This window comes from Molossus molossus, unplaced genomic scaffold (assembly GCF_014108415.1).
Source record: "Molossus molossus isolate mMolMol1 unplaced genomic scaffold, mMolMol1.p scaffold_m16_p_19, whole genome shotgun sequence".
NCBI lineage: Eukaryota > Metazoa > Chordata > Mammalia > Chiroptera > Molossidae > Molossus > Molossus molossus.
Window position 1 is genome coordinate 38,474,607 of NW_023425354.1, and position 141,915 is coordinate 38,616,521.

Sequence of the window (141,915 nt, forward strand, 5' to 3'; positions counted from 1 at the left end):
TCCAGCCTCCATAACCGTGTGGCCCTGGGCATCTAGCAACCTGGTTTCCTCAATTTTAGTAAAGTCAGGTATCCTTTTTCTTAAAGATGCATCCCAAAATTGCTGTTTGGGTCCCACAAAACCTATGTGGGGTGTTTGTTTTTTTGTTGTTGTTGTTGTTGTTTTTTATCCTCACCTGAGGATATTTTTGTATTAATCTTGAGACAGAGAGAGAGAGAAACATCGACATGAGAGAGACACATAGTGTGGTTGCCACCCACAGGACCCCAACTGGGGCCGGGGACAAACTGCAACAGACGTATGTGCCCTTAGTGGGAACCGAACCCAGGACTCTCTGGTCCACCGGCCGATGCTCTAACTGCTGAGCCAAACTGGCCAGGGCAATGTGGGGTGTTTGTTAAATGCAGGTACTCAGCCTCACCCCCCACACCACGCCATCCCAGGTTCTGGGAGGGATTCTTGGCTCACCAAGGTTGGTGTCACTGTACTAACTGTCTCTCCCCTACCCTGCTGGGCATACTTGCTTTGGGGCTCAAAAGAGAGTTATGGCAATGGTGGTGTCTGCACCCTCTTTTTCACCTTTCCATTTTCCAGGAACTATCCGAAGCTCTGAATAGTTTCAGTTCCCTCTGGTCAGGCTGAGACCTGAGCAGCCAGGCTCTGCTAAGGGGAGTTCAGCTGGAGGGAGGGGTGAGGGGGGGGGGCTAGGGAGAAGCCTGCAGCCCTGCCCTCCAGGTCTCTTCTCTGCCTCACACAGGGTCCTTATCTCCTTCTCCTTCCAGTCAAGCCTCCTCCCTCCTCCTGGATGGATCTTGTATCTTCCCCAGGAGTGTTCAGTTTCGATTCCTGGGGCAGCAAGGAGTGGCTGGGCGGCAGGCCCCGTGGATAAGGTCAGGCCTGGGCGGAGGTCTTCGCTGGGTCCTTGGAATCGCTTCCAGGAAGTCAGGGTGCCTGTGGTTTGCTCTAAACACAAGCCTGGGGCTGGAGCGCTGTGAGCCTTTGCCAAGAAGAGATTAAGAGAAAGAGGGTGAGAGCGGGAGGAGGGACCCCACTGAGGCAGTGGGCACTTTGGCTGGTGTGCGGTGAGCCTCACAAAGCATGTCGATGCTCCCCTTTCAAATTGCCAGGGCAGTGAGCGAGCCAGCCTGGGCCTGGAGGTGGCCCGACCAGCCTGGCAGGCGATTCGTGGGACCTCACGTAGCGTGGTTTCTTCTTAGCGATAACATCTTCCTAGTGATCACTGTCTCCACCGTCCCTTCTGCTGACATACAGCAGGGCCTGGATTTTGCCTTTTTGTGTGTTTTTGATTTTGAAATACAGAATTGAGTCCCTTGGGCCAATCTCAAGCCTTTTTTTTTTTTTTAAAGAAATTGGCGTGTACATTAGCGACAAGCAGAGAACTGAAGAGTGTGGTTTGGTGAGTGTTGACAAGCACCTACACCCAAGTGGCCCGTGCTCTGACCAAGAAAGACACCATTCCTATCACCCCAGAGAGCTCCCTCCTGCCCCCCAAGGCAACTCCTTCTCCCAGGGGCAACCCCTGTTTGATTTCTTCCATCATAAATTACTTGTGCCTGTTCTGGAACTTCATGGAAGCAATCAGTGTGTACAGTTTTGTGCCTGTCTTCTTTTCCTTAGCGCAATATTTTTGAGACTTCTCTGTATTGTGTTCACCAGTAGCTTTTATTACCACAGAGTATTCTATTATTGTATGGCTATATTGTGTGTCCACACACGAGCTTTGTGTGGACATATGACTTTATTCACTTGGAGTAAATACCTAGAAGTGACATTTCTAGGTCGTGAAGAAGGTATGTTTAACTTGATGAGAAACGACCAGAACAACTTCCAATGTGATTTACCCTGTACATGCTCAAGGACAATTATGAATGTTCCAGGTACTCCCTGTTCCCGCCAACACTTAGTGTTCTCAGTCTTCATGACTGTAGCTATTGTGGCAAGTTAATGAATAGAAGTTTTTAATTTTGTGAAGTCCATTTATCTTTTTTTTTTTTTCCTTTTATGGTACCTTTGGGTTCTGTTCAAGAAGGTTTTGCCTGTACTCAGGGTACAGACATGCTCCTGTATTTTTTTTTCTAAAAGCCTTATAGTTTCAGGTTTTACATTTACATCTATGATCCATTTCTAATTTATGTTTTGTGTATGGTGTGGGGTATAGATCAAGGATTATTATTTCCAGATACACAGCTAATTTGTGTAACATCATTTGCTCAGAAAGATTTTCTTTCCACATTGAATTTCTTTGGTGCCTTTGTTGAAAATCGTTGACCAAATAAATATGGGTCTATTTCGGGACTTTCTATTCTGTCTGATCTATTAGTCTAGCTTTACAGCAATACCTACTGTCCTGATTATGCTAAAATTGGGAAGGGGAAAATTCCCCCCTTCACCTTTTGGTTCTTATTGTTGCCGGAGGAAATAGGATTCTTCCATGATATCACAGGAAATGCATTTCAGAATACATGCATGAGAGGATTTGAGGCATAGTGGCAAGATTTATTGGAGCAAAAACAAAGGAAGGGCTTAGGTGATGTCTCATCCACGACCAGGTGGCTCAGCTCCAGCTTGCTGTGGAAGAAGTCAGCCTCTGGGGCTGCAGGCCCGCACTTGTCCCCACCCAGCCCAGAGGAGAGCCAGGACCCAGAGCTGCCTTGCCATCAGCCCAGCATCCGAGGCTCCAGCAGCCCAGCTCAGTCTCTGTTCCGGTCCAGCCCGCAATTGGCACTGCACTTCACCTCGTGGCTGCTGGAAAGAGAGACAGACGGACAGACAGACAGACAGAGAATACATCAGGCCGAATGCATCAGGCCTTTGTTAAGCTTCAATTATACTTCCCTGGGTTTGGGAAGGGGTAAGACTTCTTTTATGCTATGCAATCTCTTTTTTTTATCCTCATCCGAGGACATTTTTCCATTTTGTTGTTCAGATAGAGTGAGAAGGGGAGAGAGAGAGAGAAACATCGATGTGAAAGGTACACATCGAATGGCTGCCACCCGCACAACCCAACCAGGGCCGGGGACAAACTGCAACCGAGGCACATGCCCTTAGCGGGAACTGAACCCCGGTCTCTCTGGACCGCAGGCCAACGCTCTAACCGCTAAGCTAAACCGGCCAGGGCTAAGCTATGCAATCTTTCTTGGATTTTCCTGGGGCTATGCTGGTGTCTCCCCCTATCCAGTCCCTTTCCTGGATCTTCTGGGGTTTCATGTCCTTATCCTATTCGGTCTTTTCTCCAGATTTTCCGAGGCTAGACAACTCTCCTTTGTGTTTCATAGTTTTGTTTTGTCATCTGGCTTCTACTGTGCATGCCTCAGCAAAGGAATCTCCCCTCGCTGTTTATCCCTCCCCTCATTAATCTGGGGAAGTGTCCTTGTTCCCTGGAGATTTTGGAAAGAGGGTCTTTCCTGCCTACTCAGGGATTGGCATCCCTTTGGCTGCTCCCTGGAGTGTATGGGAAGCTGCCTGTACCTATTTAATCCAGCTTAATTCGATGTCTGGCTCCCTTCTTTTTCTTTCATTTTTATTTACTTCTTTATTGATTTTAGAGAGAGAGGAAGGGAGAGGGAGAGAAAGAGAGAAACACTGATGAGAGAGAACATCAGTTGGCCACCTCCTGCGTGCCCCCCACTGGGGATCGGCCCACAACCTGGGCATGTGCCCTGACCAGGAATCGAACCAGTGACCTCCTGGTGCATGGGTCGACACTCAACCACTGAGCCACCACACCAGCCGGACATGGCTCCCTTCTCTTTCTTCCTTCCTTCCTTCCTTCCTTCCTTCCTTCCTTCCTTCCTTCCTTCCTTCCTTCCTTCCTTCCTTCTTTCCTTCCTTCCTTCCTTCCTTCCTTTTTTAAAGACCTTTTCCAAACTCTATTTGTGCACATTCAATTGAAAAAGATAACTTTTAGAGGTTCCTTGGTGCCCATATTCAGCATACAAAAATGTAGAAGACTATTCACAAATAAAACACCTTAGCTCAAACTGGGAAAAAATAACAACAAAACTATTTAAGGGCGTGCACACTGTGACAGCTCTGCTTACGGGGACACGAGAATCACTGCGACAAGAAGTAGAGTGTCCTGTGAAAGCAGCCATGTCCCGTCTTGTGAACTTCCTTTTCATATGACAGCAAAGTCTGAAAGAAACTCCAAAGGGACCGGGGCTTACACTGTCGCCGTGAACGAACGAAAGAGTCTGTTTCCACAATGATGGTTGGTCCCTTGTTCCTTTGGTTTTAAAGGTGCTCAGTTAGGGACTCTAACCAATTAAGTGATGGATTATAAAATTTCTTTCCTGCTGTCAAACACAAATGGGTAAATCTGTTCCACGGCAGTAGCGACAGCCTTTACATTGGGCCCTTGTTACTGTGATACTTGCTGTTGAAAAAAAAAAAATCTGTGATGTAGCAAGTAGAGATTGTATCCGACAGCACCCAGCAAGACGAAGTCCAGGTTCCTAACTGGCACAAGGTCTACTGTTCTTCGTGAATTCTTCAAACAGATTTCAAAGGGCATGTTACATGCTGCTAAAACGTTAACAACCTTAAAATCTGTAAATATTACCCGAACACCTAGTTTCTGCAGACTGGTGGCACAATTTAGCTGCTTCTTCCCTTGTTGCTCCAGTGCAGATAATTTTTCCTGAGGACAAAATTGTAGCTGTAATTCTAGGTTTTCTAAGCTTCATCAATACTTTTCCAACATCATGCTTATAAATTACATTTGCTCCCTCCAAAGCAATCTTCCTTAAGTTCAAATGACATCTTGTTCTAAAAACACACACTACATTTGTAATTAGAATGTCCAACGCAACATCGCTGTCTGCATCCATTGGAGTCATTTAAAAACGTAGTTTTCCACCCGGCCGGTGTGGCTCAGTGTTGGAGTGTCGACCCATGCACCAAGAGGTCACTGGTTCAATTCCCGGCCAGGACACATGCCCAGGTTGTGTGGGGTGCATGCAGGAGGCGGCCAATCGATGTTCTCTCTCATTGATGTTTCTCTCTCTCTCTCTCTCTAAAATCAATAAAGAAAAATTTTTTTAAAACTTAGCCTTCCACCAAGAAGATCACAGCCAGGGGAAGAGGGAGCGGGGCCGTGCTGATGCGGGTTGCATGGGGCCGGAAGGATAAGCCGGAGGACAAGGATGATGATGAGGCGGGCGCCCTCCCCAGCCTCCATGGGACTCCCGCCCCTGCCCCTTGCTAGGAGCCCCAGAGGCTCAGACTCCACCTTTAGCGCTTTGCTGTTCTGGGTACCGCCCTTCTCTTTCATTAATATCTAACTGCCTATTGTAACAATATGGTTGGTCAAATAATTAAAATGACATAAGGCAGATTACAGGAGAAAATTGAGAATCTGTTCTCCTGATAACAGGACACAATTGTTGTACAAGTACAGGATCCGTGTGCCCGATGCTTCAAGAAAGGCCAATATTCGATAGACCAGAGTTTGGGAGTAAGGAAAGGTTTATTGATTGAGAAGGCCTAGCTCGAGGAGATGGGAGAACGAATTCTCAAATCCATCTTAAGAGAGCTCAAAATCCAGGTGTCTTATATGTCAAAGTGTTATCGGAGAGATGCCTTTCCACGCTGCTAGCGAGAGCGGGTTCTTGGGGTGCCACTAGAATGAGCATTTCTGGAGGTCTCCACAGGAGATGTGGCACGTGTGGAATTACATCCGTGGATTTGCCAAGTCCCGTTTCCCTTAAACCAGTCCTGGAAGAGGTGTAGTTGGGGGTTCAGCAGAGTTAGAAACAAAGCCAGTGTCCAGAGTTTCTGTTCCCTGGTGGAGCTGGGTCTGGTGTAGCATCAGGCTAGTCACAGTCCACCAGTCCACTGTGTGGTGTCCCCATGACTGTGGGCCACGTGGGCGAGGGCAGAGCATGAGAGCCCCCTGAACTAGGAGGCAGGTGCCAGCAGCAAGAGCAAGAGTGAGAACTCCTTTGTTCAGAAACTTAAATATCAAATCTTCCTGTGCTTGCCGCGGCCACGCCTATTCTGGCCAGTGACCTGTTTCCAGGTGTGACTGACAGGTAAGTATCCTCCCTAAGTCACCCAGACTTTACTGGGCATGCGTCCGTCTGGCCTTCCCTTTGCTCCTTTCCAGTTAATTAATAACTGGGCTATTTGCCTCAGTATCAAAGGGAAGGAAGGATAGGTGAGGCATGATGTGGGTCGGGGCCATAGACAGCTAGTCACCTAAAGGGGAAAGAGCAAAATTTCTAAATTCTTCAGTTCTTGATTGACTCCAGCTGGAATCTCCTGCAGATCTTTGATCAACAAGTCAATGTTTGGTGCGTATTTCCCATCTTTTCTAGAAAAGCACCCTCTGGTGAGGGGCTGCTCTTGCAAAAACTCAAGCCTCAAGCGGAATTCCTCTAGTTCATTATCATACCTGTAGCCAAGCCTGAAAGCCAACGCAGAGAGGAAGCTTTTCACTCTGTGACAATTGGACATTGGTTATATTACCAAAGCTGTGACTGGAATGTCAAACTTGAGAATGTGCATTGACTCACCTATGACCAGACAGCTTTTGGGAATTAAGGTTGACTTTCTGGAGCCAATAAACCCCTTGGAAAAATCAACCTTGCTTACCAAGCTCCCCACAGCCACACCGGGTGAGTAAGGACGGCCTAGGAACCTCAATGTGTTTGGGGAACCTTGAGAAGAAACAAATACACCCAAAGCTATAGGTATTGCAGCCAAAGTCTGATGGCAAATCCTTGGTTGGGAATCCTGGCCCCAAGAAGCTTCTAAAGAGCCCAATCTGAGATTCCTTATGAAGAATTCCAGCAACCTTGGGGATATCAGATTCTAGCGCTGTTCATTGGCCTTGAGATGTTGTCTTCTACCGGTACACAGGTCTAGATCCTGAATTCTTCTCGTTTCCTCCAGTAGTTGACTACAACTCTCCAAACCAGTGTTTCCCACTTTTACTCCCACTCCTCTGACTTGGAATCCCTAAGAACTAAAACTGCCCTTTCTTCAAAGCTGTGGAAGCTAAAGTTGGGCAACCTGATATAAACTTCAGGGAAGTCAACGCGACAAACAGCTCATGTATGGACAATCTCCGTGTCTAGAGACATTCAAACTGCAAACTAAGAATAATGCCAAGATTGCCCCGTCTACCCTCACTCCATCTAAACATGCTTCGAGCCAGACACCTAGAAATGTTCTTGATTGGCTGCCCTCCAGACTCAGACTGGTTCCAGTCTTCTGCGATCATTAACCTTTGCTTCTCTTGTGTCCACACAAATGCCTTTATATTAAACACCTAACCACTTGCACCATCGGCCTAACTTTGGGAGCCCACCTGCATAACTGTCCCCTGAGTTTAACTAAAATGACCTGTTGTCAGGATCCAGAGACTGGTTCACCGAGATGGAGCTGTCTACCTACTTGACTTCCGAACTGTGAAACTCCTGGGGACGTTTCAAATGCAGGACAACACATTTTTTTTACCCCCAAATGTGTCTCTTTGGCATAAGTACTATTTAAACTGGTTATTTTTTTTTAAGACACAGAAGATTCAGGAAGTTTTTCTTTTTAACAGCCCACCCCCCACCGCCCAGAAGACTTTGGATAGGGAACCTGTACCAGGAAGAGAGCTATTACCAAAGATAGCTTCTATTTATATGAGCAAGAGTTCTTTGTTTGGCATGGCAAACCTTTGTTAATCAAATAGTTGTTCTTCCCACCTCCCTGTGCGTTGTCTGCCATCCCTTTGAAGTCCCAGGCCCCCAGCCCTTCTCTCTAACATAGGACCAGGACCATAGGACCACATGTAAGCCTCCATTGTCTGACTGCCTGTGGGCCTCAGATTGCTAGGGAGCCCTCGGACATACAAAATTATATTTGTTTTTTCTCCTGTTAACGCCTCACATCAATTTAATAAGTAGACCAGCCAGAAGAACTGAGAAAGGGAGAGGAAAAGTGTTCTCTCTATGACACACCACCACAAAACTTGCAGAACTGAAACTCTGTGCCCATGAAACAGCACCCCACTTCCCACTCCCTCCAGCCCCTGGAAACCACCATTCTACTTTCTTGTCTATGGAAGACACTGCTCTAGGAACCGCAGATAAGTGGAACCATACGGTATTTGCCTTTTGTGTCTGGCATTTCATTTAGCACAATGCCCTCAAGATTCACCCATGTTGTAGCATGCATCGGAATTTCTTTCCTTTTTGGAAAACCCAGGGGGGTGAAGCGAGCAAAGCCAGTCAAGTACACGGCCACAAGGTTGCACTAGAAGGGCCTCCTACTGGGCACAGATGATCTGCAGACAAAGCAGTTTAAAAATGTGACATTTGATCACCCTGGCCAGTTTGGCTCAGCAGTTAGAGCGTCGGCTATGGACCAAAGGGTTCAATTCCTTGTCAAGGGCACATACCTGGGTTGCAGATTCGATCCCCAGCTCTAGTTGGAGTCATGCGGGAGGCAACCAATCTATGCGTGGCTCTCACATCAATCTCTCTCTCTCTCTCTCTCTCTCTCTCTCTCGCCCTTCCACTCTATCTAAAAATCAATGAAAAAATATCCTCTGGTGAAGACTGAAAAAAAAAAGTCACCTTTGACATCCTAGCTACTGAAGATGTAGGTGTCTTCAACATCAAATCCAAATCCCTGTGTGTTGAGATGGAGAAGGGGCAGCTCAATGTTCAGGATTCATTCAACACGCAAGCTGAAGGAGCAGCTGTAATACAAATGTTCACGAAGCAAAAATGAAATGCCTACAGACATTTCATGGATTCTGTTCCACTTGGATTAAGCAATACATCTGTTTAGTATTTTTGTTTTTAAATACGATAAAAATCACTGCCTATAAACATGATTTTAAAAATAAAAAGACCAACACTGTTCCAAAGAATGTGCTCACTGTGCCCTTTGGGTCACTTGCTGGGACAGGAGAATGATACATAGCATGAAGTCCTGCCAACCCTTCCACATACGTGGTGGGATAGCTACTCGGAGGCAAAACTCTGAACATCTGTAATTTGTCTCAAAGTAGGGAGAAAACGGATTTAGCTGACTTGGGACAAATGTGTAAACCTATCTTCCTATGAGAAAAATTTAAGTGTCCCATTTGAATTATGTAATTCTTCATAGATTTTTTAAAAAAATCTCTGGAGAAATGGGAACCTAATTATTTGTAATGAATTATTTCGACAGATACTTAGTTCTACGCCCTGTCTTCTGGGAAGTACCAACTGAAAAGAGAACTTTTGTGCAATTTAAAGTGAGATGTTTACAAGCCTTTGAAAGTGTCAGTACAATAACACTTTCTATATAAAAGTGTACATCTTATGTGATTTATTCCTACTAATTGAAGTGCGCTACTGCCTGTGGTAAAGACTCTTATACCCAGAGCCTTTAAGTAACTGAGGAACAACCTGAAAAGTGGGTTTAGACCGCATCTCCACCCCTCACCATTTATTTCAATACTTCAATTGTGTCTCTCAATTTTTGTAATGCAATAAAATCAGTATCTAGATGGTTTTTAACTGTATTCTTTGAACAATGTTTCATGTGAAATAAACGTTATGGAATTTAAAAAAATTTTTTTTTGTTAGGGTCTGGCCGGTGACCTGGGCTTGTGAAAGAATTCGCAGTTAAGAGCAGGAGGAGAGAGAGGAAACGTATTTTACTTTGCGAAGGAAGGAAAGGGCCGGTGCACTGACTGGCAATAGGAGGGTGGAAGACGGGGTGACTTGCACTTTTGAGGAGCAAGCAGCTGCTTGTCTTGAAAAGTTACAGTTTGTTTGCTTTTCAGGAGACACCCAAGCGGATGCACTGAGGAAAAGTCTTACCAGCATTTTCCCCATGTCTGTAAAACAAACTTAGAACCAAAAGTTACAGAGTCCAAAAGGGAGAGGCCTGTCTGAGGGGGAGAGGGCGAGGAGGAGGGGTTCTTGTGAACCAGCCTGAAGCTGTTAGAACAGCAAGGGGGGCGGGTGCAGCCTTAAGCACAGCCCTCACCTGTCCGGCTGTTTGGATAGAGGCTGCTCCACGTTTAATTACCAGGTGCTTCCCATAAACTGTGGGAAAACCGAAACAAAGAAAAGGAGAGGCCTGTTTTCTGTCCTTACAATTTTCTTTCCTTTTTAAGCATCAGTTCCATTCCATGTCCCTACACTGTGTTCGCCCATTGGTCCGCGGGCGGGCACGCGGGCTGCTTCCATCTCTGGCCGTCGTGAACAGTGCTGTGTGGACGTGGGCGCACAGGCCTCTCCCAGGCCCTGCCTTCGGTTCTCTAGGGCGTGTTCCAGAGCGGAGCTGCCGATCGTGGGGTACTTCCACGCTTAGTTCTGAGGAACTGCCACGCTGTTTTATTGCATAGATCTCAGCCTGTGGGCCAGAACCGGCCCTGGGCACTCACCTGGCCCAGTCCTACCTGTGTGAGCTCCCAGCGCTGTGACTGAACCAGCCTTTGGGGTTTTATTGTCATTGTGATTGCACCTCAGCAGCACTTATCAGGGAACTTTGAAAACACAGGTTTAGCTCTGGCCGGTTTGGCTCAGCGGTTAGAGCGCCGGCCTGCGGTCCAGAGAGACCCGGGTTCGGTTCCCGCTAAGGGCACGTACTTCGGTTGCAGTTTGTCCCCGACCCTGGTTGGTCGTGCGGTGGCAGCCACTCAATGTGTCCCTTTCACATCGATGTTTCTCTCTCTCTGTCTCTTCCTCTCTCTCCCTCCCACTCTATCTGTACAAAAAATGGAAAAATGTCCTCGGGTGAGAATAAAAAAAAAAAGAAAGAAAACACAGGTTTATTACGGACAAGTGGAGGCTACCCAGCATGCCCAGGGCCACACGGCAAGGGTGCAGGAAGAGGGAGAGGGAGAGATCAGGGACCTGGAGTCTGCCTTTATTGGGGTCCGAGGGAGGGGTTGTTAGGTGGGAATTAGGGCGCAGGAAGGTAAAAGTGGGGTCACTCATGTGGTCAGTTATCCGGGTTACCCAGGCTTTCTACAAGGGGAACTTAAGAGGTGGGGGCTGCCTGGGTGCCCATCTAACTGTTTAGCTAGAAGCTCTTACAGGGCTGCCAATATGTCTATTTGAGATGGATTTCTTTGAAATGGATGTCTTAATATCAGGCACTTACATTACAATAAAAAAAGCTAACATCTGCCCTGGCCAGTTCGGCTCAGCGGTTAGAACGTCGGCCCCGGACCAGAGAGTCCCGGGTTTGGTTCCCGCCAAGGGCACGTACCTGGGTTGCAGTTTGTCTCCGGCCTCAATGTGCGTGGCAACCAGTTGATGTGTCTCTTTCACATCGATGTCTCTCTCTCCCCCTCTCTTTCTCTCCTGCTCTATCTGAAGATAAATGCAAAAAAAAAAAATGTTCTCGGGTGAGGATTAAAAAAAAAGCTAACATCAGGCGCTTACAACTTCATTTTTCATAGCAGCTCCCTTCCCCGATTTTCCATGCCAACTAACAGTGCACAGGGCTGTCCTCCAAACCTCACCAACACTTGTCCTTTTCTGGTTTGGGATGGCGGCCACCCCGTTGGTGTGAAGTGGCAGACTCACATTCTGAGCAGCTCTTTCGGTCTCCAGGGCAGAGAACAGAGAGCGCGCCTCACCAGGGCCTGGGAATTTGAATAGCAGAGCTCTGAGGAGGAACCTGGCCGGGGGCTGCCCCTTGCCTCCGTAAGACCGGAGCTGGGTGCTGGGAATGGTCGTCGTGGCTGCACGGTGGTGATGCCAAGCTGCTGAGGTCAACCGTGCCCTGGCACTGCATCTGGAGGATGCCTCCCTGCTGTCTTAAGTAGGCTGAGAAGGCCAGGCCCTGCACAGCAGGAGCAGAGGGCCCCGGGGCTCTCCTGTTTGGGTTGGACTCACTGCGACTCACCTCCAAAGCATCAGGTGATGCCTACATGTTTTTTGTTTTTTTTTATCCTTACCCGAGGATATTTTTCCATTTTTTGTACAGATAGAGTGGGAGGGAGAGAGAGGAAGGGAGAGAGAGAGAGAAACATCGACGTGAAGGGACACATCGAGTGGCTGCCACCCGCACGACAACCAGGGCCGGGGACAAACTGCAACCGAAGTATGTGCCCTTAGCGGAAACCGAACCCGGGTCTCTCCGGACCGCAGGCCGATGCTCTAACTGCTGAGCCAAACTGGCCAGGGCGATGCCTACATGTTTGTTTGCTGGAAACTCCTGAGCTGTCCCTGAGTCTCCTGGGACACTCTGGGCTCCAGGAGCGTTGGTTTCCCCCCTCGCAATACTTTATTGGCATAGTGTATACCTGGAGTAAAATGCACAGATCCTAGTTTGCACACAGGTGAAACAGCTATGTGAGCACCATCTAGATCAAGTTCCGGAACACTCCCAGCTCCCAGAAGACTCCTCCATGCCCCCCAGCCATTCTGCGCCCTCCGAGGTTCCTTGCGCACGCGGAGGTTCACAGGTGCGTGCTGTCTCACGGTGCCTTTGTACCGCTGGGGCCGCTCCCTCGAGTGCACACCGTCTCTGCTCCTTTCTCCTGTCGGTGCACATATACGCTGTTTCCTGTTTGGAGCTGCGGTGCGTAAAGCTGTCATGAACATATGCACACGTGTTTTCATCTCTCTTGAGTTGTTTTCCAAAGTCGTATTATTTTACACTCCGATAGGCAGGAATGGGTGCCACTGGTTCCATATCCCCATCAATGTTGAAATTGCCCCTGGTGTCCCTGCTGCCGAAGAGGATGGCAAAGCATTCCCCGTACACCGGTTTGGTTCCAGTTGATCCAGGGATATGATGGGGATGGAGGGTGGGCTGAGGGGACATTGACCTCAGTCTCTGGAGCATCTCCAAGAAGTCAGTCTTGGCAAATTCATCTAGACAAGGTTCAAGAAGGAAGAGAGGTACAGACACGTGTGTGATCCGGGGCACCGTCTACCCACTTGGCACTTCTCTAACCCTTAACTGCTCATTCAGGCTTGACTGGTAGCACGTTGCAAGGACCCGCCTGACTTCAGGTACATTTAGTGTCCTCACCATTCCGCTCCCCGTTCCCCCAACCCAGCCTAGCCTGCCAGTCTCTCTGTTCAATCAATTCCCCTAAGTGGGTGCTATAGCCAGTTAAAGGCAGTTCATGTAATATATTACCCTGACCTCCATGCCACTTGGAATGTTTCATTATGTCTGACTTCTCCTCTTCCTACTTACAACCCAGAAAGCAAAGGGAGAAAGGATGAGAGAGGAAGGAGAGAAGAAAGAGAAATTCACAGAGAGGGGGCTCAGAAGCGTCCAGGATACCACTGTAACACATCATCACCTCCATTAGGAGGTTCTCTCTTTGTAACATACTTCTTTCTGCATGATGATGTTTTTACATGAGGAATAGAATTTTAAAGGAGGGAGATACCTTTCTGAGAACCTAAGCACCCTTATAGAAGTCAGGCAGCCACTGTGTGACCTTGAACATGTCTCTGTGTGACCTTGAACATGTCTCTTAGCTTCCCTGAGCCTCAGTTTCTCTGTGTGTAAATGAGTATAACTGGGCCTCCAGCACCACCACCTCTGCTTCCTGTATGGCCCTGTCAAGCTCCTGTTGTTTTCTGGACGTTGTGATTGAACATGCTCAGGAGACACAGCCACACACCTATGGCAGCATCATGGACACTCGCCGTCATGTCAGTGTGGCCCGGCTCTTTGAACCTGTACATAAACAGAAAACACGTGGCCCAGCTCTTTGAACCTTACATGAACCGAGCACGATTCCGTCTGGGGTGGAACACAGAGGAGAGAGGAAGGAAGGTCACTGGCGTGGGAGTATTTCCTTTTGCGTCCCTGGGTCCTACCCTCGCCCCTCCCCCCAGCACGCCCCCCTGCTCTCTCTCTAGACCCGCTTCCTCCTGCCCCTGGCTCCTCCCCATTGAATAGCTGCCAAATTGTTTTGGTTTCTATTTCTCTGTAAAGTCCTGCCCCTTGCAGAGAACTGCCTGGCTGGTGTGAGCAGCAGCGGTGACCACAGAGGTGGTGGAGAGATGGCCTTTCGCAGTGCCCAGTCCCCCTTCGTGAACCCAGTGAGTTCCCGGCTGCGGGCACGGGCGGTGCCAGCCCAGCTGCCTTCCTCTCCAGGGAAGCAGCTCTGGGTCAGAGGAAACCACACTGGGTGGCAGGGGTGGAGGCGGGCATCCCAAAGGGAACAGGGAAGGGCAGAAATGCCCGAGGGGGCAATCCTCACACAACTTCTGCCCCAGGCGGGTCCCACCCGTGCCTCTCAGGACCGGAGGGGACGATGGTCACCGGGTCGTGCACTGGACAGATGTTGACCGAGGGCGCGCGTCATAGCTAGAAGCGCGGTGGTCTGTTCGAACGAGAGGGGCAGTCAGCAGGGCTTCCGGGCAGGGAGCGGCCCAGCCTGGGGCACTGACCTAGGAGATGGCCTCCCTGGCTTCACCATTTACTAGCCAGGCCACCGCAGGAGAGCTGCGTTTACCTCTCTGGGCCTCAGTTTCCACATCTGTGGAGCTTGGCCTGTGCTCCAGCAGCCCCGCTCACTACCCTGGTCCCTTCCCCTCTCAGGGTCATGCACACGCTACTGCCTCCTCTCGGAAGCTTCACTTCCTCCTAAGGGAGGTGGTTTCCTCCTCATTCTCAGAAAGTCTGTGTAACTCCCTGGATTCGGGTCCGCTTTCTCATGGGCTCGGAAGAGTCATGAGACTGAGACTCCATATGTCCAGTTCACAGCCGCACCCGGCCCCTGGCACGGTGCCTGGCCCCTGGGCCGGCCGCTAGCAAGGGCCGGAGGGAGCGGACAGAAGGGGGCAGGCCCACTGACTGGCTGCCTTCTTCTCCCTGCAGATCGTCCCCTTCTCTGGGACCATCCAAGGGGGCCTCCAGGACGGACTTCAGATCACTGTCAGTGGGACTGTTCTTCAGTCCCACGGAAGCAGGTACCTGGAACTGTTGCTCCCCAGCCCTGCCCTGAGCAGACCATGGCACCTGCAGCTCAGGCTGGCTCACCCGACACTCTCCAAGCTGCCCGTGCCTGGCTCAGGGGACGCTGGGGGAGCAGGGCTCGGCCCCTGCCCACACTGCCTGGCACCCCTGCCATCTGCCAATAGCATCTGGACACCATTAACGTAGACTCCCCATAGCCGCAGAGAGTGCAGGAGCTCACAGTCTAAGGCCAGCCCGGGGGCAGACCATTCTCGTCTAGGATTGAACTTGGCACACGAAGACCCAGAGATGCAAAAATGATACCTCCTTTATTTCTCAAAATTGCCTTCATTTAACTTACCCCAGGACACCTCTGAGAGTCCCCAGGAGACTCCAAGGAAAGTGAGGCACCCAGATCCCCCTAAACCCTGACATCAAGAGAATCTGAGACCTCATCTCCAAACCCCGCCTTCTCTCTCCTTCTCCCTCTGCCTCCCCTCCTCCCACCACCAGGGGGGCTTTCTACCCCCATCCTGCTGTGCCCTCTCCCTCGGGTGCTCCTGCAGTCTCCGCCCTGGGGCAGGGATTTTCAGGGGACACAGAAATGGGGCTGCAGGACCACAAAGGAAACAGTACATCCAGGGACACAGAAACAATAGTCTCTGTGTGAACAGGACGTGGATTGGCTTTTCTGGTTCCGAGTCACGGAGGCCCCTCTCCTGTCAGTGTCCCAGCGGGAAGGCTGGCTGGCTCTGGGCCACAGCAGCTCCCTGCCGCGAGGGTCCAGAGAGAGCCGGGGTTGAGGTCGGCACCCAGAGCTCGCCCCGGTCCACGGAGGAGTCAGACGGGCTCTGCAGGGACTGGGCAGAATGTCTGTCTGGGGCAACTGTGCTCGGTGCAGTGCCTGGCCCTGCGGGGACCCTTCCCTGAGTGCTGTGCGTTAGCTGGGGACACCAGAGGGACCCCAAGAAGCAGGCTGTGAAACACGCCGACTTCAGGGAAGGCTGGAGTAGACAGCGGGGCCTCGGCGGAGACCTCGGATTGGAGCTGGTTTTAGGGCCCGAGTCTGGGAAAAGGCAGAACAAGCATGTCTGGCGTCCTTTTGGGAGGCTGGCTCCCTGGAAGGTTCTCTTGTGTTCATTCCTCACCTTGGAGCCATGGCTCCACCCGAGGAGGTGATGGTGAGGCTTCCCTCCCAGGGAGAGACAGGAACGGAGATTTGCTATCGCGGGGGCTTCCTGAACATCACCTCTAATCATCCCCAAAGGAAGGGAGTCCCCGCCTGGGTAGTGAGGTTCAGGGTCACCTCACAGGACAAACAGTCCAGAGCTGGGGTCTGGGGCCAGGCCTGTGGACTGTGGGGCATCCCTCCCCCCCATGTGTGGGACACACGCCGACCTCCGGGAGGGGCAGACCCACGCCCCGGGAGAGCTGGGCTGTGCCCCACGCCTGCCCGAGACCCGTCTCCGTGGCACAGTCCATCGCCCACGCGCCTCTGTCTCTTCCTCCCGACTGCGCAGGCGCGGGCTGTCCTCTGAGCAGCGCGGGGCACGAGGCCCCCGCTTCTGGCCTGGTCCTCCACCTGCATCTGCGACACAAAGCTGTCACCCGTTTCCAAGACCTGTGCTTCCTGTTGCTGGTGTGGACGGTTTTCTCTACCCATTTCCCAAGTATTTTTAGAAAGTCACACTGGAGAGGGCAAAATGCAGTAAGTGCACAGAAACACACGAAGAGCAGATTGGGTGACAGAAAGGAAGGCAGCAACGTGAGGTGGGTGACGAGGTCCCAGACGCCGGCAGAGGCAGGGGCCTCCTCTCCGACCCTGGCAGTGAGCCAGACTCTGATCTCCCTCGGGCCAGGTTTGCTGTGAACTTCCAGATCGGCCACAGTGACTCGGACATTGCCTTCCACTTCAACCCTCGGTTTGAAGACGGAGGGTACGTGGTCTGCAACACGAAGCAGAGAGGAGGCTGGGGGTCGGAGGAGAGAAAGATGGAAAATCCCTTCCAGATGGGGATTCCCTTTGAGATCCGCTTCCTGGTGCAGAGCTCCCAATTCCAGGTGAGCAGGACACCCCCCCCCCCCCCGCCCCTGCGCCTGCCCCCTTCCCTATCAGGCCTGGTGGAAAGCCTTTAAATAATTACCCAAGCAATGTCATTATGCAGACAACAGGACCTCATACACCTTCACCTGCATCTACAGGGGCACCTGCTGCGACAATGACCAGGAAATAAGAGCTAGATAAATCACCAGAGCCCTTTGGCCTCGGGCTCCAAGTTAATCCCATTCCTCTGCTGTAGCCACTTGTCCTCTCCAGGTCCTTGAAAACATTTGCTTTTGGGTGACATTGTCACAGCCCTTATCCAGGATCTGGGAATGGCTTAGTTGTGCTTGGTGCTGTAATTGCTTTTGCAAACAGAGTGGTGCCGACGGACGGCTGTGTCTGTGCTTCTCTGTGTGAGCGTGGGTGTCCCCTGCCCTCAGTGTGCAGAGGGGACCCGGGGTCCCCTCTCCTCTGTGCCCCACAAGCATTTACGCACACTTAAATGTGCATATTTAAACAACACCCCAGGTGAGCTAAGATTGGGAGGACAAACCTCCTGCAATAAACAAACAACCGTAAGAACTAAGAAGCAACCACTAGACCCAGTGGTGGTTGGGTTTGGATGCACTTTAGATCACATGCGTGTTCTGTAACGGGAGCAGCTCTGAAGGCTGGTGCCCCAACCTACAGGGGATGGAGGTGAAAACCAGACACGTCTTAATTTCTAGAAGCAGGGGTCCTGGGGGCTCAGGTGCGCTCCCCGCCCTGGTCTTGGATCCCTCTCCTGAAATACGCACTCCTGTTGACAGGTGATGGTGAATGGAAATTTCTTTACTCAGTACGCACACCGCGTGCCCTTCCACCGCGTGGACACCATCTCTGTCACCGGCTCTGTGAGACTGTACCACATCAGCTTCCAGGTCAGACTGTACACCTGGCGCCTGTCCCAGGGGCTGGGTGCAGGGCCCTGTCTAGCTATGCTGAGGCCCTGCTGGGTGGGTCCAAAGGTACCAGCCAATCTCTCACACAGGTGACCCTGGGGACATACCTCCGGCTCCCCCATCCCGTCCTTCTTGTGTCCCGTCTCTGTCCGGACACCTGCCCAGCCTCCCTGTCTCCTACCACTCTTGTCTGCCTCTCTACTTCCCCCTGGTGAGGAGGCCATGTGGGTCCCGACAGAACCCGGCTTGGGCATCAAGCGACTCGAGCTCAGAATCCAGCTCTGCCATCGTCATCTGCTGTGGGATCTTAGACAAGTGGCTTTGCCTCTCGCAGCCTCAGTTTCCTCATCTGTGGAAGGGGCACAGTCACCGCCTCCCCACGGGTTTTACAGTTTTCGAATGTGTAAAAGGTCACATCTGAAAGGCCAGGAGGTTTTGCATTCCGGTGCTGTGGTGGCGATGACCGCACACCCATGTGTGTACACCTAATGCCACCCGACGGTACACTCAGAGGCGCTGAAGATGGGAGATTGTATGTGTATTTCACCAAAGTTTTTCAAGGTCTGGTGATATCACAAGGAAATCTGAATTTCTGGCTTTTTGTGAAAACTGGGAGGACAGGCCCACATTCCCGCAGGCCCAGGCGGCTGGCTCGGAGCTGTTGGTACCATTTCGGTACTTGCGTGCGCGCCCTGAGATGGGACAAGCACACAGTAGGCCCTCAACAAAAATGAGCTCCTTTCTCTTTGGTCCTCATCTCTCCCAACTCTGTCCCCTGCTCTGTCCTGCCTGCCTGGCTTCCTCCCTCCAGCAGGGCCGCCTTTCCACTCTTCCTTGGTGCCTTGTAGCTTCTCGTCACCCCAGGGCACCTTTGTTTTAACACAATGCTGGCCTTTCCACTCTTCCTTGGCGCCTCACAGCTTCTCGTCACCTCAGGGCACCTTTGTTTTAATTAACAGAACTCTCGTGCAGTCTATTCCCAGCCTGCCTTCTCCAAGACGCAATTCTCCCAGACTGCCTGTGGCCCACCCAAACCCAAGGGGCGCAAACCGAAAGTGAGTTCATCGTGGAGAACCTGGGAGGCTGGGGCTCTGAGAGAGGTAGTTCCAGCCAGCAGGCCGGCCAGGACCAAGGCTCCATCATGCCCACCCGAGGCTCCTAATCTCCGTCCACCAGGCACCCAGCGCCGGGACCTGGGAGATGCCCTTGGTTCTCCCCTCCCTCCCTGACGTCTCTCCAGTGCACCAATACTCTCCTTCCCGAAGCCACTGCCTGGGTCCAGGGCCTGACTCCCTCCTCACACTCACCCACTGACCCCTCCCCACCTCGCCCCCCAAGACCCTCACGCAGCCTCCACTGCTCACGCCAGGCCCTTTCCCGCCACCACACTTTTGCATCTGCTGTCCCGGTGCTGAAAGTCCCCTTTGCCACCTCACCCCCGCCAAGCCCTAACTGCCCTTCTATGCTCTGCATAAATGTCGCTCCTCAGGGGCACCCTCCCTGCCTGGCAGACCGCTGGCCGCCCCACCTGCCCCGTCCCCAGGGAACTCTGCGCCACACCTGTCACCGTGTCCTGTTGTAACTGTATTTACATGTCTGTCCTCATCACTCCACCCCTCCGGACCCACACCCGGAGCTTGGAACTGTGACTTGTCTCTGTGTCCCCAGCACTTCACACAGTGCCTGGATGCAGTGGGGACTCGACAAATGGATGAGGACTGTGCTTTGCAGCCAGTAGAAGGGGGACCAGGCAGGGCAAGAACAGTCTGCTGCGGGCAGGGTGGGGGTGGGCGTCTCGGACAGGAAAAGGAGCTGGGCCTGGCCCTTCCTCTGGCCATTTGGGCTCTGGGGCCAAGGGCAAGGGGTCTCTGCCCAGCCTTCCTGTGGCCCAGTGCGGGCAGGGCACGTGCCACCTGCCACGCTGACCTTAGGACTGGTGTAGCTCCAGGGGGCCTTTGCAGGGCAGCCGGACCTTGGCCCTGGTCTGGGGAGGGCAGGGTGTGCAGGATACAACCAGACACAACTGGATACCGTTCTGTGTTTTATCGCTTGCTACCTGGACAGACGGGCAAGTCGCTTAACCTTTCTGAGCCTGGTTGTCTCACTTAGCAAAACAGAAGCTAAGGATGCCTCTCTCGTAAAGGACTGGAGCCAGAGCTTGGCACCCCGGAGGCCTCGTCAATGCTAGTTTTCACCCTCTGGGTAAAGTAGGGCACTGGAAGCAATGGTTCTGCCTCTGGGAGCCGAGGTCAGCTGTCTGTTCCGTCCAGACCCAGCCTTCTGTCTCAGGGGAGCCGTGGGGATGTTCCCTCTCCTCCACCCCACCCCCACTCTGTTGTATAACCACAGTGGACCTGGGATGGTGGCGAGGGTCTGGGCACCGCGGGCTCTGGAAGGCTTGCTTGGGAGCAGGAAGGAAGCGAGCAAGTCTGGGGAGGATCTCTCAGCACTTTCTGCTGTCATCTCCCCCTCGGGTGGCACCAATGTTAACCACCATTTTGATTTTCTCGTCCCCTCCAGCCTCCGGGTTTCTGGCCGGCCAACCCAGCTCCCGTTGTAAGTGTCTCGCTCTCTCTGCGGAACCTCTTCATTGTGGTTCTACCTGTGGGTGAGAAGGAGGAGGCAGGGCCAGGTGCTAGGCCTCTGCCACAGGGCGACTGGGGCAGCTGGGGCCAGACCGGCGACCATCTGCCTGACCACCGTGGTGGTGGTGGTGGGAGGGTTTGGGGCCGGAGTGTTTGGATGGCCTGGTGAATTGGGAAATGAACTGAATTGCCCAAGCCCCTGCCATTCTGTGGACAGCCACAGGAGACCCATTCACTTCCTCCTGCTATGCAAAGCCGTGCTAGAGAAACTCGGCTGAGAAGAAAGATGGGACAACAGGTCACAACGGAAGCCATATTTCCAATCCAGAAGAAACTTTTGCCCCTACCTCATCCTCTTAAGAGGAGAAACAGCCCTGGCCGGTTTGGCTCAGCGGTTAGAGTATCGGCCTGCGGTCCGGAGAAACCCGGGTTCGGTTCCTGCTAAGGGCACGTACCTCGGTTGCAGTTTGTCCCCGGCCCTGATTGGGTCGTGTGGGTGGCGACCACTCGATGTGTCCCTTTTACGTCAATGTTTCTCTCTCTCTCTCTCTCTCTCCCCCCCCCCCCCCCATTCTATCTGAACAAAATATCAAAACATGTCTTCGGGTGAGGATTAAAAAAAAAAAAAAAAATCAAGAAGAGAAACATCCTCCAATTTTCAGAGCCTGGTCTGGGCTATTGAACTGGTTACCCCCCAGAGCGCTCGAAGGATGTGTGTTGGGTGGCGCCCTCTAGTGGCAGGTGGTGATCTTCACGCTGGTAAGAGCTGGTGAAAACCCGTTTCTATCTTCCAGACGCAAACGGTCATCCACACGGTGCAGAGCGCCCCTGGACAAATGTTCCCTGTAAGTCTGCGAGCTCCAGTCAGCTCCCAGTCCTCATCCCCCGTCACCAAAGACTGAATGCGCCAGTCCCAGGGAAGGAACCAAAGAAGTTTAGCGAGGAGGATGGGAACATTTGGGCCTGGGCCCTTGCTCAGGAGACATGCCAGTCAAACCCCCTTGGGTCAGCAAAGATTCTAGATCAGGCTGGCTCTACCCAGAGGCCCAAGAGGCAGGACCCTTGGGACCAGCAGGAAAACGGGTCCTTCTGTTACTGAGAAGGGAGTGCAGTGACCCCCGCGTCTGGATCTGAGGCCCTGCATCCTCATGTCCCCAAGATGTCACTGTTGGTCACAGACTTAAGCTACTGCTTCTCTCCCTCCTGCTGGTACAAGTCAGATGGGAGCCCTGGAGTCAGTGCAGCTGCCTGCGGAGGGGTTGAGGGCAGGTGACCCCGATGGGGTCTGGGACTGTGGCAGGAAGTCCCACCAAGGCTGACATGTGTGAGAGGGAAGGTGAGTGGGAGGATCCAGGGGCTGAGGCTTCCCCCGGGAGCATCCCCTCTAGAGAGTGTGGGGGCCCGGCTGTGGGCACAATCCCACACTGAATCCCCTGGTGTCTTGTCGACAGAACCCTGTGATCCCATCTGTGATGTACTCCAGCCCCACCTACGTGAGTGATTTCTCAGGGAGGGCGGAGGTGTGGTTGTGCCGGGCAGCGTGGGGGGCGGAGGGCAGCTCACAGCACTAAAAGCAGTCCTTTGGTAAGCTCGAGTTCTTCAAGCGTCCAAGTCAATTAGAAGGCTGTTGAGAGGAGCTCTCCCCTCCAGAATGGTCCCTTCATCACGAGCATAGCATGTGGCCTGCCCATCTCAGCCCGAGTGTCTCTTTGTGTCCAGCCGACGTTTAAGCCCATTAATTTGAGGAACACTAGAGAATTTTCCTTTAGCATTTACTAACCAAGCAAAGATATCACGATTCTTTCTTGAACAGACATGACTCACAGGCACAGTTGCCAGACTCAGTTGACAGTCCAAATTCATGGAAATGGGCAGAAAGTTCCCCTACGGCGGCCTCTGCTCTGGCTGCCGCTGACTGCCCAGCCCCTTTCCTCCCGACAGCCGATGCCCTTCTTCACCTCCATCCCGGGTGGGCTGTACCCTTCCAAGAGCATCATCGTGTCGGGCACCATCCTGCCCAGCGCTCAGAGGTAAGCCTGGGCTCTTGGGAAGGAGAGATACCCCAAGGCCATCTGGCCTTCCCCCTGGCTCTGGGCAGGCTGGGGCGGGGGCAGAGCTCAGTGGGCAGAGCCGATCTGTGTGAGCTGCCCGACCCCAGGTTCCACATCAACCTGTGCTCCGGGAAGGACATCGCCTTCCACCTGAACCCGCGTTTCGATGAGTACGCCGTGGTCCGCAACACGAAGATCAACGACTTGTGGGGGGCCGAGGAGCGCGGCCTGAACCGAAAAATGCCCTTTGTCCAAGGCCAGAGCTTCCTGGTAAGGCTCCGCAGGTTGGAGCTCCACGGGGCTCCGAGGGGCACAGGAGCAGGGGCGGAGGGTGTCTGGGGGCACCTTGAACAGGACGGGAGCTGAGGCCGCTGGGGTGAGGGCTGGGCCCAGAAGAAGAGAATGTGTTCAACAAACTATTGTTACTATGGTTTTATTATTACTGCCCCACATAAAATAGGGGGTGGTACCTGCTGTCTCCAGAGGGAAAAACCTCTCAAGTGCAGGTTCCTTGCCTGAGGTCGCACCGCCAGTAAGTGTCAGATCGAACCCACAAATGAGGTGTCATTCACTCACTCACTCGTTCATCCAAGTCATTCAGCAGATCTATTATCAAGGCCCACTTTGGGCAGGAAGGAGTTCAGGTACTGGGGGACAGCAGTGAAGCAGGCAAACCAGGGCCTGCCCCCAAAGTGTACAGTCTCGGTGCGGGAGGATCACTGCAGGTCACAGCAGGTGCTAGCGAGAGAAGAATGGCCTGGGCAGGGACCAACTGCCTTAGACGGGGACAGCTCCCTGAGGCCACAGTGCCGTGGAGGCCTCAGTGATAGAAGGAGCCCACCCCACAAAGATCCGAGGGGTGCATTCCCAGCAGGCATCGGAGGGAGCAGCTATTATTGCAAAAGCGAGAGTCATGGGTGTGGCCTGTCCAGAAATGGGGAGGGTGGTGAGGCTGGGGCCCGGATCACAGAGCAGGTGTTCTCAACCCTGATTACAGATTCAAACCACCTGGAGAGATTAAAAAGGAAAACTCAATACCTGGCCCTACCCCAGGCCAGGGAGGGGTTGAGCCTGGGCATCCTATTTTTTTTTTATCCTCACCCAAGGACATATTTGCATTCATCATCAGATAGAGTGGGAGGGAGAGAGGGAGGAAGAAAGAGAGAGAAACATTGACATGAGAGAGACATATCGAGTGGTTGCCACCCACACGACCCCAACTGGGGTGGGGACAAACTGCAACCGAGGTACATGCCCTTAGTGGGAACCGAATCCGGGATACTCTGGTCTGCAGGCCAACGCTCTAATTGTTGAGCCAAACCAGCCAGGTCAGGCATCCATATTTTTAAATAGGCCCTAATACTTCTCACCCAAGATTGAAAAGCACCGATGTCGGGCTTTGAGGGCCATGGAACAGAGTTTGGGTTTCAATACAGTGTGTTTGGAGCCAGACAGCAGTATACTTTGATTTATAGATAGCTGTGTGACTTTGAGCAAGTGACTTGATGGCTCTGGGCCTCAGTTTTCTCATCGAAAAAATGGGGCTTCTCACAATATCAGTCTAACAGAGATGTCGGAATGAAAGGACAGCGTGTTAAGTGTGCTTCGAGTGCTAGGTATTGTGATGAGGATGATGACGTTTTACAGATGAGCTTGGACTCTTTCGGAGAATGTTAGGGGTGAGATCAGACAAGTTAGGAGGTGGTCGCTGCGGGAGTGCAGGCGCGGCGCACTCCTGTGTGCCGGGTACTAGGAACATGGGTGGCACAAACCAGAGTTCCTGCCCCTAGAGGCTCAGGGTCTGGGTGGAGTGAGGATAGGGGAGGGGGACATGACTGAGGGGCACCTGACTTGACTAGGGGATGGTCAGGAGGTGGGGAAGGCAGGGAAGGCTTGCAGGAGGCAGGTGGATCCGGAACAAGGGTTCACTGTCATCTGTGGGGGCAAGGTGTGCAGAGTGGGGAGCCTGGGGAAGGGCAGTCTGTGGCCAGGGAACAGAATATGTAGAAGGCCAGGAAGGAGAGCACGCGGTGTGTTCATGCAGAGCGAATCCTTCCGTGTGACCAGAATGCAGGGGCGGAGCTTGCTTACTTAATGTTTGAGGAAGACAGGAAGGAGGGGGCGGGGGGACAGCAGCCTGTATTTGGGTTTGAGGACTTCCCAAGTGAAGTGCCAGTGACACGGCCTGTCTGTCCAGGTGTGGATCATGTGTGAAGGTCAATACCTCACGGTGGCCGTGGACGGTCAGCACCTGTGTAACTACTACCACCGCCTGAAGAACCTGCCCGCCATCAACAGCCTGGAAGTGGCAGGTGACGTCCAGCTGACCCACGTGCAGACATAGGCGGGATTCCTGGCCCTGGGGACACCGGCTGGAGCATGTTGCTGTCTGGATCCGCTCTTCACCTCCACCTTCCCTGCCCCCGCGCAGCCCCAGCCCCAGCCCCTCCCAGCCCGCCGAGGATCTGGGCTTTTCTGCAGAGACCAGGTCCTCTGGCCCTGCTTCTGGCTGCAGCCATCCTGGAGTGGAGAAGGCGGCTGGCTGGGGCTGCCTGCCTCTGTCTGGCAGCACCTGGGGCTCCAGCTGCCCCAGTCCTGTCATCCGAGGAGAGGGGTGTTCTGTGCAGGCTGAAACCCCATGTCCAGTCCCCTCCGCAGAAAGGGAGCGTCCTGAGCCTTCCTGAGCTCCCAGCCCAGGCCGACCCCTGTCAACCTCTTGACCCCATTCCCACCCTCCATTCAAGTCCACCTCAGGCTCAGGCCACCAGCTGGTCACTCACAGGCGAGGCAGTCCCCCCTGCTCCTCCTTTTCCAACCTTTAACCTTTCCTTGCACCCCGTACCAACCCTTCCCCCACTCCAGGAAAGTGCCCCAGATTGACACCTGCTGGTCTCCACCAATTGCCAGGACCTTTTTCCGCTGGGGGCTTCCCCCTTCCCCAGTGTCCTTCAAATGAAGAGAAAGAACAATCCGAGTGGACACAGATGCACAGGGTGGTCGTGGTTTATTCAGTGTGTTTGGAGACATATGGTTTCTGAAATTGGTGTGTGTGGGGGGGTCCTGATCCATTTCTGATCTCAGTGGGTACCCCTAAATCCCACAAGAGTGTGGGAGAAAGCAGCTGGCCTCAGGCGTTTTGGACAAGAATCTCTGACAGGAAGCTGGGTAACAGGTGAACCCAGGAAACAGCCCCATGCTTGTGAGATGGGCCAAGGGCTGGGCCAGAGTCTGGAGGACCACGGCAGGGCCAGGCAGCCAGATGGCAGGGCCGGCTCAACAGAACCCGTGTCCCAGTGGGAGGAGGTGCAGCTGAGGACAGAGAAGCTGACTCAGAAGATCGGCTTGTTTGTGTTGTGTGGGTCCCCCCGCATCAGGGGTTAGGGTGTAGTAGAGAAAGTGGCTCAGAGTGTGGGGTTCTGCCAGCTGCTAGGCCAGTGCAGGGGGACCCAGGTTCAGGTCTACATGATGCCAACACACCCTGCTAACTCCATCGAGAATCCAGTGCCTCAGGAACCAGGGTGCAGGCTCAAAGCCTAGTCCTAGAACCAGCAGTACCTACAGCACCAGGTGCTTGTTAGAAATGCAGAATCTTGGGCCCCGCCGCAGACCTGAATCAGAGTCTGCCCTGGAACCAGGACCCAGGAGTTCTGTGTGCACGGCAGCGTGTGAGAGACACTGGTCCAGGTGACCGTGTTCCTGACCACCGTTGTCCTGATGCACTGCTGGGACACTGCAGGTCAGCATGGCCCCTGCACCCCCACCACCCTATCTGAGTAGGGGCCAGGGGGCCAGTGAAACAGGCCAAACCCAAGCTGGGAGCCAGATTTTGCCAGACCCCCACTTGGCCCCTAGCTGAGCTCCTTCCTGTTCCCACTGGGAGAAGGAAACACGGCCCAGTCCCTTCAGAAACCTTCCCCGCGGAAGATGTGCGTCCTTCCCTCGGCCAAGTCCTGGACACGGAGCCCGGCCTCACGGGCCTTGTCATCCAGGTGCCAAATCACGCTGGCCAAGCTCTCGTGAGGCAGGAGGCCCAGAGCAACGTGCAGTGACTGTGGACAGGGCCTCCCCTGAGGCGGGGCCTCCTGTGCGGCATCGCACCCGCCACCGCCCTGCCTCCTGGGGCGGCTCAGCGGAGGCCTGTGCCCCCTCCGCCCCATCGCGGGTTCTCAGACGTGCACTTCGTGTGCTGCCCTCGTGCCCACTGCAGAGGAGACGCACGGCCAAGCTGGCACAGCCCTCTGTGGGGGATTTTTGTCCAGGCTGTGGCACCCACCAGTCCCCAACTCCATAGCTTATGGAACACACGCACACATACAATGTGATTAAAATAAAATGTATTTCATATAAATATCTCCATCAAGGAGTCATACAGGAAAGGCCTACATGGCCCTCAGGGGCTGACTAGGGTTTTTTTTGCGTGTGTGTGTTTTAAATATAAAGGCATAAATAACTGTACACGGGAGAAGGGCGGGGCTAAATACAGAGCAGGGCAACATTGCCCCTGGTGGTCCCTCGCGGTGGTGCAGTCAGACAGGGTCCATCCTTCTCACCCACTGGCCAGGCCTCGCATTGCAGACTTACTCTCCAAAAGACTAGGGACACCCCAGTTCTCTATTATCCAGGGGAGGACGGGTGGACTCAAAGGAGACAAGAGGTTCCACCCAGTCCAGGCTGCTACTTGGTAGCAAGTCAAGTAAAGGGGGAAGGAGATAGAGAAATAAGATGTGAGGCTTGGGGAGATAATTTCCCACCAGCTCCCCGGACCCTGTGACCTCCAGTAACGGTGACTTGGCCCCATCCTGAAATTCTGCAGCCGCAGCTTTAACACCTCCTGTGGGCTGCTGGAGCTCTGGGATCACCAGGCGGCCCCGCCGCCCCGTCCTTTCTCACCTTGTAGGGCACTACAGCACTGAAGATATCTTCGTGATAGCGCTTCTGGCTCTTTAAGGGAAGACAGATCAAGGTGTCAGCTCTGCTGGTCCAGCCACCTCTCATTCACCAGGTCCAGGCTGGAAGAAGCTCCTGGGTCCCCGGCTTCCCTCTCACTCGTACACTCGTGAGCCGTCTGTCTTCCCAGCTGTCACGCTTGGATGACCCTGGATCTCACTTAGCCTCTGACTCCCACTGCGGCCTGCTCTGGTGCGGAGCGCCAACACCTTTCCAGGCTTTGTGGCGGACAGTACAGCCTGCCTAGCGCTCGTCCCACAGGGTGCTCCTGGCAGTGCGGGCTGAGGTAAACACGTTTGGTGCGTGCTACATGCTGTCTCCCAGGTTCAAAGCGTCTTTACGCAGCGGCGCATGTTAGAGGCTCTGAAAGTCTCACCGTAAAGCAATGTGTCAGCCTTTCTTCAGCTGAGCAACCAGACCAGGGCATACAGAGGGCCTCTACCAGCCCAGCCACCTCTAGGGTTGCCTTGACGTCCAGAACTGTTCTGAGTCTGACTCCCCGAGTCCTGACTCCCCTAGTCCTGGCTCCCTGGCCCGTGCCCTTGACCTGCATCCGTAGCCCACACACCAGCTGCCATACCTTAAGCTGGAAGAAATAGTCCTCGACCTGCTCCTCACTCAGGCTCAGCTTGGCAGCCACCAGCTGCTTCAGGGTATGGGCCACATCCCGGGCCATGTGCACGTCCCCACAGACATAGAGGTGGCCTTGCTCTCTGTGGAGCATGTGGAGCACCTCGCCGGCCAGCTGCTGCTGAAGGATGTCTTGAACGTAGACCTGAAGCCAGAGGAGACGGTGAGTCCCGGTCCCTGCTACTGGCCTGGGGCTGGAGAGATGAATGCTGGCCAGAGCCCTGCCCTTGAGGAGCTGACAGTCCAGTGGGGCTCCCAGATGCACCCTGAATTCACCATGCTTCAAAGAGGCATCAATCAAGCCACTTGCCCTACCCAGGGCTCTGAGGCCCATCTGCCTCCCCCTAGAAAAAGAGTTCTCTCAGCGCAGACCGTCTGCCGAATCCCCACCAGAGGACGGTTGCTGCATTACCTTGGGCTGGCCAGGCAGTCGAGAATAGGCTGTGTGCACCCCATGCAGCACCCCCTTCCGGGCCATCTCTAACATCTCCTCCTGATAGAGGTGGTCCTCGTCTGGGCGCCGGCACCCGAACACCAGGGTCATGCGGCCGCCTTGGAGCCCTGCAAGACCAAGCAGGCTGCAGTTACCTGAGTGGCCACCAGAGGGCGGGCGCCAAGGCCTGACAAGTTGGGCACCCAACCTGAATTCTCATTTCCTCTCCACAAGTATCCTATCTAGTACTTTCCCCATTTCACAGATGAAAAAGCTCATGCCCAGGGCATTCATATCACTTGTCCACACAGGCTGAGGCAAACGGGACAGGGACCAAGAAATGGTGCTCCCCATTCCACACCTAGGAGTCTCCCCAGCAGTACCTTTGTGCTCAATGTCATGGAGCCGCTGCTGCCAGAAACTGCGGAAGGGGGCAATGCCCGTGCCAGGCCCAATGAGGATGCAAGGACGGGAGGGGTCCTCAGGGAGCTGGAAGCCGCTGGCACTGAAGGGGACAGAAAGAGATAGACCTAGTCCTCAGACACCGTGGGCTGGATGTACATACAGGACAGGGGCTGGGGAGCTGGGGGTGTGGCCAGGGGGTGCTGTTGGGGGATGTGGAGAAGACAGTGAGCTCAAATTTGATTCCCAAGTCCTGCAAGCTGCTTCATTTCCCCTGACCAGACACACCACCACCTTGCCCTGGGGTCCTTTTGAAAGAGGCTGAGCCTCATTGTACTCTGTGCCCATCACCACTGTCATCTCCATCCCTGCTAGAGACTTGGTCACGTTCTACAGCCGGGAGATAGAATGGAGAGGCCCTGTGTGACCTCAATGCCTTCTTTATGGCCCAGGCATCCAGATTGGCACCGAAACCCAGATCTCTCCCTTCCACCCCAAGCTTCCAAAGCCAGCGGCCCCACAACAGAGCGTGGAGGGGGTGCTTACCTTCGTACAAAACAGGGCACTGGGTCTTGGGGCTTCAGGCTGCTGAGCCATGTACTGCAGACACCGTGGTGCAGGGGACCCTGGCCATCTGCAAGGGTAGCACAGAGCTGACCAACACGGCCCCGCACCGCGAGCGTGAACCACCCCAGTGGCTCCTCCCACACTGATGCGCCTCCGTGAACTCTGTGGGCTTTCACGTGGGAGCTGTTTTCTCTTCGTTCTGAGATCTACCCTCTGTATATCCAGAGCTGGTGAAGCTCAAAGGGACTTAGAGAGGGTGCAGGCCTCTCCTTTGCCGCTGCAGAAATTGGTCTCAGAGGGACAGTGACTTGCACGAGGTCACTCAGGTAGGAGTAGAATCAGGCCACGGCCCCGCTTCCCTGACTCCTCCAGCGCTCCTTCTAAGAGTTTCTCCAGGGACCCTCCCAGACCCTACTCGGCTCCAGTGACAGTTGCTCAAAGTGGCCGCTGAGGGTGCCACAGTCACTGTCCCAGAGGTGTCTTCACAAATACAGGCCGCACTGGAAGGAAGCGGGTGATGGACAACCTCCTGAGCACTCCAGTCTGTTCTGACATCTGTGTGCGGCCCCTCCTGGGCTTGGGGAAACCCCAGCCTTTTCTGGGGCGCATTCCCTTCCCAAGGACCCAGAATTTAAAGGGACCTCCAGCCAGCCTGAGAAGTCCCGTGGTTTTCTCTGGAAGGAATCTCTCTCACAGGACGTGCCTGCCCTCCTGTCCTGGTCTGAGGACCGAGACCGATATTCTCTAGCACAGCCGGTCGTCTCTGCGCAGCCTCTAGAATGTGTGACGGCGCTTCTCAGAGCACAGAGGGCAATGCTCAGTGGCTGAGCGCAAGCAGGGGCACGGTCCAGCCAGTGGAGCAGTCACACCCAACTGGACAAGGTCTCGGACTTTCCAGTCTGTGTCAGCCATCCCCCACCCTCTGCCCTCATAGCACCCTGCACATTCCTTCTCAGCACCTACAAAACGACAAGTGTCTATTTCTGTGGGCCTCTCTCCATCGCACCCTCCAGAGGGGAAGCTCCATGAGGACAGAGGCTACAGGTGCTGTGTCCGCACTGACCGTGGTGCTGAGTGCAGAGAAGCGTGAGACAAATCCACGCTGCATGCGTGAGCGAAGGAACGAACGCTCAAGGCAGAATCACGCCTGAGCTCAGGCTGGACTGTCAGGAAGACTAAGAGTCGTTGGGCTCCCACGAAGCATAGGGTGCTTTCCACATTTGATCTCGTTAAGTTGTCCCAACACTAGTGGGACTGTAAAGTGGAGTCGGGTGGGTGAGAATGTGAACTCAGCAGACCACCTGGGTTTGAATCTCAGTTCTCTACTTGCTAATGGTGTGACCTGGAACAAGTGTCTGTGCCTCCGTTCCCTCACCTGTAAAATGCACCCGGCACCCATCTCACACGATGACCGATAATATGCATACAAAGGGGCGAGCACAGTGCCTGGTTCAGAGTAATCTCTCCCACACGCTTCCTATTGCTATGAAAACTCTGGAAGGTGGGTGTTTGACCGGCGAGGAGACCAGAGCTCAGCCATGTTGAACAGCGGCCCCGGAAACAGCAGGGGTGGCTGCTCCGAGCCTCTGCCTCAGCCTCACCTCGGGTGCGGTAGGTGAGCACGGCCACGGTAAGGTGGACCTCTGTGGGTGTGCGGTCCCTGGAGGAGCTGATGGAGTAGTACCGGGGTTTCAGGACAGGGAGCTGGGAGAGCAGGAAGCTGGCGGATACCCGCAGGGACGGGAACTCCTCCAGCACCTCCAGGAAGGTGGGACTGTTGGTGAACTTCCACTTGTTGTACTCTGAGGGCTGGAAGGTAAGGACAGTGTGAGCGGCTCGGGGCACCTGCCCTACACGGAGGGAAGAGGCTGTCACAGTCCAGCGTTCACTCATTATTCATTCTCTCTCTCACTCACTCTGTCCTCCCCCAGCAAACACTTTGCAGTGCCCGGCGCTGTCCAGGGTGCTGAGACTACCAACTGGAGGGGAAACATTTCCTGTCCTGGAAGAACTCCGGCCAGTGAATAAACAGCATTCATCTAACTTGTGTGCTTGGAACTTCACTGCCAGCAACTTGTGAGCAGAAGCCAAATCTTTATTGTGATCTCATTTGGGGCAGGGCTTTGGAATCCCACAGGCCTGGGTTCAAATCTCGGCTGGAGGCCGTGACTGGATGCTTGCTTTAGAGCTGCGGGATCTTGTCCCAACTCCTTAATCTTTGTGAGGTGAGGATAGCATCACCTACTTTGTGGGGATGTTGTGAGAATTTAGGGAGAAAATGTGTGCCAAGGTCGTGTAGCACAGCCTCGGGATAATTAATGGCAGTGAAGGTGGCTGGAATCATAATAATTAGCAATAATGATGCTGCAGTAATGACACCCAGTGTTTTTTTGCAAAGACTTGGGCCTGGAAAGTTGCAGGTGAGTCCATGCATTCTCTTGTCAATTTAGTAATTCAACTACCCATCTGTCACTCTATCCATTTATCCATTCATCCTTACCATCCACCCTCCAACATTTTCTAAGTCCTAGGCTTATTCCAGGTTTGGGGAATACAAAGACAGACAAGACATAGACACTCTCTTTTTCTAGCTAATTTCTAAGGATATGAACTTCGGTTGCATCCTTCAGACGCTCAGAAAAATCCAGTTTACTCAATGCTATTGTGTCCTAGAGCTGGGATGGGAGAGGGTGTCGCGCCCACCAGACTTTGATGAGTTTCACATGGGACCCCCTTGGAGGTGAAAGGCCAGCTCTGAGCTCTGGCTTCCAGCAACCATAGGACCTGCCCCCACCTCACCCACCAGCCCCAAACTTCACCTGGCACAGGGTCTGTAGCCTCTGCCTCTCGGCCTCTTCTGTGGCCAGCTGGGCCAGCTTTCGGAGCAGCAGCTGGGTTGGAGGGGTGGTGATGTCCAGGAAGTAGGCAAGGGCCTGGCTGAGCGAGCAGGGGGGCAGCCGCTTGTCCTGGACCCAGTAGCTGCCTAAAAAGAAGTCAGGATGGAAAAAAATCCCCATTTGTGTTTTCCAAAGGGTAATGAGGCCACTGGGGCAGACACCCTCCACCCTCCAGCTGCAGGGGAGAGAAGACACTGAAGTTCTGGCTCCAGGAACAGCAACAGGGCTCACGTGCCCAACTCACGTGCAGGAAGATGGTGCTCAGAGAGAGGCTGCAGGGAAGGCTGATCAACAGCCCTCCCAAGGACACCCACAGTGACACACCCTATAAACTAACTGTGCACCAGAGTCCAGTCCCTCTCTCACCCACACCTGACACCCACCGGTGAATTACAGACTCACAGGGACTAAATCCACCGAAGACTGATGTACACACCAGAGGCCAGTTGTTCATTTAGAGAAAAGCCCATGCCCACAGTCCCCTGGGGTCCTGTACCAGGAGGTGCTAGGAGAGCAGCCAAGTGAGGTGGCGGGTCTCAAGGAGTCCCAAGGGCAGTACACAGGGCAGTCACAGCATGGATCCTGGGGCCAATAGATATGGGTTCAAACTCTGGCTGCACACATACTTGCTGTGTGACTGAACTCCCTGAGCCTTAGGTTCCCCCTCTGTGAAATGGATGTCATGAGAAAAGTCTCACTGGGGTTGTATGAGAATTGAATGAAATAGTGCAGTATGATAGTTGGTACAATGTCTGGGATATGGGTGCTCAATAAATCTTAGGTAAAAATGTTAGTATTACAGCCCTGGCTGGTTTGGCTCAGTGGTTAGAGTGTTGGCCCACAGACCAAAGAGGAGCAGGTTCGATTCCAGCCAGGGGCACGTACCTCGGTTGCAATTCGTCCCCAGCACTGGTTGAGGTCATGCGGGAGGCAACCAGCTGATGTGTCTCTTTCACATCAACGTTCCTCTCTCTCCCTCCTACTCTATCTGAAGATAAATGGGAAAAGATCCTCAGGTGAGGATTTGAAAAAGTATATACATATTAGTATTACACTGTTTCATCTGGACCCCAGGTCTGATGAACCACACCTGTCTCCCTACAGTCACAAGCACATCTCTGTCCTCTCGTCCCCTCGTTTCAGGCTCTCTCGCGTCTTCTGGACAGTGGGGTACAATGCCAGACTTGCTTTTCCAAACTGTGCTTTCCTGTTTTGGCCACTCTCTCTAGGGGGACACATTCTTGAAGGTGTCGTTGTCACTGCGGAAGGTAAGGCCAGAGAGCTAGTCCTACGGCTGGGAGGCCTGCGATTGTAGATGTCATTAGCTCACCTCTCCTAGTGCCTGTCACCCTGTGCTGTGCTCACCGCATAGACTGAGAGCCTCCCCTTGGCACAGGAAGGGGTGCCCTGGACCCTCCCTAGGACGACGTCTTCTCCCCAGTGAGGATGGCCCGGAGGAAGCACAGTCTCCTGGTCACCCATGGCCCTGCCCCCCGCTCATCGCCCAGGGAAGTGGCCCACCCTGATGGGAATACCTCAGACCCCTGGTGGGGAGGCAGCATGAAATTAGAAGGTCATGAAAATGTGAGGAGGTTATATATTTGGGATGTAAAGGGACTCAGAGTGTATCCTCTGGCCTTCTGGGCAAATGTTCAATAGCCTGTGGGACGTGAACATTCCTCCATTCTTGCACTTATTTGGCGCCAGGAACGGTGGTGAAGGTTGCACTTGCATTCACTCATTTGTTCTTCACAACAAGCCTATGAGGACGGCTCTATCATCTTTATTTTAGAGAAAAGAAAGAAAGCCTGGAGGGATGAACTCATAGGCCCAAAGTCATATAGCTGGTAAGTGATGGACCAGGGACTTGAACCTTCACACCTCAACATCTGTCCACTGTTTAAACATTTCTCTACCACGCCACAGAGCAAGCTGCGCACACGTGCCTGATGGGGGACTAAAGAGACGATGCATGTGAGATGCTGGCATAGAGTGATTGCCCACCCAAGGCCAGCTGCCACTGCTGGTACCCTAAGCACTACTGTTATGAATATTCTTGCCCATCTGCCCTCTATACGAGTGGGCTCTCGGAGGGCAAACACTGAGCCGCCTTCCTTTGGTAGCCCATGGCCTGTCTATTATATAGATGTGACCGGTTAAAATTTCGATGGAAAAATAAATGAATCAGTTAATCCACAAAAAAGTAGCCAGGTAAGAAAAGGCACGGAGGGAAGAAGACTCCCCGGCTCTGGTGGTGGGCAGGTCGTCCCAGAGAAGCACCCTCTGCGCTGGCCAGCGGGTTGAGACCGGCTCGGAAGGCTGTTCCAGCTCGGACTGGGGCGGCCCACCCACCCCGCAGGAAGGACGGGGTGAGCTGCGGGCAGCGCAGGCCCAGCCCCCGCCGGCTGGGTTGGGGTGGAGGGTCAGTGTAGAGGGCTCACCAGTTTCACTGAGGGTCTCCAGGCACACGGGTTGGTGGGGTGCAGGGCCGTCCACCACTCGCTCCAAAATGCCTTGGACCAGGGCCGGCTGGTTGCTTGGGAAAACCCCCAGGTGCTCTCCGGGCCGGTAGCTGAGACCTTGGCGGCCCTCCCAGGAGAGTTCCACCAGGAGCGTGGTGCGGCTGGAGAGGAGAGAAGCCTGTGACGCCGCCAGGATTTCCGCCAGAGCTCCCTGGCAGCTGGGCCGCTCCGTGAGCACAGGTCACCAGCATCCCCTGCGGCTGGGGCACCCAGGACGACCTGGGGTGACCAGGCCCAAGGCTTCTCTGTGGGGAGAGGGTGGGCGGGACCCCTCCCTGTGCAGTCCTCCCGGGCCCACGAGGCCTTGATCACAGACTCTGCCTAAAGAAAGCGACCCTCCAGGAGATGCGTAGATTGGGACAAACCTCTCCTTGCCCCAGCGTGAATCCGGTTCCTATTAGAACTATGCCCAGCTCTCCTCCTGAACGGGGAGGACAGCCCAGAGAAACAAAACCCACAGAGAATCCACAACGCGGGCTCACCCCGGAGGGGAAGCGCCGTTCCCTGCTCAACTTTTCCTGGAGGTTCTCAAAGGAGAGCCAAAGGGTCTGAGTTTCTCTTGCCCTCCCCTTTTTGGTGAAAGAGTTACGTGGCAAAGGGCAGGAAGTGAAGCTGGTGCCTAGTCCCCATGCTGGAAAACTGGCCCCTGATTCATGGAGACCAGACGGAAAGGCACTGGTGGCCACAGGTTACCAGTCCAGCTGGTCCCCACCGCTGCCTTGCTCTGGTCTTTCCTTCATTAAAATACAATCTGTGGCCATCACCCAAGAGCCCTGTGCTCCACCCTACCTGGATTTCGGACTCTGGAGATTCTGCCGCGATTTGAGCTTCATGGTGAACACATTCTTGGCGTGCATGCTGCTGAGGGCTGGGGACAGAGAGACAGTGAGATGGCCAAGTGGCTCTTACGTGCTGGTGGGCAGACTCCACATGTCTGAGTCAATGACATCCGGACACTGCCCTCGGGATGTCCCACTGTGGTCACGGGGGGGTTTTCTTTCCTTTTTCCCACTGTGTCTCTGAATCACAAAGAAAGACCTAGGGTCTGACACAGGGTGGTCGTGCTGCTGCGAGGCGCTGGGAAATGCAACTCAAGGCCCCACTGTGGGGAGTTCGAGGACATCTCGTGGCTCGGGATCCGCAGGAGAGCACTGCTCAAGTTGGGGACGTCCTGAACACGCAGCAACCTGCAGGACCGCTGGACTCATGGGACAAGACGAGGACGCACAGAGACACAGGGTGCCGCTGAGAGTTCACAGACTGCAGAATGTTCTGGAACTGCCTGTGCAGAATGTCCTTTGCAATACTTGGCTGCCATTGAAGCAGGGAGGGCAGGGCTCAAACCTCAACTTGGCCACATGCTAGCCACTCGCTTCACCTCCCTGAAGCTCATTTTCTCTGTCTGTGCCGTTCCTGGGGGGAGGAGTGCCCGGGCTCGCTGAGAGCGGCGGGCAAAGAGCCCAGCACGGTGCCTGGCGCGCAGGAGGCCCTCCGTTGGTGCGGCTCCCTTCTCTCTCCACCTCCCTCCCAGGCTTCCTCCCAGAAATGGCCTCCTTGAGACAAAGCAAGGCCTCGGTTCTGGCACCCCAGCCAGCTCTTGGAGGCAACAAGAGAGAGAGGCCTGGCAGCCCTGGGCCAGCTGCCTGTGTTCAGAGGGTCCTAGTGCTCTCTCCGACCACAGGCTCAGGGCTCGAAGACCCCCAGCCCGGCGGGAAGAGCAAACAAGCCCGGGTGGCGCCGGGAAGCGGGTACCTTTGTTGAGGTCCAAGGGCTGTGAGCCCTGCACGAGCCTGCAGTGGAGGGGGCTCCAGGTCACACTGGCGGTGTAGAGCTTGGGGAGCTGAATCCGGTGTTTGCCTCGGACGTCGAACGCCTCACAGGCGGCCTGGAAGAAGACGGAGCGAACCCGTGTCCTCGAGCGGCAGCATCAGCAGGGGCCCTGCCCCGGGGCTCCCTGTTCTAGGTCCTCACGACGAGCTAAGTGCTTTGTTAGGTTGCTAAGCACACGCACCTGGCCGGGCTCCTGTGAAGACTCAAAGAGGAGCCAGGGCAGGGCACAGGGTAGCTACTGCTACTGTGATGAATACTGACATATCTCACTTTATCCTCACGGCCCTGCCATGAGGGGGGCGATTACTCCCATTTTCCTGGTGTGGAACCACTGGAGGAGGCCTGGGCGTGGGAATCGCACCGGCCCCGACACAAGCCGGTGCTCCTGGGCACCGCTGGGTGAAATGCTTCCCTTAAATGAGGAGTTTACTAAATCAGAGGGGTCAGACCGTGGGCAACAAAGACCTCAACTGTGTGCTCCCTGTCCCCAACCTCTCTATGGTGGGGAGACTTGAAACAAGACAAGGTCGTCACAAGGTGACCTGGATATTCAGAGGAGGAAGATCTTAAACCAAAGCTCCCAGGAGGCGGGGAGGTGTCCCAGCCACCTTCTCCTACCCTGGGACACATGCTTAGAGTTCTTCGTGTGTGTGTGTGGGGGGGGGGGGGAGCAGCAGCACCCTGAGCCCTCAGCCTGCAGCCCCAGCCCACGTCTGGGTCCATATCTAGAGGACCAGGCAGGGGCCGCGCCCTCCAGGATGCCCAGCACAGGTGTCCTGGGCACAAACGCCCCACAGCACCCTCTCCATGCAGTGGGGCAGCTCCAGCTATGAACTGACCTTGAAGGTCTGCACAGCCCAGCTGCGGAAGGCCTCTTCCTGCCCACTGAGATCGTCCCCTTCCCCTGTCGGCGTGAGCTGAGACGCTCCCAGGTGGGACAACTTCTGGTCGACATCATGAGCGAAGGCGCAGAACTGAGGGTACATGCTGGAACCGAGGCCAAACACAGCATACCTGCCGAGGAGGACACAGACAGACAGACAGACTGGAGTGAGCCAACCCACACAAGCAGCACCCAGCAGCACCAGCAGCCACAGAGACTCCCACTCGCCGGGCACGGCCCAAGCGTGTATGCCCCCTTCTGGTCTTCCCTGGCTTCCTGATCACCAGCTCCCATGACCAACTCAAAGCTTGGCCTGCAGACCTGTCAGAGGGACCTGGATTCCCTGGCTTGACCCTTGACACATGCTGAGGACAGGCTCTCTCTGTGCCTGAACACCCCAAAGGAGACCACCTTCTCTACGCCCGGTTCCAGACTCTGGGCCCATAAGGCAGGGCTCGGACAAGAGGGGTGGGGAGCAGCCTCACCTGAACTTGTTGGTGAGCTCTTTCAGCATGAAGAGAGATTTCTTCAGTTTCTAGAAAGAGAGAGAACCACAGAGTTCTCAGGACAGGGTTCATAAAAGCAACTGCTTTTTCCTTTCTTCTGGAGGCCCATTTCGGAACTGGCCACATCTGACAGAAGGTTCAAGGTCCACAAATGCCGGGTGTTTATGGGCACCTGCCTGGGGCTCAGGGACGGATCAGCTGAAGCCGCTCACGTGGCCTTGACCCTCAGTGGGGGCCCAAACAGCTCAGCCTCCAGCCCATCCAGCCCGGGAGAGGAGACCTGCCTCACAGCGGGGCATCTCCTGAGGGTCACCTAATGGGGTGTGAGTGAACCTCTCCTCTTGTTTGGACTCTGGTGAGAACAGCAAAAAATATGTTCCCATATTTTCTAAAATATCTCTGATTTTCCAGGAACTCAAGAGAGCTTTAGGTGGGTACACAACCTAACAGATGTAGTGTCAAATCTCACAGTAAGAAAGCATTCTCTCCTCTGTAACTTATCTTAGTTACTCCCATTTCAATTATTTTTTTTCTGTCCTAATGAACCCTAGGGAGAAGGTCTCAGCTTGGTATTGATGGAGACTTAACACCTCTCTAATATATGCCTAGTACTCTTCCCTCCCTCCCCCCACTTTATTGATTTTAGGGAGAGAGGAAGTAAGAGGAAGAGAGAGAAACATTGATGTTGAGAGAACATTGACTGGCTGCCTCCTGCACGCCCCCCACCGGGGATCGGGCCCACAACCTGGGTATGTGTCCTGATCAGGAATCGAACCGGCAACCTCTTGGTGCATGGGTCTACGCTCAACCACTGAGCCACACCAGCCGGACTCTTTTTTTAAAAAAACTAAGCAAGCCGTAGTTAGGCAATAGTATCTAGCTAAAATTCATAACTCCTTTTGGCTTTCATTCAGTTTACTTTTTGCTGGCTTTCCATTTGTGAGAACGATATAAAGTTTCCTTTAACATGAATTGTTGAATTTCAAAGGTAGGTCAATCCCCTGAAATACGAAGTCTATCACGGGAAAGGCGGTGTGTGCGAGCGGCGATAATGGCAAAGGACACAGGCAAATGGCTGACGTTAGGGCAACCCAGAGTGATCTGAGAACTCACTCCCAAATGTCCTCCTTTGGACATGCTGAATTCCCCAGATCCCTTCCTTGGTCCTCTTGGGCCCTGCCACCCCCATCCCACCTCCCCACCCCCCTCCCAACCCCCCACCCCATGACCACCGGCACCTGGAGCACCTACCTCTCCATTGCCAGGGGAGTCTCCGTTTCCAAATGTGCTGGTCACCACCAGCAGCAGTTGCTCCTCCTCCAGGCTGCTCAGCCTGTACTCGTCCATGCAGAGAACCTGCATGTGATGGAGGGTGGCCATCAGCCCCTGGCTCCCAGGCTGGGGCCCTCTGTGTCCTCCCCAGGCCATTAGCCTCCTTCATCATCCTGTCCCCACCTGCTAACCCCCCCCCCCCAGCACAGGTGTGGCACAGAGAAGGCGGGTGCTGAACAAATCCGTCCAATGCACCTCCTTGGACACGGGTCCTCCAGCTGCACCGCTGGCTCGTCATCAAGCCCTGGAGGGCCCGCCTCCGAAATACCGCACGTCCCAAATCAAAACTCTGTCGCCACGGCCATGGCCACTTTGGATTCTGAGTGTGTGGACATATTTTCCACAACAATCGGATGAGCAGGTTACAAAAATGACGGCTCCTTTGGCACCTCAGGGACCCAAACCCTTCGCTGGGCGCTCATCTCGGGGGGAGGGTGTCACCGCCTCGCTGCGCCCCAGGCCTGCCTGACCTGGGAGGTCTTCGGGGGCGAAGAAGAAAACCCAGCATGGACGGAATGAGTTCCTCACCCTTTGGGGTTTTGTTTTATTTGCCTGCATTTTATGCATCCTTTGCTCCCTTCCCATTTAGTACGGAAGGCGTTCGGTGAACAGGGATACAGTTCACCTGGAGCAGCTCACATAGACGGATTCGTTAGGAAAGTCTTCCCTGGAACGCGCGGGGAATCGCATTCCTACGTGTCTGGGAAGCCCGGCTCAGCCTGCCCTGTCTGGCCGAGTGGCCACGCACAGTGGCACACCCAAGGCTCAAGCCCTGCGGGAGCAGAGCAGGGCAGCACGCAACCCTTCCCCGGCTCCCGAGCACAGGCAGGGCCCGCGCATGCGTCCGGCGGGTCGGATACCTTGGGGTTGAAGGCACAGCTGAACAGGGCCCCGAGGTCCTGGGCCAGCGTCGCTGATTTTCCTGTTTCCGTCGCAAAGAGGATGGTGGCTCTGACTCGGGCCGCCATGGTCTTTCGCATCAGCATAGAGGCAAAGAGCACAGCCCTGTGAGGACAGACAGACACTGCGCTGATTCATCCTTCCAGAGGAAGACGGGGACCAGGAGGACGGGACGGGGCAGTGTTTGAAGTGGGGCAGGTGGAGTTAAAAGAACCCCCGCTTCTCACCAGCGATGAACCTATCAACCCCGACTCAACGCCCTTCTGCTCCCCTCACCCGCTCGACTGACTGTTTAGCCCCTTGGGGCACGTGGAGGAGAGAGGAGGTTGGGGCGATGGTGACAGGTGACTCTTAGAATTGGTGTGGGGACCTCTGGGAACCAAACGCCATCAAGATCATCTTTCCTCTCTCTTCCCTGCCCTTTGAGGCCTCGAGGGGCAGGCTGACTACAAGCAAGATGTCAACACTGGCCGCTCCCACTTACTTCACCAAGACTGGGAATCGGATCTCTCTTCTCCGGGGTCTCCGCGTCTCGTCCTGCCAGACATGGGTTTTCCAGGCCTCCACCTTCAGAAAAGAGGGCGAACGTGAGAGCAAGGCAGCCCGAGCTCGGCTTGAGCCGGGCGATGCTGGTGAGAGAGAAGACGCTCCGTGTCCTTCATGAGTTGGGGGGCAAGTGGGCCCTGTCCCAACCCCTGGCTCACTGAAAGCCCCCAGGGACAGCTGTGTCTGTCTGTGTCCCTCAGAGCAGCTGCTCCAGTGGCCAGCACAGAGCCTGCACATAGCAGGTGGTCAGTTGATCGATGGTCATTAGTGTCCCCTTGGAAGGAAGAGGCCCGAGTTTGCTCTCGTTTTTAGTGTCTTATCACTAGGAAGACGGTATAATGTAGAGTCCAAACTGGGGCACCTTTGAGAGGAAAAGGAGATGCTATGACAACAGGTATAAACTGTCCGGGGCAATAAGTCACCCTGCTTATCACCTTTAGAGCAAGGAAGTTCTTCCCAAATTGAACCAAAGTCCTTTTGACAGAAAACGAATGTGTGTCAGTACAGGATGGTTACTGAGAGCATTCTGGGCCAGCGCTGGGCTGAGCTGTTTCAGACACCAGCTCGTGTGATCTTTACAACCTCCTGTTGTGAAATTAAGGCCGCTTCCTTTAGAGGTGAAAAAAATCAGGGCTGAGGTGGGTGAAATGACCACTACCACCACCACCACCACGCCCAGAGCACATAGCTAGGAAGTGGCAGAATCACCCCCAGGTGTGCCTGGCCTGGGACCGAGCTCCTCACCGTGATGCTGTGTGACTGTTCACACACACACACACACCCACCACCATCATGGAGCTAGGTGCTATGGTGGTCGCCCTCTAGAGCTTAAACCTTGTCAGAGAACAGCCCACTAAAGGTACAGTAAAAGGCATTTCCTCAGTCCCAAGCTCTGTGAAAATGAACAAAAGCTGCCCAGCATCCTTGCGTAAAGTCTAAAAAGCATTAAACATGATTCTTCCCCATGTCTTGCACGAGTGAGCATGCACGTGCACACACAGATGCACACGAATGCACATGCACACACACATGCATGCACATGTACACCCATGCGCACACACACACGCACACTCTCCACCCCCGAGCTCTCAAGACAAGAGAAGAGGAAAGTCCCTCTGGTACCTGGTAGTAGTAGAAAGGGGACAGGATGTAGTTTAACATCTCCTGGTGAAACACGGGGGTGATGCTTCCAGAAATCGGAGGCACCAGCCAAATCCAGTCGGCAGGGCAGCCCCCTCGGGACCGGTACTCATTCTGCATGTACTTCATGAAGGACTCCGCAGCTGAGTGGTGGTCCATGATGGTCACATTTTGCTTCTAAATCAGAAGGAGGCAAGAAGGGGAGGAGAGACGAAGGACGGGGGAGTCAGGACAGTGGTCTGCTGACTGTAGAGCTCCCAGGTGCACCATGGGAAGGCCTGGCAATCTGTAAAATGGGAGAGCAATTCCTCTGGCCCCCTCCTCACTGCTGAAAATAAATACCCATGGAAGGCACTTTCAGAGCATCTGAAGTAGAAAAAAACAACCACCACCATGGTCAGCCTACAGATCAGATGGTGGCCTCTGTTGGTCCCCTGGGGCAGTGTCCAGCTTCTCAGGCCGTGCCCACAGGTCTCCCCAAATTTACAACAAATGGCTCTCTCTGGATGCTAATAAGTCAAACCACAGTGCATTTTTGTTGGCAGGCAGTTCTGGGAGTCACTTTGCCAAGGATATGGCTCTCCTGGTCAAGAAGGAACCACCGTGCATGGAAGACAAGTGACCACATTCCCAAAATTAAAAGCCAAGGGGTCTGAGCCTTCCCTGAATGACCCAACAAGGGTCCCCACAGCCCTCAATGTCAGGGGCAACTCAGTTAGGAAACATTTGTTTCGTGTAGTGGTTCAAACCTTGGCCTTCTATTCCCTATGTGACCTTAATTAATTCGTTCCTGGACCTCACTAAGCCTCAGTTTCCTCATCTGTCAAGTGGGGATGATAACAGTTCCTGCATCACGAGGTTGTTGAAAGGATGCAAAAGGTATTACAAGTAAAGGCCGGGACGTGCTCAGTGACCATTAGCTGCCATTATTATTTCCACGTGCCAGGCACTGCGGGAGGCACTGGCATCGCCGAAATGAAAGACATGGCCCCCTCTCGGCATCCGATTACATTCTGACCAGGGGACGAAGAAAGGCAGCTGCTTCACGTGGTCTGAGAGGAGCTGCAATGGGGGTGCAGGAGCAGGCGGAGGGCAGAGGAGGGCTTAGCTCAGACAGAAGCCGGGCAGAGAGACGGGGCCTTTCAGGCACAGCTTCTAAGAGGAGGTGAGTCTTGAGACATGGGTACAAGCTGGGCCAGAGACAAGCATTCCTGGAGAAGGACACAGCAGGAGCCAAGGCCAGAAGGAGAGGAGCTAGCTGATGGAGGCCCCAGCGGGCCCAGCCACACCTTCTAAGCTGTACACATACACAGAGAGCAAGTCCTGGCTGCCAGACCAGTTTTAAGGTCAGGAGTTGATGATGGGATAATGATGGTAAAACAATAAACAGTAATAACACCAAAACAAGTGCTTACTAAGTGTTCGCAATGGGCCAGGCAGTTCGACTGGACACTCTGCATGTATTTCATTTAATTCTTACAGTAACCTAGTGAGGGAGGCACTATTATTATCTCTGTTGTACAGATTAGGAAACAAGGCCAAGTCTTTTGAAGTTTACTGTGAAGGAGGGTGACGAGGAAGTCCTGGAGACTCAAAGACAGTGACCGAGTGTGGTCAGCAGTGGCCAAGAGACAGCAAAGGACCAGAGGACTTTCTGGGACATATTCGCATCCTGCCAGTGTCAGGGCTGATGCTGGGAGCTCCCAGGACTCAGGATGTGTCGTCCACGGCCAGTGGGCCCTTCCTGAGCCGGGCCAGCCCCAGGGGGCTCTTCCTGTCCTGTCTCCGAGTCACCTCCAATCAAGCACAAGCTTGACCTACCTATGGGGTGACCGGTCATGGGGAACAGTGTGTGATCGTAAATATTTACTGGATGATTGTTTAATGTCAGCTCCCCGCTACACTGCACAAGGACGCATTTTTGTCTATTTTGTTCACCACTCACATCCTTGGCCCAGCCTGGTGTCTGGCACATTGCAAATGCTCAATGCAACGTTGCCGAATAAATGAGTGACTCTCTGCCCACTGGTCTGGCCACCAGGGCATCTGCCAACTTTGTGGAGATGGTCTCAAATTCTAAAGTAACAACTTCACACACCCCAGGCCTCCTCCCCGAAAGAAAGGGGTGTGTTTGCATGAGTAAGAGCAGCAGATGGGCCGCCGGCTCAGTCCCAAACAGGAGCCAACCTGCTATGTGACGGTCCAAGGGCAGACACTGTCTGTCACTCAGCAGGACAGGAGCTCACATGGCCATGGGCTCTCATCCATCACTTGACACACTTCTTTAGAAGCTACCATGTGCCAGACCCACTTCTGGTCTCTGTAGTTAGAGCAGTGGACAAGAGACAAGACCCTGCCCCACAGCGCTTACATTCGGGGAGGGGGCACGAAACAACAAAGAAAGAAGTAGATGTACTATATATTGTCAGGAGTTAGTAAGTAGTATGAGGAAAAATAAAGAGAGTTAAAGGAATAAGGGGGAGAGACAGGAGGGGGTGGGAGGCCATTGTATACGGCACGGTCAGGAAGGGCTACCCTGAGGAGGTGACCATTGGGACCTGGGTGAAGGGAAGGGGCCAGTCATGGGATGGTTTGTGGGAAGAGTGTTCTGGGCAGAGGGAAAAGCAGTGCCAAGGCCCTGAGGTGGGAACTGTATTGGTGAGTTTGGAAAACAGTGAGAATTGCAGGGTGGCAGGAAGATGGGTGGAGGAGGAAGGCCTGGCGGGAGGTGTCATGAGGTCTTTCCTTGGCTTTGCTGTAAAGGGAAGCAGAAAACAAGGTAGGAGCTGAGGGAGGCACTTATTCCTTTGAGATGGGAACCATTACAGCCTATTGATATTGATGGGAATGGTCCAGGGGTGAGGGAGACACTGATGAGACAGGAGAGGGAACGGGGGATAGTTTCAGGATTAAAGTCCTTGAGAAACTACGAGAAAACAGGATTCAGTGCTTAAGTGCAGGGATTGACCAGTCTTGGGAGGAGCGGAGTTGCCTGTTGCTAGAAGAGACACGTCATACTAGAAGACCTGGGTTTGGTGAGAGGGCTTATTTGTCTCTGTCCCCAGCACCTGGCATAGCGTGTGGCACAAGCTGGGTGCTCAGTGTTTGTTTGGTGCATAAATAAATGAGCAGTGCTGGAAGGGGAAATCAGGCGCGCATGAGAGGCTGGGCCAGATGACCTTCTAACCAGGAAGGCTTCGGACCCACAGAACCCCAGTCATACCTGGAAACTGTGCAGCACAGCGACGTTGATCTCAACGACAGCCTGGTCTTTCCAGAGTGAGGCCAACTTGTGCGTTTCCAGGCCCATTCTTCTGCCTACTTCCTGCACAGGCAGAGGAACGGGGCTGTGTCAGTCCTGGGGGCCAACCACAGGCCCGTACCTCCCACTGGCCCCCCGGGTGGTCCTCGTTACCTCCAGGATGTTGTAGCGCTGGACGTCACAGAAGTCCCGGACGCCGATCTCTGTGCCCATGTACCAGCCATTGAAGGGGCACCCTGGGAACTCGAGGCCACCCACCTCGAGCAGCATGTTGGACACTGCAGGCAGGGCGTACCACCTCAGCCCCAGCTCCTCGAACCACTCGTACCTGGGGGGGAGATAGCCAGGGGTGGGGCCTTCACTTCTGCCCATCCTCACCCCCCTAAAAAGCTTCAGGAAGTCGATCAAGAAAACTCCTTTCCAAGTGTTGATCTCTAAGTTAACCCCACCTGGAGGGGTGAACGGGTGCCCTAGGTGTCCTTCATTAATTATGCATTCATTCACTCATTCGTTCATGCAAACACACAGCAAGCATCCAGTATGTAACAGGCCCTGTGCCAAATGCTGGGAACCCAACATAATACAGTGGTTAAGGACTCTAGCTAGTGTCAGAAGGCCTAGTTTCAAGTTCTGCCTTACCGCTTACCTGCTGTGTGACCTTGGGATGTTATTTAGCCTCTCTGAGCCTCAGTATCCCCACCAACAAAATAGAGATAATAGCATCAAACTCGTGAGATTATTGTGAAAATTAGTATCATTCATTTGTATATTTGTTTATTCCAGAAGTATCTATAATTGAGCACCTACTATGTTCCAGGCACCCTGCTAGGTGTTGGGGACATAGTAGGTGCTCGATTATAAATATTACAAGAAAGGCAAGATCCCTATTCTCAAGAAGCTTACAGTCTAGAATCCAGACTCTGGACTATAAATAGGTAAACAAACAAATAAATAAATAAATAGGAAGATCAAAACAAGGTGATGTGTTAAACGAAGGGTGAGGTTGCCTACTCTAGGGTGGGTATTCAGGAGAGGCTTCTCAGAGTGGGTATCATTCAAGAATACCTCACTGACAAGAAGAAATGAACATTGAGGAAAGGGCGGGGGGACAGCAAGTGCAAAGGCCCTGAGGTAGGACCGAGTTCATTATATTCAAGAAACAAAAAGAGAGAGAGAGAGAGAAAGAGCCCAGCCCAATGATTGTTACATAGTGAGTCTCAATATATGAAGGTATTTTTGTAATTACACAAGCTGTCTGGAGCAAGGGCTGAACTAGATGAGCTCTTAAAGTCACTATAGCCCTATATTTTCATCACAGTCTGGAGACAGACAGCTAAGAGAATGGGCAGGAAGGCGAAAGAACCCTAGGCTGCTCAGTGTGACAATCTCGGAGACTCACAAGGCTTACTCTCCCAAGGTCATGCTTCCCAAGCTCCTAGGGCCCCATTTGTCCAAGCCCCTGCTTCCCCTCACCATCAACATATCTCCTAAGTCTGAACCCCCAGACACAAGTGCAGAGTTGTCGTATAAGAGTGACAAGGGGGGGCCCTGAAAGCCAGCCCCTTTGGGCACCTGCTGCTGACTGGGAGATGCGAGGAGGGCCCGAGGACTGAGGTCTCACTTAGGAAAGGAGGGGTCATGCGTGTTCATTGCCACCCCTGCACCCTCAGCCTGCTTACTTGGGATGTTCCATAGGCACCTCGAGCACAAGGTCAGGCGGGATTTCGAAGAGCTCAGGGTCGCGGCCACCGGCCTGCAGGACCAGAGGCACCACATCGAAGCGGCCGTACTTGGGTTTCCAGCCCAGGTCAATGCACAGCTGGGGACAAGACAGGCACAGTGAGTCTGCAGACCCAGGCACCTTGACCCCTCTAGGCTCCTCTCCTCACCCACCAAGGCCGGACCTAGTACCTGGGTGAACTCCACGCAGGCAGGGTCCCCCCTGATGGTGCCATCAGGCATCTGGTAGCCGGCATAGCGGATGAGCTGAGAGTTCCAGACACGGAAGTCATGCTTCCCGTCGCTGCGCTGGGGGAACACAGTGATGGCCGACCTTCCCCAAGACAAGGACAGTGGTTTACCACCTGGCTTCAGTGGGGGCTCCCAGCCTTCCCCCAGCCCTTCCCTGTCTCCCCACTCCCAGCCCTCTGCACCTGAACTAACTGAACCCAACTCCTGCAGCTCCCCAACGTGCCAAGCTCCTCCTGGCCTCTACGTGCCCTGCCCCACTTCCCGAATCACCGTCTCCTTCCCTCTTCTCCCGCCAGCGCCAACCCTCCCTCCAAGACCAGCACAGCGACTGGGCACTCCAGGAACCTCCCCCTTCTCAGGAGGTTAGCTGCCCCGTGTTTCCCCCTCACAATGACTTAGATGCTGGGTCCCCATTAGGTGGGCTCTGAGCATTTGCTGAACGGAAGGATGGATGAATGACTGAATGAAAGGGCTCTTCAACCCCGTCAGCCTCAACCTCTTTGGCTGGGGTTGGGAAGGTGAGGCAGAGGGGGACACTGATCAGCAGGGACACTCCCACCTCTAAGAAAAACGCCACCCTGGAGTCGTTTGCTGCGAAACTAACCTCTCCTCCATCTAAAAAGTGGGGAGCCCTAATCTTGCTTTTTAAAGACACTCATCCCCTCAAAATGGTTCCAAGTCGGAAGAAAACCAAGGGAACAGGCCACGGAGGGCACTGAGCTCCCAGAGGCTCTCCTCGTTTCTAGAGCTCCCTGAAGAAGCCGGAGTCTCAGCTCTCTTTCTCCCGGTTCCTCCAGGAGCCAGAAACGCCACCCCTAAACCCATCTGTGTCTTTTGGCAAAGTGTCTGGAGGAGGGTGGACCTGGCCACAGCCTCGGGAAAGGCGCCCCCACCTGATGTTGCCGTTGTTGGTGGCATAGCGCAGGTGCCTGCAGATGTGCGCGAACATTTCCTGGGCAGTGGAGCAGCTCCGGGCGTCGAAGACCTGCACACAGCACCCCAGACACCCACAAGGACCGTGAGCACACAGGCCTCGGGGATGACCAGAAGCGAAGTCACAAGGGACCGAGGGTGTGTCCCAGACCCCCACTGCCAAACAGAGACGTGCGTTCTCATCTCTGCAGTGACACCTCCCACTCAGGGCTGCCCCTCCATCCTTTCTCCTGCTCTCTTCGGGGAGTCCAAGCAACCCCACATGGAAGATCATATTAAAAAGGTGATTTCAAGCACCATGGAATCAGGATTCCCACAGCCCAGCCTCCTTTTTTTACAGTGTGAGCACATTGTACTCCAGCCGGGGCTGCATTAACTGCCCTTGCCCATCGATTGCTCTGTCCACGTGCGTTCGAAATCATCCAGTCATACAAGATCCCCCAACGTAAAGATGCCCCGGGAGGCTACGATAAAGAACACGTTCTCTAGGGGCCAAGAATTCAGTCTGGGTAAACAACCTCTCCTGCAGCACCAGGGCTTTAATTATTCAACAACAATAATAACAAGGTCGTTGGGTTTGATGTTGGCGGGAAGTCCCCCATAATTTAACATAGGAGAGAAAGATCCGCTAGAGATCCCAGGGCTGACATTGGATTCTAGACTTCTCAAAGGGGCCCATCGCAGGTTCATGAACGTGAAGAGAGAACCTGAGGCCCTGGTTTCAGTCCAGGAGCCCTGGGCACAGCTCTGCTTGGCTGTGTGGGGGCATGTGGCCGGGGCCTGCCTGCCCCCAGCTTCCTCTCCCGCTGGGGTCTAAGAAAGTCCACCTGCAGGTTGGACCACTGGATCCTCCCGATGCAGCGCGGGGCGTTGCGCCAGGCCTGCTTGGTGGCGTAGATGAGCTCATCTCCTGTCAGCTGGTAGGTTCCTGTTGTTTCTATCTCCTTTGTTACGGCTTCCACCCTGGCCAGATGTTCCTCTATTTTTGCCCTGGGGGACAGGAAGACATAAGGAAGATCAACAATGAAATGGCCTTACATGGGCATTAAATCAATGCACAGAAGCAGGAACTGAACTAGGGCACCAGGAGGGCAAGATGTCTCTGGTGGAGACCATCCCCTCCAGGCTCAGCTTCATGGCTGTGTGACCTGGGCCCGAGCTTGGTTTCAGGCTCTGCAATCGCAGTCTCGAGATTCGTAGTCTCTTTTGAACCAGGAGCCCTTGTTTCCGTTTTTGCACTGGGTCCTGCAAGCTACGCGTGCGGGTCCTGATCCCATCGGCACCCTTGTCGTTCTAGGCGCTTTGGCTCCGATCGTGTAACCTCAGCTTGGCGAGCGTGAGCAAGGAGTGCGTGCTCTCCTCAGACACATGCGAGACCAGAGGGACGTCCATCACGCCACAGCCACGTCCCGCCTCTCGCCAGGGGGCCGTCATACCCCTTCCCGTGACGGGAGCCAACCCCTCCCACCATCTCCTGTGTACTGAGCACCTGCTAAAAGCCAGGTACTGGCTGAAGTCACTCACAGTCAGGGTCTCACTGGGTTTGGGAGGGAGGCACTTTTGTGTCCATTTTATAGTCCAGTGGATCAAGGCTCTAGGACGCCAAGTGCCCGCACAGAACGTAAGTGTGATACAGAGTCAAGTCAGGACTCAGATTCGGGTTTCCCTGATGCCAAGCCCAGGCTCTTAACCTTCCACCTTCCACCCCAGGGGGGGATTTTAATTCCCACGCTTTCCTGGTCAGGCCCCAACAGGGACCAGCTCTCAGGACCCAGCCTGCAGGGCCCCGGGGCCTGCTCAGGGAGGAATCCTCTATACATGGTCCAACATCACAGGCTCTCCACAGCATGTGGTTTCCCAACCTCGGCCCCTCTCAGCCAGCAACCTCACGTGAGATTTCTACACTGGCTTCTCCCCTCCCCTCCCAGGCTTCAAAAAGATCCTACAGAGAGGAATTCAGTCAGAAAGGCTTTGAAACACACACACACACACACACACACACACACACACGCTAACCTTGAGACTTCCAATCAACACCAAAGATGTTTGAAATGGCAACAAGCAAAACTATTTAAGGAATGAAGTCCTGATTAAGGAGAGTGGACAACTCAGAACAAAATGGCCTTTCTCTGGAGGAAGCCTGTCTCGGCAACTCTTCCTTGATTAAAGAAGAAAGCTCAAAGACAAAACACTTGACGCTATTTATCTTCAAGGATACTCCTTTGCCGGGCGAAGGTTGAGGCTGCCCCACCACAGCCCCTTCTCCCTAAACTAAGCTTCCTCGCAACACTCCCTGCGCCGCCCCCACGCGTGGAAGAGGTAGGGATGGACGGAAACACCTACGCCTCGAGCATCCTTGGTAGTGTTCCCATGTGACTCTATAAAAAAACTTTCTGGTTTACATCTTTACCCCGTTCCTTTAGAATTGTACAGGTGACCACTATTTGCACATAGCCACATCTCTGAGGCACTGAGAATGTCACGATGCCGATTAGTTCTGAAACGAAGGAAGTGGCGTTCGGCATCGGCGAACGGATTTGAACAGAACACTCAGCGAGCTGTACTTTCTTTCTATCCTCACTTGAGGACACATTTTTCCATTTTTTGTTCAGGTAGAGTGGGAGGGAGAGAGAGGAAGAGAGAGAGAGAGAGAGAGAGAGACAAACATCAATGTAAAAGAGACACATCGAGTGGCTGCCACCTGCACGACCCAACCAGGGCCGGGGACAAACTGCAACCGAGGTATGCAACCTTAGCGGGAACCGAACCCAGGTTTCTCTGGACCCCAGGCTGACGCTCTAACCCCTGAGCCAAACCGGCAGGGCTGCGAGCTGTACTTTCTCTGTATACAGTCCCTCCTTCACGAAGGACTGAGCCAGCCCGGCTGCCGTGCCTTTGTGGAGCTGGACTGCCATGTGTCCTTCACCCCCACCCCTACCAGGACCTCGTGGGGTCCCAGGTGTGCACTTGTGACTGTGAGAAGCCATCTTCCCTCGTGAGAAGAGCAGCCCTGGGCCTCCCCAGGCAGCACCTGCCCAGCTGCTTCCAGACACCAGCGGGACCTCAAAGGTGCGGCACGGACTTGGGACCTTCAAGGTCAAAGAGCTGGACGCTAAAACACTGAGGTTAAAAGCAGGGGCTCTAGTGCCAAACTGCCGGGGTTCAAATCCCAGCCCTGGGACTTCAGAATGTGTGACTGAGTTCCCTCTCCTCCACGGCTTCAGTTCCCGTGTCTGAAAATGCGAGGACTACACGGGGTCCGGTCTCCCGGAGCTGTGGTGAGTGTTACTAACAAGGCATGTGCCCAGAACATACTTAGCGCTCGGGGAATGTAAGAGTGGATGCAGTGGCCCGAGGAAGCCCATGAAGAAAATTCCTCAGAAGAGGGGGTGGTGGGGGGAGGGAAAAGATAAACCACAGAACTTACATGCATGTACACATGGACATGGACAACAAAGCCGGGGACGGGGGGGGGGGGGGGGGTGGGGAGGAGGGTGTCAATGGGGTAAAAAAGGAGAAACATCTGTCACTAAAATAAAATAAAATAAAATAAAATAAAATAAAATAAAATAAAATAAAATAAAATAAATACATACATACATACAGTGACAAAAAGAAAAAAGAAAATTCCCACACCCTGCCAGGCTCGTTAGTCAACAGCCTGGCTGACAGGCCAAGGGCCTTGAGCCTCCCAGCCACAGAGCACTTCCGCCGAGGTTCTCTGGCACCAGCAGGCCCTGCCCTGTGGGGAACAGGGCTCTCGGCCTGGCTGTACGTTAGAATGGCCTGCGGAGCTTGTAAAGAATGTGCATGTCTACTCCCTCCCCGCTTCCTGGGGTTCTGACACTCTTGGCCCAGGGGATCCTGACAGCAGTATTTTGCAAGGTCCTTGGGCAACTCTGCGGTGCAGCCAGGGTGGAGGATCACTGGCCCTGGGAGATAAGGGCCCTCCTGGCTCAGACACTGTAGAGTCGTAAGAGGGGATGTGGCACCACCAGGACCACTCTTTCCGCCAAGGGCATCCCAGGGGCACTTCTGGGGCTCACTTCACGCAGTGACTTGCCACCTGGGGCTGCATCAGAAAAGCCGCCCTCCCCTCCCAGCCCATAAAACTGCAAACCCACACCCTTGGCCATTCTGTCTTACAATCCTTTGTGCATTCTTATTTTAAAGTTTTAAAAGGGCCTAAGTTAAAAGTCATATACTTTATGAAACCCAGGAATGTAGAACCCCACAAAGTTCAGTGCCAAGATCATGGCCTGCCTTCTCCAAGTGGGGGTGGGGAGAGGGGTGGGCTAAATTCTAGCTGGGACTGGCTGATCTCAGGTGTGTCACTGGGCTTCCTTGTTCACACCTGTAGAAGGGCTTGGCAAGGTGGTCTCGGAGGTCCTGTCTCTCGCAAAGATTTAATAATAAAAAGGTGCCTATCAAGTCACGATCAGGGTGACTCTGTGCAAAGACACTGTTCTACATTTACTTAATCCTCACAGCAACCTCATGAGCAAGATTCTATCATCACTCCCCCACCACCTTTTACAGATAAGGAAGCTGAGGCACAGAGAGGGTGAACAGATTTCCTAGGGATACAGGACTGGTTACCGGAGGAGCCAGGATTCAAACTCCAACAGTTACACTCCCGACCCACACTCTTAACCCCTGTTGCTCTGCCTCTTTGTCTTATGATTATGAAAACCTACTCCGGGGTCTTTTTCCCTCGGGAAAGTATGCTTTAGCCCTGGATCCACGGAGAATCTGGGCAGGAAAGGGGCTCGGGGTCAGAGGGAAACGGCTGCAGACAGGAAGACTTACTCTTTGAAGGAACTGTAATACTGGTTGACAAATTCGATAGCTTGAGGTAGAAGCTCCTCTGGGGAGGTAGGCTTGTCCCGGGGTCCTCTGGTCAAACTTTTGGAGTTCATGATGGATCCCAAGCAACACTTGGACTTGCAAGTGAAATCCTGGAAAGAGAGAGGTGGGTCGCTTTGATGGCCATCCCCTCCTGGGCTAGCTCTCCTTCCACTGTGGCTGCTCCAGCTCCCTACCAGTCCTTGCCACTCCTGTGGCACCTCCTCCTTGGGGTCCACCAGGCTTTCTTCCCACCTGGATCTCTTTTCCTCTCCTGTCTGGACCCCACTGGGTATGAGCTGAGGTTGCTCCCCCTCACCCGGGCTCAGCCTCTTGGCCCAATTCCCAGCTGGCTCCAGGCCCAGAGCAAAGTCAGCAGCTCTATCCCTGGGAACATATCGACTACCTTCTCATTTAAAGAGGCTGATGTGCCCTGGCCGGTTTGGCTCAGCGGTTAGAGCATCAGCCTGTGGTCCAGAGAAATCCTGGTTCAGTTCCCACTAAGGGCACGTACCTCAGTTGCAGTTTGTCCCCGTCCCTGGTGTGCGGGCGACAACCACTCAATGTGTCCCTTTCACATCGATGTTTCTCTCTCTCTCTCTTCCTCTCTCTCCCTCCCACTCTATCTGAACAAAAAATGAAAAATGTCCTCGGGTGAGGAAAAGAAAGAAGAGGAAGGGAAGGGAAGGGAAGGGAAGGGAAGGGAAGGGAAGGGAAGGGAAGGGAAGGGAAGGGAAGGGAAGGGAAGGGAAGGGAAGGGAAGGGAAGGAAAGGAAAGGAAGAGGCTGGTGTGGCTCCAGGGAACACATGAGTGGTGTTCAGCCAGAATGAACTGAAATGAGAGGGTGCAAATCCCGAAGTCAGAGGATGGCGCAGAAGGAAGTACACCCGAATGTTAACTTCTGGAAGGTGTGGGAAATCATTCTGTTTTCGTGGTCTTGACATTTTCAATTCTTTCCCACTTAGATGTATTAAAGTGCATTCTAAAGTTAGAATGAGAAACGTAGACTATAGGAAGGAACCTTGAAGAACACTTAGTACAACTACTCACTGGATGCTTGAACCCCTCTCTACTATCCCTGGCAAACAGCACTTCAGTCCTTCTGGTGGCAGGGGCTTCACTGCCCCTTGATGCAGTTCAGTTTAATGTGGGAAGGTCTGTTGGAAAATTCTCCCTGATACTCTGCTGAGATGTGTGTCTCTCTAGAAAAGAATTGATTTGTTCCTGTAACCGTTTATCTCATCCCTGGATTATTCATCACCCATGAGGGGGTTCACGAGAAACTGGCCCCACCTGCTTCTTATTGTCATTGATGAAGAACACGAGTCTCCTTCCCAGCACCCTTCTCCCAAGTGGAGGACTGTCTGCTTTGCCCAAGGGACATCTGTTTGACCCTCTAAGGGCCCTGATGGCTTCACTGACTTGGGGCCAAGGTGGTTCTCCCTGAAGCCCCAGGCGTCTCACCTCTTTGGCCCTGTGGTGAAGCGTGTCTTGGAAAGTCATCCCACTGCCCCAGTTTTTGATCCTCATGTGCCGTGGGCAGGCCGACGGGGGTGCATCCAGCCTGACCAAGGATTCTGGAGACTGCTAAGAGGAAGAGAACAGATTTCCAGATGCCTCCAATGTTTCCAGGGCCCCATGGGTCTCTTCCTGGCCCCTGGGCCCTGCTTTGGCTTTGGGTGGGGTGGGGAGCTGGGGTGGGTACACAGGTCAGGGTGTCAGTCCATGTCCCTCCCCCCTCCCCGGCGGCCTGGCCACTTGGACCAGTGCCTGCGAAGAGCTCCAGGTGCCTGGGCCACTGGCCAGGCTTCTCTCCTCACCCAGAACCCTGCCAAACGCTCCCTCGGAGGAATTGCAACAGTGGGGACTAAGGTTAGGTACGAAGGAGACTACTGCCCAGCCATCGCCGGGAACCGAAATCAGAACGAGGAAGAGAGTACCGCTGCCAGCCACCACCCCCATCTCTCTGCCACACTGAGGTCCAAAGCACTTAGGGAAGATGAAGCCGGTGGGACAGAGGCTGGGGGCTGGGCCCAAAGGCTCAGCTGCGAGTCTGGGACAATTCTGGAGGGTCCTACTCCTGACTCCATGAATGGGCTCCTCTCACCCAGGCCTGCTAGCTCACACGCAAGTCATCCAGGTACCAGTGCACCTTGGGGCCACCACTCCTGACTACCATGGATCATCCTGGTCTCCCAAAGCCCTTTCTCATCCCCGCCTGTACCCCCTGGGGTCTCCACTCACTGCCCAGACCCCAGCTCCCAACAGGCTGCTCAGCCTGCATGTGTCTGGGTGAGAAAGGAAGGGGCTTCCCACACCCGTGTGACTCACTGACCTCGGCCGTCCCTGTGAAGGGCTGGGGGGACTCATTCCGGTGCTTGCTGAGGCTGTGACGCTTAGGGTCATCCTGTGTCACTGGACTGCGAAAGAAAACAACTCTCATGAGATGGAGTGTCTGAGGGCAGAGAGGGGTCTTGGAGTCCCTTCTGCCAGCCTGTCACTTGACGGATGAGGGAACTGAGGTCTGGAGAGTGGGAATGAACTGCTCATGGTTTCCCGCCAAGGAGGCTGTGTGTGTGTGGCGGGGAAGCAGTCAGCCAGACCCCATCTCCTCCTCATCACTCCCTCCCTCCTCCTCTTCTCCTGCCCTCCTACAAAGCCAAAAAGACAAGAAGGGGGCTGAACCAAAGCTTATCGAACCAACAATTATCAACCCATGGCCCAAAGGATGACACACAGACACTCTGGGGAGAGGTGCCCTCAAAAACCAAAGACGTACAGATGTGGTGGGCAAAGAAGGGCTTCTCCCAAGCCAGCAACACTGCCCACCACCCACTCGTTCTGGGGGACTTAAGCTTTTTTTATTTAAAGGATTTGATTTGCATTGGTTTACTTATTTATTCTAAATTCTTATGGAAAATGTTGAACGTACACAGTAGAGGTAATAGAGTAATAAATCCCCATGGGCCCTTCACCCAGATTCAACCCAGTCAACAGGTATCAACCCACGGCCAGTCCTGCTTCAGCTCCACTCTTCCCGCTCCCCATCCATCTAGAGCAAGTCGGAGACGACCTGTCATCCGTAAACACCTCATAACTATTTCTGGAAGATAAGGACTCTTTTTTTAAAAAACATATTGGTTGTATTTATTTTAAAACAACAGATTTAAAGAACTTAGCCTGTCCTTTGGAAAAAGCCCCGATTGTCTAAAATCACTCGGAAACATTGGTTCTGGTCTGGGATTTCAGGTTCGCTCTCCTGGCAAATGCTACAGAGAACAGAAGGCATGTGACCCCTCTGGCTGCACACGTGTGAACACCCCCTCCAAGAGTCACACTCCCCACATGCCTCCTCCTGGGGTGGGTCACAATTACAGGGGCACTTTAGTAGGAAAGCTTGTGTTCCATGTTCTTTGCGACAGTTTCTGGGGTGTGCATGTGTGTGCATGCACAGCAGAGGGGAAGAGGGTCAGATTGCAGAGGTCTTTCATTTTCCACTCTATACATCTCTGTGATGTTGGAATAGGACAAATGAGCATGTATTGCTTTTATTATTGGGAAAAGTACTATTTAGGTTGTGCCCAGTTTTTTCACTATTATAAACAAAGCCCAGTCCCCTTTCTCCCTCAGGTAGCAGATTTCTTTAGGCTAGGTGTTGGGAGATGGGGTGACCAGAAGCCAGATGAGCATATTAAGATTCTAGATACTTATTGACAAATGATTGCATGATCCACCCAGACGCTCAGTTCAGTGCTGCTAAAACCACCCTGAAAAACCCGCCATCAAAAGAGGCGCTGCAGTGTGGTGCTTGCTGAGACCCAGGATGGGGCGCTGAGTTGGAGCTGCAGGCTCCTTTGGGGCGGACCTGGACCACTGCCTCTCCTGCAGGTCCCACTCCTCCCCGCCCCCACCACTCCGCACACCTAGGGTGAGGGAAAGAGAGGGGCTTAGGAAAATGAATCATATTTGTAAAACGAGAACTTTTTTGCTCTCTTCTATCTGTCCCAAAGGGTGTAGCAGCCCCAGGGCTGAAAGATCTAGAAAGCTCCCAAGCGCTGAAACGGACAATTCCTACTCCAGCCTCATAGCCGCGGCTCATGGGTGCCTGTGGGCTTCTCTGGGTCTTTGTGGCTACGGCCTGGGAACCTCTTATGTGTTCTAACCAAGGAAAACACTTTAGTGAATATTCATCGGAATCCTACAGCGAATATTCCAACCTTCCTATTCTCACAGAAAACCGAGGCTCCGGAGGGTCAGTGGCACGTCGGGTGCGCGCGGTGCGCCCGGTGCGCGCGGAGCCGCCCGCCCCCCTCCCAGGGCGGACCCCGCGCGGCCGGCGGCGGTACCTGGCTCGGCGGGAGCCGCAGGCGGACTGCGGCCGCAGGATCCTGCGAAGGAGCCCGCAGAGCCGGGGCCGGGCTGCCTCGCACGCCGCACCCAGGCCCTCGCGCATGGTACCCGCCAGGGCGCAGCTCCGAGGGCTCCCCGCTCCACTCCGCACCCGCCAATTATAGCCGCCGACTCCGCAGCCCCGCCCCGAGGCGGAGCAAGCAGGAAAGGCGGCCTGGACTCGGCACTGGGCTCACCCGCGCGTGGCCCCGGGCCAGGGTCTCCCCGGGCCACACATACCCAGGGGCCCACAGTGGGCGTCCACGGGGAAGTCTGCCTTTTGGATGCCATTGGGCTTTCTCTGGGCTAAGCCGCCAGGGCAAGTGCGCCGGCCTTGTACTGTAGTGCTTTACAGTTTACACAGCAAACTTGATCCTGTTATTTCATCTACTCCTTAATGAATCCAGTCAAGAAGGCAAATCTATATTGTTATTTCCACTTTATTGGGGAGGAGCGGGACAGAGAGTTTATCGATCTTGCCCAAGGCCACACAGCAGCCCCAGGGCCACAGCCCAAGCTCTCTCCCCTCACAGGGCTGCCCTGGAAAGTGTTATTTCTTTTCTGCAGGTTCAGTGTGATTCCAGGAAGGAAGCCAAAGAAAGAGCAAGGCTGGGGATGATTTTTAGTGGGAGACCCTGGGGAGGGGCGGGGCAGTTGGACCAGGAGCCCCTTCAGGTCCTTTTCAGACTCCTGGTTCTTATAATCTGAAGGTCACAGGGCCTCCTGACTTTGCTCCACCTGTAGGTTGCTTCCACCCTGGAAGCAGGATAACTCCTAGGTTCCAGAGAGAGACAGGGCAGCAGCCCCCAACCTTAGAGTACACGGATCCCTCCTAGACACATTCCAGTGCATTTAATCCCAACCCAGATTAAATCGGAATGAAAGAAGGTACACATCTATTCTGAGCCAACTGCAACCCAGTTCAACTTTGTTCCAAATTACATATGTTTTCACCTAGGTGTTCTCAACATGTGCCTTTGTTCCCTAAAACACACACATTCACTTCCTGATCATTTGTTTATATAAAATACAGAATCATTAGTCACACATAATAGGTTCTAGGTCTTATACCTGAATGGATTTGAAAATGACTTTTTAAAATCAAAATACATGAATGGGTTCCCATTGCTTTCAGTACAAAATCCCCTTTGCACAGCTGCTCCCACCTCCAGTAATATTCCTGCCCCACCCCCCCAGCTGTGCGTTGCAGTCCACCTGGGCCCACCTCAGAAGAGCTCATAGCGCCCTCTCATTCTCCTGTGACCTCCTACCTCTGCCCCACCCCACCCACCCCATTCTGCATGAGCTCCTCCCAGACCTGTGGGGAAGGCACCTTTTCACCCATCCCTCCTGGACAGCAGGAACTGGGTCTCTTCTCTGTCCCTTTCCCAGCCCAGCACATAGTAGGCCCTCAAGGAGAGCCCATATACTGTAGAGGTTATGAGTTTGAACTGAACTCAAACCTCAGTTCCCCCACTTTCCAGGGACTGACCTTGAGTAAGTCATTCAACCTTGCTTTGCAAGTCCAAATCCCCTACTCGCCAAGCCCTCCGAGCCCTGGCCTCACCTCTCCTGCCCCAGCCTCCGCCCGAGGCCCAAGCACAGTCGTGCTTACTTCTGCCTCTGAGTCTTTGCTCACCCTGTCCCCTTCCTGGAATGTTTCTGCTATTTCTCTTGATCTCTCCACCTTCTACCCATTCTTCCAAGTCCACCCGAGCCTGCTATGAAGTCCTTAGAGGGGACTCTGTTTAATGTTGCTCAATGTCGTCCTAGCTGCCAACAGCAATAACAGTGATGACAATGGCAACATGTGCCATTTATTGAGCACTTACTCTCTGCCAGGCGTGGGGCTAAATGGCCTACATGTGAAAATTCATTCCATTCTTACCACCACACCAGAAAACAGGCATTTCTACTCTCTTTTCACAGATGAAGAAACTGAGGCTCAGAAGGTAGGAGACTTACCAAAGGTCTACGGAGTGGCAAAGTCACCTGCTTATCCCCAAGCCCACACACTTAACCCTGCTGCTTTTCTGTCACCTGTCAGGTACACTTAGCGTTGCCATGTTGTCTGCCTCCAGAGGGTGCCCTGCCCATTGCAGTCCATGGGACAGGCTTGTCTAGGGCTGAGGCTGCCCCGTGTGGACTGAGGCTCTGGTTTGATTCGTGCTTCATGATATTGCAGATTGACTTGTCTTTCACTTGAGCAATCTCAACCTCTAGTTCAAGGAATGCTAGTGAGCTCTTCTATCATGCTCTGGAAGCCTGCCCACGGACTGACTGGTTGGCTGACATTCTCTCAGTTCTGCCTCAAGCTTGCTTCTCCTACAGGCAAGTGGTGTGTGTGAGTGCGTGTGTGCGTTTGTGCATGCGTGCGTTGAAATTCCAGCTCTGTAAATACCAGTTATGTGACCCGGGGAAAGTCACTCCCTTCTTAGAGCTTCTATCTCCTCATCTGTAAAACAAGACAATGACTCGTACCTCACGTAGCCGCCCCGTGGAGATCAGCCGAGATGCAATTCACGTGAGGCGCCCTGTAGAGCCCTGGCACAGAGCGGGTGCTCAGTAAACTATAATAAAATGCTCATGTTTATTGAGTGCCTGTTATGTATGGGCACACTGCAAAGTGATCTACCTGAACACTCTCATTTCATTTTCAGCGGATATGAGGTGGGTCCCACTGGCGGTCCCCATTCTGCAGGTGAGCTCATCTGAGTCTCAGAGAGGTCACAAAGCTGGGACAGACAGCAAAGGACTTGGATAGTTTGTCTAGCATCCTGGTTCTCTTCACCAGGTTGGTATTCAAAATATCTAACAACTAGTGAGGAATACCCACTGGTGAATCCGAACAGATGTTGGCCAGGACGTTGCCCCAGTTCTAACCACTGGATTGTACCGCCTCTCATTCTCAAGTCAGGGATTCCACATTCCCTTCCCATAGACTTCCCCCAGAGACTCCAAGCTCCTTGAGGGCTAGGACTGTGCCATATCCCTTCCTTCCTCACACAGTATCGGGCACAATGAGGTAGACAATAAACAGCGGCTGCATCACATTCCAACAGGGACATCCGAGAAGCAACTAGGGAGATCAGAGGTCCAGGGGAAAACGGGGATCAGAGAGAGGAATTGTGAGTTGGTGGCGGCGGGTGGGGGAATGGAAACAGAGAGATTGCAGAAGGCAGCAGTAGCAGGAGAAAGCTTACCTGGAGGGAGCCGGGGTGGTTTTTCCTGAATTGTTGTTGATGTCTGGTTCCTTCCGCAAGTGTGACTTAGCTTTGAACAGAAACTTCCAGAGATAAGCCATTTTTGTGGTTTTGCAAAGCAGGTCACTTCTCTGGATTTCAACTCAGAGATTCTTCGTGGTGGGGCTGAGGAAAGGGGAGGAGATGGTGACAGAAAGTTGACAAATAGTTTGCGGAACTGGGCCTTCTCAATAGGGTTGGTTTAATGAAGAATCATGCAAAAGCTAGCATAGGTCTTGAACAGCAATGCTTCACAACCTCTGTTTCTATCTGGGGACTGGCTTTGGGGATCCTATGGACATAGACTGTTATTCTACAAAGCTACATAACAATCTAAAGGAAAAATGCTGGACCGTAGCTCAAGAGGACAGAGCAGACTCTGAGAGCTTCCTTTATAGGGCCTGCTGGCCCATCTGAGCGGAGCAAGCTGGTTGGCCCGAGGAAAGGTAGGGAGGAGCCCGCTGGTCACTAAAACATGGGTGCCTCAGCCTGTGTCTGCAAGATCTCCAGCAGCTCTAATGAGCAACTGTCATGTTACACCTGTTATTGGGGAAAACACTCAAGTTGCAGCTGCCTTGCTTTTAAGGTTTTGCATTTGTTGTTGATGCTACCCCCCCCCCCTTTTTTTAATCATTTGGGAGGACAATAATTATTTGTGGGGAAAAAAATACACTCAATTTTCAATATTTGAAATCAATCATCTCCTTTTAAAAAGACCAAAAAAGGAGCCCAGCCAGTGTGGCTCAGTGAACTGAGCGTCCTCCCATGGACCCAGAGGTCCCAGCTTGATTCTCAGTCAGGGCACATGCCCGGGTCGTGGGTTCAGTTCCCAATAGGGGGCGTGCAGGAGGCAGCCAATCCATGTTTCTCACATCTATGTTTCTATCTCTCTCTCTGAAAAAAATATATGTATACATATACACACATATACATATATGTGTGTGTGTGTGTGTGTGTGTGTGTGTATATATATGTATATATATATATATATATTATTTTTTTTTATTTTTATTTTTTTAAGGAGACTTAAGTGGAGGCACAGGGCTCCTCACCAGAAAAACCCCTCATAGTGCGAGGCGATGTAGATATTCGCATCTTAGAGTTCCTGCTAGTTACATGACCTAGGCCAAGTTATTTAACTCAGACTTATTTCTTCATCCATAAAATGGGTTTAATAATATCCATCTGAAAGGAATTTGTTAGGCAGGGGAGATGTGCATGTCATAAGGACTGGATAGGATAATTTATGTAAAAATATATATTATATTAGCAGATTACTTTCTGCTCTCCAGTCTGGATTTTCCAAAAAGTGTTGGTTTTTTTTGTTTTGTTTTGTTTTGTCTTTTTGCTTGAAATGTAGCAACCACAGCAAAATTTTGCAGGAAAAAAAAAACAAAAAACCTGAATAAGATGCCATGTTCTAAAGGCCAGACCTCATGTTGGCATTTGTTAGACTTTCCACCAGTTTATCTTTGTAGGCAGAAAATTCCCAAAGTTTTCTGAGCCTTCCCAAACAGGAAGAAGCAAAACCCTCTCTAAACAGCAGCTTCCCCAGAAATGAAGACAACTCACCTCGGTTGGCTGCGCTGCCTCGGCAGGGTACAGACGAGCGCCCTGGGAGGAGACCTGAGCCCGGAGACCTTCGGGACCGCTCTGCCTGCCCAGTGTCCTCGCCAAGGCCGGCTCAGAGCCTCCAAACCAGCGATGCTCCTTTCTGGGGCCAGAGAGCCTTAGTCTTCAACTGGCAGCTTAGAAGTATTTATAACCCCCTGTGCCGGTCAGGGAGCCGTGTTTGCATAAAGGTCCCATTTTTTGTTGTTTCCAAAGGGAGTTTCCCCGGGCTGGGTGTCCAGTTAGCTAATTTATGACGAGGACTCCTGGCCTGTGGTGACTTGATCCTGCTGTGACATCACCCTGTGTGGTGGATCCTCAGTAAGTCCACCTCTTCCTGGTCCCAGGTCCAAGGCAGGAGCTCCTCAGCAGGGTGGCGAGTACAGTCAAGGAGTCACCCTGCAGCCAGGTTTTATTTAGCTAAGCCCACATTGCTTCACTTTCAGCATCTGGGGGAATTTTTTTTTTTTTTTTTTTAATGTCAGCAGGGAGCTCTCTGGTTAATTCCTGTCCAGCCTTTCATTTTACAGTTTGAGGCTGAAATCCAGGAAGCTGGGGAATATTAACAGTATGGAATATACTGGAAAATGCCCAGTTACAGAAGGCCCGTGATGCTGGTGATGCCAGTTCCAAACAGGTCCTTGAAATATTCAGCTTGAGGTTTGGGGAAGGGAAGGGGAGCCGCTGGCACAGAGAGACCTCCCAGATGTTGGTATCACTAATGTGTCACCCTGCAGCTCTCCAGAAGCAGGTAGAAGTATTTTTTACAGAGAAAAAAATTCCTTTGTTATGATAGAAATGATAACTTCTTATATGGAAACTTTCTTTTAGTTTCTTTTTTAATATGGAAAATTGTAATTTAAAGCTTCATTTATTATAGGGCTTCAAATACAGTATTCCTATGTGATATGAATTGTTCCATTAGAAAAGTAAAATAACAACTATGTTAGGGAAGAGTCAAAAAAATGGGCCCTGGCCGGTGTGGCTCAGTGGTACGAGTGTCTGCCCTCGCATCGAAGGTCACAGGTTTGATTCCCAGTCAAGGGCACATGTGGGTTGCAGGTTCGGTCCCCAGCCCCCAGTCAGGGTGCATGTGGGAGGCAACCAATCAACGTGTCCCTCTCACATCGATGTTTTTTGTTTGTTTTTTCCTCTCTCTCTCTCTCCCCTTCCCTTCCTCCCTACCACTCTCTCTAAAAATCCATGAAAAAAATATCTTCAGGAGAGGATTAAAAAAATTTTTTAAGGAAAGAAAATGGAAACAGCCTCGATCTCACCATCCTAACACATCACTGTCACCATTAATTCATTTCCTTCCTATCTTTCCCAAATTAAATGCAACGTTGTAATGAATTGAATTTGTCTAAGACAGACAAATTTAAGTTACAAAAAAGACATGAATAAGAGCTCAAAGATCTTTAATTGAATGAATGAATGAATAGTAGTAGATTGCAATGAGTTTCAACATACCAAAGCCATCCTTCGTTCAGCTTGTTTAAGGAAACAACACTGCTTGAGGAAAGATGCAGAGTCCTTGGGCCTAAAGGAGTGCGAAGCCTAAAGAAAGGAATAAATAATTATAGTGCAGAGTGGTACCTGCCGTGAGGGAGGGATGGCATGGCACCAGAATAGCTGAATCTGCATTGCTCAGGAAAGGTTCACAGGGTAGAGGACACGAGGGCAGGGTTTTGAGGGATGATTAAGAGTTTGCCTCACTCTAACTCCTATAACTGTTTTCACATATGTTGGCTATACCTGCAGCAAATACATGTATTAACTCCTATAACTCCTTCAACAATCCTATGAGGCAGATGTAGTGAGTTGCCTTTCATGGTATCCTCTAGAATCCCATCTCCTTGGCATCAGAACACCTGGTTGGTTTTGCTTCAGAAAATGTAGTTATTCAGTTATTTGATCTGTTAAACATGTAATAGTGGGGCTTTGGATGCAAGGGTAGTGAAATCCCAGGACGCGGGCTCATCGCCCTTCACCTGAGGCTGGTGCCCTGGCTCACTCTCTTATATGCTCCCACCCTCGATGGAGAGGACCCCTCCCAAATGCAGTTCCTGGGAAGTATCTTCGTGTCCTCATTGTCTGGTCAGCTTACCTTCAAGGGGCCTCCCTTGCATGACCCCCTCAAAATGTGTGGTGCTTCTAAGCACCCAACTGCCTGTGTGTTCATTCCCCTTTTTGATTCCTCATACCCTGGACAGATGTGCAAATGGCAGCACCTGGATCTCTGGTGAATCTGTGGCACGGTAGGAACCCAGATCTGACTATGTCCCCTCTAAGTCTTGCCTTCTATTAGGGGTAGGGACTGTGCTGTCTTTACCACCAGATATTCCTGACACCTATTGATCGGCACAGAGTAGGCACTCACTAATCATTGGCTGAATATATGATAACGGAATAATGAGTGAATGAAGTATGGTGCCAATCAAAGGGCGCCTGGAATGTCTCTGTTCGCGGCGAGAACAGCACCGATGTTAGATGGGTGGGATCAGACCAGGCCTGAGTTCAGCAACCTTGGCAGTTGAGTTCTGGCTAGAAGAGAATTCAGAGCCAAGACTCTAACTAGAAGAGAAATTTGATTTAGAAAGTCACAGAGGTAGAAGAATTGAGTGGTACAAGAAATGGGCTCAGGAAATAAGTGACAAAGGCAAAAAAAGGGGGGGGGTCTTTGGAGCTTAGGAGAAAGGAGGGTAAAGGTAATGCATCTGGGGGAAGGAGAGGAGGGGGAGAGAAAGTTGTGGGCCTGCTTCTGGGAGGGAGAGTACACTGGGTCTTCCATCTCAGGCCTTTTAAGGGTGGAGATCTCTGGAAGGGTTGCAAGGGAGGCTTTCAGTGGAATATTCATCAGCTCTCCAGGTGTGTCTTCTCAGGGTCCTGGTCTCCACTGATTGGCTGGCACCAGGGCAGGGGGTCCTTGGTCAGTGCAGCTGGTCCCTAGGTCAGCTGTGGCATCACTTGTCTGGTTTTGTTGTTTTTCTAGGCCTAGAGCTGAAACACAACTTAGGCCTAGAGGTTATTCCTACGGGGGAAAGTTCAGGAGGTCTGAACCACACCATTAGAGCTATGGAAGGTCTGGGGGTCTAAACCACGTGATGAATGATATACTAGGGGAGGAAAGGTTGTCCTGGAGGTGAGGTCCTTGTTTTTCCAGTTTTGCCAGTTGCTAGGCACCTGAGGCTTTTCACCCTAGTGACCTTCTGTACCTGTCCCATCATCCTTGCTCTGCTCATATCTGTCTGACTGCTTACCAGTCTTACTGACTGCTTCAAGGATCGTAGCTCTGAATTCTTTCAGAGAAAAGGGACTTGGAGTCTCTTCTGTAGCTGCTTCTGCTGAGGAAGAGTGATATTTTCCTTCAGAGCCAAGCGACCCTTGCTCTCTGTCAGAAGGATGATGAGGCCTGGGCACAGAAGGAGGTGGTATTGGTGTCTAGAAGTGGTATTCCCTGAGTACAAGTAGGGTTTGCAACCTGGTGGAAACAAACTGTGTTACAAATCTCAGTATTACTGGGGCAGAAGCTAGGATGACAAGAATTATAATGAATAATCCAATAAAAGAAAAAAGGTTTGCCAGGCCAGTGTGGCTCAGTGGTTGATCATCGACACATGCACCAAGAGGTCACTGGTTCGATTCCCAGTCAGGACACATGCCCAGGTTGTGGGCCTAATCCCCAGTGGGGGGCATGCAGGAGGCGGCCAATCGATGTTCTCTCTCATCGATGTTTCTATCTCTCTCTCTCTCTCCCCCTCTCCTTTCTTCTATCTCTAAAAATCAATAGAGAAAAACACATTCTTTTTTTTAAAAAAAAAAGGAAAAAGTTTTAGTTCCAAGTCAAGTGATGGGAGAAAAATTAAACAAATATTTAAGAAAACTAGAAAAACTCAGGATCCAGTTCAGTTTATAGGTGAGAAATAAAACTCTGACGACAATGAACTAAATTAGAGTCTAATATTCACAACTGTGCACTGTAGAGTCTATTGAAACACAATTTCCCCCTTAAAAATCACACTCATTTTTATTAAAGAGTCAAATCAAGACCAACACAGTTACTACATTAAATCAAGTTTCAATTTATCAAGTTTCATTAAATCGGCTTGATTACTTACATGAACACAACAAGAATAGCACGTGATCATATAGGCTCTCTTAAATGTACTTTGCTGGAATTTCACAATGAATCTCCAGATGGAGCTTTAATTACTAGCCCCTTGGGGCGAAGAAGCTGAGCCACATAATTGCCATCAGGCTTTGCCTGCAATAACTACGGGTTTGGTAAATGCTTCACGTTTTTGAGGTCCCCAAAGTGTCTTGAGGGTCTTCCCTTGCCATCTCCCAGGAAAGCACCTCAGTTCCTTATCTGAAAAGACTGCCATCAACCATATGAATAAGCAAGGTACCAGGCCTTTCTCCACGGGGCTCCCCTCAGCTTCAACTCCACTCTTCATTCCTTAAAGCTCTTCTGGTGACACACAGAGTCTAGGCATGTCTCCTTCGGACATGGCGTTCTAGTCGAAGTCTTGGTTAATAAAGTCACAATTGGAAACTGGTTTCATGTGGCCTGTTATAAAGAAATCAGATTCTTTTTTTTTTTTTTTTTTTTTTTTTTTTATCCTCACCCGAGGACATTTTTCCATTTTTTGTTCAGGTAGAGTGGGAGGGAGAGAGAGAGAGAAACATCGACGTGAAAGGGACACATCGAGTGGCTGCCACCCGTACAACCGACCAGGGCCGGGGACAAACTGCAACCGAGGTACATGCCCTTAGCGGGAACCGAACCCGGGTCTCTCAGGACCGCAGGCCGACGCTCCAACCGCTGAGCCAAACCGGCCAGGGCAGAAATCAGATTCTTATTGTACTTATGCAAACAAACATATGGCCATGAAAATACAGTGATACCTCGGTTCTCGAACATAATTCGTTCCAGGAGGACGGTCGAGAACCGAATTGTTCGAGAACCGAAGCAATGAAACCCAACAGGAAAGCGTGACTCCACAAAGCGTGACTCTCTCCGCACTCACACTGAGGACGCCAGCAAGGCGCGCTGGGCCGAATGAACGCCATTCGGCTCAACTCGGCTCATCTCGGAAGTTCGAGTTCCAAATATTTGTTCGGATTCCGAGACAAAAGTTTCTCGAATCTCCTGGTCGAATACCGATTTGGTCGAAAACCGAGGCGTTCGAGAACCGAGGTATCACTGTAATACTACTTACTCATTAAGAGTTTCCAAATTCTGGAGGGATCGGGTAGGGAGAAAAATGTATAATTTACCAAATTGCTTAAATAACTCCCTTCTTTTTTCTTCAAAAAGAATCTCGCCCTGGCCAGTTTGGCTCAGCGGTTAGAGTGTCAGCCTGCGGTCCGGAGAGACCCGGGTTCGGTTCCCGCTAAGGGCACGTACTTCGGTTGCAGTTTGTCCCCGGCCCTGGTTGGTCGTGCGGGTGGCAGCCACTCGATGTGTCCCTTCACATCGATGTTTCTCTCTCTCTCTCCCTTCCTCTCTCTCCCTCCCATTCTATCTGTACAAAAAATGGAAAAATACCCTCGGGTGAGGATTAAAAAAAAAAAAAAGAATCTCCAGCCCTGGCCAGTTTGCTCAGTGGTTAGAGCATTGGCCTGCAGTCCAGAGAGACTTGGGTTCGGTTCCCGCTAAGGGCGCGTACCTCGGTTGCAGTTTGTCCCCAGCCTTGGTTGGTTGTGCAGGTGGAAGCCACTCGATGTGTCCCTTTCACATCGATGTTTCTCTCTCTCTCTCTCTCTCTCTCTCTCTCCTCCCCCCCCCCCATTCTATCTGAACAAAAAATGGAAAAATGTTCTCAGGTGAGGATAAAAAATTTTTTTTTAAAAAGTATCTCCATACCTTATACCTTCTAATACCAACAATTTCTCTCCAATTAATTAGAATTCTTAAGTCTTAGAAACCTTAATGTTTTTAGTGATAATTAAAATATAAGAATTAGCATCCTTTAGGTTGGCAAATACATTTCATAATTTCAAGAAACATAAGCTCCTTCATTGGCAAACACACTCACATTTTAAAGAGACATACTTCTAATGAGGTATAGGACATTCATTAAAAGCTTCAAATTTATTTTTTAGCTTCTCTGTAATAAAAAGCCAAAAGTAGATGAACTTAAGATTTGTCTAGCAATCAGTGTTTAACAGCTGAAATAACGTAACTTGGTCTTCTCAGATGGCTAAGGTTTGTTTCTCCTTTCAATAAGGATTACCTCCCAGAAACTTGCATTTTAAAAGATGGCTCAGATAAGATTTGGGGAGCTTTGAATTGTCTCTGGAGACACATCTCTGGCCCTTTAAAATTTTTAATTGTAATACCTCAAGAATTGGGTTGCCACCAAATCGTTGGCAAAGGACTGACAAGTTTATTCACCCATTTTTGGAATGTGTTCGTGTGTTTTTTTCCATCTGGGTATATTTTTTCTTTCACGCTCTGTAGAAATTACAGGGAGATCTAGTTGACAGGTAATACATAGTTTGGGGTCATTCCTGAAAAATGAAAGCCATAGCGGCTTGGACGTATGGAAAAGACACATTGATCTCAGGAGGCTTCATCCTCCATCCACTTCCCTTGGGAACAGCAAAACAGGTCTACCTGCAAGATAGTATTGAAATTAATGGTGACACTGACTGACCAAACCTCTCCATTCTCGACTTTATATTGGGATCAAGCCATGTTGCAAAAGAAGCTTGAGGGACTCAGGGTCAAATTTCCCCCTGTTGGCAAGTATGTACCCCAAAGGGGTATCTCAAGGCACTGTGGACTGGTTCCTCATTTACAGAAAGTCAGAGAGTTAGAGGCATCCCTGCTAGTCTCTGGGTTGTACTGGGCTCCATGTTGTCTGAGAACCCAAGTAGGGTAGGTTCCCTATCACCCAGGAATTACCCAGGGTGTGGAGTGCATACCCCATGCCCGGAGGGCAGACTTACCAATAATTTCCATGATGGCCAGTCATGGGGAGGATAGATTTACTCTACTCAGACAGGTGGACTCCACTCTACACAAAGCCCATACAAGCAAGGCACCCCTCCTTGTTGACCTCAAACTCAGGTAGCCTCACTAGTGGTCACCCATATTGTGTCTGTCCATACAAGGAGTGCCTAATATCTCTGTTGCCTCAAATGGAAAATTTATCCTTCGACTCTGGTCTTTAGTAGTCAGGCTAGTGACTTGTTGCCCTGTCTTTCATGTTCCCAAAAGCCTTCATAGCTTTCTCTTTTATGATCATCTCAATTACTTCTACACTATCAGTGAGGATAAAGGGAAACACCCTCGGAGCAACCCTATGCTTGCTTCTGTTTCTTTTTCTCTTTCTAAATCCCATTTCCATCTTCTACAACCCTTCTTAAGGAGACCTGGCTTTCTACAATAAAAGCAGACTTCTCTACAAAGAATTTCTCAGCAGACCCTATTTAGTCATTCTGTTGTCCTGCTTCCAGAAACCAGTTCTGGAGAAAGAGATAACTTTAGATAGATTCCTTAATTCTGTTCTAATCCAAGGAATGTATACAATTGCTGGTTCCCCTCCGCCTGAGACCAGCCTTTCTCATTTTCAATTCTGACTGCAGTTCACCTGTGCTCCTCCTAGAAGCCTCTGATTTCCAGTCAAGATAAGCTTCCCATTTGTTCAGTTTCATTTTAGAGCTAGCTTTTTTTTTTCTTTCTAAATTTGCATGCAAAAGTTGATTTAGGCATTAAAAGAGCTACATTTTGGGCATCTTAAGTTGATATCACTTCTATAAATTTCCCCATTTCTTTAAGTACTTGCAAGTAAAGACTTCCTATTACTTATATATCTGCAGAAGTATTAATGGTGCCTGGGATCTGGGAGTTTCTAGCCTTGGAGGCAGGATTTTCCATGTTAATTTTAGTTTTATTTTGAGATCTGTAGAGTCTAAACAAATTTCTAGGGATCTTGTATAGGTTGAAGAGTGCTGCTTGTGGGTTGAGTTCCAAAGGGCTGTCAACTCCAAAGTCATCTCAAATACTCTTGCATGTCTCAATTTCTCTCCTCAGCTGTCTAATACAGCCACGAGTACTTGGAGTGCTAGGTAACCAACCTTTATGTGTGCATTCCCAGACAAGTCAAGTATTTAATTACAGTTCAGTTGGAATTCGCTATGGGGCTCCCACACATCATGAGTTATACCCTTTGACACCTCCACAGAGATTCTTAGTCACCTAAGAATACCAGAAATGTAATATTCGGGGAGAAAATGCCCCTTATCTTCGGTGCCAAATGAGTTCAGTCTCTCATTCATGTGGTAAAAGGTTTTGTGCAGATCCTCAGAAAGCAATTACAATGGAAAAACCAAGTTATAAACAAGCCATCCATCTTTTTCTCCTGCCCTTAGTTATCTTGACCCTTACCTATAGCCTAGGTTCTCTCAACCCTTAACCTTTAGCTTCACCTCAAGGATTTCAAAAAACAACTCAAAGAAAGTCAACCTGAATTCAACTTTAGACGTAAAGGAAGGAAGAAAAGAACATTTCTCTAGCCAAAAGGCAAGGATCTCTCTCTCTCTCTCTCTCTCTCTCTCCCCATTGGAACTAGTAAGTTGACAGGGGAGAGTTGTGGGGAAGGGCCTTGTGTGATTTTACAGTGTTCCTAGATGCATACACATTGTCTTGCAGTCGGCAGGGTGCCTAGTGCAAAATTCCCTGGTCATGACTGACTCATCCTGTCACGGGGGTCTCCAGGCAGTGAGCACCCTAACGACTCTTCAGTGCTCGTCCGGTGCCCACAGTGAAGCATTCCACACACAGAGAGAAAACCCCATGGCCAGATAAAAAGATGCAAGGAGGAAGAGAACTCAGGTCCTTCAAGCCACGGTGGCAGGACAAGCAGCTTACCAGTCATGCAAATACCCACATCAGGGCAACATAATGTTGATGGGGTGAGAACAGCACCAGATGTTAGATGAGTGGGGTCAGACGGGACCTTGGATCAGCAACCTCAGTACGTGAGTTCTGGCTAGGATAGACTTCAGAGTCAAGACTCTAACTAGAAGAGAAGTTTTATTTAGAAAGCCACAGAGGTAGAAGAATTGAGTGGTACAAGAAATGGGCGCAGGAAATAAGAGACAGAGGCAAAAAAGGGACTTTGGAGCTTAGGAGAAAGGAGGGTAAAGGTAATGCCCCTGGGGGAAAGAAGAGGGGGAGGGGAGGGGGAGGGGAGGGGGAGGAGGAGGAGAAAGGTGTGGGCCTGCTTCTGGGAGGGAGAGTATCCTGTGGCCATCTGAGCTGGGTCTTCCATCCCAAGGGCTCGTAAGGGTGGAGATTACAGGGAAGGTTGCAGGGGAGGCTCTCAGTAGAATATTCATCAGCTTTCCAGGTGTATCTTTTCAGGGTCCTGGCTTCCACTGATTGGTTGGCACCAGGGCAGGGGGTCTTTAGTCAATGCAACTGGTCCTGAGGTCACCTGTGGTGTCACTTATCTGGTTTTGCTGCTTTTCTAGGCCTAGAGCTGAAACACAGCTTAGGCCTAGATGTTATTCCCATGGGGGAAAGTTCAGGAGGTCTGAACCACATTACCTGAGATATGAAAGGTCTGGGGCCCTCATTTCTCCAAATTTGCTTATTGCTAGGCACCCAAGTCTTCTGGTGACCTTCTGTACCCGGCCCATCGCCCTTGCTCTGCTCTTGTCTGTCCTACTGCCTTCCACACCCGGTACAGGGTAAGAGCTCAGTAATTTATTTGTGTCCTTTCCCTGTTCCTTTGCATTCTAGGAAAGTTATCAGCCTGAGTTTTAAGGCTACCACATCGCCTCAGGCCCTGCTCTAACCCATCATCTGCCAACCATGGCATTCTTTGCCCATGACAGGGTTTGGATCAGCAGCTACTGTCCAGTTTGAGCTCCAGGCTTTGAGTACCTGGCTGGAATTAGCTGGAAAGGTCCTGGATTCTCATAACAGATCACTGAGTTACTCTGTGACCTCAGCGAAGCCGCCTCTCATCTCTGGGTTCAACTTTTTCCATGATAAATGGCAGCTCAGATAAAGTGAGTAATGAGATATATGAAAATGCTTTGAGCTATGGAGCAACAAGGCAGCCAGGCAAGAATGTTTGGTCCTTGCTATGGGTCAGAGAATAATAATTTACCATTTGACAAAGAGCAAGCAGGTGACATGAGCTGCCTTCCAAACTGTCCTTCCACAGAGGGGTCAGGGCTCCACCACCACATTTGCTTTTGAATGCCCAACTCTCTTTCTCTTTTCGTAACATTGCATTCATTTATTTCATTCTAATTAGAATAAAACTCACACAACATAAAATTCATCAATTTAACTATTTAAAGTGTACACTTCAATGGTTTTTCATACGCTCACAATATTGTGTGTAACGATCACCACTATCCCAGTCAATGCTCTCTTAATTGATGAACAGCAAGGAGAGGAGTAAAAATAACAGTAAGGATTGTGACACACAGAGAGGTTAAGAGGTTCACCATGGACACACAGCAGGCAGTCTTAGAGCCAGGAAAAACAGTGAGTCCTGATGCCCAGCCCAGAGCTCTAGTCTGCGGGTCCAGGGCCGGCCCCCTCCTGGAGGTTGGCATGGATTTCCCTCTCTGCATATCCTGTGGCCATCTGAGCTGCATAGCTGCTTCATCCTTGGCCCAGCTAACCGAACAGGTCACATTTAAGCTTCTGATAATGATGGATGCAGCAGGTGAATGCCCCCAGCCCCTGAATCCCTCATCATTTGTTGACTGACCACTGGAGGGCGTGACTCATGCAAATTCTGGCAGCTCAGTAGCCAAGGTGTCCCCAGGAAGTACTAACTTGAATGACTTGGAGATGACAGAAGCAGAGGGATTTTTGCTGGGAATGCCCCGGTGGTCACCTGGGGTGGACAGACCTAAGATGGACCAAGTGATAGCTTTGCTCGCTGAGTCCCTAGAGGATGACTCATGCTGGCTGGCGTAAGCCTGGCTCTTCACTGGCAGGCCTGGAACAGTGGGCGAGGCCCTGACCAGCTGGTGCTCCCGAGGATGTTCCCAGCCAGGACTTTTCTTGTTGACACACCCCAGAACATCCTTTCTTCGTTCCCTTCCATGCTGCTTCCTGGGGTAAGGATTAATAAATGTATAGAGTGGCATCCAGGCAAGTCTTGAGGTGTGGTACTTCAAGGGTCAAGGATTCAGGTGCAAGTAGTGCATTTGGGATGTGCAGGGGACCTCAGTAGGGGAACGGGAAAGGCAGGCCGTCATCAGAGGTGCTTTTTAAAAAAATTATTCCTCACCCAAAGATACTTCTTCATTTATCCTCAAATAGAGTGGGAGGGAGGGAGAGAAAGACAGAGAGGAACATCATTGTGAGAGAGCCACATCAACTGGTTGCCTCCATGTGACCTGACCAGGGCCAGGGTCAAACCGCAACCAAGGTACGTGCCCTTGACCGGAATCAAACCCGCGACTCATTGGTCTGCGGGTCAAAGCTCTAACTGCTGAGCCAACCAGGCCAAGGCTAAAGTTGCTTTCTTAAACCAGCTACCATTGCCCTGGCCGTTTTGGCTCAGCGGTAGAGCGTCAGCCTGAGGTCCAGGGAGGCCCGGGTTCGGTTCCCGCTAAGGGCATGTACCTCAGTTGCAGTTTGTCCCCGGCCCTGGTTGGGTCATGCAGGTGGCAACAACCACTCGATGTGTCCCTTTCACATCGATGTTTCTCTCTCTCTCTCTCCCTCCCCACTCTATCTGAACAAAAAATGAAAAAGTGTCCTTGAGTGAGGATAAAAAAAAAACCAGTTACCACAATGGGCAACAGGAGTTCAACCCCAAGGGGACACTTTAGAAACAGTAGAACCCAGGTGTAAGAACGAGGTGGAAAGAGGCGGTGCAGGGTCTCCAAAAGTGCAGGTTTATTGGAAATTAGCCTGCACGACTACCTCTAAGGAAAGAGTAGCAACCGGCTTGTACAGACTAGGGATTTTTAAATTTAGGGCTGGGGGAGTGGGGTCTTTTAGCCAAGGAGACGTGGTCATCTTTGGACCGCAGGCTGATGCTCTAACCGCTGAGCCAAACAGGCCAGGGCGACGTGGTCATCTTTGATTGGTCGGGTCTGGGGTCTCCCAAGTTCTTGATTGGTCGGGGGCTGGGGTCTCCTGAAACTTGTTTTTCTTGTCCAGCGACCGTTTGCAGTTTGGGTGGGTTAGGGTGGTTCCATCATTCCGTTCCACCTGACTGGAGTGATGGGTTTTGGTTTTCTGGAATGAGAGGCTTAGGGCAAGGTTAAACGATAAGAGTGATGGGTTTTGGTTTCTTGGAATGAGAGGCTTAGGTCAGTAATATGAAAGTTAAGAGCTAACACCAGGCCTCAGTGGCCTGACCTGAGAGGCAAGGCTGCTGGCTGTTTGCCCAGTAATTTCAGAGCATTGGTGGTTGAGGTCGCCCCCAGGACAGATAAACTCCCCAGGCCTGCTGTGGGTAGAGTGGAAGAAACCTCAGGCCAGAGATGCAGATGTTGGCAGCTGGAATTCACACATGCATTGGAATGAGGGGTGTGGGTGGAGGGCAGGCTGCACGGCTACAGGTGGGTTAGGGTTAGGCCAGGTGGAGGAGAAAAAGAAGTGTTATCTCCAACTTCAGCCTCTGAAGACGTTGGGGGTTGATCCAAGAATAAGTTCTAAATGCCTTCGCACCAGCCAAGCATACCCTTGGGATCCTTCTCTAATTGTCTGGGCACCTTTGCTTGGGCCATGTGAGAGCCCTCTGTGCCTCTGATTTCTCAATTAAGGTTCCCTGGAGCCCCTCCAGCTCTGACATCTGGGCTTTCTGAGCCTCCTCATCCCATGCATGTCTTGTCTCTGGTGTTCTTGGGACAGTTCCCTTCCCGATCAGGGTGCCACCAATAAACAAAATGCAGCACCTCCAACTCCAGACTCTGGCTACATGTGCATAAAAATGTCCAGGGCATCACTGTGTGGAAGAGCCAGAACCATTCGAGAAAGTCACGCTGGTCCAGCTTTAGAATCCCTCTTCATGGTAGACCATTATATTGTCAAAGAAATGAAGTGTATTAAGAATATCTTATGATAAGGAATCACGTTGGTGCTGTCACTAGGAAAACATCAGATTGTAGTGCAAAATGATCCCCACTACATAAAATAAAGGCCTGGGGGGGGGGGGGACAGAAGAAAACCTAAAATATTACGAGCAGTGGAAATACGGGCAATGGTTATTTTCTTCTCTTCCCTTCTCTGTGTTTTCCGCGTGGAAATGGGGGTGGGGCAGGAGGAGCGGGCAGTTTGTGGTGTGTGAATCAGGACCTGGAGGAGCACTCTTGGAGGAGTTGACAGTCCCCGAAGGGAATGAATGCTTTGTTTCCTTCCCTGGTAGCTGAGCTAACTAGGGAGACACCTTGTTACTGTCGGACATAACCTTGCACCTGTGCCCCTCCTGCCTCATCCTGCCCACCTCCCTCGGGACTCTCCCCGCTTCTCTAGGAGCTTCCCAGCAAGCCACACCTTTGCTCTCTCTTCCTGGAATATCTTTCCCAAACAGCTCCCCACCCCCACCCTTCCCCTGGCTAACTCTAATCTCCTTCAGAATTTGTCATCTCTAGATCCCTATCCTCCATCCCCAAGCGTCCTTACTTACCTTCCAGCTCAACACCGTTCCCACAGTTTTAATTGCAGGCTCACTTATCTGTCTCCTTTATTAGACACAACCTCCCCAAGGCCAAGGCTATGTCTCACAAGTCCCTGTAGCACCAGCACCATGCCTGGCACATAATAACTACTCAATAAAATTTAATTAAGATATAATTCACATGCCATAAAATTTGTATTTTAAGTTGTACAATTCAGTGGGTTTTAGTATATTCCAAGGTTGTGCAACCATCATCACTACCTAATTCCAGAACATTTCCGTCATCCCCAAAAGAAACCCCCTACCCATCAGCAGTCACTCCCCATTTTATTCTCCACCCCCAGCCCCAGGCAACAACTAACTTAACTTTTGCTTCTATGGATTTGCCTATTCTGGACATTTTATATAAATGGACTCATGCAATATATGGCCTTTTGTGTCTGACTTATTTTACTTAGCATGATGTTTTCAAGGTTTATTCATGTTGTAGCATATATTAATACTTCACTCCATTTCATGACCAAATAATATTCCATTGTATGGACATACCACATTTTGTTTATCCATTACTCAGTTGATGGGCTTTTGGGTTGCTTCCACTGTTTGGATATTATGAATAATGCTGCTTTGAACATTTGAATACAGGTTTCTGTGTGAACAAATATCTTCAATTATCTTGGCTATATGCTTAGAATTGCTGGATCATAGAGTAAATTTATGGTTAACCTTTTTTATTTATTTATTTATTTATTTATTTATTTATTTATTTTATCCTCACCTGAGGACATTTTTCCATTTTTTGTACAGGTAGAGTGGGAGGGGGAGAGAGGAAGAGAGAGAGAAACATGGATGTGAAAGGGACACATCGAGTGGCTGCCACCCGCATGACAAACCAGGGCCGGGGACAAACTGCAACCGAGGTACATGCCCTTAGCGGGAACCGAACCCGGGTCTCTCGGGACCGCAGGCCGACGCTCTAACCGCTGAGCCAAACCGGCCAGGGCTATGGTTAACCTTTTTTAATCCTTAACTTTTGGAGGAACTGTCAGACTATCTTCCAAAGTGACTGCTTCATTTTAAGTTCCCGCCAGCAGTGTATGGGGGGTTCAGTTTCCCCACATCATTTCCATCACTCTTTATTGCCTGTCTTCTTAATGTCAGTGGACTTCTGAGGAATGAATAACTAGTCGATGGATGGGGGGGTGGACTTGTAAAAGTAGATGCCAACCCCTGGGTGCTGATCTCTCATTTTCCCCGAGGGCCTGCACGAGTAGAGACACAGCAATCTGCAGCCTGCCCCCAACTGTGGGTCCAGACTCCTAATCTGCCTCGGTCCTGGTGGCTCAGGCATGCAGGTGGCCAAGACTCCCCTGGACTCATGGGGAGGCTCTGGACGAGGCTCCTTTCTAGATTGAGCTAGCTCTGTAACCCCTCTGGGCCTTAGGTCCTCTTCTGTGGAATGGAAATAAACCCAGCCTGTGGGATGAAAAGGACGAGGAATGAACGTAGAACCCCAGCCTGTGAGATGACTACAGGACGAAGGAATGAACATAGAACCCCAGCCCGTGAGATAGAACCCCAGCCCGTGGGACAGAACCCCAGCCCGTGGGACAGAACCCCAGCCCCGTGGGATGATACAGGATGAGGGAATGAATGGAGATTGCATGCACGAGGCACAGCACACAATGGGATTTCCTTCTCTGGTCTGTTTATTCAGAGATCCATTTAATTTCACTAATTAACTCCTGGAAAAGAGCCTGAGAAGAGGGGGCAGTGGGAAGGGAGAGAGGTTTGCGTGGCGGGAAAGAGCAGCCGGGGCAGCGGTGCATTGGGCAGGTGGGATTGCAGACAATCCCAGGAGGATTAAGGCCTCACAGGGGATTTCCTCCCCGACATTTGTCCCCGCAAGCTCCACTCTTGCTTTCCAGACCCCTCAGCCTCCTATAGGTCCTTGGAGGGCAGAGCCGAGCGGCAAGGATTTCCAGGTTCTGTGTACGTTAAGGGGTGGAGCTTTGTAAGAGCACTGGCCGAATTCTAGACCAATAAAGGCGAGCTCTCCATTAGATACCTTCTCTGTCACCTGAGTAATTTGTTGGTTGGGGCAGTTTAAAGGTCAGGAGAGAAAGAAGAGAGAATTAAAATAAATTGCTGAAATGACTGGGGTGGTGGCGGCCGGGGCTTCTTGCTTGTGGCTGGGCCTGGCCTCCAGGACACACTCAGAACTGAGGGTCTGCCCTGGCCGGTGTGGCTCAGCAGTTGGAACGGCGGCCTGTGAACCAGAGAGTCTCGGGTTCGGTTCCCGCGGGTCTGGTCCATGAAGGACCCTGGCAGAGGTTGTCAGTACCACTGAGAGAGGCCAGGGTGCCCAGGCCTGCTTCAGGAAGATTCTTGGCTCGTCTGAGTGACTCCAGGCGAGCTGGTTCCCTGGTTCCCCAGAAGAGGAAACCAAAGCACGCAGTGGGCTGGGAGAGGTGGGAAAATGCAGAAACATGGGCAGATTTGTGGCGCAGCTTTGTTCCAGGCCCTTGTTTTGTCTGTAATCGTGTATGAATAGTTTTGTCACTGATCCTTAACTCCTATCTGGAGAGACTAGGAGCTTCGATAACAACTGTCCTGGCCCAACCCCTTCTGAGGGGTTTCCTGGGCCTCGGGCTCCCTGCTGTGTATCATGCGACTCCCCCCAATTGACTGGACAAGGGTGGACACCTCACCCTAGGGCAGCCAGTGGCCTCAGAGGTAGCCTGGTGGATCCTCCTCCTCCAAGGATTTGAACTGGAGACAGACGGAGGAGCAGCAGTTGATAGCAGAGTAGATCTCAAGAAGACCCCACAGAGGAGGTGGAGGGTGGAAACCAGGGAGCAGAAGCCACGAGTGAGCAGCGCCCTGAGGCGCAGAGTGCAGGGCAGATCGCTGCAGGAGGAGCCGGCTGCCCCAGCCGGGCCTGTGGAGAAAACCAGGACCAGACAGAAGTGCCCTGGGCGCTGGAACTCCCCAGCTACAGTGACTCCGGCCCTGCTTCCTTGTTGCCCCGAGCGCTCCCCAGTGCGCTCACTTCCCAGAAGAGCCTGTGTTCGGGCTTTGGGCTCCCTAGCAGAGCCTAACACACGCTCTTACTGAGGAAGTCTCCTGCGGGGGGGGGGGGGGGGTGTTAAGGTTAACAAGGAATTGAGGAAGGAGAAGAGCTTGACAGTGATGGGTGACGCTTAAAAAGTCCCCTTATGCTGACTTTACTGGGCTCTAAAAGAAGTGGAAAGCTGGCTGAAATTCCTGTTGAAAAGACAGGACTTGAGCGAACAGCTGCTTTGATGATGGCTTGCTGCGCCCACCCCGTCCAGGTGGCACATGGAAACTCGGGTTTTCTCACCGTGACGCTGAAGAGGTCAAACCCTTGCTTGAAGCCACATGGCATTTACCACCTGGCCCTGAAACCTCCAGCGAGCTTGTCACCCTCGCTCCCAGGCCCACACACTAGGTCTGCAGGCTGCGTGAATGTGCTTTTCTTAGCGTAACCCAGAGGGCTGAAGCTGAGTCAGAGGACAGGGCGAGGAATGCCTGAACTGAGTTTTGTTTCATTTTTTACATTTGATACATTTCTTTTTTTTATTAATTTTTTTTTGTTACAAATGTTGCTCCTTTTCCCCCCATTGGCCCCCTCCTCCTGATCCCGCCCCTGCACCGGTCCCCAGCATTGTTGTCTATGTCCATGGTTACGCGTACCTGAATATATGTTCTGTGGTTTATCTCTTCCCTCCCCTCCCCCCGCAACCCCCCTTCTGAAGATTGTGAGTCTGTACCCTACAACTATGTCTCTGAGTCTATTTTGTTCATCAGTTTGTTTTGTTCATTATATACCACAAATAAGTGAGATCATGTGATATTTATCTTTTTCTGCTTGGCTTGTTTCACTTAGGATAGTACTCTCCAGGTCCCTCCATGTCGTCTCAAAGGATAAGAGATCCTTCTTTCTTACAGCTGCATAGTACTCCATTGTGTATATGTACCACAGCTTTTTTATCTATTCGTCTACTGATAGACACTTGGGCTGTTTCCAGATCTTAGCAATTGCAAATAGTGCTGCTATGAACATAGGGGTACATATATTTTTTCTGATTGGTGTTTCAGGCTTCTTAGGATATATTCCTAGAAGTGGGATCAAGAGTTTTGTTTTGTTTTTAAATTAGCACTGACTCTTTTTCTCTCTTGTTATAAAGGTCCGTGAATTTTAACACATGCAGTTAGATCCCTATAACTATCACCATATTCAGGATACAGATCAGTTCCATTATCCCCCAGAATTTCTCTCATGCTGCCCCTTGGTGGTTACAACCTACCCCCAACGCAGATCCCCAAGTAACTACTGATTTGTTCCAGTCCCTATAGTTCTGCCTTCTCTAGAACTGTCATATATATGGCAACATGCCGTGTGTAACATTTTGAGACTGATTGCTTTCACCCAGCATGATGTCTTTGAGAGTCACACATGATGTTGGATTGCTGGTTCATTCTATTCTGTTGCTGAAGAGTAATCCACCACGTGAATGAACCAGTTTAACTATTCACCTACGGAAAGACTGGGTGGTTTCCAGTTTTTAACAATTATGCTTAGAACTGCTATAAACATTTGTGTACAAGCTTTTGTGTGAACTTACATTTTACTTCTCTAGGTTAAATACCTAGGAGTGGTATTGCTGGGTCAGGAGGTAAGTGTGCAGGAAACCTCTCAACATTACACAGTATTACATTTCCACCAAAAATTTATGTGTTCCAGTTGCTCCAGGAACTAGCCAACACTTGGTGTTGTCAGGTTTTTGTTTAACCATTCTAGTAGCTGTGTAGTGCTGTCTTGTTGTGGGTTTTTTTTGTTGTCTGTTTTTTGTTTTTGGTACGTGCTCCTAGCGGGAACCGAACCCGGGACTCTCTGGTCCACAGGCCAACGCTCCAACCACTGAGCCAAACCAGCCAGGGTTCTTGTTGTGGTTTTGACTAATAATGTTGAGTATATTTTTATGAATTTATTTGCCATCTGTATATCTTTTTTGGTGACGTGTCTGTTCAAGCCTTTTGCTCATTTTTTAAATCTGTTTTCTTACTGAGTTTTGAGAATTCTTTCTATGCACTGGGTATGAATCCTTTGTCCAATATGTGATTTGCAAATATTTTTTTCTCAGTCTTTCAATTTCTTAAAAGTGACTCTTGCAAAGCAAAAGTGTTAAATTTTGATGAAGTAATACTTATGAATTTTGCCTTCTTGTGGATCACTGGGCCAGGTTTTGAAGAACATATTCACTGAGCTGACTATTGTTTTCCAGGGGGAGAAAGGGAATTCTAAGCTAAGGGAATAGCACCTGCAAAGGCTTGGGAGCCTGACAAAGCAGGTTGAGCTGGGAATTCTAAGTAGTTCAGTCTTGCTAAAGAGGAGCATCGGACAGGAGGGAGTGACTGGGTCATAGAAAAAACCAGATCACAAAGCCTTTGGATGCTATGCCATGGAGTGTAGACTCATCATATAAATAAGGGAACTGTCAAGTGATATGGCAATTGCCTAATTTTATTTTATTTTGATTAACTTTTTTATTATAAGATATATATATATATATATATATATATATATATATATATATATATATATAAAATTTAATTGTAGAAAAACACAGAGCAACAAAAAGATGATTAAAACCCTATGTAGCCCTGGCCGGTTTGGCTCAGTGGTTAGAGCGTCAGCCCATGGACCAGAGATTCCCGGGTCCGGTTCCCACTAGGGGCACATACCTCGATTGCAGTTTGTCCCTGGCCCTGGTTGGGGTCGTGTGGGTGGCAACCACTCAATGTGCCTCTCTCATGTCAATGTTTCTCTCTCTTCCTACCTCTCTCTCTCCTGCTCTATCTGAAGATAAATTAAAAAATGTCCTTGGGTGAGAATAAAGAAAAAACAACAACAACAACAACAACAAAACCCTATGTAATCTTATCACTTAGAGGTTAGTTACACTATTAACCTTTGGGCTGGTTCTATTCACACACACACACACACACACACACACACACATCATTTATTTATTTATTTATTTATTTTACAAAACCAAGATCATGCCGTATATACTGTTCAGAAACATTCTTTTTGTTTTTTGTTTTTTGCTTAATCATAATATATGTAAATGAATATTTTTCCATATCATTACTACTTTATAATATCATATTTGTGGTTGGTCAACATTTTTTTATTATATTCTATGTAGTCGAATTAAAACATGTAACATTAAAAGCATAATAATATTATGAACAAACATCTGGCTAAAGGATGGGGACATGGACCAATACCATTATCTTTGTTGGCTAGCTTATATTTAGTTCTTGCTATGTACCAGACTGTTCTTTGTGTGTATTAACTCCTATCACTTCAAGAGAGTCCTCTCAGGTAGTGATATTATTTCCATGTTTCCATGGGAAAAGGTACAGAGAGGTTAACCAGCTTATCCAGGGTCACACAGGTAGTGGGTGGCAGAGGTAGGACATTTGGAGACGGAAACAACAGGACTTGCTGATGGATGGACGTGGAGAATGAGGGAAATGTCAGGGGTGACTCCCAGGTTTCTCATTACTGTGACTGAGGGACAGAATGCCACTCACTGAGCCAGGGAAGACAGGAGGAGGAGCTAATTTAGGGGTGGGATTAGATTAGGAAGCTGAATTTGGATGTGTTAAGGTCCATGGGACGTGAAAGTGAAAATGAATGAATGACCGCAGAATGAAAACATGCATGAATGGATGGATGAATGACTATCAGCCCGGCAAGGACATTTACAGCACAGCGACAGACAGCTCTGGCCAGTCACATTGGGGAAGCCACAAAGCTGAAGTGTAACGTTGGAAAGGTCCACACCAGAGCAGAGAGAGACACAGACATACAAGAATTGAGGGCAGGTTCTTTCCAACAATGTTTATCAAGAACCTGCGATCCAGCAACTACTCCATCCATGAGTAGCTGCCGCTATCTCTACTGGAAAGACTCCTGAACCTAGGGGTGGGGTAGGAGTTGAGACTACCCCTAGAACTGGGTCCTGCCATCCCCACACCCTGCCGGGAACAAGGCACATTCCTCAGCAGTCGGGGCGGGGGGTGGGGGGGTGGGAGGGAGGTGGAGGGATGATGAGGGATGGGAAGGTTTCAATCCTCCTTCTCAGAAGACAAAGGGCTCTTCATGATTTAATTAAAATGTCCATCAAAGGCCTCAGAAGATAGAGGTTCGGTGGGATGAAATAAAAATAGTTGGAGTGAACATATTACAGGGGTATCTATGAGGTTCTAATATTAGAGACACAATACATCACCAAATGTCCATTTGTTCTGCCATACTGAGGGCATTTCTGAAGATGTCCAGGTCCTGTTTCAAGAGGCCTGGAGAGCCCTCAGCAACTGAGCCCACCTGTTCATTGTTTCTCAGTGAGAGGAGAACCATAAAAGTGTCTGGTATATAGCAGACATTTTTTTTCCATTGATCTTTTTTAGAGAGACTGGAGAGTGGAAGGGAAGGAGGGAGAAAGGGAGAGGGAGAGAGTCACATCGATTGGTTGCCTCCCACATGACCCCAACTGGCACCTGGGTTGAACCTGCAACCCAGGTACGTGCCCTTGACCAGAATTGAACCCTCAACTCTTCAATCCTTGGGCCAATGTGCTAGCCATTGAGCCAAACCAGCCAGTGCTATAGCGGACATTTCATTAATATGTGTGAAAGGGAAGAGGAAGGAAGGAAGGAAGGAAGGAAGGAAGGAAGGAAGGAAGGAAGGAAGGAAGGAAGGAAGGGAAAGGGAGGTTTGAAATTAGAATTTGCCTGATCTAGGGGTGAGCCAAAGCCTTGCACGAACAACTTCCCTCCAGATAACTTCATGACTCACTCTCTCTCCTCTTTGGAGTCTTTGTCATATGCCACCTCCTCACTGACAATTACAGGCTTTGCCCTCCCCTGACCCTTCTGATCCCTCGTATCCTGCCCTATGCATCTCCCCCAGAACTTACCTTCACATCCTATATCATTTGCTTATTTGTTTATTGTCTGTTTTTCCCCACTAGAATTAAGGTCCCATGAGAGCAGGAATTTCTGCCTGTTTTGTTCATATATGTATACCCAGTGCCTGCCTCAATATTTGCTAGGTGAGTGATTGACATTCTCTGACATAATATGGCAGAGAGTAAATTGTTTATTCATTGCAATCCTTGGTTAGTGGAGCCCACCCATTCCACCCTGGCATCTTATCCCCAGGTGTGGCTGCCCCTGCAGACTCCAGCATTAACTCAAGTGCCAAAGCCCTCACCCCTATGTCTGCTCCCTGGCTCCATGCCCACCAGCTAAGTCAAACCCCACACGCTCCAGAAATGGTGAGAAATAACAACCATCCTTCTGCTCCGTCTTCAGAGTATCAGAGTAATGGATACAAAAGCAGCTTTCTTGTCCCTTGCACATGGCAGAGCGGCTGCCAGAGCTCATGTAGCCAGAGAGAAGGCCCTGGGGTGTGGTCCAGGAAAGCTCTGGACAGTAGTCATCTGCCTGGAAAATATTAGTCCTCAGTCTGATGTCTGCAGAACCTGAGCCTGGGACACGTTTTCTCTTTCAGTTACAGAAATAAACAGTTTTGAGTCTCAAAATAACCAGGACTTTCCCTGGTTACTGCTATTGCCAGTAGCAACTTACTTAGTCTTTCATGGTTTAAAGCCTATTTTCTTCCAAAAGCAACAATATGACTAGGGAAATATGAAAACATTTCCAATGCACAGATAGGTTCTCTTTTTCCAAGGGTAGTTTCTTGGAAATCTCGTTTTTCCAGCAACAGCTGAAAAATCTTGGCCTGGTGATGCATCCTTCTAAGCATGATGAAGACAGAGACTGCCACAGATGGAAAGAAGCGACCTCCTTGCTCTATGCCTCGCCCACCTGAGAGCTGTTGACTCCATACTATTCCAGCCCAGAGCATCTAACCCCGTGTCTCTTCATTCCTTCCCTCTGGGGCAAAGTCGAGAGGCCATCCTCAACTTCAAACATACTACGGTGTCCAGATCCCTTTTAAAGACGAGAGTTCAACATTAAATGAAGTCCTCATCAGAGCCGAAAGGTGTGAAGTACCTTCACTAATTGGTACTGGAACAATTGGGTTTCCATATGGAAACTTTGACCCCTACCTCATCTCAAACACAAAAATTAATTCATAATAAATTCTGGACCAAGATGTGAAACAGAAAACAATAAAGCTTGTAGAAGAAAACATAGGAGAATATCTCCATGAACTCGGGGCAGGCAGAGATTTCTTAACGCCAAAAATACTAGCCGTAAGTGGATAAATTGGACCTCATTAAAATAAAAAATTCTGTTCATTAAATGGTATTATTTAAAAAGCCAAAAGTCAAGCCCTAGACTGAAAGAAGATATTGGCTATACTTATATCTGACAAAGGATTTGTATCCAAAATATATAACAAACTTTGATAAATCAACAAGAAAAAGACAATCCCATGTTTAGAAATAGTAAACAGTTTTTACTTCAAAAAAAAAAAAAATTCAAGTGGCCAACAAGCATTAGAAAAGGTACTCAACATCATCACACATCAGGGAAATGCAAATTAAAATCCACAAAGAAATATCACAACACACCTACCCAAATGGCTATTACAAAAAAAATAAATAAAAATGGCAATACCAAGGGTCATTGAGGACATAAAAAAGTTTCGCTGGTGAGTATGAATTGGCACAACCACTTGGAATACTGTTTGGCAATATCTACCAAAGCCACACACCATCCTGTGCACCGAAGGGTCACAGGTTCACAGGTTCAATTCCTGGTCAGGGCACATGCCCAGGTTTCGGGTTTGATCTCTGTTCAGGGTGCAAGCATGAGGCAGCCAGCCAATCAATGTTTCTCTCTCACATCAATGTTTCTCTCTCTCTCTCTCTCCCCCCCCCCTTTCCTTTCCTCTCTAAAATCAATGAAAAACATCCTCAGTTGAGGATTTTAAAAGAGACTGAGTCTCTACTCCATGCCAATACATGGATGAATCTCACAGATAAATGTGAAGCCAAAGAAGCCAGACTTGAAAGAGTGCATCCTGTTGTTTCCATTTAGGTCAAGTTCAAAACCAGGGAAGATTAATGTGCGATGATGGAGGTCAAAATAGTGGCTACCTCCGGGCAGGTGGGTGTGAGGAGGAGGGTGCATGCTCTCTCTCTTGAGGCAGGTGGTGGTTCTACAGGTGTGTAGCTATGCAAAATCTCACCTAGCTGCCCAGTTAGATTTTGTGCACTGTAGCAAATAACTTCTGCCTCAATTTTTAAAGGGAAGAAATGCTACCTCCAAACAGGGTCTGCCATGTGCAAAGCACAGTGGGGAGATTTCCCCCTTCAACCCAGAGACTGGACTCAGTATCATACCGTGGCTCCTTTCTGCACGGAGCTCGCCAACATGGTGGCGTTTTTACCCACAGGCCACTTGACCACATCGACCTGGCTCCAAATATCTGGATCCAACTGATGGTGCCAAAAGCAACCTTACACACCCAGCCCTCACACTTTATGTAGCACACCTACAGATCACCCGGGAGCTTGCTAGTGATGCCGATCCCTGCCCCTGCTCCCCAGTTTCTAGCTCTTTCGGGCCCCGGGTGGCACTCCCAGCGAGTCCTGCCGGCGAATCTGATGCAGAACATCCAGGGACCACACTTTGAGAAACGCTGCTGTGCGGGCCGACGGAGGGAGAGGGGTCACAAAGGGGAGCAGGCAAGAGCGCTCAACTGTCCAGGCCAGACAGGGAAGAAGGGGGTGCTGGGAGGGAGCTGCAGTGGAAGAGGAGATGAATGAGGTTGAGGAGCAGGGAGATGAGGCGATGAGCATCGGGAAGGGGGTTTGGAGATCCTTATACAGCTTGGCCGTGTGGTGTGTAATGGAAAGCCTCTTCCCCATCTCTCCACCAAAGTGTCGTCAAGTACCCGTTCCTTATTAGTGTGCTGTGACGTCGTGGCTACCTCCAAGGTGTGTTAAAGTGCCGAGCCCAGCTTTCCAGGATGAGAAGAGGCTCTCCACGGAGATTCAGTCACATCCATATTGAGGACCATCAGGAAAATGTATACGGTCCTCCTTCCATCACTTGCAGTCACTCACAGCCATCAGGCCCTTGGGTGCCTCCATAAGGTCCAGCTAGGTGACTGTGTAAGTGTGTACGCAGACACCCGTGTGGACCTCTGTCTCACTGTCACGGGTGAGGCCCAATGGCCAGAGGTGTTTACATTAAACAGATTACATTAAATGAACTGAAGTCCTCTGCAGCTCTTACACAGAACAAAACCCGTCTTCACGCACAAATATGCAATGACCTCCAAGGCAGATTTGTAAGTGTAAAAACCAAGATATAAAGTACATATGGCTTGCGAAACCCCGATGAGGGAGTGATATGTCTACATATGCTTTCATGCATGAACTCTCTCAGAAATACAGGACGCTGGCACGGGGGTTGCCCCCGGGAAGAGGAACTGCGTGTGGGAGAGAATCAAGGTTCGGAGTGAGACTTAATTTATATTCTCTCCTCTTTGGTACTCTTTGATTTCTTTTACTCTGTGGATATTTTATCTATTAACAAATTAAAAATGAAAAAAGAAATGTGAATATAAGGAAGAGAGGGAGGGAGGAAAGGAGGGAAGAGGGACTATTAGGTGGGCATTAGTTCTTTAAAAGCTAATCCAACCCTGGCCGGTTTGGCTCAGAGGTTAGAGTGTCGGCCCGCGGACCAGAGAGTCCTGGGTTCAGTTCCCGCTAAGGACACGTACCTTGGTTGCAGTTTGTCCCCAGCCCCGGTTGGGGTTGTGTGGGTGGCAACCAGTCTATGTATCTCTCTCACATCGATGTTTCTCTCTCTCTCTCTCTCGCTCCCTCTCTTCCTCTTGCTCTATCTGAAGATAAATGCAAAAATGTCCTCGGGTGAGGATAAAATAGGTACAGAAATAAAAATAAAAGCCAGTCCAGAGTTCAGAGCTGTCCCAGAGCAAGAAACAAGCACAGACCCCACGAGTCCCCACGGGCCACACCATGAAGCCTACAGACAGCAAGCAACGTCTGTTCACCATGCCTGGGCTCTCTCCTGTCACTTCATCCACAGGTTGTGGTAGGAATGTGTGGTCTTGAAGCTGTGCCCACAGCCCGGGTGGAAACGCTGGGTGGCATGTCAAAATGGAATTTCCAGCAGCCCTGCCAATGTAGGAGTTCGAAGACTATTTGGGGGCAAAAGTGGCCAAGGTAGAAGCAGGAAGGCTGAAGGGTAAAGGGGGCAAAAGCTTGGAAAATACACTAAAGGCTGTCAAAGGGCCTCCTAGTCACCGTCGATGTGTAAGAGCTGAGAGGCAGGACAGAGCAGTGGTTAAGGCTCTAGGCCCACACTCTCTGGGATCAAATCCTGGCTTTTCTGTCTAGAGACAGAGATGCCCAGGAGTATCATTTCCCTAGGTATCGCGACAGAATGTACCACACAGTGTGGTAAGGGTGAAATGAGTTAATGTATACAGTGTCTAAGCAATGCCTGGCACGAACAAACACGCAACAGATGTGAGCTATTATGGCTCATATTTTATTTGAATTCTAACAGTACCCTGTAAGGCAGGCAGAGATTGTTGGCCTAGTTTACTTTGCCACACCAAAGTTTAGATAAATAAACTTCAGAAGGGCTAGAAAAGCGTCTCTGATACCAAGGGTTTGGTCCATTACATCAGCATTCCCCAACTCTGCTCTGTTCCAATGAACACTTAATGTCTCATCGCCAAAATTTTAATAAATGTCCCTGCAAAACAGGGTTTTGTGACCAATCAGTTTGAGAAACACTGGATTAGGTGAAATTAAACCGCTTATATACAAGGTGAGGCAAAAGTAGGTTTACAGTTGTTTCTATGGAAAAGAATACAAGAATTAATAAATAAAAATACAAGAATTGCCCTGGCCAGTTTGGCTCAGCAGCTAGAGCGTCGGCCCGCAGATCAGAGAGACCCGGGTTCGATTCCTGCTAAGGGCACGTACCTTGGTTGCAGTTTGTCCCCGACCCAGTCGGGGTCGTGTGGGTGGCAGCCACTCGATGTGTCTCTCTCATGTCAGTGTTTCTGTCTTTCTCTTCCTCCCTCTTTCCCTCTCACTCTGTCTGAAGATAAATGTAAAAATGTCCTCAAATGAGGATTTAAAAAAAATACAAGAATAAACACTGTTTCACCTACTCACAACTGTAAACCTACTTTTGCCCCACCCTGTACACGGCAGGAATTACCAGAGCCTTCAAAGCACTAATGCACCTGTGACTCTAAGGTGAAATGGCATTTCCCTAGTCATTTGACCATTAAACATTTGGTTTTTCCATGGCATATCTGCTAACACCTAGGGAAACATCAGGGTTCCATGGGAAATCGCTCTGGAGATGCTATGTGACACTACAGGGCAGGTGTGGTCAGAGGGCAGCAGAACTCTTCAGCATCTGCTTTGATGTCAGTCTCCATCAGAGAGAATGTCTTCAAATCAGTAAGTGTAGAAGACGCTTGGGTGTGGTGGTTAAGAGGCAGATGATGAGTTGTGGAAAGAACAAGAGCAGTGAGGTAAGACTGGGATCTGAATTCAGATCCTGACTCCGCTGCTACAGCAGGTCATTTGCTCTCAGAACCTCGGTGTTTCTGCATCGGTAAGTTGGGAGAGTAACATCTACTTCGTGTGGCTGTGTTAAGATTTAAATTTCCGTGGTCCACCCTGGCCAGTTGGGCTCAGTGGTTGAGCGTCGGCCTGCGGACCAGAGAGTCCCGGGTTCAGTTCCCACTAGGGGCACGTACCACCAAAAAAAAAAAAAAAATTCGGTGGCTCTGAAGCTCTTGACACAGGATAATTTTTCAGGGCTAGTTTCCTTTCTTCGTCAGTTAGAATATTTTCAGTCGCAAATAGCAGATAGCCAAACTTAACTTGGCTCAAGCAAAAAAGGGAATGTACCAAAGTAAGTAAAAATCCTGGGTTTTTACCAGTTTGTGATATCATTAAAGCATTTCACCACCAGACAGCGTGATGCCCAATTGTGGAAAAATTCCAGACAGATTATTAAAGCAATGATCTATGAGTGTCTTAATCTCTAATAACTGACACAAATTCATCAAGAACAAGTCATTGGAAGATTGTCTTTAATTACTTTTTCAAAAGAGTTATTGCATCAGGGAACCATTGATTCTCAGGCTATGTAGGCAGGCACCCCTGGCAACTATCAGAATTTCCAGAGGGAGTTTCCACCAAATCTCCTTGACTGGTGGAGATATTTTAAAACCTAGAATAAATAATCATTGTACAGGGCTTGGACAAAAAGGAAAAAAAGTTTGAGAAGCACTATCATACATGTAGTAAGATTAGATCTCAGAAAGGATGTTTGACAAGACCTCTCATGAAAGCTTCCCAGATAAGCTGGAGGAGTGTGGGTGAGTTGATAATAACAGCTGCCTGATGATAGAAACGCCATTAAGTTCTGTGTAAAGTGTATAGTCTTGAATTCTCTATTTAACTAGATCTTGACATTTTTCATTAAAGTGCAGGAGTTTTATGTATACTGCTCAGTGAATTTTTACATATATATGCCCCCACCAGTCAGATCAAAATATAACACTTCCAGCTCCCCAGAAGCCTTCTCCCGGCCCCTCTCTTATCAATCCTCTGCTTCAGAAAACACTAGTCTGATGCGCTTTGCGTGTTCTTGGACATCATGTAAGTGAAATGATATAGAACTTCATGTACTCTTTTTTCTGTCATTTTTAGCTCCTTGTTATACCTATGAGAGTTGTTGTATCATTGAATGTGTCAATAATTCATTCTTTTTTATTGCTATGTAAATTGATTTGATGACGAATGGGTTTTGTGGGTATTTTGTTGATACCCTTTACTATAATACCAACAAAATACTGCTAACATCCAATTTAGTAGTAAAATATTGAACACTTTTCTTATGAGTTTGAGAGCAAAACAAAAATGTCCACTATCACCACTTATATTCAACACTTTACCAGAGGTCCTAGCCAATGCAATAAGTCAAGAAAAATAAATAGGAGGCAGCAATCTTCTACTCGGCACCATGGCTGCTCTCAGACCCCTTGTGAAACCCAAGATTGTCAAAAAGAGGACCAAGAAGTTCATCCGGCACCAGTCAGACCGATATGTCAAAATTAAGCAGAACTGGCCAAAACCTAGAGATATTAACAATAGGGTGTGCAGAAGATTCAAGGGCCAGATCTTGATGCCCAACATTGGTTATGGGAGCAACAAGAAAACAAAACACATGCTGCCCAGTGGCTTTCGTAAGTTTCTGGTCCACAACGTCAAGGAGCTTGAAGTGCTGCTGATATGCAACAAATCTTACTGTGCTGAGATTGCTCACAACGTCTCCTCAAAGAACCGCAAAGCCATTGGGGAAAGAGCAGCCCAGCTGGCCATCAGAGTCACCAATCCCAATGCCAGGCTGCACAGCGAAGAAAATGAATAGACAGATTGTGTACACATTGTATTTGTGTTAATAAAACCATAAAATTCTACCAAAAAAAAAAAAAAGAGAAACAAAGAAAAATAAATAGGAGAAGACTGGAAAGGAAGCCATATGCTATCATTTTTCACAGATGACATGATTACATATGTAATAAAACCAAATAATCCATTACTGGAATTAACAAGTGAATTTAGCAAAGTCACTAGCTACAAGGTCAGTATAAAACATCAATCTTATTTCTCTGTGTTAGCAACATTGAAAAATAAGATTTTAAAAATACCACTTACCAATAATGTGTGTGTCTATATGTGTATCTGTGTGTGGGTATGAGAGAGGGAGGGGAATAATAAAGCAAATGTAACAAAATAGTAACATTTAGGGAATCTGGAAAAAGGGTACATAGAATTCTTTGTACTAATATTGCAACATTTTTTTAGGTCTGAAATTATTTTAAAGTAAAAAGTTTTGAAATATCACTAACAATAGTATAAAAACATCATTTAGTTTGGCTAGTGTGGCTTAGTGGTTGAGCGTCAACCCATGCACCAAGAGGTCACCGGTTCGATTCCTGGTCAGGGCACATGCCCAGGTTGTGGGCCTGATCCCCAGTGGGGGGCATGCAGGAGGCGGCCAATCAATGTTCTCTTTCATCGATGTTTCTACCTCTCTCTCCCTCTCACTTCCTCTCTCTCTAAAATCAATAAAGGAAAAAATAAATAAAAATAAAAGCATCATTTATCTGGAATAAATACCCAGAGTGGGATTGCTGGGTCGTGGAGAGTGGAGGGACTGGTGAGAGCAGACGCACCTCACACGTGCCCAACACCTACACCTCAGAAGGAAAGGAGACCTGTGGTGGCCTTGGAGGAGGAGGGAAATTTGAAACTGAATACAAGATTGAAGTTTTTAAATGGATAAAACTTATGTTACAGTGTTAATATTAAGACTTAAGAATAAACGAGACTGTTGTTTTTTTCTGCTGGCTTTATTGAGGTACAAACAAAAATTTATTGACAAATAAAAATGTATATATTTAAAGTGTACAAAAGACTGTTTTAATAAATACAAATAACCATGTTATGCGGACAGACTGAGAAGTCCTTCAGGCTGTTCATCAGCAGGAGCTTGCCTGCAGAAAGGGGCTGAGTAGCACCACGGGCAGCAAATATCAAAAAAGTGATACCGTACTTTGTTAAACAGTGAGTTGCAATTCCTCAAGTAAAGCAGCTCTGTTGGAACTTTTTCTGATGTGCATATGTGCATTGTTCTGGGGAGAGGGTTATGCTTTCAACACATTCTTAAAGGGCTCCTGGATGCAGAGAAGATTCAAGAGCATCAGGGCCCCATCAGTCTGGCTACCAACCACCCAGACCTTTACCTCAAACTACCCAGACCCTTTCCCGTGACACTTTCTTAGTATCCTGTGTTCAGTAGACATCTTCCCACCACTGTGTGACCGTGGGCAAGTTAAGCCACTCTGTTCCCAAAGTTCTTCATCTATAAATAAGGATAACAACTCCATCCACCTCACTGGGCCTATGAGCGTCACGTGAGTAAATGTATGGGAAGTGCTTAGAACAGCAGCTGGTACATGGAAAGCACTGTATAAGGGATGGTTGTTATTACTAATATTTTTACTAATGTTACTTCCTGGACCCCTGGGGTAACCTAGAGAATGTCTGCATAGATGTCTGGCTCCCTTGTTAAGTGACATAGCTAAGTGATACCCGTTTCTGAGATGTGTTTTTTCTAGAGCAAAGTCAAGACTTAGAGCCAAGAACAGAGAAAGGAACTTAGCCAAAGAGCTGAGTCACTGTAGTCACCCAGACAGGGAAAACCCCATGGCTGCCATGCTCAGAATTAAACTGGGCATCTCAGAATTCACCAGCTCAATTACTGGGGGATTTGGAGAGCTCTCTTCCTGTCCTTTGACAGGACATTGGCTTAATGTCCCTCCAGGAGGGGGACAGCCCCAGTCCCCTGCCTCCCAGTGCCAACTCATGCCTTTCACTGGTCATGAACCTGAGTCCTAGAGAGAAGACTGTCACTCATCATTCCTGCCCTTCGCCTGGCACCCTGGAAGGAACCCGTGTCTTCCAAAGGGCACACGGCTATAAAGAACCCATCACTGACCTGTCCCCAAGTAGAAATGATCTCATCAAGAGGGCTGGAATCACAAGATAGAATGTCTGCTTTTTAAATTTTTTTATTTTAAGTTAAAGTTGACATATAATATTATATTAGTTTCAAGTGTACAACATAGTGACTAGACGTTTATATACCTCATGAAGTGGTCACCATGATCATTCTAGTACCCATCTGATACCATAAATAGTTATTACAGTTTTATTGATCATATGCACTATGCTGAACATTACATACCTGTTATTTACTCTATAACTGGCAGTTTTTACTTCTTCACCCCCTTCACCTTTTTCACTCATTCCCCCAACCCCCTAGCTTAATTCTGTATCTACTCCCTCATGAGAAGTGTGGGTTATCGACCCAGAGAAGTGGGAAGCGCCCCAAGGAATGGCCTACTGGAGAGAGAGGGGTCAGTCTGGTACTAAACGCTTGAACTTGCAATGCAGATATTTGCAGCTGTTTGCAAAATAACCAAATGAGAGGAGGCAGAAAAAAATTAGCTCATTGACTCTCCGGTAAGTTGTACGAGAAAAGCTACCTTTGTATACAAAGTCAAATATTGGACCTGGGCCAGTTTGTCTGTGGTTGGACACCCTGGGCCAGCATATTTGCGCTTGGGTAGGGACCACTCTTACTACCGATGCCAGGACTGGCTTTCTTCCACATCTCAGGAAGTCCACACTCAAAGTGGAAATGCCAAAATGTGTCCACTGGGTATTTCCAACAGCTGAAGCTCCTGCTCCGTCTGTGAAGTCAGTGCTATTTTGTATGTCTCCTTTGGCCAAGACTCTCCTGTCTATTTTGCTTTCTCTTTTGACAGCATCACATGGGGTAAATACAGTATTGAGCAACCCACGGAAAAAGAAGGCACAAGGATTTCTGGGGGTTTGTGAAAACTGGCTTGTCTGCATTACTACCTGTATCAGCTGTGTCTCTAACATGCATCTTTCTGGATGTCAACTCATGAGCAAACACCTCGCACCCTTGAACCAAAGTTATAAATAAAAGTGACGCGGATCTGGCATTGATGCGGGGGCTTAATTGAGTTGATGGCTCTCCTTGGAAGAACCATCATGATCTGCACATTCATGGTTTCATGATAAGACCTAAACCATTTTTGCTACTGCCAAACAACAGTGAAAGTCACCTCTGAGCAAGTTATTTCAAGCCCCTCACATGAAGATGGACAAAAATCTAATTTTCCAGTGATGTAATGCCAGGTGAAGGTTTGTTCCTACAAACAAAATCAAAGGTGGCTGCTGCAGCTTCCCTTTTCCATCTCTTTCTCCTCCTCCTTCTCTTTCTTCTTCAAATGATGGTGATGAAACTCACATGGACCATCATTTCTAGTTTTGCCTTGGGTGCTAGGAAGCTCGGAGTTAAAATTCACACCGAAACTTTTAAATCCACATTTCTGATAGAATATTTCCTACTTTGCCATAACCAGTTTCCAGTATCATTTTTTTTTCTTGATATTTTGTTCAGATAGAGTGGGAGAGAGAAAGAGAGAAACATCGACGTGAAAGGGACACATCGAGTGGTTGCCACCCTCACAACCCAACCAGGGCTGGGAACAAACTGCAACCGAGGTACGTGCCCTTAGCGGGAACCGAACCTGGGTCTCTCTGGACCACAGGCCGACACTCTAACCGCTGAGCCAAACCGGCCAGGGCCCAGTATTATTTTTTAAATTTTCATTTTCACTGCATTTAAAATGATAAAACATCTCATGTCCTTTTTTTTTTACAAACAAGCAGAATATAATTAATTAATTAAACCAGACTTTGGGGGTTAGCTCATGCTACTTAAAACAGAGCTGAGCACCTAATGTTCCGTGAGGTGTTTGTTACAGCTTTTTCTCAGAAAATTTTTTTTTTTGCTCTGGGTGAAATCTGACTTACTGATTTGAATCTGTTTCCTTGGAGCTGATTCAAACTGATTGTGAGGTGGAGAGACAGTCACTTCTGACACTCTTTTGTTTGAAAAGATTGTATCTCGTTTCATAGCCCAGGGAGGCAGGCTGGTGCAGTGACTCAAAACAATTTTTTCTGCTCTACACAAAGCATTTCACATAGCTACACACGTCCATCCACGTTCTTCTCTTCCAGCCAACCTGCCGCAACAAATAGCAGCCCCGAACAAATCTCTACAGAACTGGGGAAAGAGGGAAGGTAGGGAATATGTACAATGGGGTCACTGTAACCAAGCTGCTAAAATTATTAACATTATAAAGGTTGAAATATGAGGGAAGACTCCATTGCTGTTTCAACTAGCCTGGAAACTTACATTTTTTTTAACTTTCCCGTCCTGCATCAATGCTCGGACATACAGCAACCTTGCAGTCTGGCTATGCATCTGGACCTCCAGGTTCCCCTCTGACTACCCTGAAGGACTCACTTAGACGTCCACCTGACATCTTTATCCAAACCACTGAAATGTGACCCGACCTCCTGACACCCATCTTTCAGACCACTTAGCATCCATTATCTTAATCACCTGCCTTCTGACTGATAACCTTCCTGGACCAATCCTAGGGCTAAGAATGCGGAAATGGTCATTCTCAAGAATGTAGCTTTTTTCCCTGGCTGATGTGGCTCAGTTGGTTGGGCATTGTCCCAAGGAGTCATGCAGGAGGCAGCTGATGGATGTCTCACGCTTACATTGGTGTTTCTCTCTGTCTCTACTTCTGCCTTCCCCTCTCTCTAAAAATCAATAAAAATATTTTTTTAAAAGGAATGTACTTTTTACTATAAGAACTTTTAACTTTTCTTTCTTCTTTGGAACACTTCTGGGTTTTTGTCTATCTGTATTTCCACTTTGCTGACTCTCAGACCCTTGGATAAATCTCTATCATTTATTTCTTGTAAAACCTCCAGGCATTTTTTTTTTTTTTTTAGTTTGCTCAACAGAAAAAAAAATAACCAAGAACTGGGAATTAAAAGAGTTCCATTTGCACCCTGGCCAGTTTGACTCAGCAGTTAAAGCATCGGCCCAAGGACCAGAGAGTCCCGGGTTCGGTTCCCGCTAAGAGCACATACCTCTGTTGCAGTTTGTCCCCAGCCCCAGTTGGGGTTGTGTGGGTGACAACCAGTCAATGTGTCTCTCTCACATCGATGTTTCTCTCTTTCTCTCTCTCTTTCCCCTTCTCTCCTTCCTGCTCTGTCTGAAGATGAATGCAAAATTGTCCTCAGGTGACAATAAAAATAAAAAAATAAGAGTTCCACTTGCCCTGGTCAGTGTGGCATAGTAGGTTGAGCGTCATCCCATGCACCAAAAAGTTGCCAGTTCCATTCCTGGTCAGGACACATGTCCAAGGTGTGGGCTTCATCCCCAGTAGGGGACATGCAGTAGGCAGCTGATCAATATTGCTCTCACATTGATGTTTCTCTCTCCCCCGCTCCCTTCCTCTCTCTCTAAAAATCAATAAAAAAATCTTTAAAAAGAGTCCCACTCATTAAAGCAATTGTCAGCTAACAAAGTAGCAGACCAATATTTGGACTGATCTCAGGTTGGTTACAATGAGGTATGACTGTTTCTGGTTTATAGAATGAGTAAACACAGGACACAATCACATTGTCTTAGGGCCCCATTATTTGCGAAACCAATTAACTGCAATCCATTCAATTAGAATCCTGTTAAATGGAATCTTATCTATTCATCCCACTCCCAAATGTAGATCACTCTTTTAAATACAAAACAAAAGCCAAATTACAAGAAGTTACATGTATATCTGAGAGGTAACAAAAGTGCCAATATCCTGGGACTATACTTGACTTAACCCAAGCTCTTTTTTTATCCTCACCTGAGGATATTTTTCCACTTTTTGTTCGGATAGAGTGGGAGGGAGAGAGAGGAACAGAGAGAGAGAGAGAAACATCCATGTGAAAGGGACACATCGAGTGGCTGCCACCCGAACCACCAACCAGGGCCGGGGACAAACTGCAACCAAGGTACATGCCCTTAGCAGGAACCGAACCTGGGTCTCTCTGGAGTGCAGGCCAACGCTCTAACCGCTGAGCCAAACCAACCAGTGCAACCCAAGTTCTTATGTACCCATAGTGCAAGCAGAATTGCTATCTAAACCCAGAGCTGCTATAGCTTCCTAAGTTACTATAGGCAAAAGCATCTTCTTTCAATATAGTTTTTTTAAATAGCACAAAAGTGTATCAACCAAGATAGAATGGATTTCTGTTTAGTTAAACTAAAAATGGTGAGGAAAAAATGGCAGCGGAGTGAATGGAAGCTACACTGATTATCTCCCGGGATCAAACTGGAATTAGAACTAAAATAAAGAAAAGTCATCTGGAATAACCAACTGAATATCATCTGAGAACTCTTATAACCAGGGACATAAAGAAGAGCCCAAATTGAGACGGGTAGGAGGTACAAAGACACGAGAGGGCTGACTGGGCTCCCACAGGCAGCATCTAAGGGCTATGTTGGCTGTGAGAAGTTCCCCCTGAGAAGCCTGGGGTTTAAACCCCAAGCGGGCTCCCCGCACAGTGTGGCAGAATGGGGAAAGGTGCCCACAAACACCTGGCTGTGAAAAACACCAGAACAGAGGTTCTGTCCAGCTGGGAGAGGAGCTGGGAACTCGGGCACCCCCTGAAGGGCCAGCGCACTGAATTATAGCTGCAGCCGCTTATCTTGGGCTCCTGCAGAGGAAGGGCAGACTGAACTGGAGCTGCATGAGGAAAGTTGGGGGTTCGTGGCACTGGGGAGAGAGTTGGGAAGGAGGACATCAGGAGCCCTATGCTAAATAATTCCCCCATGCTATAGAAACCATTTTTCTCAGGTAGTCTTTTCCCATCAAAGCAACTTCAGCCTGTGGGGAGGGGAAGCAACTGCCCCACCTGTTGGAATTCACCCCTGCCCAAAGGGAGAAGCACAACCTGAGGCTCATTAACTTTCAGAGTCTACTAGACAGCCAGCAGGTGGAGATGAATCTCTGGGCACTTTGAGCCTTAGGCCTGGCTCACAGTCATTGGGTTTTAAGGCTCTGGCGTCTGAGCTGTGAAGGTGGCTGCCTGGGCCCCAGTGCTGAGTCATAAACCCACAGTGCAAAAACATTTTCTTCAGGTAGAGTTTTCCTCTCAAAGCAGCTTTAGCCTAGGGGGAAGTAATTGCCTCACCCACCGGAAATCCTCTTACCCTACCCACCTGGGGGAGTCTTCAGCCAGCTAAGAGCTACACCTGAGGCTCATTAAGTGACTGAGACTAACCATTAGCCTGAAGGCAAAGACAGATCTCTGGGATAGTTGAATATTTGCCTGGCCTGAGACTCTCCCTAGGAGAGTAACACCAGACATAGGTGTACAGCTTGGTCCCTTTCATACACATCCAAACTAAGCTGAAGGAGCCACAATCTGTGGAACAGTTATACCCATGGGAGATTTTGGCAGGCTCCAAACCCTACTGAGACAGCCAAAATAGTGAAACAAAGAAACAAATCCTAAATAAAAGAACAAGAGCCCTGGCCGGTTTGGCTCAGCGGTTAGAGCGTCAGCCTGCGGTCCACAGAGACCCGGGTTCGGTTCCCGCTAAGGGCATGTACCTTGGCTGCAGTTTGTCCCCGGCCCTGGTTGGGTTGTGTGGGTGGCGGCCGCTAGATGTGTACCTTTCACATTGATGTTTCTCTCTCTTCCTCTCTCTCCTTCCCGCTCTATCTGAGTAAAAAATGGAAAAAATGTCCTCGGGTGAGGATAAAAAAAAAAAAAAAAAAAAAGAACAAGAGAATTCTCCAGAAGACAGGTTAAATAAAATGGAGATAAGCAAGTTATCAGATATAGAGTTCAGAGTAATGATTGTGAGGATGCTCAACAGTATGAGAAAAGATATAGAAACAATAAAAAACAACCAATTGAGAATCAAGAATGACATAGCAGAAACACACACACACACACACACACACACACACACACACATTGGAACAAATAACCAACAGATTAGAGGAAGCTGAGGGTCATTCAGCAAATTAGAAGAAAAGGTAGAAAAAAATCACTTAATCAGAAACACACCCTCCCCCTAAAAAGAATTAAAAAAAACAGGAGGACAGTTTAAGAGAGCTGTGGAACAATATGAAAAGTAACAACATCTGCATCATAGGAGTACCAGAAGGAGAAGAAAGTGAGCAAGGGTTAGAGAATCTGTTTGCAGAAATAGTGGCAGAAAACTTCCCTAAGTTGGTGAAGAAAAAAGGCATACAAGTTCAGGAGGCACAGAAAGTCCCAAGCCAGAAGAACCCAAAGAAGCCAAGATGCATCATAATTAAAATGCTAAAAGTTAAAAACAAAGAGAGAATGTTAAAGGCAGCAAGAGAAAAGCAACAGATTACCTGCAAAGGAGCTCCCATAAGGTTGTCAGCTGATTTCTCAACAGAAATACTATAGGCCATAAGGGAATGGCATAAAGTATTCAAGGTAATGAAAAACAAGGATCTGAATCTAAAACTACACTATCCAACAAGGCTATCATTCAAAATAGAAGGTGAAATAAAGAGCTTCCCAGATTAAAAAAAAAAAAAAAAGGCTAAGGGAATGAATATATTACCACCAAACCAGCATTGCAAGAAATGTTAAAGGGACTGCTGTACTAAGAAGAAATAGAGAGAGAAACATAGGCATAATTTTTTTAAAAAGGCAATACATAAGTACATGTCAGTAATAACCTTAAATGTAAATGAGGTAAATGCTCCAATCAAAAGACACAGAGTAGCTAAATAGATATGAAAGCATGATCCATATATATGTTGTCTACAAGAGACCCACCTCTAAACAAAGGATTTACACAGGTTGAAAGTAAAGGAATGGAAAAAAAAAAAAAGCTGGGGTAGCAATACTCATATCTGATCAAATAGACTTCAAAATGAAGACCATAACAAGAGACAAAGAAGGCCATTACATAATAATAAAAAGATCAATCCAACAAGGGGATATAACCTTGGTAAACATATATGCACCCAATATACATTTAAAATACATTTAAACACTTCTAGAGAATTTCAAAGAAGAAATTGACAGCAATACAATCCTAGCAGGTGACTTCAACACCCTGCTCACATCACTGGATAGATCCTCTAGACAAAAAAATTAACAAGGAAACAGAGACCCTAAATAACGCACTAGATCAGGTAGATTTAATAGATACTTATAGAAAATTACACCCCAGCCCTGGCCAGTTTTTCTCAGTGGTTAGAGCGTCGGCCTGTGGTCCAGGGAGACCCAGGTTCAGTTCCTGCTAAGGCCGCGTACTCGGTTGCAGTTTGTCCCCAGACCTGGTTGGTCGTGCTGTTGGTAGCCACTCGATGTGTCCCTTTTATGTCAATGTTTCTCTCTCACTCTCTCTCCCTCCCACTCTATCTGAACAAAAAAATGGAAAAATGTCCTTGGGTGAGGATAAAAAAAAACAAACAAACATAAAATTTTTAAAAAAAGAAAAAGAAAATTATACCCTCAAACTACAGAATATATGTTCTTCTCAAGTGCACACAGGACATTCTCAAAGATAGACCACATGTAAGACACAAACTAAGTATCTACAAGTTCAAGAAGATGGAAATCATCAAGCATCTTCTCAGATCACAATGGCATGAAACTAGAAATTAATTACAATAAAAACATTCAAAAACATGGAGGCTAAAGAGCATGTTATTAAACAATGAGTGGGTTACCAGGAAGATCAAGGAAGAAATTTTAAAATTCCTGGAAATCTATGAAAGTGAACACACAACAACACAAAATCTATGGGATACAGCAAAAGCAGTCCTGAGAGGGAAGTTCATAGCATTACAGGCCTACTTCAAAAAACAAGAAAAATTTCTAATAGACTATCTAAACCTACAACATGAAGAACTAGAAAGTGAACAAAAAGAACAACTCAGAGTAAGTAGAAGGAAAGAAATAATAGAGGTCAGAGTGGAAATAAATGGCATAGAAACTAAAAATAATTCAAAAGATCAATAAAACCAAGAGCCGGTTCTTTGAAAAGATAAAAAAAAAAAGAAAAGAAAAAAAGCCTGGCTAGTGTGGCTCAGTAGTTGAGCATCAACACATGCACAATGAGGTCACCAGTTCAATTCCCAGTCAGGGTACATGCCCAGGTTGTGGGCCAAATCCCCAGTGGGGGGCATGCAGGAGGCAGTCAATCGATGTTCTCGCTCATCAATATTTATCTCTCCCTCTCCTTTCCTCTCTCTCTAAAATCAATAAAGAAAAAAAGACAAAAATATTGATGAACCTTTAGCCAGATTCACCAAGAAACAAAGAGAGAGAACCCAAATAAACAAAATCAGAAGCAAAAGAGGATAAGTAACAACTGATACCACAGAAATACAAAGGACTATTAGAAAATACTATGAATAATTATATGCCAATAAATTGGACAACCTAGGTGAAATGGACAAATTCCTAGAATCACCGAGTCTCCCAAAACTGAACCAGGAAGAGTCAGAAAACATGAACAGACCAATAACAACTAAGAAAATTGGGACTGTAATCAATAAACTCCCAGCAAACAAAAGCCCAGGTCCAGGTGGCTTCACAGGGGAGTTTTACCAAACATTTAAAGAACTAACACCTATTCTCCTCAAACTATTCCAAAAAATTCAAGAGGAAGAAAGACTTTCAAGCTCTTTTTATGAGACCAGCATAATCCTAATTCAAAAATCAGATAAAGACACTACAAAGAAAGAAAACTACAGGCCAATATCCCTGATGAACATAGATGCCAAAATCCTCAACAAAATATTAGCAAATTGGGTCCAGCAATACATTAAAAAAATTATTCACCATGACCAGGTGGGATTCATGTTAGGGATGCAAGGTTGGTACAATATTTGCAAATCAATGAATGTGATACACCACATAAACAAAATGAAAGGTAAAAATCATATGATCACATCAATAGATGCTGAAAAGCATTTGACAAAATCTAACACTCATTTCTGATAAAAATGCTCAGCAAAGTGGGAATAGAGGGATCATATCTCAACATAAAAAATGCCATATAATGACAAACCTACAGTCAACATCATACTCAATGGGCAAAAACTAAAAGCATTTTCCTTAAGAATAGGAACAAGGCAGGGATACCCACTTTTGCCACTCTTATTCAACATAGTACTGGAAGTCTTAGCCATGGCAATTAGACAAGAAGAAAAAAATAAATGGCATCCAAATTGGAAAGAAGAAAGTGAAATTGTCATTATTTGCAGATGACATGATATTATACATAGAAAATGCTAAAAAGTCCATCAAAAATCTTCTAGATTTAATAAACAAATTTAGCAAAGTAGCAGGATACAAAATTAACATCCAGAAATCGATGGCATTCTTATACACCAATAATGAACATTCAGAAAGAGAAACTTAAAAAAAAATCCCATTTACCATTGTAACAACTAAAAAATAAGATACCTAGGAATAAACTCAACCAAGGAGGTAAATGACCTGTTCTCAGAAAACTACAGGACACTGTAAAAAGAAATAGAAGAAGATATTAACAAGTGGAGGCATATACCATGTTCATGGATTGGAAGAATCAACATCATTAAAATGTCCATAACTACCCAAAACAATCTATAGATTCAATGCAATCCCTATTAAAGTACCATCAGCATATTTCACAGATCTAGAACAAATACTCCAAAAGTTTATATGGAACCAAAGACCCCAAATAGCCCAGCAATCTTGAAAAAGAAGAACGAAGTTGGAGAGATTACAATACTGGATATCAAGTTATACTACAAAGTCATCATAATCAAAACATCCTGGTACTGGCACAAGAACAGGCATATAGATCAATAGAATAGAACAGAGAACCCAGAAATAGACCCAAGACATTATGCACAATTAATATTCAACAAAGGAGGCAAGAGCATACAATGGAAAAAAGACAGTCTCTTCAATAAATGGTGTTGGGAAACTTGGACAGGTATATGCAAAAAATAAAACCAGACCACCAATTTACACCATATACAAGAATAAACTCAAAAAGAATAAAAGACTCAAATGTAACTCATGAAACCATAAAAATCCTAGAAGACAATGTAGGCAGCAAAATCTCAGACATCACGTGTAGCAGAATTCTCGCTGATACATCACCTAGAGCAAGAGAAACAAAGGAAAAAAATTAATAAATGGAACTACATCAAACTAAAAAGCTTCTGCATGGCAAAAGAAACCAGATCAAAATGAAAAGGGAACCCACTCTCTAGAAGAACATATTTGCCAATGATACATTGGATAAGGGGTTAATATCCAAAATATATAGTGGATTCTTACAACTCAACAAAAGGAAGACAAACAATCCAATTTGAAAATGGGTGGAGGACTTGAATAAACACTTCTCCAAACAGGACATAAAAATGGCCAGAAGACATATGAAAAAATGCTCAACGTCATTAATCATCAGAGAGATACAAATTAAAATGACTATGAGATATCATTTCACACCTGTCAGAATGGCTGCCATCAACGAATCTTCAAACAACAAGTGTTGGCGAGGGTGTGGAGAAAAGGGGACTCTAGTACACTGCTGGTGGGAATGCAGACTGGTGCAGCCACTATGGAAAACAATATGGTGTTTCCTCAAAAAATTAAAAATGGAACTGCCATTTAACCTAGTGATTCCACTTCTAGGAATATATCCTAAGAAGCCTGATACACCAATTAGAAAGAATATATGCACCCTCTATGTTCATAGCAGCACTATTTACAATCACTAAGATCTGGAAACAACCCAAGTGTCCATGAGTAGATGAGTGGATAAAAAAGCTGTGGTACATTTACACAATGGAGTACTACACAGCTGCAAGAAAGAAAGATCTCTTATCCTTTGAGACAACATGGAGGGACCTGGAGAGTATTATGCTGAGAGAATTAAGCCAGTCAAAGACAAGTACCACATCATCTTCCTTAATTACGAAATATCATGAACAAAATAAGCTGACAATCAAAATAGATTCAGAGACATGGAAGTCAGGAACAGTCTGACAAACCTCAGAGGGAAGGGAGGTGGTATATGTATAGACCAGTGGACATAGACAATAGTTTGGAGAAAGCAGGAGAAGTGTGGGAGTGGAGAAGAGGGGTCGGTGGGGGGGACATCTGTAACAGGGACATCTTTCAACAATAAAGATAAAATTAAAAAAAAAAAAAAAAGCAGAAAGGGCTTTGCTAAAATGTTTCCCTTCCAAATGCCTCTTCTTGAGGCATTAAAAAAAACTTCCTGTGTGGCCTGAAGGGTTCAAATCAATGGGAAGAAAGAGGGAGAGACATCTGTAATACTTTCAACAATAAAGATAACTAAAAAAATAATAATAATTGTGTCCCCGTCAACAAAAAGATACTGAGTGTCTACTCTGGACCTGGATGAAGGCAGACAAGTATGCAGGTGACCCCGCTCCCCACCTCTGTGCAAGACAGACGTGGCTGAGGGTCTTGGGACTCTTGCAGAGCACCCGGTAGCCACTATCAATCCATGGAGTCTGGAAAACGAGTACCTCCACCTCCCACAAGAATGTTCCCTGGGCACCTACTATGTTCAGGACTGGGAAAACCAACACGAATAAGGCACTGTCCTAGCAGAACTCACAGTCTAACGGGAGAGGCAGACGTACAAACTGACTCCTAAATCAGCAGGAAAGGGATATGACCTAGGTGGTGCCTGGGCTGTGTGCGTGCCAGCGGTATGGGGCCGTCATCCAGCCCAGCCTGCCCTGGGGATCACAGAAAGGTCTCCTGGCCCTGGCCGGTTTGGCTCATCGGTTAGAGCATCGGCCTGCGGTCCAGAGAGACCCGGGTTCGGTTCCCGCTAAGGGCATGTACCTCGGTTGCAGTTTGTCCCCGGCCCTGGTTGGTCGTGCGGGTGGCAGCCACTCGATGTGTCTCTTTCACATTGATGTTTCTCTCTCCCTCTCTCTTCCTCTCTCCTTCCCACTGTATCTGTGCAAAAAAATGGAAAAATGTCCTCGGGTGAGGATAAAAAAAGAAAAAAAAGAAAGGTCTCCTGGAGACAGAGACTTAAACTGAGGCAAAACTGCACTGCAGCAAAGAGGTTAAGCACACAGGCTCTGGAGACAGGTAAGGTGGGTTCAAACCCTACCTCTACCATATTTAAGCATGTGACCTTGGGCTCAGTACTTAGCCTAAGTTTTCATTTCCTAACTTATAAAGTGATAATAGTGTCCACCTCACAGTGTTGCTGGAGGATGAAATTATAGACTCCATGGAGGCAGTTAGCACAGTGCCTGGTACTTAGCAAGAACTGGTTAAAGGTCAGGTGGTCGTGCATTTGACGAATGTTGATTAAGTGTTCACTGTCTGCCAGGCCCTGTGCTAGGTGCTTGGGATAGACCAGCGGGCAAAACACACAAAACCCCTGTCTTCCCATTGCTTATGCTGAAGTGGAGGACTCAGATGACAGTGAAACCAGAAGGAACCCCTGGTCCATTAGGGGGTGGGAAGGACACAAAGCAGGGAAGAGGGTGGGGTGTGTGGAGGGTTGCCGGTTTAAATAGGGTGGTTAGGGAAGTCTTTACTAAGCAGGTGATGATTTAATAAGAAATTGAAAGAGGTGAGGAAGCAAATCACGTAGTTCTCTGGGGTAGGGTGAGGGGTGTTGGGAGGAGGGAAGGAATGAGTGCAAAGGTCCTGTGTGAGCCTGGCGACATGGGGCAAGGAGGCCAGTGTGTCGGGAGCAGGTGGGGAGAGGAAGAACTCTCCAGGAGGTGGTGGGATTGGTCACGGGGGTCAGATCATGCAGGGTTTATGGGCCCTTTTAAGAACATTGGCTTTTCTCTGAGAGACACAGGATTGAGCAGAGGAGTGGCATGATCTGACTTGCCCTGGAAAAGAATCTACCTGGCCGCTGGGGTCAAGAATAAATTTGGAGTGCTGGCTGTTTTGGTTCAGTGGTTAGAGCTTCGGCCCATGGACCAAAGAGTCGCGGGTTTGATTCCCATCAAGGGCACGTACCTCAGTTGCGATTCGTCCCCAGCCCTGGTTGGGGTCGTGCGGGAGGCGGCCACTCCATGTGTCCCTTTCACATCGATGTTTCTCTCTCTCTTTTCCTCCCTCTCTCCCTCCAGTTCTATCTGAAGATAAATGCAAAAATGTCCTTGGGTGAGGATAAAAAAATAATAATAATAAATAATAAATAAATAAATAAAATTAGGACATATTTTTTAAAAAGAATAAATTTGGACCAGGGTGGAGGCAGCAGAGGTGAGGAGATGTGTTCAGATTCTAGACACAATTTGAAAGTGGCGCTAACAAGATTTGCCAATGGATTAGATGCGGGGTGTGAGAGGAAGAGAGGAGTCAAGAGTGACTCCGAGGACCATCTGCCCCTCTCTGTCTGTCTGTCTGTCTCTGTCTCTCTGTGTCTCTGTGTCTCTGTCTCTCTCGGTCTCTCTCTGTCTCTCTCTCTGTCTCTCTCCATCTCTCTCTCTGTCTCTCCCTCTCCCTGTTCCAATCTTGTCAACACTCTCTGCGGGTCTTCGTGTCTCCTGTGACCTTCTCTTTCTCTGTGTGTGTCTTGCTCTGTCTTCCGGAGCATTTCTACTCTGTCCTCTCTATCCCCCTCCCCCTCCTCCGTCCCCTCCACCCCCCCTCCAAAGAAAAAATAAGTAAATAAAGAGTGACTTCGAGGGTTCTGACCTGAGCAACTGGAGGGAGGAGGTGTTTTTCACTGAGCAGGAGAAGAAGGCAGGTCAGGAGGGGGAGAGAGGAGGTCAGGGTTGGACACCTCCTTAGAGGTGAGGAGGAAACTACAAACCGAGAGTGTGGTGTCCTTCAAGCCAAGAGAAGAAAGTGTTCGAGGGAGAAGGGAGGGCAGAGATTGTCTGCCAAATGCTGCTGGTGGGTCATGGCGATGGGGACTGAGGACAACGTTGGCCTCTGTTTGTGTCCTATTTAGTATATATTATCTTAATTATTTGGAAAAATGGCAATAAAAATATGAAGAAAAAAAATCACCTGGGAGCATTTAAAATATCAATGACACCAGGGTTGCACCTGCAGATTCCAAATGAACTGGTCCTAGGTGGGACCCAGGCATCCGAATTTTTAAGTGCCTCCTTCCAGGTGATTTTACTGGATAGCCAGGGATAAAAAACAGTTGCAAGTAATATAGGTTAGCAAGCCACTCCCAGATCTAGTCTATTCCCATAGTACCCTGTATGAGAAAAAAACATGATATTGTACCGTAATTATTCTAAAGTTGTTCCATGTGTGTGACCTCCCCCAATAAGATGTGCTACCCAGGGCCAGGATGGTGCCTCCCACTCAAACGTAGCAGGGTCATGTCCTTGGTGTGTGCTCAGTAGATGCTGAACGGGTGTCTGGTGCTAAATTCCTATTACTAAAGACCTTTGGGCTTGTCTTCAAATACCTGGCCACACTAGAAGGATCACAACCTTCTGTAGACATCACATGGCAATCATCAGAAGGAAAGGTGGGGAGAAAATTCTACCAACCTGTGGACACAGAGGGTGCCCCTTAACACCTCAAAATTCCCTGACCCTTGTTCCATATGCTCATGTACTTTTGGATTTTTTTTAAAAAGAATTCCGAGCCCTGGCCGGTTTGGCTCAGCGGTTAGAGCGTTGGCCTGCGGTCCTGAGAGAACCGGGTTCGGTTCCCGCTAAGGGCACGTGCCTCGGTTGCAGTTTGTCCCCGGCCCTGGTCGGTCGTGCGGGTGGCAACCACTCGATATGTCCCTTTCACATCGATGTTTCTCTCTCTCTCTCTGTTCCTCTCTCTCCCTCCCACTTTACCTGAACAAAAAAAAAAGAATTCCGAGATATATTAAGTTAAAAAATCAAGATTCATAGCAGACTTTATAAATGACTGTTGTTTGTGTGGGTTAAAAAAGCAAACAAACCAGGCACAGGAAAATAACATGTACAGCTTTTCTGTGTAATTCCAGAAGGAGACCTAAGAAATGAGTAATGTTGTCTTGACTGGTTTGCTCAGTGGTTAGAGCTTCGACCCACGGACCAAAGTGTCCCAGGTTGGATTCCCAGTCAAGGGCATGTACCTCAGTTGCAGGTTCGATCCCCAGCCCGGTCAGGGTCATGTGGGAGGCAACCAAACGATGTGTCTCTCTCACATTGATGTTTAAAAATCGGCAGCTGAGCCCTGGCCAGTTTGGCTCAGCGGTTAGAGCGTCGGTCTGCGGTCCGGAGAGACCCGGGTTCGGTTCCCGCTAAGGGCACGTACCTTGGTTGCGGTTTGTCCCCGGCCCTGGTTGGGTCGTGTGGGTGGCAGCCACTCGATGTGTCCCTTTCACGTCGATGTTTCTCTCTCTCTCTCTGTTCCTCTCTCTCCCTCCCACTCTACCTGAACAAAATATCAAAAAATGTCCTCGGGTGAGGACTAAAAAAACAAACAAACAAAAAAAAATCGGCAGCTGAGAGTGGGTTGGAGGGAGACTTCGACAGGGCACCTTCTGAATCTTGAAACACACAAACGTCTTACCTATTCTATGACTAAATAAGTTTGCATAACAAGTATTCATTGGCTAAATGAACTAATGATTAGAAAATGAATGTATTAAACCAATGGCTTCTAACCAGTACTCCCCTCTATTTAGAGGGAACGGATTTAGGGAGTCCTGGCCCCTGCCCTACTCCCTGTTTCCTGGCACAGTCCCCAGGGGATCCACCACCAGAGGAGCCCTTGGGGCCTTTGGAAAGGTGGGTGGAACAAAAATATTTATCCTGGTCAATTGGCATCATTCCCAGGAAAGGGTCTCCTCTTTCACCCCGAGACCGGGCTTGTCTCATGGCCGCACAGAGACACATCAGTTTGCGGACTTTCCCGAGCTTTTGAAATTAGGCTTCTTGCTGAAAAGCTTCACTGTTGGTCTCTGAAGTGGCAACTGGCCCCTAAGATGCGATCACTTCTCCACATTCTTATTAAAAGTCTGATATCCAGTGCTTCCCTGTGTGAAAAGGAGCATCCAAAAGTCTCTGCGCTATCAGGAAAAGCAGCACAGAGTGGGTAAGGCCAGAATGTCCTGAGCGCCCCGGTGACAGCAACCGAAGAGTCTGGTCAGTGAGTGGACTCAGTCCCAGCAGGAGGGGCGGGGGACGGCACAGGCACATGTCTCGGGCCACTCGGTGTCAGCGCCCTGGCGTGTTAAGGAGGATGAAGGGGAGACCAACGGGCTCACCTCCAGGAGTTCCCTGTTTCTCTGGGCGGGAAGGGCGGGCAGTGCTAATGAAGGGACGCAGCTGTGACTCTGTCCCGGAGTCCCCTCTGGCAGGCCTAAGGCTTGGACCACGCAGGTCTGGGAGGGGACAAATAAATGAAAGGAGCAACAGAAAAGAATGAGAACAAGTGAGGAGTGGAGAATCTTCTACCTGCAGTCTCTGTTTGTGCTGTAATGTGATCATTTCTAATCAACCCTACGGAGAAAGGATCGCTACCTCCCCATCCTCGTAGCTATCCCCCACACACCTATCCCACTTTACAGATGAGAAAACTGAGGCTCAGAAAAGTACAGTAACTTGCCTAAGTTCTCACAACCAGCAAGTGCCCTGGTCTCTCTGATCCCAGAGCTCCTTTACTTTGTTGTTAATCCTCCCCCAAAGATATTTTTTCTGTTGATTTTTAAAGCGTGGAAGGGAGGGGGCGGGGGGAGAGGGAGAGAAACATCAATATGAGAGAGACACATCCGTTGGTTGCTTCCCGCATGGCCCTGGAGCCAGGGCTCGAACCTGCAAGCCAGATACCTGCCCTTGACCAGGAATCAAACCCGCAACCCTTTGGTCCGAGGGCTGACACTCTAATCACGGAGCACACTGGCCAGGGCAGCTGATTCGCTTTTTTAAGTCAGAAATAAACATTTAGCTTTCTAAGAACCTGTGCCATTTTTCTTTTAAATATGGCATCTCAGTATGCATTTTGGCATCTATAAAATATTTTTATTTTAAAAACAAAGGAAAGAAATTCTTCCTTTTTTTTTCTTTCCTTTTCACTGTGGCTTCATCCATATGAGCTGAATAGGGGACCCGCAAGTCTTACCAGTCAGGAAGACAGGAGCACCAGAGCAGCCAGAGACTCTCAGGGAAGGATTCGCTATATTGTCCATGCTGAGACTTTCCATAAACTGTGTCCTTTGCCTTTTCCGAAGACAAAACTGGGGGAAATGACCTTACGTTAGCAGTGTGGACTTGGGTTAGACAGAAGAAAGAACTTTCTGACAGTGAATGATGGATGTTGGATCATAAAATGAGTGACCAAGAAAGAACAGGCTTGCAAAAGCTGGTTGGTGCCATGCATATAATCCAGACTCAGTAGACTGTAGACGATTTGATGTGTTGATTCTTTCTCATCATCTCCAAATGCCCTGCCATCCAGCCTGTCTCATTACAGCCCTACATTGACTGATGTGAGCCTTTGGTCTCGCTGACTCCTCCACCTGAAATACCTTTCCCTCCCCATGACTGTCCCCATTCTGTTTACCCTCCGAGCTCTAGCTCAAGTTCCTAGGTCTGCTTAAAGCTTTCTCACTCCAGCCCATATGACTCTACCCTTCTTGGGATTCTCCATAGTCTGGGACTTAGTCATCATCACCGAGGTAGAAGATAGCTGGTTTCTGCCAGCAGTGGGAGTGTTATCAGGGAGAGAGGGAGAGACACTGGGAAGCAGAAGCAGCAACTGTCACAGCTGCCCACCCTGCCGGGAGCCTGCCACGCCAACCACATAACAACTGCCCCCTCTGCCGGGAGCCTGCCACGCCAACCACATGACAACTGCCCCCTCTGCCGGGAGCCTGCCACGCCAACCACATAACAACTGCCCCCTCTGCCGGGAGCCTGCCACGCCAACCACATAACAACTGCCCCCTCTGCCGGGAGCCTGCCACGCCAACCACATGACAACTGCCCCCTCTGCCGGGAGCCTGCCACGCCAACCACATGACAACTGCCCCCTCTGCCGGGAGCCTGCCACGCCAACCACATGACACCTGCCCCCTCTGCCGGGAGCCTGCCACGCCAACCACATGACAACTGCCCACCCTGCCGGGAGCCTGCCACACCAACCACATGACAACTGCCCCCTCTGCCTGCCACATGCAACTATCTGACCCTCATTTGTATTCTGTGGGCGCCTCTTCTGGGAAGAGAATGCCCTGAAAGCACACACAGATATCTGCCAACTACTTTTCCCAAATCATGAAGTTGGCCCTCTGCGACACCCAAGTTTTATCTTGGTTTGGAGCGGAGCCAGTTTCCTGGGCATCCAATCACCCCTGACACAGTGATGTGTTACCACTTGAAAGATGCTCTGACACATAAGATTTCATTCTATTCTCAGCACAGTTCCACTACGTCCATTTCCTAGATGAGAAGACTGAGGCTGGGGGCAGGGCAAGTGGTTTGCACCAGCTCACATGGCTAGAAGCTGGCAACACTAGATAGAACTAGAGGCCAACCTCTTCAGACTGTGGGTCAGGGTACTTCTCCTTATAACATATGTGGTATGAAAAGTACCTGTCCCTACACCCAACCCCACTCCAAACTACTCACATGTACCCACAGTGGACATTACCTGTATTATTCACTGACAGATGACCAGCCAGTCGATATTGGTTCTAGTTATAATTTAGACTTCGATCATAACAGAAATACTCCTACTTATTCATGTCTTGGTCCAGCATTTGTACTCTGTTGTCCACATATGCTACACAGGAGCCCGGGGGTCACCTCCATGGTTTCCTGCAGGTCACACCAAAGGCAGGAGCTAGACCGGCCTGACATAGCAGGATCTGGGCGTAATGCACCTTCTGTCATTTAAGCTAAACCGAGAAAGCTGTCCCTGCCAGTTACCTGGATCTCTTGGATTATTCCCAACCTGTTCTCTGCAGGCTCATCTCTGCCAGGCCTGAGAACTTGGCTCCAGGCTACTCTGCAGGGTTTGCCTCTGTTCTCTGGTCTCTCTAGCAGCTGACTCTTGGCTCTCCCTCGTGGGCTTTGGCTTGGTCTTGCCCCCTGGTACCAGAATACAGAAGTGGGTTATAATGGGTCTTTATGTAAGTTAATTAATATTTGTAAGGTGTTTAGAATAATGACATAGTAAGCACAATATAAATGTGTGCTACTGTTAGCATTATTCTTTCCCATCATCATCATTTACTATCTGCCTAGTAAACACTTCCCAAACTTAATCCAGGTTTCCAAATCTGTAGATATAAAGTCCCAAACCCACAGCTTAGCTCAAGCTGGGCCCTCCTAAGCCATCTCCGATGACTCTGTTCCTTGTGCTCCGAAACTCCCAGATTTCCTTTAAGCCGGTGAACTTTTGAGACCTTTGCCCTGCTGTATTCTCCATTGCCATGGTCTTTGTTTTCTATCCCCAGCACCCTCCTCCTCACCTCCCCCTCGAAGAAACCTCATCCCTCTATTCTCAGCTGGAATTTCACTTCACCTGGGAGGCTTCCCTATGTCCACTCCCCATCCGACCCATCAAGATTAGGTTGGGACTTCCTGTTACGTTTCCTATAGCATCCTTTGGTAATCATTCAAAAGAGATATGCAATTACTTCTGTAACGTCTGTCTTCCCACTACAAGCCTCATGAGAGCACAGGCCGTATTTAAAGAAGCATTGTTGTGTCCTCAGTGCCTAACATAATGCTTGGAATGAGCCGCAGTTCCAAAACACACCAAAATTGCATCAAACTAAATCAAGATGGCTTGGAAAATGATTATTAATTGATGCCATTGTAAATGACGACCTACCATGCGACCTCACGTGGGAAAAACTAAAAGAGCAAAGAAACAAAGCTAACATCATAGAACAGATTAGTGGTCGCCAGAGGCCGGGGTGGGGAGGAGCGAAGTGGGTGGGTGGGGGGTAAAAAGATACTAACTCCCAATTATAAAATAAATAAGTCATGGGGATGTAATGGTGACTAATAATACCACAGCATGGTAACTATGTTAATACTCCTGTGTTATATATTTGAAAGTTGCTAAGAGATAGATCTTAAAAGTTCTCACAAGAAAAACACTGTACTGAATGAGGTGATGGATATTAAACAGACTTCACTGTGGTGATCATTTCACAATATATACAAGTATCATATTATGTTGTACACTTGAGAATAATATATGTCCATTATCTCAATAAAAAAAGAAAATGACCTTAAAGCTTAATGTGCTATTATTTATTTACTATATCTGCCAGGACCTATTCAATACCAGAACCTAGAATCCATTCGGCGATAAAAGGATGAACAATAGAGAAAACAGATACTGGAATCAATGCTTCCGTGTCCCGCAGCACCTATAACTATTGCTACCCTGAAATGAGGCACTAATTAAGGCTGAAAGGAAGAGATGAGGGTCACAAGTAGCAGGGACCATGTCAACAAGCAAGCTGACATCTGTGATTGGTCAGCCCAGAGGAAGTTGAACTTCGCCCTGTGCACAAAGATCTTGCTGGAAGATCGCTGGTGTAATATGATAATTGTTGAGAATGTCGTCGCCAATCCAAACAAATCTGAAATGACCAACAAGGAAAGTAAAGGGAACACCAGCTCACTGGTTTCTGTCCATCAGGACCCAAGGTTCAATTCACTCCCAGTCAACAAGGACCTACCCAATCCCTCTCTCTGTCCTCCACAGCTCATTAAGTAACTTCTAATTTCGATCATGAGCACTAGAGGGCTTGCCCCACAAGATCCATCAAATCCTGATCATTCCTACTAGTGCTGATCATTCCTACTAGAAACCTTTCTCTTTTTTCCTGTGGATCAGGGGTGAGTGGCTCTCCTGACATATCACTTAATGGACATGATAACCAAGTGAGATAACGATACATGATAACTCTTTGAAAACATTGAAAATTTTACATTCAAATGGCATGATTGTATTATTGTTAATAACAGGAATTGTTTCTTGCTCTTCCTCGTTAATTTTTTCCCTCCTGTTTTAGAAAAAATAATAATAGTTGAGTCTCTCTTCTCAAGAGCAGGGAAATGCTGTGTAATGAGAGCTTTGTAAATGGTGGTAGTACCCACAAAAGTTCTCACCCGAGGACATTTTTTCACTTTTTTGTTAAGATAGATTGGGAGGGAGAAAGAGGAAGAGAGAGAGAGAGAAACATCGACGTGAAAGGGACACATCGAGTGGCTGCCACCCACACGACCAGCCAGGGCCGGGGACAAACTGCAAACGAGGTACGTGCCCTTAGCGGGAACCGAACCCGGGTCTCTCTGGACCGCAGGACAACACTCTAACCACTGAGCCAAACCGGCCAGGGCTACCCACAAAAGTTCTTCTCTCATCCTTTTGGGCTGAAGGCTCCTCTAGGAAATGGACAGCCTCATCTGCTCTCTATGAAATGCCCTCTTGGGTCTGACACAGTGGGAATGAGAAGCTGGGTGATTAGTCATCCTGAGACAGACACGTGACATCCTACAACTGCAGTTCTGCCTTCTGCTTCCCTGGTCTAGCCCTCTACCCACAACTTCTCCTTGACTCCACCCACAGTGCGTGCGGGCTTTTCGCCCCCCATAATCTCCATTAAGTCATCTAAAGCCACCTTGTAGAAACATGCAGTCCATAAAAAGCAGTATGACTGCTGCCCCAACGCAGTTTCAGACCATCTCTTAGCTGCTCCAAGCCCCGCCTACGAGAGGACTGGAGAGAAGGCACCGCCACCACCTCTCTGAGTAATCCACGTCAGTCCAGCGAAGCTTGACCAAGTCCTGGGGTCACACAGACCCAGCATCAATCCTGGTACCGTGGACTATCTGTGAGAGTCTGGGCAGGTCCTCCACTTCTCTGACCTCCGGTGTCCTCTTCAGTGAATGGAAACGATGACGCCTCCTCACAGGGTCGCTGCCCCAGTCCGAGCTATGTACCAAGCACCTCCCTCCATACCGAGTGCCCAGTAAACATGTGCGGGAAGGGTGGATATTCAATAAGCGCCAGAAGTGTCCTAAGATGGTAGAATTCTCAGGAAGAGATCAGTGTTACCTGCGGGTGGAGGTCAAAAGCGCTTTGCACCGGAGCTTTGAAAGAGACTTGAGGTCTGAGGAGTTCGGCAGATGGACTGAGGGGAGGGCACGTGGGCAGAGAACAGCGCGGGCAAAGGCTGGGACTGGAGTCCAAAGCGCTGAGCCCACGCGGCCGTAACACGTGCAGCTGGAGCCGAGTGGGAGGGGAGGGAGCCCTGGGGCAGGAGGCAGGAGCCGGGGAAAAGGTGGATCCGAAGGGCCAAGCACGGTCATTGTTAAGTTGTAGGGGATGTGGTTTGGCCCGCGTTACAGCCAGATTCTTGTCAGCAAGGGTCATGTCAGGATAAATTAATTACAATAGCAACTGGATGATGAAAAACTCAGTATCACATACTCAATAAAGCAAGTTAGGGTCTTAGAAATAAATGGTATTCATCTTTTTTGTAATTTATTTTATTGCTGATAGTACAGTATTCATCTTAAATGGGAAGATCTGAGGCCAGAACCCATTCCGGGTAAAGCCTAACACAGCCGCAGGCACTTTTGCAGTGAGAGCCCTGAAAATGGGCAGTGGTGTGGGAGGGAAAACTCAGGCTTTGGAGCTAGACTGAGTTTGAATGTCACACCTCTTGCTGTGTGACTCTGGGCAACTTGCTTAACCTCTCTGAGCTTCATGCTGCTCATCAATGAGAATCATGAAACAGGGCTTTGTGAAGATTCAATGAAATAAACTATTGCATGGAAAGTGCTTGACACTGTGAACATAATAGGTGCTAAATAAATCTTCCCCACCACCCACCCTCCTTCCCTAGAATCTTCCTGGGTTTCTGGTGACAAGATGAAGGACTTGGAAATGGAGCCCAGAGACGCTCTTCCTGGTTTGCCACGTACTACCCCATCTCAAGCCTCCTTGTGCCCCAGCGTCCCTCACTGTACATTGGAGAAAATAGCTGCTGCTGCTTCCTTCACACAAGGGCTGTCAGCAGCGAGGGAAGGGGAACATGGGGGTGGAATGGAATCACCTGGCTGGGAAGGCCCCTCGGACGTTCTCCCCCTCCCCCAGGCCAGGCGCCCCAGTCCAAGCAGCGCAGATAAGAGGGCTCCACCAACCAGCTCCAAAGAGGGACACCTCAGACACCAACCATGGGGTCTCCATCCCAAGTCCATTTCCTCCGTTTGCAAGTATAGTATCTTATAAACAATAAATCCTTGAAAAGGTTTTTCTGAGAGGACAGTGCACCAGGCTCTGTATCGGCCCGGGTTTGCTAAGAACAGACATTGTTCCGGGCATTTCAAGAAGGGACTCGCTGCAGGAAAGCACGGGCTGGGGACCCATCGGGAGGCTGGGGAAGAAAAGGTCAAGGAAGCGGCCGCTCGCCTTCAGAGCGCAGGGAGCCGCTCCCGCTGTCCGGCCAGGGCTGCGGGAAAGCTGGCCGGTGGCCAAGGCCGCCTGCCTCCAGGACAGGAAACCCGCGGGCGACACGGAGACACACCTCCTGTCTGCTGAAGCCCAGACTGCTCCCACACCTCACACAAGGGCCTGCTCAGAGGCCAGCCCGGAGGGACACCTTAGAAGAGGGAAGATCGAAGGGAACATGGAGAGTAAATCCAAGACCGAGTCTTTGACGGTCCAGAAGGAGGGTAACCAACTATAAACCTTCAGCCCGGAGAGAAGAAACTCAGGGGCGCAGGGCTGAAATGACACAGTCAGGGGGAGGGGGGGAGGTCAACAGCATCAAAGGCACTGGCTTTGGATTCAGCCCCAGCTCCACCAACCACCAGCTGTGTGACCTGGGCAAAGTGCTTTACCTCTCTGGGCCTTAATTCCCTCATCTGCAAAGTGGGGCTATTTACAGCACTTATCTCTCAGAGAAAAGTGAAGCAGGTAACAAGTACTGAAAACACAGTAACTCACAAAGTCATTCTAGAATACCTCTCCCAACGTTTTCCCTCTCTTTCCCCCCTACCATTCTCCCCTTGATCTTCTTTGTTTTCCTGGCTAAACCCAAAAAGAGGGCATTTTAAAATTCCCTGTCTATAGTCATGTTTCATCCTTCTCTGTTTTGTCCTGAAGACAGAGAATAAGTTGGGAGATTACCCTCCCTTGACCACAGAGGAAATTAAGATATAAAGGAGCCAAAATCCTATTTTGGTGGCAGGACCATTTTTTAAAAATTATACCGTCAAACTGACTTCTGGGGGCAATGTACAGTTCTGCTCTTTTTTTTTTTTTCCTCACCCGAGGACATTTTTCCATCCTTTGTACAGACAGAGTGGGAGGGAGAGAGAGGGAAACATTGATGTGAAAGGGACACATCGAGTGGCTGCCACCCGCACGACCAACCAGGGCTGGGGACAAACTGCAACCAAGGTATACGCCCTTAGCGGGAACCGAACCCGGGTCTCTCCGGACCGCAGGTGGACGCTCTAACCGCTGAGCCAAACCGGCCAGGGCCAGTTCTTCTCATTTTAACACAGGTAGATGTAACCACTACCACAATAGGACACTGTTGGTTCTATCTATAGTTCCTTTTGATTGCTGAGTAGTAGTTCATGTTTGGGGCTCTTGAGGAGAATTCTCAAGCATCCTTGGTGTCATTTCTTTGTGAAGTTACCTTAGTGAAATTCAAAATGATTGGTTCAAAGTAACAAATGATGTATAGTCATCTCCCCTCATCTGTGGGGGATACGTTCCAAGACCCTCAGTGGATGCTGGAAACTGTAGCTAGTACAGAGTCCTACATATATTAGGGTTTTTCCTTTACATACATACCTGTGATAAAGTTTAATTTATAAACTGACACAGTAAGAGACTGACAATGATAATAATAAAGTAGAATGATTATAACAATATACTGTAATCAGAGTTACATGAATGTGTCTGGTCAATATGGCTTAGTGGTTGAGCATCGACCCATGCACCAAGAGGTTGCTGGTTCGATTCTCAGTCAGGACACGTGCCCAGGTTGTAGGCCTGATCCCCAGTGTGGGGCATGCAGGAGGCAGCCAATCGATGTTCTCTCTCATCCATGTTTCTATCCCTCTCTCCCTTTCCCTTCCTCTTTCTAACATTAATAAAGGGGAAAAAAGTTACATGAATGTGGTCTCTCTCTTCCAAAAGATCTTATTGAGCTGCACTCTCCTTCTTGTGATGATGTGAGACGATATAGCACCTACTCGTGACCTAGGTCTTTTTCTTGAACTACACCTCTCCCACTGTTAGCGAGGTTACTCCCTCACATAGAAATTGTCAGGTTTTTTCCCAGACGTTGAACAAAGGTTGTTGGTTTTGTTCACCCTGGATGCTCATGTTAATCCCCACCTCCTAGCAGAGCAAGAGGGACAGAGGGACAGAGGGACAGGTTCATTTCAGGATGCAGAACAGAGTCTGGGTTTCAGCTCTTGGTAACCTTGGCTTCCGGGGAGAATCCTGGAGGAAGTCTGTGGGAGGCACCTGAGCCGCTCATCACACAGTGACAGCAAGAGTTCTCACCTCCAAATCAGCCCGAGCCTCAGTGATGAGAAGAGGACCCCACACGTGACCAATACTGAGCCAAGAAAGAATCACCACCTCCCGGCCTCCCCGTTATTAGAAAGCAATAAAAACTCAACAAAAGAGAGACATCAGCTTGCCTGGTGTTATCATTCTTTCATTCAACAGGCTTGGAGCTCCCCTCCCGGGCAGCAGCACAGAGGATGCAGTGATTGGTCCCTACCCTCAAGCGGTGCAACTCTCTGGCAGGGGGGACAGTTACATAAAAAGATGATTCCGGAACTCTCTCTTTGGTCTATGGTATCTCAGCCACACTGAACAGCATGGGCGTTCCTGAGCAAATGGTGCTGCTTCGTAGTTTGGTTTAAACCGCCCTCTGCCTGGAATGCTCCTCCACTCCCATCCCCACCCCCAAGCCAGCAAACCCACCCACCTCTGCCCCCCTTCTCTGACGGTGGGTTTCCTATCTGTAGCAGATTCCACTAGAAGACAGGAAAAGCCTCGACCTTAATTCAGGTCCTGAAATTTTATTTTTATCTGGGACTAGACATTTCAATTAATGAATTGAGACTGTTTAATGACTTTTTAAATTTCTTTTCTTTATTGAGAGGAAGAGAGAGGGAGAGAGATAGAAACATCGATGAGAGAGAACATCGATTGGCCGCCTCCTGCATGCCCCCACTGGGGATCGGGCCCACAACCTGGGCATGTGCCCTGACCAGGAATTGAACTGGCAGCCTCTTGGTGCGTGGGTCCACGCTCAACCACTGAGCCACACCGGCCAGGCTGTTTAATGACTTTTTAAAAAGCAACCATAGCTTTGGGCTTTACATTTTTGAGGCCTAAGACAGTTTTCATCCAGGGACAGGAGAAGAATGAAAACCTCCAGAAAAAAAAACACAAAGAAATAATGGGAGGAAAAAGTCTGCATTATAACATTCTGTAAGCCACGTTTGCTTAACCTTCCAGCTACCCACATCTGTCTGTCCCTTAGACAGAGTTCCTGCCGAGCACAGGGCTATGCAGAGACTAACTGCTCAATGAAGATGGGGGTGGGCACAGGGGAGGGAAAGGAACCCACGCAAGGCAGGGCGGGCTCAGTCCCAGGAGACTGGTGGTGGCGGGACTCAAGACGACAGTGCCCCAGGTGGCAGCCTCCAGACAGGCTCTCAAGATGGCCTGATGTCCTTTGATAGCAGCTGCCTTTCACTGCACAACAGACCTAGAACTTTTATCGTGAAAATGCATGTAAGGCGGTGAGAATGCAAATAAGCATCAGCCAAGGTATCAACCGCAGTTACCAGACTTCCCTGCCGGCACTGTGCTTGTCCAGTGGGCCCCGGGGGGAGACGCCCACCTGAAGAGGCTGCCCGTGAGCAGGCAAACCAAGACAGGGAGGTGTCAGTGCCTTAATCTCACCACTCCATGGCCTGTGCCAGCTGCAGGTGCGGAAAGTGAGGGTGACAGGTTAAGGAACTTGCCCCAAGTCACATCACTACTAAGTGACAGGGCAGGGATCTAAACTCTTCTCCTTCTTCAGTTTGCTTGGCGGCAACTCTAAACTTTCAATTGTTTGCATTTACAAGTCACAGACTTTGGGTGATTTAAGGCCTCCCCACCCACACAAACAGATTCAGGGCTTGGAGGGTGAAGTCTGAGAACAGAGCACAGGAAAGCTGTTGAGCCTGGGAGAGGCACCCCCATGCTTCACACAGTGCCCCCCCCCCGACTCCGACCACCTCTCTGCCCTGTCATGTTTTCCTGCCTCCCTCTACCTTGTTTCCTCCATCTGCACTTCTGGGGTGCATGCCCTCTGGGGTGCATGCCCTCAATGGCCATGCTCACTGTCCCCTCTGGCATCACTAGGGCTGGTGGGGAGCTGCTAACGCATTGTTAACCAACCCACCCCTCTTGCCTGTGCCCTCATGGACCAGCCCCTTGCAGGAGCTGAGCACCCACTGTCTGCCCAACCGGGTCAGCACTGTCAGGGAACTGAAGGTCATGGGACCATCCCCGGGAGCCAGTCACAGGTCAGGGACACGAACTTTCTCCAAACCCTGGCCAGCCTTTGCTCGCACCTCTCCTGCTAGGAGAGGCCAGGGATACAATCAACCCCACTCCTGTGATCAAGACACACCCCTGCCAACCAAGGGTGGGCCCCTACCTGCACAGCCTGAACAACAGGGGAGGGGAGGGAGTTGGCTCAGTTGCCCTCACACCTGGTGGGCAGGGCTGACCTCAACTGTCGTCTAGCAGTGGGACCAGAGCCGGGTCATCCCCTCTGAAGGACAATCCCCTCCCGGGCAGCTTTCCGTCTGTCTTCTCTAAGACCTCGACACCCGGTGTGAGAATTAGCACACAGGAGGGAACAACATGCAGCGAGAAGAGACCAGAGCTTCCAGACTGATGTGCATCCTTCACTCTTCATCAGCCGAGTGCACAGAGATGTATCCGGGTCACTTTAGGTCAGACAGTCACTAGGACATAAACACAAGCCAGCTCATCCCCCTGGCTGCGAGTCTTGGGGTACTGGAGTCCAGTGTGGCTTCTGTGCCTGCTGGCTGCTCCACCTGCTCTGGTCAGTTCCCTTGATCCCTCCCTGTCGCTCTCCCTCCTCCCTCCCTCGTGGTCTCCTTCCTTCCCTCCTTCCCTGCTGCTCTCCTTTTCCTCCCAAATCTGTGCTATTTGGTAGATTCAGACAGACATGGCTTAGTAGCTTCGTGTCCCTGAGAAGGAGCTCAGCCTCTCTGAGCTCCCATCTCCCACCTGCAAAGCAGGGCTCCCTAATACTTGCAGCTGGTAACACTGGCCATGCAGCCGGCTCCCTGTGCCAGGCTCCAGGGGAACACCTGGCATGCATTAGACCTCATTACCCCTCACCTCGGCCCTCGAGGTAGGTAGGTATGGTCATTTCTCCATTGGACAGAAGGGAAAACCGAGGCTGAAACTTGAGTGGAAGAGGGATGCAACCTGGATCTGTCTTTCTCCACTGATTTCAGGCTCGTGAGAACCCACAGGACTGCTTGCTGGCTTCCTCCCTCCCTTCCTTCCAAGAGGGCGAAGGAGGAAAGGGACTGTCAAGATAGACAGCAGGTTCACAGCCGTCTAACACCTCGGCTACTGCCACGGCTCTGGCATTCCTCCCTGCCTCCTGCAGGCTGCGATTCCTGCTCCCGGCTCTGGAAACTGAAGGCAAAGACCAGGGCTTCCGCTCCCTGGGTGGGGAGGGGCGCTGCCCCAAGCTTAGGGGCTGGGCAGACTGCCTGGCACAGTGCCACTGTGAGGGCTCAGGGGTCCTAGGGAATGGTGGGGGGTGACAAGCAGGAAAGGACAAGTCCACAAACAAACCGACCGGAGGAGGAGTGGGCTAGAGAGAGATGCACGGAGCAGTGTGGGAGCAGGGAGGACATCTTCCTTAGAGCGAGGTTTATGGGCCCCACCACGTACTATGTTCTGTGTCGGGCTCTTTAACTTCATCTTGTTTCATTCTCACAAAGGAGTAAATCGAGTTCAAAGTCAACACCCTTGAAAAGCCACTGAGCTGGGATTCAAATCCAGATCCGTCTGGTTCTAAATCCCATGCCCTGTCCTCCGTACAGGCTGCCATCTGAGCAGACGCCCACTCCGGTCTCAAAGATGACATCCAGAATAAATGAATCACTTTCAAAGCAGAGTGAAAAAATGCATTCTCCCCCAATCTCACATCATAACCAGCTGGAAAAGCAAACGTAAAGGTCACTGGGGGCGTGAACATGCCGAGAAGAGCAGTCTGAGCATCTCTGACCCCTGACTCCTGCTGTCTCACAAGACAATGGACAGTCCAGAGCTGCTGCTGCTGGCTAGCTCCAGCGAGGTGTCTCAGCTTCAGGGTCTTCAGGAGTCTCAGTTTTGTTTTTTATACTGCAAGACAGAGAGATGGTTAGAAGTGGCTGAGGGAAGCCAATGGGAGCCAGTGGACACGGGAAATGCTGAGAACTGCGGTCATCTAGGCCTCGGACGCCCCCTGCAGGGGCTTCCTGAAAGTGCGGGAACCCAGCCGGTGTTCCCTGTCAGGCTGGATCCCCGCTTTCTTCTTTGATGGAAAAGGCACTGATGGGGTTGGGAGGAAGGATAAGAAAGACACTGGGGGCCCTGGCCGGTTTGGCTCAGCGGTTAGAGCGTCGACCTGCGGTCCAGAGAGACCCGGGTTCGGTTCCCCCTAAGGGCACATGCCTCAGTTGCAGTTTGTCCCCGGCCCTGGTTGGTCGTGCGGGTGGCAGCCACTCGATGTGTCCCTTTCACGTTGATGTTTCTCTCTCTCTCTGTTCCTCTCTCTCCCTCCCACTCTATCTGAACAAAAAATGGAAAAATGTCCTCGGGTGAGGATAAAAAAAAAAAAAAAAGACACTGGGGAATTAGAATTAAACATCATGGTATGTCCATCATTCTTTTTGAGATGGGTCTTGTTTGGAGGGGGAAAAACCTCAGGTGGAGGAGAAACCTCAAAAGCCATCTAGTCCAATCACTAAGTTTTAAAAAATGAATCCTGGACCCAATAACTGGAGATTCTGATTTAGAAGACAGGAAAGTAGGCCATAATCTAGCTCTCTAGGTTTTCTAACACCGAAGTGTAAGGACCAGTAAGACACTCTATATTCCTGACTCCCTCCCTTTCTCCATCAAAACATGCACTTGAATATTTCCTCAATAACCCTGCTGCAGTGTGAATACCTACGGAGACGGGGAGCTCACTACCGCCCTGCCAAGACAGCTCTGTTCTCTGAGACATCACGAGACTGCTGCCCGCTTTGTTACTACTGCCTCCAGTTAAGACTGCTCTCTTCCTTCTTCCTGCTACCCCATCAGTTTATTCAGTACTGTTGGGCAAAAATGTGTCTTTAGGGATTGAAGGTGCCTCCCCCCACAACCCCCCATGCCACACACACTAACAAAATCAGCAAGGCATCTATCTGCCATCACTTTTGGCTCCCAGAGGTGGCGAGCAGCTAGATTATTCTCAACTGTGGAGCAGCGGCGACCCCTGCTGGTCACGGAGGTTACAGCTCACAGGTGTAGGTGGGAGCCAAGCATTTACTTTGTTCATGATCCAGTCGGCATCTTCAATGGCTCTTTTAATAATTTGCTGGATTCTCTCAGGACTGTCTTCATCTGAATGAACCCGGAAACTCTGAAAGTTTAAGCATAAAAAAAGATGATGGCAAAACTCACAGGACCGGCGGCTTCAGAGCACCAGTCACAGGTCAGACACACTGTGGGCACTTTATACTCAGCATCTCTCCTACCCCTCCACAGAGTTATGATCCCACACAGAGAGGACCAAACAGAGGCTCAGACCGTAACCTGCTGCTAAGCAACAGTGCCAGGCATTTGAATCCTGGTCTATTCAACTGCACAGCACACACTCCTGCCAGCGGGGCAGTCGTGACAAGGAAGACTGCTCCCCAAGTTACCCCCAAATCAAGCTGGGACCCCAAAGGTTACTGGGGGGGGGGTGGCGGCAGAGGGCCTAAGGGAAATTTCCACGTCTGTGTTTCATTTGCTCCTCCCAGGAAGCTGCTTTCACTAGGGTGAGAACCCCGTATGGCTTCACAATGGGGAAGAACAGGGCTTCCCCACCCACGCTGGAGAGCCAAGCCCAAGCCCAGAAGAAAGGGGCGGTGGAGGGGGTGGTTTTGGGAAATGCAGCCAAGCCCAGTGCAGAGCCCAGGCTGCTGTTTGCTTTTGACCAGATGTTCACCCTTGAGAAGCAACATGAGATTCAGGCTCATTCCGCGCACCCAGGGCCCTTCGTGAGTACTGGTACCTCCTCTGCCCTGTTCCTCTCGACCCCATGTCCTCCTTGTCTTTAGGGCACTTCGAGTGCTCAGCTCTGGGACGTCCTCCCTCACTCCCGCAGACAACTAACTGCTCCCTCTCCATGTTTCCACAGCTCTCTGTTGCTTCCTCTATCTTTTTACTTTCCATATTCCATTTGTATTAATTTTAGTTTTTAACCTTTTATTTGGAAATCATGTCTAACCTATAGAAAAGCTGCAAGAATAACACAAAAGAGCTGCCTCCAGAATCACCCATTGTTAACATTTTGCCACATCTGCTTTCCCATCTTCTTTATGTGTTCGCAGTAAAGTTTTGGAAGCACTTATAAGTTGCACATGAGCCCTTAACCCCTAAACACTTCTGTGTGTACTTCCTAACAACAAAGGCATCCTCCTAAGAATCACAGTGATCAAATTCAGAAAATCTAACATTGATACAGTGCTCCTGTATCTATCTAATTTATAGCTCATATTCCAATTTTGTGAATGTCCCCAATAATGTCCTTTATGATCATTGTTTTTCTCTGGTCCAGGATCCCGTCTGGGATCATGCATTGCATTTCGCAGTCACATCTCTTTGGTCCCCTTTAAACCAGAGCAGCTCTTGTGCCTTTCTCCGTGTTTCATGACATTGACGTGCTTGACGAGAACAGCCCAGTTATGTGGTAGATGGGCCCTTAGTCTGGATTTACCTGATGTTTTCTCATGGTTAAAGTCAGATGTGCTTTGTTAACAGAGACACCTATCAAAATGATGATGTGTCCCACACATTTAATTATCCATTCAGCTGCCTAATTCAAGGCCTGGCCCAGAGCTGATGGACTAGATAGCACATCATCCTCTGTTCCTGCAACAAAAACCAGAGAGAATAGCTGGGCTGCCCAGCATTGATATCAGTGGCTCTTACCAAAGTGCCACCCCCTGCAACCTGAAAGACCATCCCTGCCCCTGGCTCCCAACCCTGTGATAGGCCCCTTATTGGAGGAAGCCCCCCAGCCCCAGGCTGAGCACACCCTGCTCCTACCTGCCTGACCGCGTGTTTGTAATGCTCCTGGATGCCCTTGGTGGGCAGCTGTCGGCAACAGCGCAGCAGGTATCGGTAGAGCTGCAGAGGCCTCTGGACCAGCTCTGCCCCTGGTAGCGGGGCCATCTGCAAGACCGGCTGTCCCTGGAAAACAGAGCATCACTTCTAAGGCATCAAGCCAATGCTCGGCCCTGGCCCCAAGGTGCCAGTGCTCCGTGAAGTAGGCTTGATAACAGCACAGAGGCCAGGTCCCCCTCATACCACTCCCCTCGGAACCTAGACCCTGAGCTCTGCTGGGCATTCAGTCTTGCAGAAGTCTCAGCCCAGTGCAGGCCAGCAAGGAACAAATGTAAGATGTTCAGCCTCATCCTGGTATCTTCTCTCTGGACACCAACCTCAGGTGGTGAGTAGGAGGTGTCACTGACAGGCAGAGTAGAGGAGACAAGCAGGAAAACCCCACATTACAATTGCTGAGAAACCATCTAACCTCAAGCAACAGAGGGCAGGATGAAAGGTCTGAGCCTCGCTACTCAGAGTGTGGCCAGTAGCATCGACATCAGCTGAGAGCTTGTTAGAAATGCACAGTCTCAGGCCCCACCGCAGACCTACTAGACGGAACCTGCATTGTAACAAGAGGCCCAGGAGACTCACAAGCACATTAAAGTTTGAGAAACACAATTCCAGAGGGCTCTGTGTGAAGAAGCAGCTGTAGGCAGAGTCGTTGTGGTACACATGACTTCGCTTCACTGTGAGTAAGAAATAGGAATGATAATGAGCTCGCACTGGCTGGGTGGCTTAGTTGACATGTCATCTGGTGCACCAAAAGGTGGTGGGTTCGATTCCTGCTCAGGGCACATACCTAGACGTGGGTTCAATCCCCTGTTCAGGTGCATAAGGGAGGCAACCAATCAATGTTTCTCTCTCATAGCAATGTTTCTCTCTCTCTCTCAAATCAATAAACATATCCTTGGGTGAGGATTAATTAATTAATGAGCTCGTATTCTGTCCTATTTGCTTTACATGTGATTAATGCACACATTTTTTGTTGTTGTTTAGATAGAGTGGGAGGGAGAGAGAGGAAGAGAGAGAGAGGGAAACATCAACATGAAAGGGACACATCGAGTGGCTGCCACCCGCACGACCAACCAGGGCCGGGGACAAACTGCAACCGAGGTACGCACCCTTAGCGGGAACCGAACCCGGGTCTCTTTGGACCACAAGCCGACGCTCTAATCACTGAGCAAAACCGGCCAGGGCAATGCACATATTTTTTAAAAAATCAGCACAGTGGTTGAGCGTCAACCCATGCACCAAGAGGTCACCGGTTCAATTTCTGGTCAGGGTACATGACCAGGTTATGGGCCTAATCCCCAGTGGGAAGTGTGCAGGAGGCGGCAAATCAATGTTCTCACTCATCGATGTTTCTATATCTCTCTCCCTTTCCCTTCCTCTCTCTCTAAAATGAATAAATAAAATTAAAAATTAAAAAATAAAATCAGCACAAAGAGGTCTGACAACAAGCCCAAGGTCACACAGCTGATAAGAATAGAGCTGGGATTTGAGCCCAGACAGGCTCCAGAGCCCACCTTTTAAAAATTTTTTTTAATTTTAAAAGCTTTATTGATATGTAGTTAACATACAGTCAATGTATTTAAAGTGTACACTTTGATCGGTTTTGACACACATATACACCTAAGAAACTATCATCACAAGCAAGAGAGGGAACACCTCCAGCACCCCCAACAAGTTTCCTCGTGCCTCTTTGTAATCCCACCCCTCTGCCCTCACCACTCCCCAATCCCAAAGCAACCTCTGCTTCCTGTCACTACAGATTCCTTTGTATTTTCCTGAGTTTTACATAAAAGCAATCATACTTCATGTACTCTTTGTGTCTGTAGAACCCATATTTTTAAGCTCTGTATTATACATCTGGAAACTTATTTTTTATTTTTTAAAGTAGGAAACTTAAGAGCACAGGTGTTTTTTTTTTCCCAAGGGTGCATTCTAGATCATAAGGATTTGTTAAGTTTCCATTAAGTACTTCCCAGCCCCAAACTGTCCCCGCCTCTGTGCTCACTGTCCTGTAGGATCCTGCTGGGACCTCTGCCACAGCATCTTGCCTGGTGTCCCTGCCTCCAGCCTGTCACTTCCCAGTCTCCTCCACATTGATGCCTGGGCTCATCCCACAGTCAGCCACAGGACCTTCTCACAGGTCCCCAGAACTGTAAGTTAGTCACCTCTTGGTGCCTTGGCACACGAAGCTCCCTGGCGTGGAGCTCCCTTCCCCTCTGCATGTTAGAACCCGTTTACCCTGCCAGGTCCAGCTCAGTGCCACTTCCTCTGGGAAGCCCTTCCTGACTGTCCGGGGGGGGGGGGGCAGTACCCTGTTTATGGAGCTGGTACAGTGCTTCCCACACTGCCGGGATTCATGGGCTGCCAGGCCTGTGCAGCTTGGCCCAGGCCCCAGTGCTTCGTGCCCTGTTTACTGAACTGGACTGAATAGAATCTGTTATCTCCTCCATCCAGATTTCCCCTCTGACAGAGCAGCTCACTATGTTCCCAATGAAGGAGCTAAAAGACCAAGACTAAGCGACTAGCCTTAGTTTTAAAGTAACTAAAAAGAAAAGAAAAAAAAGACAACCCCTCCCCCTCCAAAAAACGAACTAGAATTCTAAATCTTTCCAAGGTCCTTAAACTAAGAAAAGAAACTCATTAAGTAACTGGTTTCAGAGGCTCCTTCATTCCTTTTCCAACATGTTATCTTCCTGGCAACAATAAAGGTCTGTCTCCATAGCCAAGTTTGCTCAGGATACTCTGGGCTCTCGCTCTGACACTGGGGTGAGCAGGTGGTTGTCTGCCCCCACCATGCATCCTCCCTTCTGGTTACAGCCCCAGACTGGGACTGGGGATCTGCTGGGGCCAGGTCTCAGCCCACAAGGTCTGGGTGGAGCTCACCCCAAGCCTGACCAATCAGAGACCTGCATCCACGTGGTCACAGGGATTGGTTCACAGGTGGGTACATGGTGGAAGCTGAGTGAACCTCAAAGCCCTGCAGGAGCGACTAGACCCGATGCTGAGAGGGCAGCTCCTCCCTCAGGGAAGCCATCTTGCCTCCTTCGAAGCCTGAGGCTGAAGCCACAGAAGGCAGAGCTGAGAACCTGAGCAAAACCAAGTCTGAAGAAGTCATTTGAGCCCTAAAACCACCCACTTGAAGGCAGTCCCACCCCTAGACTTTTCAGTGATCCAAGACAAGTAATCCCATTTGCCAAAGCAGCTTGGGTTTGTTTTGTCACTTGCAGCCAAAGGAGTCCAAACTGATTGAAAAATCTTAATCTCCCAAATTCTACTTCCGCGGTGAGCTGTGACGGTTCCAGCCCTAAGGGAGAGTGCAAACAGGGCAGGGTCCCCAAGGTCCTTGTGCCCCAAATATCAACCTGCCAGTCTGAACAGCCACCCTTCAGTCCAACAAACTGAGGGAACCCCATACAAGGGGGCAAAGAACTTCAAGTGCCACCAGAGAGGACATACCACTGAAGCCCCCAACCTGACAGCAGATTCCACTGGCTGGCTTCCCCAGACTATATAAAGTGCTAATCAAATATCGTAAAATGCTCGTGGTGTAACAGATGGTTACCAGCTGCAGTCTTCAAAATTAACATTTGGAAAGAGCACAACTTTGTTTCATTACTTAAAAACCCAAGCAATACTTAGAAACCTACCCAGCGAGTATGGGCGGGAGATTATTTTCAGCTCAATTATAATTCTTAGTCATTCTCTGTAATAACTAGCAGAGAGTCCATGTGTGGGTCCACTCAGAAGAGTTAAACTAAAAATGTTTTAATTTCATTTCAAGTGTGGGCTTGTCATTATTTAAGGGGCAATGAACCTCACAGCATCACTGTTAAAACTGTAGTCAAACCCTGTGGCCCTGGGAATATCACTTTGCATGTCCTGCTCCTTGGCCTTGACCTTGGCCTTGACCTTGGCCTCTCCACCTCGGCTCCCCGCCTCTGTGAGGGCATCACCACCTTCCCTGGCAACCAAACCAAAACCATCACAGAGCCAACTCGCTCTACTCCTTCTCCCTCAATCCCCATGTCACTGGTCTCTAAGTCCTATCAAGTTCTACCTCGGAATGCCACTCAAATCTGTCCCCTCCTCTCTATTTCCACTGCACAGCCGTGGTTAAGGCTCTTATCACAGCTCATGTGGACAACTCGAAGGCTTCCCAGCAGGCCTCCCTGTCTTCCAAGCTATCCTCCACTCAACAGCCAGAGTGAACCTGGCAGGCCATGTTCCTGCCTAAAACCCCTAAGAGCCACCCATCGCTCATGACAACTTTTCCCCAAATGTAGGACAAATATAAAATTATTTTAGGTAGTATATGGACCAACACCTTTTTTATTGTAATGAATTTATGCTTATTTTCATGTGTAATGAGAAAAGAAACCCATAATTTCATAGGTGTTATGGCCTAAAACAGTTTTTTAAATGAATGGCATAAAGTATACCAAACAAATAAGAATGCACTTGCAATGTGGATGTGACAAAATCCTGACAGTGGTACTACAGCTTGGAAAACACTGGCCTCCAGAATAACATCCATACTCCTTTCCAGGGCCTCCAAGGCCCCTCCTGATCCGTCCCCTGTTCACCCCTCATCATGTCACCCACCACTCGCCACCAAGTCCAGGCAAACCGAGTTCTGAGTGGCACATCCACAACAGTCTGTGTCATGCTCACCAGCTGTGGTCTCAGCACCATGACAAAATATTGGCGTAGAGTAGATGTGTTAGGTTCTCCAAAGACAAAACCAGTAGGAGACAGGCAGGGTGGGAGATGATAGATAGATAGATATATAGATAGATAGATAGATAGATAGATAGATAGATAGATAGACAGACAGACAGACAGACAGACAGACATTTCTAAGGAAATGGCTCATGTGTTGAGGCTGGCAAGTTGAAAGTCTGCAGAGCCAATGTCCCAGTTTGAGTCTGAAGGCCGGAAGCTGCTACACAACCAGGAAGAGCCAATGTCAGTCTTCAGCTTGAAGACTGCCAGGCAGGAGAATTCTCTAGAACTCGGGGGAGAGTCAGTCTACTGTTCTACACAGACCTTCAAGCACTTGGATGCGGCCCACCCACATCAGGGAAGGCAATCTGCTTTACTGGGTCTCCTGATTTATATGTTCATCTCATCCGAAAACACCCTCACACACACTCAGAATAATGTTAGACCATTATCTGGGCACTCCACCTCCCAGTAAAGTTGACATATAACTTAACCATCACAGTAGAGTTCAATATCCCTGTGTTGAATGAATCCTCCTATGCCAGCCTACAATACCCCTACCTGCTTCCTGCCAATCTGGTCCTCCAACACTCGGCTCTGAGGTTTACACCTCCTCCCAGAAGGCCTCAGTGACCCAACATCCCTGCCACCGTGCTCAGTGGGAGGCCTGTGAATACCCCAAACAGTCCTCATCACCCCACATCACTCTTGCTCAGGCTTCATCACCTCTTACCTGCATTACCAGAGGGTATTTACCTGCCCTCAGTCCCCTTTCAACCACCTCCCACCTGGCAGTCACAATGCTTTATCTAATTTCCAACTTAAAATCTTCCCAGAGCCCTGGCCGGTTTGGCTCAGCGGTTAGAGCGTCCGCCTGCGGTCCGGAGAGACCCGGGTTCGGTTCCCGCTAAGGGCATGTACCTCGGTTGCAGTTTGTCCCTGGCCCTGGTTGGTCGTGCGGGTGGCAGCCACTCGATGTGTCCCTTTCACATCGATGTTTCCCTCTCTCTCTCTTCCTCTCTCTCCCTCCTACTCTGTCTGTACAAAAAATGGAAAAATGTCCTCGGATGAGGATTAAAAAAAAAAAAAAATCTTCCCAGAGTTGGACATGACATTGTATGTTATCATCAATTATTAGTTTTCTTGGGCATAATGGCAATGTTGCGGTCATGTGGTCATGTCCTTATTCTTAGGAGATACAAGTGGAAGTGTTTAGAGGTGATGTCACCATCACATCTGCACTGACTTTCCAATGGTTCAGCAGAAGACTACACAGAAAGAGAGGAGATACCGTGAGAATGATAAAGCAAATGTGGCAAAACGTTAAGACTGTGTTTAGACAGCAGGTGAAAAGGGTGGACGTTGTGCTGTTATTTCCACCTCTGTATATTTTAAACATTGTCATAACAAAAAGTTATTTCAGAAAAATCCTTCCACAGTTTCCCATCACTCAGTGGATAAAGTATTAAACTCTTTAGGTTCACACCAACTCCTAAAACCTTCTCCCCGGCCCAGATCCATCCCTCACCACTCCTCCACCTGCCAGGCACAAGCTGACACACCACCTACAGTTCCTTTAATAACAGCGACAGCAACAACCACCGAGAATGATTACTACAGCTGCCATACTGAGTAGTTACCATGTGATAGGCCCTCATCGAAACAAGGCACATTAATTCATTTTGATCCCCATAATAGTGCTATGAGAGGGTACCATTATGTTCTCCTTTTGCCAAGAGAAAAACGGAGACAAAAAGAAGATAGGAAATTTGTCCGAGGTCACACAGCTGAGTGTGGAAGCCAGGATTTCCACCCAGGAAGTCTGGCTCCAGAGGCCGTGGGGGCTGCTGCCTAGAACACTAGCCCCACCCTCCAAATGGACTTTTACTCATCCTGCAGTTGGCATTTATGCTTCTTCCTAACAGCTCCCACACACCCAATTTCTTTTTAAGGGAAGACTTCTTCCCTTTTGATCTGCTAACACTGTCACCAGGGGCTCCATCTCTTCTGGCCACAGGAGAGCATTAGACCAAAGCTAAGCCACTGAGCATCCCCCACCCCTGGGAACAGCTTCTCGAGCAGGGTTACAAAGGGCCTGAAAATGAGTTCATGCACCCAGCGGGAGTGTGTCTGATCAGCCTTCTCCTGCTCTGAACTGTCATGTGTTCTGCTGCCTGGCCTTCCAGAAACGTCTAGATTCCTGCCTAGTTCTCCAGCCTCCTCCCTTGATTCTGTGAACACCCACACTCTTTCAATACATTTCTTTTGCCCCTACAGGGAACTAGACTCTCCCCCTTATCTGTTTGTCCACAGCCTGTTGCACCAGCTCAGGTCACAGCAGGAATCACTCTGTGCTCCAAGCTTGCCTTCCCATCTCCCCCACCAAACCAAACTCCCTGAGGGCAAGGGCTGTCGGATTCCTCCATCACTGCTCCCTCAGCGCCTAGCATGGTGCTGGACACACGGTGGACTCTGTAAATGCTTTTTGGCTAAATAACCTCAAAATCTGACCAATACCCACACTTGAGAAAACAGCAGCTTGGATATTTCCCTGCCTGCAGACCTGGGGATCCAAATGCGGCTGGGACTGACCTGTGCTCCTGCCCACTACGAAGTGATGATCTCTGCCCACTGCAGGGTCCTCCGTGCCCTGGGCACATCTGGCCGTCACCTCTGGAAGAAACACCCTCCCTTTCCCATCCACCTACTCCAAGCCTGTTCCAGTCTCCTCAGTCTCCCTCCAACTCGCCTGTAGGAACTCCCTGCAGGTAACCAACCCCTCAGTCTGAAAAGGCCATTAGACAAGAATATCCTCAAGTCCCCCCAACCATGGAATTCAACCTCATCTAAGAGCTGACTTATGCACTAAGCATGGTGCTAGACATTTTTGCAACTTTCTGACAAAAAAGCATTATCCCCAATTTGCAGATGTGGAAACCGAGGCTGAAAAGTGAGCTGACATGCCCATGAACACACAACCAGGGAGTGGCAGAGCCGGGATGTGAACTCTGGCTCTAAGTCCAGTGCTCCGACCTTGCTGAGTTCTTGAAGGAAAAGGGGCCCTTCTTTTTCCAAGGCTGTTAGGCTCTCAGACCGCTCTCTTGGATTAATCAACACCCTTCGGACATGTCTCCTTTTCAGTCCTTCCCTATGCTCAACCAGAATGAGCCTCTAAAAACAAAATTTCACCCCAGCCAGTGTGGCTCAGTGGCTGAGCATCAACCAGGCACCAAGAGGTTACTGGTTCAATTCCCAGTCAGGGCACATGCCCAGTTGTGGGCCAAATCCCCAGTGGGGGGCATGCAGGAAGCGGCCAATCGATGTTCTTTCTCATCAATGTTTCTATCTCCTCTCCTTCTCCTTTCCTCTCTCTAAAATCAATAAAGAAAAAAAAAATTTCACCTTTGAGTACCTTGCTTGATATCCTTTAATGGCGCCCACAGAACCAAGGCTGGGCCATCAGTATACATATGCCTTTGTGTGCTGGCAAGAGGGGGATGGTATCCAAGGCTTTCCCCAGGGAACTGCCAGCCTCTCTCCCATCTGTAACCAAACCCTCCACACTCTACCCTCTCCCGGGCTCTGTCTCCTCCATCACCTTGTCACTGCTACGGTACCTAGCACACAGTGGTCACTCAGTCACTCAATAGAGGGGTGTCACAGTGATTCCTCCCTCCCCCCAACAACTTACAGGCCGCTTTCCTTGAAGACTGAGTGGAACAGTGAAAGCACAGGGACCCCAAGTCACGGCAAGACCGATGTGGGGTTAAATAAGCAAGCACACGGGCCTGGATTGAGCAGCAGCTCTCTCTCTCCCCGGCCCTTCTCCACCCTGGGGAAAGCAGAAGGGGAAAACAAAATGTCACAATGCCCTTGGGTGCTTCTGCTCAAAGTAAAGATGGCTCACGAAAGGAAGCCCCTGCTGCAAGGTGAGACTGGGCGGGGCTTGTGGACGCCATTGATTCCGTTAGCTCTGCATACATTAAGGAGCTAAAAATACATCTTTTTCTTTTTAAATCAGACAAAAGATCGGGTGAGATTTATTTCACTTTTTCCTGAATCAGAACTGAGTTCTAGTTATTAATACACCCAGGGTAGCATGGCTTGGCTCACACAGGCTCTCAGTGAAAGGTGTTAATTGAATGAACAGGAAAACAGTCCCAAGTAGACAGTGTTTCAAAACCATAAAACGGAAGAGCCGAAAGCCACCTTCTCCCTCCAGTGTAAAAGAAGTCTCTCCTTCACATCCTTGGCAGCCAAGCTGTCAGACTATCCTTTTGGTTCTGAGCTAAAACCTGCTCTGTAAAATTCTATTAGACTGAGCTCTGCCCTTTGGGGCTCAAGTCTCTGCTGACCTACTCACCCACCCCCACCCCATCTTTCATTATTCAAAGTCATTTCCCCAGCCTTTCAGTTTCTTTTCCAAGATAACCATCCTGAAGGTGCTATAACCTCCCAATGCTTCTCCAACCCATATCCACACCCTCATTATTGATCTCACCCTTAAAACCACAGTTTGTTTGTGTTCTGACCCGTCCTGGCGCACTGGAGTCAGATGGCAATGTCACCTCTTCCACTTGGGAATTCAAGGAATGCAACTCAGACAGCATTCTCTGTTTGGGCCCTTGCATGACCCTGGCATTCAGCTCAAAGGCACCTTTTTTCCCATGAACTATTCTTTTTTGTTTTCCATGAACTACAGTTGTCCCTCGTTTATCGTGGTTAATCCGTTCCAGACTCTAGCGGTTGCACTGGCGTTGAAGGCTTCCTGGGGTGCTCGAATACATAGGCCTACAGTCTATACGTACAGTGATTTTAATTGTAATACAGGGGTGTATAAGTGACTCAGACAACCTAATATGCGCTGTATCATTTTCACTGTCTTGATCAACTTTAAATGAATATATTTGAAAAAAACGCAATAGAATGAAGCCGCGAAAGTTGAAGCATGAAGTGGCGAGGGACGACTGTATTCTCTTTTTTTATTATTATTATTTTTCTTTATTGATTTTAGAGAGAGAGGAAGGGAAAGCGAGAGAGGGCTAGAAACATCTATGAGAGAGAACAGTGACTGGCTGCCTCCTGCATGCACCCCACTGGGGATTTGGCCCACAACCTGGTGCATGGGTCGATGCTCAACCACTGAGCCACACCGGCCAGGCTCCATTAACTATTCTTAAGTCTCTTTCCCCATCTTGCACTATACTAGTTCAGTCCAGAGTCACCGGGGTCTGCCACAATCTCTGGGGTGCCTGATCCTGTCTGTTATCCAATTCAACTCAATTCAGCACAACAAAAACAGGTACAAATGGGGTACAAAGAGAGAGAGATTAACCCCAGCAGGCTGTGTCAATCACCTATACAAGACCATTCAGAGCATCTAATAAGTGTCTGGCTCTGGACTCAGCCCTAGGACCAAAGACAAAAGGCCTGACATGTTACCAAGGGGCCCTACGCCCAACCTTCTACAAAGCTGATGGCACGTTTCACTAGCTGCCATGTGTCGGGTAGATGTTGAGAGCTTGACTGTGTTATCTCATGTATCCTCACAATAATCTTACAGGCTACATATCAGTAGCTCCATTTTATGGATAAGGGAACTGAGGCTCTGAGAGGTTAAGTAACTTGCCAGAGGCCACACAGCTAGTATATGGTCAGTTTATGTGATCCCAAAGCCCATGCCCTTGCCAGTTTCTAACACCACCTGTGTCCATATCTGAATCATGCACAAAATGCTGCCCAGAGCAGGCCAAAAAAGAGAATATGACAGCATAAAGGAAAAAAGTGAAATAAAACCACAAAGGGAATTCCTGGGAGCCAGGTGATATCACTGCACAGATACTGAGAAACACCTGTGGCCCCATTTAACCTCACTGTCTTTTTCCCTAACCTGTGCCCTGACATAGGGCATCTAAAAATAAGTGTGTATTGGGGGTGGGGTGGGGGGAGAAACCCTATATTTAAAGAAAGAAAGAGAATGAATGGAACTAGAGAAAAATAACCAGAAATTATGCCCTGTTGAGCACTGATATGAGCTAAATTAAGCCTGCACAGGCCATTGTTTAAATATGCAATTATTCTCCTGGATGTTGAAAGTCACAACAGAGGACCTAGTGGGGCTCCAGCTGCACCTGCACATCCTCCCAAGTAGGAGGTGGGGCAGCAATCCTAACTCCTCCAGTCCCTCTGCTACATGGTCTGGGCTCTCAAGATCCACCCTCCATGTTCCTCATCCTTCCGCCACCCCAAACCCACCTTCATCCCCGGGCGCTACCTTGGTTCCCAGCTTTGTAACAATGCCTCCTGCAGACGATCCCAATAACCTCCCAATCAGACTCTCTCCTTCCAGGCCAGCTTCACAGTGCCATCCAAGGTCACATCCTAAAAACACACCCTGTCTCTCCCCTTCTCCCAAAATCTCTGTAAAGTGAGTACTCTTGATGCATGGCCTTCCAAAATCTGGTTCAAACTTCTCTTATCAAACTCATCTCTTGCTGTCCTTCCCACACTTCCTGCATTTTAGCCACACTCCGAACTTGGAGGTTAAGTTCATGGACTTTAGAATCAGAAAGTCTGGGTTCACATCCTGGCTCCATTACTTGTCAATTGTAGGACCCTGGGCAAATTTCTTAACCTCCATCTCAGAGTCTGTTGCACGTCTGTCAATGGGGCCACTAATAGCACCTCCTACATAGAATCAGTGGTGAACTAATGCTCCTGAACCACTTGGCCTCGTGCCTGGCACAGACTATGTGCTTCCTAACTATTTGCTGTTATTGTTACCAGCATCTCTGGGATGTGCTTTTCAATACCTCTCTTTCCACTACCTTGAATTCTTTATCAGCCTCAAGAATTCCTCTTTATCTTTAAAGACCCAGCACCTATGTTACCTCCTCCGTGCTGCCCATATTCCTGCAATGGGGTCATCACACGGTGCTGTAATCATTTATGTAGCAATATGATGGGAAAGCATAGAGCAGGTTTTGATGACAAATAACCCTGGTTTAGGAGACTAGCTCTGCCATGTATTGCTGTGCAATCCTGGCCAACCTGCTTGACTTCTCTGGACTTCTCCTCCTCCTCTGGAAACTGGAGAACAGAAAATGTACCTCATGAGGGGCGGGGTTGTAAAGATCAAGCAAACTAACATAAGTAACGTGCCTAGCCCTGGAGCTGGCACATACTAGGTACCTGAACATCTTTCCTACTCCACCTAGCTGTCTGCGCTCCTTGCTGACTGTAAGCTTCTGGAGTACAGAAGCGATATTGTATTAGCTACCCCTCCACAATTAACAGTGCCCAGAACATAACAGAAGCCCAATAAATGTGTGCTGATTGCTTCCGTTTTACCAGAGAGGAAACTCAAGCCAGGAAGAAAGTTCCTGTCCAGAAGTCACAAAGCCAGTGAGTGGCAGAGCCACGTCTCCAACTCAGGTCCTTTGGTTGAGTCCTCAGCTTTTTCAACCACACCTGCTGTCTCAAGGCCATTACCTTGAAAATTACATCTGTCAGCCCAAAACGCCCTAAGCCTTTACTAGTTTCAAAGGAACCTGATGAGCTCTCCCAGCCAAAGCAAACCAGAAAAATAGTTCAAAAGGCAAATATGTTTGTATCAGAGCAGAGTAACCAGCAACCTGAACAGAATCATTGTTATGTGCCAAAGGCTTCCCACACACAGGCCACAACACACCACCCTAGCTTGAGGGCAAAAGAAGAGAATTAATGTACTGTATACCTACCAGGTGTCAAACACTGGGGTGGGTACTTCATAGGGACCACTTAATCTAAAACCTAAGGTTCAAGGTCACACAGAACTAGGCAAGAGCCACAGCTAGACTTTGTACCCACATCTCTGCCTTTCTAGCTCAGGCTTTTTCTTTTTTTCCAACTGATTATCTTTATTTTTTTTATATAGGTTTCATATAGATTATAGATTTTAAACACTATTTTTGACTATGAAATTTTTGGAGGCTTTTTCCCCTGTGATACAATTAAAAATTTTTTTCATTTATTTTTTAAATTTTATTTTTGTTACAGATGTTTCTCCTTTTTTACCCCATTGGCACCCTCCCCCACTCCCACCCTGTCGCCGGCTTTGTTGTCCACGTCCATTGGTTATGCATACATGCATATTAAGTTCTGTGGTTTATCTCTTCTCACTCCTACCATCCCCTCTTCTGAGGGTTGTCAGTCTAAACCTTACTTCCATGTTTCTGGGTCTAGCGTATTCCTCAGACTGTTATGTTCATTATATTCCATATATAAGTGAGATCATGTGGTATTTGTCTTTTTCTGCTTGGCTTGTTTCACTTAGGATACTTTCCAGGTCCCTCCATGTCATCTCAAAGGATAAGAGATCTTTCTTTCTTACAGCTGCATAGTACTCCACTGTGTATATGTACCACAGCTTTTTTATCCATTCATCTACTGATGGACACTTGGGCTGTTTCCAGATCTTAGCTATTGTAAATAGTGCTGCTATGAACATGGGGGTACATATATTCTTTAGCTCAGGCTTTTTCTACACATACCTAGGGATTATCTGCGCGGACCCTTGAGCTGAAAGCTCCTGGTTTATCCTTTTCTTCTCCTCTTCCCCCTCCCTCTGGCCTCCTTGATGGACCTCATATACACAACCACTCTTCCAGGGTGCCCACATGGTCCACACCTCCCCACCCCATGTATCCAGGGCTCAGTGATGAGGCCTTCCTTGACCACACTCCAGTTTCTTCTATTTATCTTCATGGCACTCTTCACTACTTGGATTATATTTGTTTCTGTTTGTATTTCCCCACTGGAATATAAACTCTGTAAGAGCAGAAAGTTTATCCTGTTCAAGTGTATCTCTAGTACAGTGCCTGACACAGTAGGCATGTGTGTGCATGTGAGTGTGTGTGTATGTTGAAATACTAGTCACTGAGCACTAACAAGGTACTAGGTGCTAGAGATATAGAAACAAAGAAGACAGTCCCTGACCCCATGGAATTTACACATTAACAAGAGGAGAGCCCTGGCCAGTTTGGCTCAGCGGTTGGAGCATCGGCCTGCAGACCAGAGAGCCCCGGGTTCGGTTCCCGCTAGGGGCACATACCAAAAAAATAAAATAAAATAAATAAATAAATAAATAAATAAATAAATAAAACAAGAGGAGATAATAAAAACCAATTATTCAATTATAACTAAATATTACAAAGTGAAATTCAGGTCCTTGAGAGACTGGCTTATGAGGTCCCTCACCCAGTCAAGGCTCAGCATTTTCTTAAGAAAGTACATTTAATCTGAGGTCTGAAGGAAGAGTGGGATTTGGCTGGGTGACGGTGAAGATGGAGGGGTGGTGAAGGCAGAGAGGGCAACCTGCAGCCTGCATGAAGGCCTGAAGGAGGAAGGGACTGCCATGCCCACAGGCGCCCGCAGGGAGGGAGAGCAAGGGCAAAGAGGATACCGTCTAGAAAGGTGAGGTCAGATTCAAAAGGGTCTGGTAGGCAGTGAAGAGTTAATATTAGTCTTAAGGGTCCTGGCCAGTGTGGCACAGTAGGTTGGAGTATAGTCCAGTATCAAAAGATGGTGCGTTCCATTCCTGGTCAGGACAAATACCCAGGTTACAGGTTCAATCCCCGGTCAAGCGCATGTGGGAGGCAACCGATGGATGCTTCTCTTTCTCTCCCAATCTAAAAAAAATCAATTAAAAAAAAAAGATTAGTCCTAAGGTCCATCAACTGATGTATAAAATAAAACATGGTACCTTCATACAACGTAATATTACTTTATGATTAAAAAGAAATGAGCTACTAATACATGCTACAACGTGGATGAGCCTTGAAAACATTCCTTTTAGTGAAAGAAGCTAATCACAAAGTACCAAATGTTGTACATTTCAGTTATGTGAAATGTGCAGAGTAGGCGCATCTATGGAGACACAAAGTAGCTTAGCCTTGCTAGGGATGGACGGAATGGGAGATTGCGGTGGTGACAGCTAAAGGAGGGGTTTCTTTGGGGAGTAATGAAAATGTTCTAAAATTGATTATGGTCATGGATGATGCTCAACTCTGTAAATGTCCTAAAAGATATTTAATCGTGCATTTTTTTAAATATATGTTTTTATGATTTTGGGGGCGGGGGGCAGCTGAGCCTGCAACCCAGGCATGTGCCCTGACTGGGACTCTAACTGGGACCTCTCCGTCCACGGGAGGACGCTCAATCCACTGAGGCACACTGGCTGGGCCAACTGTATGCTGCGTAAAAGCAAACAAAAGATTAGTCTTAAAAGGGGTCTCAGCCACTGAGTGACTCGATCTGTTCTTCAGACGCATAAATCAAAACATGAAGGTCACTCCAGGTAAGTTCGCTCGGGGGTGCTCAAGGCAGATGGGCCGTACAGGGGCCCTATCTACTTACTAAAATGGGCAAACCGAGGCTGGCCACGGAGGTGTGTGCCAGACAATGAACATTTCACTAGTGGGCCCGGGCCCGGCTTCGCGGAGGCGCCTGGGGACCCCTGGGCTCCAATGGCCCCGTCCTGGGCCTTCGCTCCTCCGGGCCGCGCCGGCGAGGCCTGCTGCAGGCCTGGGCGGCCGGGAGCGGCGACCCGGGGCACCGGCTCTCCCCGGGCACGAACACGGGCAGGGAGGGGAACGGAGCGGCGCGAGTCACTGCTAGGTCTTCCCAGGCCACGCAACGCCGAGGACACCCGAGACCTCACATCTGCAGACCGCCCTCCACCCCAGCGGCTCTCAGCCCCGCGCGTCCTCCCGCCTGCGCCCCCGCCCTCCGCCTACGCCGCGCGGCTCACCCGCCTCCACTGGGAAACGTCAACCCCGGTCACGGCGGACGCGAGGCTACGAGTGCGCCTGCGTCTCCGGACCAGCGCAGCACCGCCCCCGCCTGGCCACTGCGCGCCGAGCGCCCTCTGTCGGCCGCGCGCGGGACTTGGAGTCTGTTAATAAGAGAACCCAACATGCCATACCTACTGGGTGCCCCTTCCCTGATCGACCCCACCGGGTTGAAAAAGAACGCTGTTCCACTAACACCATTCTTACGTTACACATCCATGCTTCCTTCTGGCTGTTGCTACCTCAGATTTAAGCCCTGAAGGCAGCCTCTCCCCCATATTCCTGAATATGGATTGCTGCTAAAACATCAGGGATGTTCAAGATCTGTGAAAAGGCTTGCTAGAGGACTTGCCTAAACCACTCGTGTTGATGACAGGAATTATATTTGGATGGGAATCTGCGTTTTG

At 49.5% G+C, this 141,915-nt stretch overlaps 4 protein-coding genes and 1 pseudogene across 8 annotated transcripts; 2 read left to right on the forward strand and 3 right to left on the reverse strand.

Annotated features, from left to right (window-relative positions):
* Positions 1-4,297: 4,297 nt before the first annotated feature.
* On the reverse strand, positions 4,298-4,850 carry LOC118635032 (annotated as a pseudogene).
* Positions 4,851-13,926: 9,076 nt separating this feature from the next.
* LGALS9 (galectin 9) lies at positions 13,927-25,494 on the forward strand. Of its 4 annotated transcripts, XM_036269465.1 has the most exons (11): positions 13,927-14,036; positions 14,818-14,909; positions 16,755-16,956; positions 17,749-17,859; positions 18,840-18,935; positions 20,401-20,436; positions 21,260-21,310; positions 21,917-21,958; positions 22,407-22,495; positions 22,624-22,786; positions 24,714-25,494. In XM_036269465.1, the coding sequence occupies exons 1-11, from the start codon at positions 13,998-14,000 to the stop codon at positions 24,858-24,860; spliced, it is 1,068 nt and encodes a 355-aa protein (XP_036125358.1). In that variant the 5' UTR covers positions 13,927-13,997; the 3' UTR covers positions 24,861-25,494. The 4 variants fall into 4 exon arrangements, with proteins under 4 accessions (XP_036125358.1, XP_036125359.1, XP_036125360.1 ...); XM_036269466.1 differs by lacking the exon at positions 21,917-21,958; XM_036269467.1 differs by lacking the exon at positions 18,840-18,935.
* A 1,843-nt stretch (positions 25,495-27,337) lies between these two features.
* NOS2 (nitric oxide synthase 2) lies at positions 27,338-55,521 on the reverse strand. Its single transcript, XM_036269688.1, has 25 exons — positions 55,399-55,521; positions 54,528-54,650; positions 53,027-53,175; positions 49,045-49,207; positions 48,178-48,269; positions 47,225-47,366; positions 46,993-47,132; positions 45,467-45,641; positions 45,275-45,376; positions 42,034-42,228; positions 40,850-40,932; positions 40,326-40,470; positions 39,385-39,489; positions 38,113-38,162; positions 37,584-37,758; positions 36,667-36,799; positions 35,704-35,782; positions 34,834-35,015; positions 32,315-32,478; positions 31,097-31,304; positions 29,475-29,562; positions 28,910-29,031; positions 28,506-28,654; positions 28,044-28,238; positions 27,338-27,457 (listed from the first exon to the last, which is right to left on the reverse strand). The coding sequence occupies exons 1-25, from the start codon at positions 55,504-55,506 to the stop codon at positions 27,338-27,340; spliced, it is 3,387 nt and encodes a 1,128-aa protein (XP_036125581.1). The 5' UTR covers positions 55,507-55,521.
* Positions 55,522-91,026: 35,505 nt separating this feature from the next.
* LOC118634628 (60S ribosomal protein L32-like) lies at positions 91,027-91,474 on the forward strand. Its single transcript, XM_036269303.1, has one exon. It carries the CDS (start codon positions 91,027-91,029, stop codon positions 91,432-91,434), a length of 408 nt encoding a protein of 135 aa, XP_036125196.1. The 3' UTR covers positions 91,435-91,474.
* Positions 91,475-122,337: 30,863 nt separating this feature from the next.
* Positions 122,338-141,502, reverse strand: LYRM9 (LYR motif containing 9). Of its 2 annotated transcripts, XM_036269146.1 has the most exons (4): positions 141,469-141,502; positions 125,886-126,029; positions 124,120-124,212; positions 122,338-122,945 (listed from the first exon to the last, which is right to left on the reverse strand). In XM_036269146.1, the coding sequence occupies exons 2-4, from the start codon at positions 126,009-126,011 to the stop codon at positions 122,928-122,930; spliced, it is 237 nt and encodes a 78-aa protein (XP_036125039.1). In that variant the 5' UTR covers positions 126,012-126,029; positions 141,469-141,502; the 3' UTR covers positions 122,338-122,927. The 2 variants fall into 2 exon arrangements, with proteins under 2 accessions (XP_036125039.1, XP_036125038.1); XM_036269145.1 differs by lacking the exon at positions 122,338-122,945 and having other exon boundaries at positions 123,970-124,212.
* Positions 141,503-141,915: the final 413 nt, after the last annotated feature.

Excerpts from the sequence above, each read along its gene's own strand:
- LGALS9 (XM_036269465.1), top strand. The coding sequence starts at position 13,998 with ATGGCCTTTCGCAGTGCCCAGTCCCCCTTCGTGAACCCA. Across the intron at positions 20,437-21,259 it reads CGGCCAACCCAGCTCCCGTT|ACGCAAACGGTCATCCACAC; the intron begins GTAAGTGTCTCG and ends TCTATCTTCCAG. Across the intron at positions 22,787-24,713 it reads TCCAAGGCCAGAGCTTCCTG|GTGTGGATCATGTGTGAAGG; the intron begins GTAAGGCTCCGC and ends CTGTCTGTCCAG.
- NOS2 (XM_036269688.1), bottom strand. The coding sequence starts at position 55,506 with ATGAGAGTTGTTTTCTTTCGCAGTCCAGTGACACAGGATGACCCTAAG. Across the intron at positions 45,642-46,992 it reads GTGCCTATGGAACATCCCAA|GTACGAGTGGTTCGAGGAGC; the intron begins GTAAGCAGGCTG and ends TCTCCCCCCCAG. Across the intron at positions 28,239-28,505 it reads GACTGCCTGGCCAGCCCAAG|GTCTACGTTCAAGACATCCT; the intron begins GTAATGCAGCAA and ends CTCTGGCTTCAG.
- LOC118634628 (XM_036269303.1), top strand. The coding sequence starts at position 91,027 with ATGGCTGCTCTCAGACCCCTTGTGAAACCCAAGATTGTCAAAAAGAGG.
- LYRM9 (XM_036269145.1), bottom strand. The coding sequence starts at position 126,011 with ATGGCCCCGCTACCAGGGGCAGAGCTGGTCCAGAGGCCTCTGCAGCTC. Across the intron at positions 124,213-125,885 it reads ACAAACACGCGGTCAGGCAG|AGTTTCCGGGTTCATTCAGA; the intron begins GTAGGAGCAGGG and ends TTAAACTTTCAG.